This window comes from Manis javanica, chromosome 2 (assembly GCF_040802235.1).
Source record: "Manis javanica isolate MJ-LG chromosome 2, MJ_LKY, whole genome shotgun sequence".
NCBI classification, from domain to species: Eukaryota; Metazoa; Chordata; class Mammalia; order Pholidota; family Manidae; genus Manis; species Manis javanica.
In genome coordinates this window covers 94,738,834-94,883,012 of record NC_133157.1, presented here as the reverse complement: position 1 = coordinate 94,883,012, position 144,179 = coordinate 94,738,834, and the positions used below count along the sequence as shown (strand labels likewise).

Genomic DNA, 144,179 nt, shown 5'->3' with positions numbered 1-144,179 from the left:
CCATGTCTCAGCAACACTCTACTGGAGGCTCTGTCCAGTGTAAAAAAGACAAAAAGATTCAGACTGGAAAGGAAGAAGTAAACTTGTTTTGTCCTCCAAGGACATGCTCATCCAAATATAATATTTGATGTAATCTATTTTAAAAACCCTTCTGGAACTAATAAATGAGTTTAATGAGTTTGTGGGACTTGAGGTCAGTATACAACTATCAGTTCTATTTCTGTAAACTAGCAATGAACGGCTGGAAGTTGAAATTATTCAGACAATACCATCTGCAATCGCATCAAAAAATACAAAATATTTAGGGATAAATGTGACAAAATTTAGGCAAGACCTGTTCACTAAACAACTATGAAATATGGATGAGAGAAAGAATATGTAGATAAATGAGCTATACCTTATTCATGGATCAGTAGGCTCAGTGTTACCAATGTGACAGTTCTCTCCCAGTTGTTCTGTAGGTTCAAAGAAATGCCAAACAAACTCCCAACAGGCTTTTATTTTGATAAAAATTGACAAACTGATTCTAAGATGGCTATAGAGAAGCAAAGCACCCCGAGTGGCCAGAACAACTCTGAAAAAGGATGGGGTTGCTGGACCAACACTACCTGATCCCAAGGTCTTTATTACATTTAATTTAAAGAAGTCCAGTTTAAGTAGTCACTTAGTTAATGGCTACCAGGTGACACCTTTCCAGATGAGAGGAAAGGGTGAAGCTTCCAGAAATTACATTACTGTCCACATATTTACCAAAGGACCAAAAGTCCAACGGAGCAGAGAGGGGCAGTCTTGCTCCCCACTGGGGATGTGCAGGACACAGTCTAGTACCTGCAGCAACTAGAGCCTGGTACCCATCTTGGTACCCTGCCTTCTTCTGGGCCAGCCAGAGGGGGAAGGGTCCATGCAATTAGGTTAGCCCACCAGATTCTCTCCCAATCCTGAGCTCCATTGTGCCATATAATAAACAGAGCAAAACCTACCACATTCCTGGTCCCAGGACACATCCTATAATTCTGCCTACCATCACAATTCTATAGGCAAGAACTTAATACATTTTAAAAGTCACAAACCAAAAATGTAATGAATTAGCCAATGTGCTGGCAGGAAAATTAATTAGTTCATTGGGCGAAAAAATCAGTCTGGAGCCTGACTTCCTGACTTATATCAAAATAAATGTTGTATGGATTCAAGAGTTAAATATGAAAGTGAAATGATAAAAATATTAGAAAAAATGTAGGTGATAGTCACCTTTCATTTGCATGAGGATGGAACTTCCTGTGCACAAAAGAACAGCAGAAAAAACCCTAATAGAACTGACCATCTGCCATCAGGAAATCACCACATAACATTATATATGCAGCAGGCAGGGGAAACGTTTGCATCAAATAGGATAGAGGTTGTTAGTCATGGAACCTCGAGAGCTCACAAATAAAACGAGGAAAACCCACCTGAAAACTTAAAGCAGGGGTCGGGGTAGTGTTGTGTGAAGGTGGTAGAAAGTACAAGCTTCAGATGTAAGTTGAGTACAGGGTGTGATGCACAACATGGTGACTGGAGCTGACACTTCGGTGCGGCCTGTTTAGAAGTTGCTAGGAGGGTGCAGACCCTGAAAGTTCACATCATAAGAAAAAAGGATGTTTTGTAATTAGAGATGATGGATGAATGTTAACTAAACTTATCATGGTGATCATTTATCACTCCGGGCACTTAAATTTATCCAGTGATGCTTGTCAATTGTATCTCAAAAAAACTGAAAAATAAAAAAATAAGCAAGGGACAGAGGCTTCAAAACAGAAGAAATACAAATGTGCAAATTAGTGTCTCCCAGTGACTAGAAAGGCACAATCTGAACCACAGCGGTTGGCAGGTTTTACCTCCCAAACCGTACGTACGAGAAAGGCTGATCCCTGTGGTGACTGAGGATCTAGTGGAAGCCTTTCCCTCTGCTGCTGGTGACACTGTAAATCAAACTGTGTTCAGAATTTAACCCTGCCTATCAAGAACATGAAAAATTTCTTAAACCTTCTGACCTACTAATTCCACTTCTAGGAATATACTCAAAGGAAATTATGGTAAAGGACACAAACCTGCATCCACAGAGATGTCACAGCAGTGTTGTTCTAATGGTTGAAAAGTGAGAGCAGCCTAAATGGCCAAGCCGGCTGTGCCTCGGTGGGGGCGTGCCGCGCGGCCACAAGAGGGGCCAGTGCCGGAGGTGCCCGGGGGGCCCATCCCCAGCAGAAACAAAGCAAGGGAACAGGTGACTGCAGGGCCCTTTGGTTTGGGAGTGGTTTTGTCTCCTGCATTCTGCTCTCCTGCACCTCGCAAACTGTTGTTCTCTTGGGGTTTTCTTAACCTGGAGGTAAGGGCCCCCTGCTGGTGGAGGGATCTTTAAGAATCACCAGAACTGTACAAAACTATCGAGTGTATGTGGTTTTGCACTCGTGAAACCTGCTCCTGCAATGAGGGAATAATTTCTCTGCTCCGGCTCTGACCGCAGGGAAAGCTGAGTCATTTTTTTTAGAAGAAAGCAATGAGAAGGGGCTTTAAACATTCTCTTCCCCCTCGGGGTAAGGCTGTGCTGCCCGCCAGCCCCTCCCCAGGAGCCTGCCCTCGCCCCTCCCCCCCACACACCTCCTCAGTGGTGGTGGGGATGTCGGGGTCCAAGGCTCCGCGCATTGGCACCAGGCTGAAGGACGACCCCCTTCCCCCAGGCACTGGCGCCCCCACCTCCAGGGCCTTGCTTGTCTCAGCTGGTTGGTTCTGTACCTTTTTTTTTCCCAGAAGGTGGGAAATTTCCTGGCTCACTTCCCCATCGGCCAGAAGATGTTAGAAAAGATGCAGATGGAACATGTGCCCGCATCCCTGCTGCAGATTCTGCGTCCTGAGCCTGAGAAATTCTCTGCACTGGTTCCTGCTTCTCAGAATCACAAGAAGGAAGGTGCCACCCACCTTGTCCCCTCTGACTTTTTCTTAGTTCCTCTCAGTCCCTGCAGAGGGTGCTCTGCGTCTCGCTCTGGCTCTGGAAGTCCTAAGGGAAGCTGCCCTGCAGGCTGAGGGACCAGACAGGCAATCCGATCAGGCAGCCGAGGGGGCCTCAGGCCCCAGCACCAGTCCACCGGCTCAGCAAGGATGCCTGCTGAGTCCTTTTTGTCATGACTTTCACCTTTTCGGCCCCAGAATGCCATTCACACCTGATTTCCTGGTGTGCTCCTTCCCTTCAGGGGAAATGGAGGTGTGTGGAAAGGGGCCCACAGCAGCCATGTGCCCAGGGCACCGTCACCCACTCCCCATGGCCCAGAGGGGTCACAAAGACTCGTCTCAGTTTGTCTCCAAAGCCCAAGCACTGGGCTCTGTCTGCCCTCAAATACATGCCCCGTGTGACCAGGTGTAGATGACCCGGTCTCCCGGTGGCCGGCCTCTCGCTCCTGAGGCCAGTGCCCTGGGGGCTGGCAGGCAGCGCTGCCCTGGAGGCGCTCATCTTACCCCACTTATCTGCTCACTGGCTGGCATGTGTCCCCTCCCCTGCGTGACTGCTCCCCACTTTCTCCCCCAGGCTGGTGACTGAAGCCAACATGGAGTGTTTGGGGCACCCCTGAGCCACTGGCGTTCCCCACAGCATGTGGGGCACATTGGATTATCAACTGCTCACGCTCCTGGTGCCCTTAGGATCAGAACCCTTTCCTACACCAACAAGACCATTGTGAGACTTACATAATGGTGGGGGGTCTTCACCATTTCCATTTAGTTAAGTCATAGCTTCTGTGTTTTAATTGCATTATGTGACCCTGGGCATTAATCCATTCCCTTCAAATGTCAGCCATGCTTTGATGGAGAGGCAGGGCCCCACACATGAGAACCAGGTGCCCATGAGGTGCAGAGGCAGCCATGGGGGCAGTCTGCCTGGTGGGGGCAGCAGGCAACTTCCTTGGGATAACCAAGCTTCTTATTTTACATAAGAATATATAACTTTTATATGCAGGATAAATTAGGAACTCAAAAAAATACAGCTGCCTCATTTTATAGGTGATTTTTTGGAACACATATTAAGTAAAAAGGAAGACTCCAAAGTGAGCCACCCACAAACCCTGGAACAGACCTGGTGCAAGGGCACCCCTTGCATGCAACAGTGCTTGTTTACACTTGATGGCACTGTGGATATCTGAGCCCCACCCTCTGCCTGCAGTCCAGCCGGTCCATTAGCTGTCCGTGCAAACATACATCCCAAGTTCAGAATCATGAAAACTGGAATAATTCTGAGCAGGAATTTATAAAATCTTGCTGTAAGAATGTGTGTGGCTGGTGTGGAGCCTCAATCAGACCCTCAAGGAGACATGTGGGGAGGCACTGGGGGACACTCGGGGAGGCACGGAGTCTTACTTAGCTTTGGACACCATGCACCCGCCTTCTGGAAGCACCTATCCCCCATGTTGAGCAGAGACCAGAAAGGTCTGAGCTGGGACAGGGGACCAAGGCCCCCACCCACCTGGGATGCGGAAATCAGACAGACACACACACCTGGAACCTGGGAACCAGGGCCCCAGCCACACACCCTGGAGAGGGAGGCCAGGGCTCCCACAGGCCCTGGATTCAGGGCCAGGGCTAGCCCCCATCACCTTCGCACTGAGACCCTGGCTGTCCCCATGAAGCCTGAGGGAGAGGCCAGTCCTTCTGGGACATTGAGGAGGCTCAAAAAATAGTGCCTTGGGGGCAATACACTTTAGTGACAAAAGAGGCAGGTAGTTCCTGCCTGGGTGTAAATCCATTTGCGAAGCACATTTCTGAAGGCTTGTTTCAGGAGTCAAAGCTACGTGTCTGCATTCAAAATTAGTTTGGTGCCATCACAAAAACCAAGTTTTATCCTCCTCTCTCCTCCCCACAGCAGCGGGCTGGGACCCCTCACCTGCAGGGCCCAGGTGTGATCACTGGGCAGGACAGCCCGCTCAGGAGAGCCTTGCAGCCCCAGTCTGCTCCAGCCCCCGCCACCGTGCAGCTCGCTGCTCTCCCTGTTGATCTCAGCTCCCCTGCACTGAAGCTGTTGGATTCTCCCAGAGGAGGACGCCTCCCCAAATCACTCACGAAAGACGTCTCTTGATGCAACAAGCAAGAGGAATTTATTCAGGAACCAGCTAGCTGGGGTCCAAGTTAGCCCGACGCAGCGGGTCTCAACGAGGACCCCGAACAGTCAAAGCCAGAGGTTTTTATAGCATAGCATTTTCAAAAAGACAGTATTTTCTTACACAGTGTTTTAGCAAGATAAGCTTGGTATGCATGACTATCCGACCAAGGTTAGCAGTCTGAAGGCCGCAGCTGCCCACCACCTGGTGTTCATGATTAACTGATTTGAGGTTAGCTAACTGAAGGTCACTACATTTAACACTGGCTGACTAACTTGTTTTTCAAGATTCTAATAATTTTCCTTCTCCTAGGTTAGAGGGTGGTGTTTAAGCCTTTAAGATGGCTGTACTTATGCACTTATGCTAACTTTTGATTTTTCAGATCCTACAAAGCTTCACATGTGAAGCCACTGTGTGATGAGCCATTACATCGCCTTGTGTCTACCTAGTTATAGCTAGAAACTTCTGATGGAAAAGTATTATAGGTTCAGCAAAATATCAGGCATATTAAAAAATAGACTTCAGACATTTTCATTCATATTAGGATTCATAAAACTGACTTTTCTTGTACCTTCCCTAGGAGCTACTGGAGATGATGTCTGGCAAATTATGAAAGCAAGGCAGAATCTCCATGATGAAAACCTGATACAGGCCTGAGAGCAAATAGTTCAGATTTTGTTGGTTTTTAGAAGTATCCAGAAGGGAAGACTCCTAGGGAAAAGGGAGGAGAAATTAAAAATTTGGGGACAGGGACTCTTTTGTCCCCTCCTGGTATGAGCCAGGACCTCTGTCCTTTCACTTTATCTCTAAAGAAAAGCCTGTACCTTGCTCTCCTAAAAAAAAAAAAAAAAATTGGGGGACAATAGAAGAATATGTAGATAGAAATTATACAAGTGGAAATACTGAGGCAATTACAAACTCCAGGAGAAACAAAAAGTTCCACAACTAAGAAATGTACACATTGTGTATTCACCACCCAGGAATTCAGTGAACAGTAATTGCATGTTTATACAAAGGATATAAATACAGGTTATTGATCTAACTGTATTGGAAAATGTCTTAAGACATGGTAGAAAATCTCTTAATGTCTAAAATTGATCAAATCAAGAAAAGTGGTATAAGTATATTGTCTGAAGCATGGAAGTGATTACCAGAAGAAACAGCTAAAAATGAGTGGTCTCTGAGTAGTGCTGGGTACAGAGAGGGTGGCCAAGGTGTCCATTATTTTCATCGTGAGACCTTAAATTCTGTTTAAGACTTTCAACCACAAGTATGTTTTATATTAATAAATATTTAATAACTTCAATAAATAAGTATTCCCAATGATGACCAAGCTGATGTCTTGTCCTGAAAGGGAAGGAGGAAGAATTGGAGTACAGGTGGTACAGAGCCCAGAGGGCAGGACCCCTGGAGGACAGGCAGAGGCAGACCCTTGGGGACAGATGCAGAGCCCAGGTGGGAAGGGGGTGGGGGCTGGCACCAAAGCTGGGAGGTCGGATGTTGGTTCCAATTGAAATCTCCTGACTTTAATCTCTTCATTTTTATTTTTCTAATCAATGCTTGGAAATATTTATCCTAGTGTTCCTGCATACCTGGTTGGGATCAGAATTTAATGTGCCATTACATTTATGCACGTGACCAGGACACATTCAGGAACACAAAAGCTTGAAAAATGAATTCCCAGTCATGAGAAGAAACATGGTTATTGGAGAAAGCTGTGCATAACCATAAAGTATTCGCTTGGCCTCAAGAGAATGTTAGCATAACTTCTCTGGGGAAAAAATCCATCTAGGATAATTGCACAGAACTGACCACTTTCCAATACAAGTACGGAATTTCAGTTCCACCTAGGTTTTAAGTGGTGTGTCTGGCTCAGAAAACAAACTTAAGCAACTAGTTTCCTGGTGAAAACCTTTGTTGGCCTGCTGGCACATGTCTATTTCTCGCATGTCCACACTCACGAAAGGGCAGAGCTCTGCAGCACTGACTCCATAAAATGAAAGAATTGCTTTCTGGAGATCTTATTGACTATTTGGTGCTTAAGGCCACATGAGCAGTGATTTTCCGTCTCCACCCTGTGTTCACACCTTCAGTAGCCTCCCCTGATACTGACTTTGGGCAAAACCACAGGTAGAAAGATAGCAAATGTGATGCAAGCAGAGACTTGAAAAGAGCTGCATCTGCCTGGAATCCCACAATCCCGGTGGGAATGAGCCCAAGCGAGCTTGCCGGGGACAGGAGGCCACGTGGAGCAGCACCAGGAGCCTGGCTTCCTGCCTGCCCACTGACCTCAGACAACAGGAGAGTCCAGCAGAGGCCCACCAACTCTTAGACTTGAATGTGGAAGAAAATGTGTTGTTTTAGCCTCTGAACTCTGGGATGCTTTGTTATGTGGCAAAAGCTAGCAGTGCAGTCCCCGCTTAAACCCACTTCTGAGGAAGAACGGCCCCTCTCCCCCAAACAAAATTGCTTCCTTTTTACAAAGATGTGGCTGGAGAGTAGCAAAGACCAACACTTTCAACAACTCAAATACGCTTCCAGAATCCAGGTGAGGAGGATGGGTCTCATGAGGTAGAACTCTGGGGGGAAGGGAGAGATGGGAAGAGGAATCAGGGGCTCCTAAGGAGGCATGCCAGGCACCACTGTTCCCTGCAGGCCCACATTCACTGGCACCAGATGCACAGGTCATCTGCCCATGCTCAGGGCCCACCTTTAGAAACAATCTTAGCAGCTATAGAGAAAAGCTCCTAACTCACCAGGTGCCATGCACAATAAAGTCATTTGAAAATATGCCATTTGAAAATATGCTTTCCTCAATCTAGCAATGATGCATTCACAAATACACAAACTGGTAAAATATTTGCCTCATTTAAAATCACCTGCACTCACTGTTAAGCCAAAAGAGTGGTACTGTTGGTGCTGACAGTCATTGAAGCCCCTCTTGGAGCTCACTCACTGGAACTGGTCACAGCTGCCCACTTGGGCTCTCTTCTCTTCCATACTGTTCCAGCTGCACTTGTCCTTCTCTGCGGGGCTTGGGGACAGGAGCTGCTGTGGACTGCAGGCCTGGGAGACTGCACTGTCTGAGCTGGTGTTCAAGGCCAGTGCGAAGACATGGGCAGATTGCAGAGGGGCACATAACCCTGCACAGCAGAAGCCCGGCAGACCCACCTGCACGCTGCAGCAGTGACGCCACATGCTGACATGTGACTCGTGATCTGACAGTGAGGGGGACACAGTGTCACTGTTGTGGTATTGTTGCTGTAGTGGATGACCTAGATTCAGTCATGAGATCTACTTAAGTCCAAGTCATTTCCAAATAAAAAGTTTTAAAATTTAACAGTAAGAAAAAAGGAGGAGGAGGAGTCAGGAGGGGAGGCAAGGGGAGCCATGTGCAGCTGCGGTTCATCTGCTGATGAAATTCGGAGAAAGGCCAGAAGACCCCAGGCTTTGAGTGCTGGCCATGGAAGGGCAGCATCAGAGGGTGGAAGGGGGAGAGACCACCTGTGGGTGCCCTGCAGCTTCACCTTCTGGTGGAACAAATGTATCATTTGCAGAGGTGTCCCAAACCTTCATGTTCTAGGGCACCCCACTTACCAAGGGACTCCCCAGGTCGCATCATCCCTTTCTGAGCCCCTGGGCAGGAGTGGGGTGGCAGTCACGATGGCTGGGACCGCCCACCCGCCACCTGCAGGACTTCGCTGCAGCCGGGTGAGCCCTCTACCCCGTCCCCTGCTCCTCTGCTGCCCCACACCTGGCAAACTCATCTCTACAGCTCCTTAGGGAGACTCCCAGAAAGCCCCAGGCTCGGCCGGGCTCCTTTTCCCCCGAGTCAGCTCCCTCCGTGGGTTCCTGTTCCGAGGTGCCCCTCTCCAGTGGCTCCTGGCCCCAAGGAGTAAGGAAATGCGCTCTGTGCACCTTCGGAAGGCGCAGGTGGCCACCAGGGGGAAGCGTGGGCGCGTCACAGGCCAGCCCGGCAGCATCTTGAGCGGCCTCCAGACTTCGACACCTGAGAGCCCTCTCGCACCACCCTGCCGGCCACAGCCAACTCTGATGGCGGGATCGCAGGGCATTTCTAGTCTCTGCCCCTTTTTGTATTGTCCGAATTTCCTATAATTAGGAAAAGTGACTTTTAGGACCAAATCAATTTTATTACTAAAAAGAAAGAGGCCAGGTCAATAGAGGCCCGTTTGGGGGCATCACGTGAATAGACATGTCTGGCTTCCCTTTCTCGCAGTGTTCTCCACGGAAGTGTTTGTGGGCAGGGCACCATGCTGCAGGAGGTGTGTGACCAGGGCCTCCGAGACTCACCAGGGCTGCACAAAAAACCACCCAGTCCACCAACACTGGCAAGCAGATGGCACCCCAGTGAGCACCAAAGCCAGCATCCTGCAGAAACCTGCAAGGCAGGCAGCTCGTTGAAGCATGTGGCATGATCTGGGTGCACAAAAGGGCTGAAAAAACTAGCCCCAAATGAGCAATCTCATATACGAGTATTTCTGCAAATAGCCTCAATAAAATATTAGTAAGTTTTATTCCAGAGTTCAATAAAATAATAATACAACATGGCCAAGTCAGTCTTATCTCTCAGGAATGCAAGAATTCAAATTACTCATAATTTGAAATCTACTCATAATTCACCACACCAAGAAGCCAAAGAAGAAAAACTACGTCATTATCTGCAGAGATAATGGCATTTTAAAAAAAATTCAGCATCCATTGCTAACTAAATTTTTAAAACAGTTAACAGTAAGTAGGTATTTTTTTCACCACTTGTTGGGGACATCCAAACACAGTGAGAGGGTGTAATGAAGTGACAATGGGGCTGGTGGCAAATTCACATGCCAAGTACCCTCTTCTGTATATAAATAAAAACCAGTTGGAGGAGGAAAGAAATGGAAAGTTTTCTTTACAAAGGCAACAGCACCACACATACATACGAGCACAGAAACACGCCGCACGCAGGATCACCCAGGAGCCAGACCAGAGAGGGACAGAGCCACCCAGAGGAAACGAAGCTGGCCTCATTGTGGGTGGAGCTCCGTCCTGGCACCAGCCGGTTCCCATGGGGCGTGAATTAAATGTGGATTCACCAGATTCTCTTTTGAACTGATGCTCAGCCTGTTGTGAAAACACCGAACATGTGTGAAAACCCAAGAAAAATTTGAAAAATACAAGAAAACAAAGGAAGATCAGCACCCAGATGTTAATGTGGCTGGTGAGCCAGGTGCCCACACCTGGGTAGGGAGACTGAGGCACGTCTTGAGTGTGCGTTCTCGGCTGCAGTCCCACGTGGTAGCCACTACCTGCACACGGCCACTTAAATTCAAGTGTAAATTAACTACAGTTAAACATAAGACATTCTCTGGATCTCCGGCCTGGGGCCTGGCCACACACATGGCAGTGAGCTACTGCGGCCACACAGGAAAGGACACCAGGGGAGGCCACATTCAGGGAGGTGCCGGCACTCAGGGCCAGGGGCAAGGGCTTGAACTCAGGGTGCAGGCACCTAGCTGGCCTTGTGCTGGTCCCAGCCCTGCCCCAGGGAGCAGAGCACACAGTGGAGAGAGCAGGTACGTGTGGCCTGGACCTTCACACAGACAAGGAAAGCTTGTTACTTAACTCACAGCCAATGCCCTTGTGTGCACACTGGGAGAAAGGAGGGTCATTCCTTAAATTGTGGTGGCACATTGGCAAGTCACTTGGAAACATAAAGATGGGTCCCTTTTTTACTCTACCAATTCATGTACAAATTCATTATATCCCAGCAGAAGTGCTGTTGGGCACATGTACACAATTGCTCTTTGCAGTAATAGCCAAAGACTGGCATGAAGTCCTTTGGCGTAGGACCGGACAGAATAGCTTACAGTGTACACGCACACAAAATGCTCAGCAGACATTAAAAATAATTCAATAAGCCAATAGCTGTGGAGTGTGTGCTGCACACCGTCCTATGGGCCAGACATAGGAATGTCTGTTCTCAGGGTGGTTATATTCTCACTGGGGAAAAAGACGATATATTCATGATAGATAGACGATGGTATAGATGATTGGTGATAGATGATAAATCATAGACAGGTGATAGGTGGCTAACGTCAGAGAAGGGCTTGGTGGGCATGAAGCAGAGGCAGCAGCTGGGTGCCATTGGGATGGGATGGGCAGGCAAGAAGCCTCTGGGTAGCCCTGTGGGCAGAGGCATGGGTGATTGGAGAGCAGGGGTACTGCAGAGGGGGTGGGGAATGGGCCAGGGGGCAGGAAAGGAGAGGGTGGCATGATGGGAGGAGCAGGGGTGCAGAGAAACAGAGAATAGCCCTGGCCTCAGGCTTTGGTCTGAGGCGATGAGAAGCAGGGAAATAATGTAGATTCCAGTATCCTCAGGACCATTCTAGTAGCTGTGTGGGCCACACATTCCAGGAGGTCAGGAGTGGGGTTGGGGGTGGCCAGGGGACATAGGAAATTGTCCAAGTGAGCAGCCAGGGGTTCTGGGGCAGGGGCTGTGGAGGAGAAGGGAGGGTGTGCATTTGGGGACAGGAGCCCCTGATGGGCCAGGTATGGGGCGCCCGGGAAAGGCAGGAATTGGGGATGTGTCCTAGGTTTTTGACCTGAACAGTGGGAAGCCATGAGAGGCTCTCAGTGTGAATATGAAGAAATCAGCAACAGATACCATGGAGCAAGAGGTGGAGCCTCAGAGCAGCTAGGACAGGGCGGTGAAGGTGCCCCGAGCTGGCCAGCTGAGGCCCTGGGGGCAGCCCTGCATCTGTGGGCATTAAGATTATTTATAAGCAAAGTGTCCTCTGCAAGCGCAGGCTGTGGTCCATGTCCCCGTGACCTTGAGGGTGAGCGTCCCAGCGCCTTGGTGCCTCTGCACATGCCCCACCTCGCCCTGCCACCCTTTCCTGTTGCCCTGTGGGAGGTCAGTGGACACCTTGGGGGCAGCCCCTGGCTGGTTTCTGCCATTGCAAATGTCTTCTCTCTTTGTCACTTGCCCATTGGTTCTATCACAGAAATACTCATTTTTTATGTAAGCCAGAGGCATAGACATTCTATCATCTGTGCTTTGGGGGTTTCGTTTATCAGTTCTTTCCACAAGGACGCTATGCTAACTGACCAGAGGCTCTGAAGCACAATATAGGATGAGGAACTGAGTGAGAGAAGGTGAGGAACAGGGCTGGCTGTGTGGGCCCTGGTGGGGTGGACAGAAGATTCTGAAGGTGTTGCGGGGAGAAGCAGGTGGAACTCCAGATGTGCCCACCTGGTTGTGGAACAGACCTAACTAACTACTTTCAAACGACGCAGACAAATGGAATGCTGTGTCAATGCCATCTCCCTCCTGGTGCTAGTTTGAAGCCTGGCCTGGGCCTCAGGAGCAGAGGGCTCTCATCTGGGACTTGGAATTCAGTGCCACACGTAGCAGCACCCAGACTGAAGTCCTCCTTTCAGACCTGGATCCAGCGAGGTTTCACCAGTGCTCCACCCACAGGGTCAGCAGCAGGACTGTTCTCATTCCCAGGCACCAGCCCCCACGTCAGGGCAACACTGCAGCAGCGACGCCGAACCTGGAGTTACAGTTGCAGAGACATTGTGAAGATCAGAAATTCACTGATAAGCATTTTGTCAGGTCACTAAATTAAAGAAAAATCTAAAAATGAACCTTCCTGTGTTGCAAACTTAAAATAAACTCTTCTCAGCCCCCAGGCAAGCAGACTGGCTGGGCACAAGCACACTGGGCATAGTCCTTCAGCCAGAATGGCCTGCTTGCCTGCAGTCTGTGTTTTGACGAAAGATGCCACCATGACTATGTGCTCAACAATTGTATTGACGTCAGCCACTGATTTTATAGATTTCGGCAACTTAGTAGACACCACACCGCATAGAGCAATGCCCATCTAGCATCAGCACACATGTGGATCGTCCGGGATTCCTAATGGATGATGTTTGTGTGACCCTCAAATTCACATGCAGAAGCCCTAACCCACATGGCGGGATCTTTGGAGGTGGGCCTCTGGGTTAGATGAGGTCATGAGGGTGGGGCCCAGGTGACCTTCAACAAGAGAGACAGAGGCCTCTCTCCTCCACATGGGGACACCGAGGGCCTGCGACCTGCAAGCACGAAGAGGGTTCACCACAGCCCCACCATGCTGGCCCCTGACCTTGGACTTCAGCCTCCAGGACTATGAGAAATACTTGTCAGTGGTGTTTATCATGGAGCCTGGAGCCCACCACATATCCACACTTTTCACAAGCCGCTGGCCCCCACGTACGGTGTCAACAACTCAGCTGCTGGTCCCCAGGACTGGCTGAGGGTTTCAGGTGGCAGTGAGGTAGGGTGGGAATCAGAGTACTCACAGGGAAATGGGTAGGGACTTCAGTGGGACACATCCATGTACTAAAACCCCACAGTAGCTTTCCCTCTGGATGACAGGATTTTTTCCATTTTTCCAGAGAAAACATGTTTTGCTTTTAATTCAAGTGCCAAAAGGCACTTGTAGAAATAGCAAGTTATGTAGTGTGTGGTGGAAGGCTGGATATACTCTGCCTGGCAATAAGAAAATTAATTGTCGGGGAAGAAATGTCTTCAGAACAATCATGTTGTGACAGACCCACACTCTCCCAGCTGGACCAGCCCTGGGGGAGGAGGCTCATGTCCTGCAGGGCTGATGGGGCTGTAGGGGCGCCATAGGGTGGCCTCAGTGGGGTGCTGCACCCCCTCCAGGTGCCCAGGCACCTGCCCCACACACAGTCCTGAGCGGCTGCAGCCCACAGGCTCGGTACAGTTAGGGAGCTGCATCTGGCAGCTCAGGAGGATGTTTACCAGGACAGACCTGTTCCTCCTTTCAAGAAGTTGGTGGTTGTGTTCAAAACACACACACACACACACACACACACACACATGCATGGTTTGGGGACTTTCTATGTGCCAAGAGATGCTCTCCCCTCCAACAAGAATATGTAATGAAAATATTATAATTAGACCTTAAATATTCTCAGCACAAAAAAAAATGGTAACTATGTGACAGGGGCGAGGCTGTAGCTGACCTAGGATGGTAAATGTGTTTCAAATCAACACTTCTACACCTCAAATTTACACAATGTAATATGTCAATTACATCTCAATAAAGCTGGGAAAAAGGCCATAATTAAATTTATATGCCACTTCTTGTTTTAGGAAGAAAACAGCATTCTCACATGCTTTATTTTGGGGGCAAATAACAAACAGGTTAGGTGCACAAATACATCTTTAGTCAACCCCTGAACCCCCGTGATGCTGGGTCTCAGTCCCCTGAGGAAGTTGCTTGATGTGGGGAGGTCAAGGTGGCCCAGGTGTGCATGTCCCCAGCCCTACCCTTGTTAAGCCAATAACAGAGGGCCTGGGTAGAGGGGCATGGGGATTCCTGGCACCTGTGGAGCAGCTTTGCTGCAAGTTCCCTGCTGAGGGACCCAGAGAGCCAGTTCTCAGACAGGAGCTGGGCTGGGGATTTCCCGTTTCCCGTCGCCCAGATGGGGAGCACAGCTCAGCTGGAGAGGAGCAAGGAGACGCAGGGTCCCTGGCAGGCAGGCTGGCAGGGGGGAGGCCCCCTTGCTTCAGCAAAGACTGGGCCTGGGCTTTGCTTTACCTGGCTTGAGGGGCACCTTTTAGGAGATGTGGAGGCTTCACCTTGAGATGTGAACATACAGCCTTGAAATTCTCCTTCCTTCTAAGATACCATGATGCTATTCAAATAAGTGTAAGAAAACAAAGAAAAAAATCCCAAGGAGACTCATAATTAAAAACTACTCCCCTTGAAAAACAGAACCAAGTGTTTGAGAATGGTAGGTCTGGAGTGCTTCACTTTCCAAGTAAGGCCACTTGGTTTGCCACGAGAGAAGGAAATCAGGGCTCCAGGTGGAGACAGGTTTTAATAAAGCACACAGATTCTGCAAACTTTAATATTAAATGTAGCTGTGGAAGCAAATCATTAAAATAAATAGATCTCTAAAAATATTAAAATAATTAATAAATACATTATTTTACCTGAAAGAGCCAGTATACATGCACGTTTTTTATGGCTTTCCGATAGCTCAGTGTGAACATGCTTCAGCTCCCATGAGAAAGCTATGCAAATAATGAAAATTACCACCAGCCAGGCTGCGGGGGGCACTCCGCCCCAGTGTTTCCCTCCTGCTGGAGCTCAGCACTCCTGCCCTGAAACCTAACAGCACCAGAGTGAAGAGAAAGGACGCAGGCTCTTCTCCCAGGGTCGCGCTGAGCAGCTGGTGTGATGCCACCTGCCAGGGCACCAGGACCCCAACTCATCCGAAGAAATTCCGAAAGACATCGGCCACCTCCACCCAGTTCTGGAAGCAGGCCAGCCCACGCTCCCGGATCTGCATCCGCCCCTTGTCCGTGATTACCTCCCCGCTGGGCTTCACGATCACAAGCTTGGGGATGGTGGTGATGCGGTACCTGGCCCTCAGCTCACTGCGGAGAGAAGAGGGTGGCCAGCATCAGCTCTGGAAGGTAGCCACTCCCATCTGAGGGAGCCAGGGCCCCACATGCTGGCCCTGCAAAGCCTTCCCCGCCCAGCCTGCCATGCCCTCCCGTCACTCGGGTTCCGCTGTGCCCCTCCTCCCCGTAGCCTGCTGTGGCCAGCGTGGGCCCTGGAAAGGTCTCGGTGCTGGAGCTGCTCCACACCTGTGCCGCCCAACCCAGGGCCGCAGCCCCACTCAGATGTGACTGGTAGGCCTGAGGAACTGGACTTTTCATTTTATGTCATTTTGATTTAAATGTAAATATCACATGTGACTAGTTACTATCAAATTGGACTGTGTGAGTTGGAACATAAATTATCAAAAACACTGGCCCTTCTTATTGATGGGAAGAACCCTACACTCACCAATACCCCAATATGTGTATACCCTCCTGCATCTCAACAGTTGAAAAATTTCAGGTACATATTAAAGTTAAAACTTCATGAATCCTGGATAAATGCAAAGCATGCCAGGCTTTCCACCCTACAAATTCAAGGACATGCTTGTTAATGTTATGGATGAAACGCCTCTTGGCTGTTTATTCCGCCATGAAAAAGTGATGCTGTGTGTGACATTTTTTACAAAATTTTTTGTATTTATTTAGGGAAAGGAGTGTCCACCTTCTTAGCTTCATGCTTCTCCCCATAACCTCTGCCGGGATGCCTGGCCCCCAGCCAGGACAGCTGATGAAATCCTGCCGCTGTCCATGGCCAGCTTGCACAGCCCATGTTAGCAGTCATCTGTTTTCCCCACCTGTCACCTTCAGGACTGTGAGCCTGAGTGGAAGGAAAATGCACTTGAGACCCTCCTGCCACCAAATCTCCTGTGACATCTTTCCCAGGTCTTCCTGCTGCTTTCTGGAGTCCAGGTCAAGGGCAAAGTATAACCCAAGCAGGAAAAATACATCATCCATACACCCCAATGAAGAGGGACTATGTCTTATTTTCAAACACCTGTGAAAGAGTGACAAAACTGGCAGGTCCTTGGCCACAGAGGCATCTGAGTAAGTCTCAAGTGACCAGTGATCTGCAGACCACTTAACCAGGCCCTGATGGGATGGAAACTGGAAACCAGTAAGACATAACTTTTTGGAATGAGTCTAAAAACTACATAACCATATATGTAAAATAGCAATGTAGACTACAAAATAATTAATAGAACAACATAGAATGTTCTATGGCTCCCAAGCTGTAGATACACTCAGGCACAGTTAGGAAGCAGTGGCCTTAAACAAACTTATTCAAAACTAAAGGCCTCTACATACACGAGTTACGTATTTACTCCAGGAAACTAGAAAAAATTATGATGGAGGGAACACCAGGAAAGCAGAAAGAGGGCCAAGAAAATTAAGGACGGGATCACTAAAACACAGAGTCAGCTTGGAGGGGCCACACAACCAGACCTGGTTCTTAGGGAAGACCAGCTAAGCTCTCCCATGACGGAGCAAGGGACAGGGAGCCAGGAGCATCAGGAATCGGGCCGCGGTGACCCCCCCTGCTCTCAGGACATCACTCGGTGACACGGTCTGGCCTTTTTCAGAAGGAAGCCCTGCGCACCACAGGCCAGCAACCCTGGAAGTCCCCACGATGACTGATGTGAAAAGGAAAGGTGAGAGGAAATTATCCACCATTCCATAAGAATCCTCCTCCCTGAGAAGACACCACAGAGACGGCCCTGCAGAGGCTGCCTTGCAGGACTCATGGACGCGGACGCTGTCATGCCAGCTGCAGCCCGAGGGCACGAGGTGAGGTGGTCACATGCAGCCATGCAGGCCCTGGGACTTAAGGTGGGGAAGGGCATGTGGGGACCCAGCCCTCTCCAGGGCCTGCCAGACCCTGAAATGGAAATGCCCAAGAAACTAGCTTTCCCCGAAGGCATAAAGCACAAACAGACCCAAAGAGAAACCGGGAGAACAGCCCCTGCAAAAAGGCTGCAGGGGACAGCCAGCGCCCCTCCCCACAGCCGCAGCCCGCAGTCCCAGCGGAGGGTGGTCCCCACACTGCTCCCAGGGCTGCAGGCTCAACCGAGCACCCAGCCCCTCAGAAAGGGAGTTGATGGTCCGTCTGGGTCTCCACCATGCAGGGCCATGGGCTCACCCCAGGCCAGGAGGAGGCCCTGGGGGGCTCTTGGGGGCTGCGGGGGCCTCTCCCGGAGATGAGCCCTGTCCCGATGCAGCGTCTGCCCCCCTGTTCCGGTGCTGCAGCAGCCGGCGCCCGGGGTCCCACCCTTGAGCAGTGTGTCTGCAGCAGTATGGGGTCAGCACCAAAATCATAAGGAATGCAGTCTCCTGCCCTGCTGAAGGAGTGGAGCCCACGATCCCAGGGGAGAGCAGGCCTGGAGGGGAAGCTGACAGTGCCCTGCGCAGCCTAGGGAGCCATGGCCTCAGCACCCCTGGCCCTCCACTTCCCAGCATTGACTAGCTGTGAGACTTGAGCAAGCTAATCAACCTCCCTGAAGCCTGCACTCCTCATCTGCACCGTGGGAATAACTATAACAGAACCCGCCCACTGGGCTGTTGTGAGGATTAAGTGATTCATCTATGTACAGTTTAGCAAGGACTTGGAACATAAATTATCAAAAACACTGGCCCTTCTTATTGATGGGAAGGACCCACTCCCAATTCCAGATGGGCCACCGCCCAGTCAGCACATCCCTTGACCCTGGTTACACTAACCAGCACCAGAATGAGTAACTAGCTGACTCAGAACCGCGGAGACCTGCGGAGTGCTTCCCTGTGTGCTGGGAAAGAGGAAGGTGTGAAGATGCGCAGCCTGAGACACAGCCACTCTGCTGCCATGAGGGCGGACTGGATTTGCCAGGTAGCAACTGGCTACAGCCTGTCAAGAAGCAAGAGTGTGTCTTCACTGGAGATGGATGGTAATTATAGATTTGCTTTGTTTATGTCACCGTATTCCTATTATGTTAATATGTGTGTACAAATTAGTTAGTAGTTTAAAACCTATACATACTTAAGGTACTCTACAAGAAGATATGTCAAAGAAATAATCAATCCTCCCATGTTTCCTTCATATGCTACATCTATAGCTTTTCTTCTTCCTTCCTAATTACAACCCTTAAATAGAATTCGTGCCTCATATCGAATTTACCGAGTATCATAATTCCTCCAGGTGGTAAAGATACCTCGAGACAAGTGCTGGGTATAGAAGCCACAGGGCATAAATCTGCAAAGTAAAAAGCTAACCTTTGCAAACAATATGGCTTCTCTCCCACTTACCAACTTTACATTTCCCTGTATGGCCCCGGAAGATGACTGGTTAGCCAGAGACGGGTAAGATTCCTCAAGGGAGGAACAACCTAAGACAGGCACAGTCGCAGGGGGGCCATCAGGTGAGAATTTGGGGATCAACAGAGGTGAGGCTCAGAACCTCACGCCCCCTGCTTTGAGAGAAATCTTCTGCATCCGTGGATGTCTTGCTGCCCTTGTCTAGCCTGGATTAATACTTGGTCCATAGGCACACACCTGATCATCTGATCATCTACATTTGCCTTCTTACAGCACTAAACTATGTTTTCTACCTTTATCTTGCATCTACCTACCACTTCAGCATTTTATTAAAAATAAAAATAATAATAATAAGAGAAATGTGGGATCAACATATAAATCAAGTACAAAAATCAAACGAATATTCATATTTGACCTGATTGTTTATAGGTCATATTGCATGATCAAAACCGAAAGTTTCTGTGATGACTGCCCTTGTACTGTTCACCATGTAAGAATTTATTCACTATGTAAGAATTCGTTCACCATGTAAGAACTTGTTCGTTATGCTTCAGAAGATTGGAGACTGACGAGATTTGGCTTGAGATGGATTAATGATTGTACATTGAGCGTTGACCCCCCTATACTGATTTTTATTGTTGTTAACGACCATTTGATCAATAAATATGAGAGATGCCCTCTCAAAAAAAATAATAAAATAAAATAAAATAAAATGGGAAAAAGCCATGGGGAAAAAAAAAAAAAAGAAGCAAGAGTGGCAGAAAGCAGAGTCATGAAATTGTGTCCTCAGTGGCCTCCCACCTCCATTGAGACCAGCTCCTGGCTGTGGGTGGTTCAGTTAAGCTGATGATCAATAACCTCTATTGTTTAAGCTTTGAATTGCTCTCATTGTTTTAATCACTTGAAACATTAAATAAAGCTCTCACACAGTCAGGAGGATGCCAGAAAAGCTAGGCTTTGGAACAGGCATTTAGTTGCTCCAGTTTATCTTCAAAGAGTCACCAGTGTGGCCAACAAATCCCCACCCTGGCAGCATCTGCCTGGGGACAGCGGTAGCCCTGGAGCCACACAGGAGAGGTGCCTAACCACCTCCTCCCCAGAAGTTGCCTCCATCCCCTTAGGCACTGTGTCCACAGAGAACACACTCTGCCTTGGAAAGGACAGAGTCTGAGGCAGGCCAAACGGAGGTGTGGTGACAGCATTTTCAACACCTCGGGGAAATGCGGGAGCCCAGCTCTCCCTTGCCCTCAGTGCTGGGCACTGTTGCAATGTGCTGCCCTCCTTTACCTGACACAGTGCAGCCTTGTTCCTGGCGCCACCACTCTGGGTTGTCATGGCAACTTCTGGCTCCTGTCTCTCTCCAACATGGCCACCATCAGATCTCCCTACTTGTACCAACCATCCATCAAACAAGCTCCCGCCAGGCACCAAACACTGAACAAAGTCTGGTCCAATCTTGGGGCCAAAGAGACCTCCAAACACACTCTCCTAATAGGGGGTGGCACTGGGCTCAAGCTGTGAAGGGCACAGGCCTCCCCAGGTGTCTCCAGGGGCACAGAGGAGTGCGGGCTGCCAGAGAAGTGGGGGCTCCAGGCTTGGGGGTTGGCATGTGTACAGCCTCTGGAGGTGGGAAAGTATGTGGAACATTCTGGAACATCAGTTGTCCATTCTGGAAAGGGGGTAACAGGAGGCTGGGGCAGGAGGTGAGTGTGGGTCAGACACTGGAGGGCAGGCAAGATGGGACTGAGCCCCATGGGCAGCAGGAGCACTGGGAGCTGGTGGGCCGGCCTCTTAGGAGTGAGGCCAGTGTGAAATGGGGCCCAGGATGTGGGTCCCGAGGCCAGGAGCCCCAGTTAGAGCAGGCAGGTGGCCCAGGGCCTCAATGAAGGAGGTAGACAGATGGAATCTGGATTCGGTGCCCACATGGCCGTGTTGTCAGGAGGCCCAGGAGGATCTGGAACATGGGGCTGGGAAGGAGGCAAGGGGAGAGGAGATGAGTACTCTCAGCTGTGGGGGGCAGGAAACATTACCATCTTGGCAGGAGAGCAGCGACTGGCACCTCGCTTGTGGCAGCTTCCCTGGAAAGCCAACATCTCTGCAACTCTGGGACTTGGTGAGTGGCTCTGGGTGTTTCATCTGCAGCCCTCCTGCTGCCGGCCCCACCCAAGGGGGCCCCAGGGGGCTTTGTGGGGATTTCTCCTCCTTGTCCAGAGACTCAGGTGGTCACAGGACATCCAGGGGAAAGTGGATGAAGCAGTTTTGGCCACTCACCATGACTGAGCAAGTCAGGCGCAGGTAACCACTGCCCAGACCCACCTTCCCATGGCACCAAGCAGAGTGCGGTGTTCTGCACACATCAGGAACTTCCCAAAAGGCCTTTAGTTTTCCTTAGTAACAGCTACTTACACTTCACTCATGATCTGATTCCATAAATCCAAGGTCAGCAGAATTTAGGACAGAGCCCTGGAAAGGCCCACAGAGGGGCCTGCTTCCTACCATACAGATAGCAATGACAGGGTAATGATGTTCAGCCTGGGAAGCGGGACGGAGAAGGAGCTACACTCCCCAGAAGAAATACCAACACCGGCTCCTAGGGAGAGGCTGGAGGGCTGAGGTGGCTGGGACTCCTCTCGGTCCTGAGCTGCTCAGCTGCCTGAGTGGACCTTGGGGGCTTTGACGGATCAAGGAGGACACAGAAGGGGGCCCTGCCAGGCCCTCCCCATCAAGGCCATGCTGCTGAGGCTCTCTGTAGATTGGAAGCTTCCAGAGTCGGGTAGGACTGGTCGCTGCACCTCAGTGGCACCCCTGTGAAACGGGCCAATGGTTGCAGGTTGCAGAGTGCCTCAGAATTCAGGTGCCTGTGCTTCATCGTTTGTCGCATGATGTGTCACCATCATGGGCAATTAAATGCCTTGCCTGTGGTCAATCCACGAGTGAATCCCAGAGCTGGGCGCTGCCCAGGGCTGGAACTCTTTGTCTGATTTCTAACACGGTCCCTCTGCCACTTTCAGAATGAGGTGTTTAAAGTCTGTGTATAACTTGAGCACTAAGCCAATCAAAACACATTTCACAACCACCACAGAGGAGAGGCTGTAATGAATCCGAATAAATCACTTAGATTTATCACGTTAGTTGTTATTTAGATTCATTGTCACTGTCACTTAGATTTATCATGCCTAAGATTTTTTCCAGTCCTGCAGGGTGAGGCCTGGGGAAGCAGCCATCCCCCTGAGGGCCCGGACCATGGGCTTTCTCAGCCTCACCCACAGCCTGTGTTTCCAGAGGAATTCCTTCCCCTGGAAAGTTCCAGAGTCAGCTTCCATTTTAACTGTCCAGAAGGAATGTCATCTCAGGATAATTAATGGGGCGGGATGGGGTGGGGAGTAATGCCTAGAAATCCCTAGAAAAATGCAACACAGACCCCTCTGAAACTAACCCAGAAATTCACCGGCACATGCACTCAGGGGATGGTGGGCTAAGGCACTTTGTAAAGGCCACTTAACCAGGTCTGCGCTCACAGCAGGGAGCGGGACCCCGACACCCCCACACCTGCAGCCATCACGCCTCTGCCTCCTCCCCCAGTCCTCCCAGCCCCTCCCCTGCTCCACCCCCCCCCCCCACCTTTCACCCCTTCCCATTCCCTCCGTGGAGCCCAGGACCCCAGCCAGTGAAGAGCCGGCTCCATTTCTAGTTCATCAAGGCACCCCCGCCCCCCCATTGCAGAATCTTTTCTAAGCGAGGGTGGGCGGGACCCTTCAGAGGGCGGGGGTTGCTGTCACCTGACACCTGCTTGCTCAGGAGTCGGAAACCTGGTCCTTCCTACAGTTACAGAAGCAGCAAACGCCTGTACCGTTAGGAAATCCCAGTCCCCACACGCAAAAGGGAGGCCGCCATGAGGCCAGGTCTGGGTTCCTGCAGCTCCGGAGTTCCGCCCTGCGCCCCGCAGGTCCCGCAGCACCCCCGCACAACGCACCCGGAGAGTTAGAAATGCAGATCCCTGAGCCCCAGAACCCTGAGCCCCAGAACCCCGAGCTAGAGGCTGCGGAGGGCCAGGTCGGGGCTCCACAAGCCCCTGGAGATATGGATGCCCCCGGATGAGGCCGAACGCGAAGGGGTGGGCAGGGGGATGCGGTGGTTGGTGAGAGATGCCTTGTGGGGGGTGTGAGGAGTGTCCCAGAGGCCCCCTGCAGGGGAGGCACGCGGGCGGCCCACTCACTGCCTCAGCGGATCCTGGAAGGGCAGCGCCAGCCAGGCGCCGTGCAGCTCGCTCATGAAGGCCAGCATGTCCTGCGCGCTGTCGTCCGCCGACACGAAGACCACCTCGAAGGGCGCAGGGGGGCGCGCCTCGTCCACCAGCGCCTCGTAGAACCTGCTGAGCAGCGGCGTGAAGTCGCGGCTGGGTGCGCACCGGCCCGCGGCGAAGTACAGCGCCACGACTTTGTTCTGCAGCGCCGCCTCGGCCTCCACCCACGCGCCGTCGCGGGTCACCAGGCGTCGCCCGCCCAACACATCCACCATGGTGCGGTGCGAGCGCGGGGACACCTGCAGGCGGCGGCGGCGGTGGCGGTAAGCGCAGGGGGCTGTCAGCAGCGGGAGTCGAGGGTGGCGGTGAGCACGGGCGGGGGACACCTTCGCGGGACAGACACCGGCGAGGGAGGAGGCGGCTGCGAGCGCGGGCCCGGGGTCCCGTGGGACGGACGCGAGAGGCCAGAAGACCCCTCCAGGGACCGGGAGGCTGGAGCCCTGGGGCTGTCGCGGTGGGCGCCGGCCCGGTCCGGCGGGTGAGGCGCTCGCCCAGGCGAGAACCGAGGGAGTTTGCGCCGCAGCACTCCGCACTCAGTGACCGAGATAAAGCATATTCCAATGTAATATTTTTAAAAGTCAAAATCAACGTTGTAAAGCTTATGGTAAGCAACACATCAAACGTATAAATGAAGACAGGCTCCCAGCCTGCCCTCGGACACCCCGTGCGCCCTGCTCCCTGGGTCCCGCCCAGCCCCGAGGGAAGCCACGGAAACGCGCAACTCCATTCAAAGGGAGCCGCCCGCCAGGCTGGAGGCTGTCTTCGCACCTGTGGGGCTGGAGGCTGTCGGCGCACTGGGCATAGCCCATGACAGGTGGAAACTGCAAGAACTGATCCTGGCCGCCAGTGCCTCCACTCACTCACTGTGCTCTTTAAGACTAAGGGAATTTAAAGGTGAATAGGAAAATAAAATTGAGAAGAGCTATGAATCTTGCATGTGTGCTCCCTGACTTGTTAAAGCTCAAAAATAAGATGAATGGAATGTGGCTAAACTCCAGATACCATTAAGACTACGTTGATCTGTTTTGGCTTTCCTCTTCTATCCTATCAGTGAGCAAAGCAGAGGGCATTCCTTTTACATCCACCTGCCCACCAGAGAAAGCCCCGGTTATTTGGGTAAATACCGCATGCTCAGGAAGAGCTGAGCGCCCTTCCCAGAAGAGCAGCGCACACAGGGACCAGGGTGCAGGCGGGCAGCCTTCCCAGAAGGGAGATCTGGAAGAGCACAGCCCAGGAGGCCAGTGTACAGGCACCCCTCCTCACCAGGGCCCTCCAACCCCACGGTGCTGCTCTGAATGTGTGTGAGAGGGGACCGTGCTCTGGAGATACCTGTGTGGGACACCTTATCCACTGTCCTCAACCAGGCTTCAGGGGCTTCCCAGGACCCTCCTGTCCATGAGCTTGTTCACCTCTCACCCCATCTCACTGGCTGCTCCTAAAGGTGGGCGGGGACTACAGGTGCCGTGAGAGGGATAAGGACGCTCAGCACCCTCTCCTGCTCGGCTGGAACCAAGCCCCCACCCTACACACATTTTCCCCCACCAAGCACACGAACAGCTATAGGTGGAAGCCCAGAAACAGACTTAGGTGACCCCAAATCCCCACTGGGACATGCAGCATCAGTTCATACCAGACTTCCTTCCTGGCATCTGAGGGTGCCCAGAATGCAGGCATCTGCTAATCAGCTTTACATGCCCTGGGTGATCACAGCTCAGCTGGGCAGCTTTCCCACTCGAGGATGTGAGCAGTCCCAGGAGGGCCTCCGGGGGCCTCCCCACCCTGCCTGAGCCCCCGCTCCCTGACTCCCTAACATACTCCGCTCTCTCATTCATTCCCCACCGAAACTTGAGCACAATCTTCTCCACATTTCCTCCCGTGTCCTGACAGAATGTAGGCTCCTCTGGGCCCTCTTCCTGCCTCCGCCGCATCCTTGGGCCCTGCCCTTGGCCTTCCTTAGCCCGTCTTAGCAGAGAATCCCACTAAGGCATCCCCTACCCTGGGGCTGATCACCCTGGGTTGCCTTCAGCAAGAATCCCCCAGCCCTTGATGCCCCCTCTTAGTAGTTTTCCATGCACCCCACTCCCAACTCTGCTTCTTGAACATAAATCCCCACCCATCTTGCATTTGGAAATTGAACACGTACTGCAATGCCATTATGGGAGCACTGGGTGAAGCCTGTTTCCATCACCTTTAATGAGTGTTCGGCTCTATTTCTCTTGACTGAAGTGCAGCTGCTTGGCCAGTGCCGTCCTGGCACACTCACAACGGGTGCTTCGCAGAGCCTGGCAAGACCAAGGGCATCCGATAGTCCTTGTAGAGGGCAGGAGGCCTCAGAACAGACATTGGTGCAGCAATGGCTGCCAAGTTCCAACTCCTCTGCCCTACCTGGCACAGGGAAGGAGTCACTGCCTCATGGAGGGGCCAGAGGTGGGAGAGGGGGAGAGGGCTCCTTGCAAGTCGGCCTGGGCCCTGAACTGAGGAGACGCCTCATTTTCTCCTCCCAAGCCTCCCAGTAAGCTTTCCTGGAGGACACATGGCCAGCCCTTCCTGCTTGGTCAGAGGCCCCGGTGCCACATGGCACTGGTGTGCGGCACTCTCACACTCATCTCCCAGATAACAGTGGAATGCTAACCACTCCCCTGGCTCCACTGGGAGGAGCTGCATGTGTCTGCCTTTCAGTTAGGTGACAGGAGACCCGTGGCTGCTACCGGTGTGCTTTATGGCAGTGTCATTGTCACACGGTGGATCTACAAGGTGACAATCATCTGCCAGGGGCCACAGCCTCTTCAGGGATGTTTCTCCAGCTAAGCCATGTTTGCAAACTTGCCATTTCAATGTCATCTCCAAACATAGTCAGCAGGGACTCTGGGGGCAGCTCAAGATGAGCAGCCCAAATTAGCAGCCGAGAGCATGACCAGAGTGTGACCCGGCACCAAGGAGGCCAGTGCCACTGGCAGTGTCGCCATCTCACATGTTGCTGCCCCTGGGCTCTGCCTAGAGCCATGGCACCAGAGCGGGTCTGCCCGTGGGCTCACACCCACCAGACAGCACCAGACCTGCCACTCGCCTGCCTTCCCTTCTTGGAAGTCGGCCTTGTCTCAGGGGTCTTCAGGCAGCTTCTCCGAGGTCTAATGGACACATATCATGAACTGTTTACACCGGGTGAGCACCCGCTTGAGCAAACTTATGGAGTTGTGCTCCCACCACCACACCCAAGGTCACGGTTCCCTCACCTGCTCCTGTGCAGGTGGCCCCATGCCTGGCCTGCCCATAACCAGGACCCCGCTTTTCAGGCCAGTGTCCTCTGTAGGACACTTCACAGAGATGCGGTCACACTGCATGGCCTCCCTGCCGGCTGCTGGCACCCATGGCTGCGTCTCCCCAGCAGTCCCATCATATGGGCACAGCATACTGTGTCTACTCCTTGGCTGGTGGGAATCTGGGTTATTTCTGCTCTGAACTATGAGGAATATAAACATCTGGTCACAGGTTTTCTTAGACATCTTTTCAACTCACATATAGGAGCCTTGAACCCTATGGTACATTTATATTAACTTTTTAGCAAACTGCTTACCTGCTTTGCAAAAGGGGAGCTGCTGCTCTGCAACTTCACCAACTGCATCACCATCGCCCGTCCTCTGGATGCCAGCCACTCCAGGACAGGAAGTGATGCCTCCGTTTCCCCTGCATGCCTGAGGACGGTGGACAGTGACCTTTGGGAGTTTACTGGCCACTTGCACACCTTCTTGGAAAGCAGTCTATGCACATCCTCTGCACACTTCTTGTTCTTCTTGCCTTCTTGTTACAGAGTTCTTTATATATTCTAGAAACGGATCCTTCCATAGGATTTGCAGTATGTTCTTCCAGATTGTGGCTTGTTTCCTCATTTCCTTTAAGTGTCTAATGACACACACAAGCTTTCAATTCTGATGAAGTCTAATTTATCTATGTTACCTTTTATGGATTGTGCATTTGGTGTATATAAGAAATCTTTGTCAAACCCAAAGTCATGAAAACTTCTCTAAGTTCTGTACTTTCAGCTCTTACACTTGAGTCTGTGGTCCATCTTGAGTTCATTTTTATGTATAATGAAGGGTCTAAATTCCCGTTTGCATGTGGATGTCCCATTCTTCCAGCTGCATCTGTTAAAAAGGCAATCTTTCCTCCACTTAATTCTTGGTACCACTGAGAAAAACCAACTGACCATGAATTTAAGGCTAATGTCAGGACTCTCGATTGCTTCATTGAGATGGATTTTCTCAATATGTCCTTACACCAGTACAATGTTATCCTGATTGTTGTAGATTTAATTTTGAAATCAGAAGTTCTACAAATTTATTTTTCAATATATTTTTTGCCTATTATGAATCCTTTCCATTTCCGTAAAAATTTTAGGATATGTTTGCCAATTCCTGCAACAAAGCCTGCTGGTATTCTGACAGGGACTGTGCTATTGTGGATGGAATTAATTTCATTTCAGATATTCACTGAATATATAGAAATGCATTTGATTTTTGTATACAGATCTTGCAATTTTGCTGAACTCTTTAGCCCTTACGATTTTTGACAAAGAATCATGTCACCTGCAAATACAATTTCATCTCTTCCTTTCCCACTAGGATGCTTTTAATTTTTCTTGTTTGACTGCAGGGCTATAACTTAGAGTACAATGTTGAATAGATAGGATGAGAGTAGATACCTCTGCCATCCTAGATCCTGGAGGGAGTGTAGTTGTGCTTCCACCATTAAGTGTGATGTTAGCTGTAGACTTTTTATGGGTTCCTTTTATTGGGTTGAGCAAATTCTTTTCTATTTTTTGAGTCTTGATCATGAATGAATGTTACATTCTGTCAAAATCTTTTGAGAGGTGGCTTTTGCCCTTTGTCCTTGCATCTATTAACATGGCAGGACACACTAACTGGCTTTCTTGCATTTAATCTCACTTGGTCCCATACTGAAGCCTTCCTGTATATCATTGGACTTGAAGATTCTTGTCTCTGTAATCATAGAGACATACGGGTGGTATGTTTTCTGCTTTGGTATTGGGAAGTGGAGGCCTCACAGCATACAGCTGGCAAGTGTTCCTCCTCTTCTACTTTCTGAGTCTGTGAATGGTGGTGTTTCTTCTCTGAATGTTTGGTAGCATTCACAAGTGAAGCTATCTGGTCCTAGACTTCAGTTACGGGAAGTCTTATCTCTAGCTCAAATTCTTTGTTATGGATCTCCTAGAATTTATTTCATCTTAAGTTTCAATAATTTGTGTCCTAAGATTTATCCATACCACTTGAGTTTTCTAATACGTTGGCATAAAGTTATTCACAGTATTTCGCTACAATTCTCTAATTTCTAATTCTCTACATTGGAAGTAATGTCCCGTCTTTCACTCCTGATGATAATTTCTGTCTTCTCTCTCTTGGTTAGTGTAGCCAAAGGTTGCCAAACTCGATCTTTTCAAAGAGCCAACCACTGGTCTGATTTTTATTTATTTCTGATTTCACTGATCTCCAAACTAACCTTTATTCTTTCTTCCTTTGTTTCCTTCATTTTGCTTTTTTTCCTAGTTTTTTAAGGGGAAAGCTTGGACAATTGAGATCTTTTTAACAGAGGTACTTACAACTATTAATTTCCCTGAGAAAACTCTTTTAAGCTGCATCTCATAAATTCTGATATATTGTGTTATGATTAACACTTATTAGAAAGTGCTTTTCAATTTATTTTACAAACATCTTAGTGATCATTTATTGTAGTTTTTGCAAAATTCAAACTCTTCCAGCGAAGTAACAAGGACTGTAGTGCAAAATCCAGGTTATATTAGGTAACCAATTCAAGCTCTGTATCTCAGATCCTAAAAAAATAGAATGAAGCATAGTATGATACATTGTAATGTAACATGAAGCACACTAAGATCTCTATCTACACATATATCACATATAGTCCAATAATCAGACTAATGTGAGCTATCTCTAAAGTAAACAGGTTGTGTTTGGCATTAAGCCATTGCACATACACTCCCATGTCATAATTCAGATGGTTACAGACTGAATTCCAGACTCTTAATGACAAATAGGAATTCTGTGGAACACACAGTTGAGGTCATTATTCAGAGAAACTCCAGGAGTACATGACAAGTGAATTGTGATGAAATACTATCTCATTCCTACAAGGTAGCTTCTTATAATAAATAATACATATCTTCCAAAGTTATAAAATGGCTTCAATTCTTTTTCCAGAGTTAAATTAGCATGTGACAGGTTGAGGCATCCTGCAGGTGAAAATCTTTGGTACAAGGTATTTCCTGGCCTGCAGGTTTTCTTTGTTTTGTTTAAAATCTTACTGGGTATCCTTTCAGGAACAGAATAGAGGCACTCTAAACGTGACCCGTGTTTCATTTCAGATGGAGCCACCCAGGCCTCTGGCTGCTGAAGCCTGAAGGTTGTTTTCCATCAGGAAGTCGTTCTGAATGGCCAGTGCGGACAAGGGTCACCTGGCTGAGGACAGAGGCAGAACCAGCGCAGCCTGGCTTGTAACAGGCAACACTCAAGAATGCCATGTGCTGGTGATCTGAGCAGCCTGGAAACGTTCACAGAGCCCCAAATGCACCAACCTTAATCATTTGCACAGTTCCAAGGTCTTTTAAGAATAGTAAGGATATATTGATATAAAACTTTGGTCGTTAGAAATGTAAAAGCACTTTCTCATCATCCCTGAAATACAGCCTTGCAAATATCAAACAACGAAAGATTCCATGACTTTTAACTAGGCCTAAGACCGCAGACCCTCAGTCTCTAGTTTGAATGTGCATAAAATTACTCAGAGGAAGCCTCTCAGGCTGCAGTTTCCTGGGCCCCGATTTCAGTCTACATGAAGACTGGGATTCTGCCTTTTTACCACCCTCACCTGGCTGATCCCCTGCTGATGTACACACGGCCTCAGAAACACCAGCCTGGGTAGGTGGGTGACAGCCATTTGTCACTCTTGCTGATCACTCTGAAGGACCATCCATTCCTGAAGACTACCCAAGTTCACGTGCTCTGCCCTGGCTCTTTGCTGCCCCTGCTGCCCCCAGGAATGGAAAGCTCACCGCAGAGTTCCCAGCATGATGTAAGGCACCAGGGGAAAGCACACTAATGCACCTTTTAAAGACACGAGGTAGCACCTGAATTTCTGGAGGGGCTCATTTGAGCTCCCAAGCAGCCATGTGCAGTGAGGTTTTGAAAGGATGTGTTAACTGCTGACTGGGCAACAGAAGGGAGGAGGAGGAGACAGGCTCCTTTGTGGAAGAGGAAATGGTCTCAACAGCCTACAGGACATTTCACTACTTGGTGCCCGCTTAGCCACTGGCTCCAACAGGCAACCTGGGCTCTTTCTTCTGCCATCCCTGGTCACCAATGCATGCTAAGGTGGAAGGGGACAGTCAGATCTTCACTGGCATTCCCAGACACCACTCAGGAAGAACTCCCACGTTAAACCATGAAAGGGCTCCAAACTGCCACGGCAAACCCCACACTCAACACACATGCCCTTCACTGGGAGCCACGCAGGACCAGCTGTGGGTTTGGATTTGGCTCCTCTGTCCTTCATGGCCTCCTGCCCACGCGCAACAGGAGTGTAGCTGAGATGCAGGCACACACAGACTTGCATGCAAAGTGGTTCTCTTGCCTGTGTTCAGGAGTGGACACTGGGATGGACGGTCTGGACAGCTCTTGGAGGGCAGTGCTTCTGATGAGGAAGGAGCCAAGGGAGGCTGGTAGCAGAAGCCTGACACTGCAGGCTGGGTGTCGTCTCAGCATCCAGCAGGAGGAACAGTCACCTTCACCAGGGACTCCACTGGCCTGGGCTACTCCCTGTCTGCGGCTGTGATGGGTGACAGCACCACCACTCTATCGGGTGGCTAATGGCAGCACGTTACGGAAATGTCAAGCCAGGGGTCAGTGCACCCCTGGGCTGCCTCCTGACTGTGCTGTGCCTCACTGGGTGCCCTGGGGCTGGTGGAGGGCCTGAAGGGGACAGCTAGGTAAGGACAGACTTCTGGGTGAAGCTGCCTGGAGTTTTTCTTCTTAGGCTGAAGAGCACCAGCAGAGTATGAACTATCTCGCCCCTTTCTCAGTGACGGCCTTTCACGTATTTCCCTTTAGGGGAAGTTTTCTTCTCAAAGTCACCACAACCCAGAACTTTTTCAAAAGGAAACTCTGAGTTTACTCCCCAGTGAACTAGGACCCACCCCTCTGAAAAACCACGACACAAGATTCTTGAAACCTTGGTGTAAAGATCATGAAAAGTAAATAAATCAAGCACCAAAATGTATTAACATGATTCTCAAAAAGGATCCTTAGTAAAGGTGGGCCAGTTTTACCATAATCTATATAGACAGTTCTGGTTTCACCAGTGCAAAAGAATTTTGGTAATATGGTCATTAAAGGAATTTCATTTTCTTGGAAAAAGTAACAATTTGCCTCAGGAATAAATCAGGTCCTTATACTGGCCTCTCAAATCAATTTTGAAAAATTCCTCATTTACCTTTAGTTTAGTGCTGAATCAATTAATTATTAAGCCAACATACAAGTCTTTGTACAGCCCAAGGAAAACATTAAAAAACCTTGGTTTACAGAAGTTCCATTTTTATTGTCTCTTTCCTTAAAATACTTAAACTTTTCTGACTTCCACTAAATCCTACAATGTCCCCACCAGAAAGGCAAACTAGTCTTTTTCCCAAAGAAGGCAGAGAGGAGTCCAGAGCCTCGTCTAGCTGGGTCATCCACACAGCTGCACAGGACGGGCATCTAGCCAAAATTGCCCCGCATACTTCCCCACCACATTCTGCCCACCTGACACTCTAACGAGAACGGTTTTTAATAGTGAGAAAACACATGACAATTTAGGACATTTTAGATTATAAGAACATAGAAACTAGACTACAAGGTTTGGATTTTTGTGATCATTGACAGGAAACAACTTGAAAACTCATCCTGCGGTTCACGACAGGGCTAGTGCACACATACCAGCTGAGAGGCAGCAGGCACCCCGCCTACCCGGAGGTCTGGACCACGGCTGCACACTCCCGCTGGGACACAGCCTCCCTGGAGCAGGCAGGCAGGCGGCCCCACGGGTTGCAAAGTATTAGCACCCCATCAGCTGGGAGAGTGGTGATTGTAAACTGAGAACATGCTGCAATTTGTTATTTCTCTGTTTTCTTTCTTCCTAAAGGCTACACCGCACCACTGTGTCTTCACAGAGAATTAAAATGCTGAAGGGCAGTTGTCAGATGCAAGTTCCTCCTTGGAACACGGAGCACAGGGAGAACCCCGGTCAATAACAACCTCCTTCCTCAGTCCCACATTTATCAGCCTGAGACCACGTGTGATTGCTGGTCTAGGACCCTCACTAAACCAGGTGAACAGCACAGAGCTGGGATGTGGCTGCACGCAGAATAGACCAAGCTTGCTAGCCATCAAATTTCCTGCTGGCTTTATATGCAACATGGACTGTCACTTAATCTGAGCCATTTTTGGAAAACAAGTTAATCTTCCTTAAGTGCTTCAAAGAAATAGTGAATCCTTTTATTATTCTGGCTAAGCTAATTAGAAGTTCAGAGATGCCAAGAAAAAGCAATGCCAAGGAAGAAACTGAGGCACAGAAATGTCTTCAAACTGTGACTAGACCCTGAACCCCTGCTGGGGCTGGCGTGTCAGCCTCGTGAATGTCCCCCACAAAGTGCGCCTGCACAAAGCACGGCCCCCCTGGCCCCGTCAGAGCCACCGAGTGACCTACCGGCCTGAAGCACAGGCCTGAGCCAGACCTTCCCTGCTGTCTGAGGGGGTGCTATGCCCCGTCAACTCACGCTCATCTGGGAGCACAGAGCAATATTCCTCAGGACAGCTTAAAAATTCACAAAGATTCTGGAATTCTCAAGTTCCAAGTAACTACGAATATCCGTTTTGTTCCATTAAAAGACATGAGGATTCCATAAAAGGACTCAGATTACAAAATACATTTTTGCTGCAATCTGAACGCTATCAAAGCCGGGTGGGGGCTGCCTTGCTTCCAAGTCACCATTAAAGACCTTTGGGATACCAGCGTTTGAAATTCCACCCTGGAGAAGCCTCGGCAGACCCTGGCCTGCAGGAGTGATTCAGGAATGGAGCCTGTGCCCTCCAGAGGCAGGTGGCCTGCAGCCACCTCCGCTTCCTCAGAACAGAAGCTTGCTCCTGCTGCGGTCCCACACACTCCCCAGGGCCAGGCCAACTGGCAACAGCGCAGCGGCCCCAGCAGCGGCTGTGGCCCCAGCCGTCCTGACCCAGGCTCTTCTGGACAGACATTAAAGCAGCAGCTGCTGCCATTAAGCTAAATAAGGCAGCCAGCTTTACCCAGACCGCGGGTGGGGTCTCATGTTAAATGTCTATGCCAGAAACGTAATTAATGACAGAATGTCAAAGGCAGAGTGAATTTTAACACCTGCAAATATTTTCCCCTAGAACATAATCAACTCTTAAAACTTTTCCAATGAGAGATCAATTTCAGACAATATAACAGGGAAAGGAAAGGCAGTAATTGAACAGAGCACATCCGGGGCTACCTAGGGGTAGAAATGAGGACTGTGACCATCACTCTCTTACCATAAAACAACAGCCACGTTTCACAAGGTGTAACTGGCCTTGTTTAAAGAATACAACTTCCTTCTCCAGCAGCAATATTCTTCTTCTGAATGTGGGCCTGCTACTTAAATCGCCGCTCCCGGGGTTACCAATGACACTGCCACCCGCCAGTACCACATTACACAAGAGCACTAGAGAGGAAGGTCCACGCTTGCAGCTGCTGTGATGACTGAACACGTGAGCAAGGCAGAGATGCAAGCCTTTATTCACAAAGGTTGCATTTATAGTATGCTTCTCTGTCACAGTGAGAGAGAAAATAAGGGACAGCCACCAACATTTCAACAGTGCTTATCATGGAAATATTCCTGACAATGATGATAAATGAACAGACCACATGAAACTAATGGTTCAAGTGCCCTATGAACAAAAACCAAAGCAGAACATGGCCCAGTCTAAGTGACAGGGCAGCCACCTCCAAGGCTGGCACCAGACATACTGCCAGCATGGTGGCATGTCCCCGTGTGTGGGCTCAGGTCGGTACTGCACCCCCAGCAGCTCTGCCCTGGGAATTCACAGGCATCCTCTGAGACGGGCAGGACCCTCCCTGCAGGGAAGCGAGGAAGCCTCTGAGAAAGGCCAGCCAGCTTGCTGGAGAGCAGGCTCGGGCAGCTACACATAGCCCTGGGCCACTTGGCTCTTCTGGCAGTGCCCTTTTCAGAATACCCCTCTCCTACCAAACTAGAGCACTCATGTTATTTTAAAAATAATGAGCCTGTGTCAAAGTGACACCCGGTTAATACTGATTCCTTTTCCACTGAAGGGCTGGCAACAGGAAAGCCTAACTAAATTTTAACATGGCACAATGGGCTGAATCATGCTCCTCAAATTCATCAGTGGAGTCCTGAGCACTGGTACTCAAGAGTGTGACTGTGTGTGGAGATGGTACCTTTACAGAGAAGATTAAGGCACGGTGATGTGGTTAGGGGAACTTAACCCCATCTGACTAGCATCCCTATGAGAAGGGGAGAGTAGGAGAGTCACTCAGAGGGAGGACCATGAAGACACTGGGAGGGGAGGAGAATGCATCCACACCACGAGGGAGATCTCAGGACAACCAGCCCTGCCCACCCCTTGATCTCAGGCTTCCAGCGTCCAGAATGGCACAGAAATCTGTATTTCCGGCTGTGTTTGTTACAGCAGCCAAAGCTGACTGATACACATAGCATACGCAGTACCACCACAAAACTCTCGTCATCTACCACTAGCATGATTAATCAGAGCATGAACTTTTAAAAAATACAATTACCAAAATAAAAATGGCCAGTGATGATGGCTCAGACATTTCCAACAAGTATGTGTGAGCCAAATGAACGAACATTGGTAATGTTAGTTCCTGGGCCCCGATATGCCCATCTGCTCAGCTGCTCCCAGCAGCTACTCCAGCAGCAGACCATGGACTCCACCTCTCAGATGCTGTTTTCAGTCCTAACAAACTGCTTCCCCTGCAGGAATGTTCTGAAAATGACCAGTCTTGTTCTTCCTAGTGTGACAAAGCAGACTTTGGATAAATTAAGACACAAACCCAGTGCTTAAAACTATTTGATCATATAGTATTACAGGACAACTTAAAGCAACTTTTGCAACCAGTCCCCAGTAAATAAGAGACACATGCACATAAACAGTGCACAAGAAAGAACTACTTTCAGTTGGAGAGTCACAGTCCCTGGGGCTATCCTCCTTTCTGGTGGGAACGCCCACAGCCTGTCACACAGGCACGCGCATGACACACAGGTAGAAGATGACAGATTGCTTACAATCCCTCCACAGGACACATTCAAGGCCAAGCTCTGACACTATTTCGCAATCCACTCATGATGGGAGCACGGAAGGCTGAGCTCCCATCCCATGTGCGAGACTCTACGCCAAGGACAGTTTTTCAAGGTCTCCATCTGTCCTTTCCTCCTCCTCACCTGCTTCAGGAGTTCCAGCACAGAAACAGTCCACAGCTGTGTGTGATGTGCTGGCCCTGTAAAGGGTTTTAGGTAGTTCACCCAGTGCTTCAGGCTCTCCTGTTACCCAGAACGTCAATCACTAAAGTTTAAATTTAAGAGATCAGGAGGATGAGGACAGCGGGGAGCCAACTCACCTGTAAACAGCAAGAAAGGAACGAGGGACTGGCCTGCACTCAGTGTCCCCATCACCAGTGATGGGGGGAGTCGCACTACCTGGTCCACTGCCCTCAGTAAAAATTAAGCAGAATGAATATCATGTCATTTTTAGGCAAAATGATGTGCCAACACAATACCCAAAAACCATCTGCCACTGTGACACCCAAAGTTTTACGACCAATTTAAGGGCAGACAGAGATGACCTAAGAATGTCTGGAGAGGAAATTAACCCAATTCTCAACTCAGCAGCCCTAAAGCTTACAATGTATGATACAGGACAAACCAAATACTACAGAAATTGGGGATAATAACTGTGTATTACAATAATGTTAATGACATGTTTCAAGTGTCTCTGACATACAATAATTTCTACAATCTTGTGATGACAAATTTCTTCAGCAGGGGAAAAAAAACTTTGGGGTCTAATTCTTACTGCAGAGAGACTGCATAAAACCTCTTATTAAGGCAATCTGGAAATAAGAACACTTTTGGTTGTCAATTCATAAAGTAAGGTCATAACACAAGCATCCACGGATGCCACCCAAGACGAGCAAACTCACACTTCTGAGGCCATTCGGTCCAGAGGTGCCCCTACAGCAGCTGGGATCTGGGCACAGCACCAGGGACCAGGCCTCAGGGCCTCTGGGATCCTGGGTGAGGCCCTCCCCATCTCCCCAGTCACAGAGCAGGAGAAGCTGCACATCCCTCACAGGACAAAGAACCGAAGGAAACACTGGGTGGGGGTGCTTGACTGGAGTCTGCCAGTGCTCCCCGACCCGCGGGGCTGCTATGTCGCAGAGCTGTGACAGTACCAAGGGGCCCAATGGGCATGGAGGACTGCTCACGAGGGCCCACTCAATACTAAACCTGCTTTGTTGCTTTTGAGGGAAACATTTCCTGAGCTGTACTTTCAACACACAACTGACTAACCATCAGGAAAGAGACTAAGATGAGGCCTCAGTGAGCACATGTGCCCCGACCTGTACCTCCTCCACAGCTGTCTGTACCCCTGCAACCTGAGCCTGAGTCACCCCTGCGTCCCCCTGGGTATCCAAGACAAGGCTCCCTCGGCCCCTCCGGCAAGCAGGAAAGGGACCTGGTCCTGTCCTAGCCTTAAGCAGAGGACACTGGGCCAAACCCAACATGGAAACACTAAAAAGTTAATCTATTAAAGAAGCATCATAAACTCTACTTTCTACCTGAGTATCTCACCAAGGATGATAAAACATAAGAGAGCACATATAGATCACAGTATTACCTACATTTCTTAGTCCTTACCACAGAGAAATGGAGATTTTTCACTACACTCTCACTGACTAGTACTTAAGTATTAATAAAAGAAATACACAAGTATAATTATAAGCAGTATACAAATCAAGAATAGATGTGGAAGTATAAAATAATTTTTAATTTAATTTAAAAATTCTTTTAAGTGTAAAATTTTATGATAAATGAATGTCTCTCAATATCAAATCACAAACATTAATATTCTGGACTATATATCTGGGATACTGATTATCATCCCCTCACTTTTCAGGTATTACTCTGTATTACCATTCAAATAAAAACCCTAATTCTTTCTGTTTTTCTGTATATCTGATATTTACATGTGAAAAAGAGGGAAAAAAGGTTGCTTAAAGTCAAACTCAAACTTTAAAAACTTTTCAAGCAGGTTTAACACATCACATTTTGCTCATGAGCACAAAATGTACAGCCAAAAGTTGCACATAAAGGGTTTATTTTAAATGTTTTAAGGATAGGATAGGGTTACATCATAATTATAAAAATTACTTACAGAATTAACAGATTTATATTGTTTATACTTCTAAATGCAGAGAACAGGAAACTGTCTACACATTGTATAAAATAAAATTAAAATTAAAAATGAATTCAAGCTTGAAAGATGAGGTCATTTACCTAATTTTAAAATGCGAACACGAAGACCTCTGAACTATACACATTCATTCAAACTGCTGATGGAAAATACAAAAAGCGCAGCATTTCCAAGGAACCACAGACATTTCGACCATTATTATTTTCCGTTATAATAGTTGTTCCTGTTTTGTCTTTGGAGAACTTTCATTTTTGTTAAGACAATCAATCAGCTTAAGGATGTTTTCAGGCACTACAATTTGCGACAATCAAAACAGTCTCTAAAAGGGTCCAACAGTGTTCAGAGTCAAGCCAAATGCACTTCGGGGTTTGGCACGTGAAACAATAACAGAAATGAAATCTGGTTTAGAAGTCACTGTGATTGTTTAAAGGATGCACAGTCCCTCCAAATGCTGCATGACACAGACGACTGGAAAATCACCTTCTGTCGGCACTACGTTTGCTTCACCAGTGCATTTTTATCCTACAACCACTAAACAGCACAGGAAGCAATATACAGAAAATGAAAACAAATTAAAACAAAGAGAGAAAACAAAAAACCTAAGTATCTTTACCATGCAATTTTAGTTAGTTACACTGAACATTCTACTTAGACTAGAGCATGCAGAGAAGGATGGTCTGCTTTCAAGGTTCTCCTTTGAAGCTTTACGTGGCAGCCAGACATCACACACACGCACACACGACACAGTAATACTAGAGCAGGCCAATGAGGAAGGCCAATACATTTTATACAGATTCATGTCCTGTGTTGTCACAAGTCCCGTAATTTTGGAGATTCACGTTGGATTCCTGAGATCAAGGAACCAACATTCTGATACCAGGAAAACGCAAGCAATGCATGCAGATCTGATATGTGAGCCTAAAACAAGGCCTGGAATACTCGGCCAAGGAGCAGAATTTGTCATGGCGTAAGTATGGTTTGAGCCACCAAAAAGAAAAGACAATGGGGAAAAAAATGGAAAAACAAAAAAACCCCTTCCCCTTCCTTCAGCTCCAAAGGCAATAAAATGTAACAATGATAAAAATAATGATCATCATATCACATTCACCTCGACAGTGAATCATGTGGTATTAAGCTGCTACAGGTACTTGCAGGAAAAGCCACAAGCAAGTCTTTACATAACACTAGAAATGTTTCACAGCCTCAGGATACTTCCAAGACTGTTTCAGCCCAAAGTCACTAAGTCATGTTCGGGCAGTAGATGTGCAGGACACACTCACTCTGGGCCACACGTGTCATGTGGGTTTGGGGAGCCAGGTTTAGTCTTGAGACTCAATGCAGGGACTCTTGTAAATGCCACCAAGAAGCCAGGTGGCAGATCTGCAGCATGACACCTGGTCAGGCCCAGGAGGGGTGTCTGAGCTCCACGAGCTCACGGAGAGGAGAGGCCGCCCAGGCATTGGCCTGCAGGAACCACAGCCACACTGCAGCCAATGGGGGCACCATGGGACAAGGAGCAGGGCTGCTACTCCACAGCATGAGGCACGCCTTCCTGGATGCCAACAGGCACCCTGTGAACCGTGCAGAGAGGCTGGGAAACCACGGAATCTCTAACATCAAGAAGGGCCCTGATGGAGGTCGCTCCAGTTTCAGATGTTGACAGCATGTGTCTAGCCTTCTGCTCAGATTGGATTCACAGACTGCCTTGATCCTAGCTTTCAAATTGCCAGGGATCACCCAAATCAAAGTGATAGACGGTCATTCTGCCAGTATACAACCACTTATGCAGTTGTTTTGGTTAAAACAGTTACAGGAATAAGCCACAAAAGGATGAAGTGGGTAAGGGCTACTGACATAATTACACCCACAAGGCGCCTGGACCAAATGTGGCAGGGTTCACTGAATGCAAAAAACCCATGCGCACAGCACACCAGGGGTAAGAACATACAATGCCACACTGGTGTCAGGAGATTGAAGCTGGGAATTTGTCTAGACACTCTTTGTGGGGAAAAGTCTTCTGACGATAATCATGTACCAGTATCAGCAGTAATAAAAATAAGAGTGTCCCAGATAACTTTAGACGGCAACACCACCATTCTTAAACTTGTTATTTCTCATATAAAACCACTACGTTCTTCCAGAAACTTACCATATACAAACAGCTGATATACTGTTGCCTTTTAAATCCATGTATAAAAATCCAGATTACTGATTTGCACAAATAATGGACCAAATATGCCATCCAAAATACATCTGCATTACACTCTGTGGACCAAGTGCCTGGGCTTTGTTCAAAAACAAAAAGTACTGATAATAAAAAAAATGTGAACAAAACAATTTACAAAGTTTAGAATTAAAGGCAGCCTTTTACCCAGATTTCTGTTTTGTAAAATTCCAATGTACATCACTAAATTTCATAATGAAATTATGAACATTGTATTCACAACTAATTCATGTTTGGACTTATAAAGACTCCAGACTGAAAAGGTGTCTGAAATTCTGATTTTCACAAGCTGAATGCCCCTACATGCTTCTTGTGCCAAATTGAATTTTAAACAAACAGCAGTAATATACTAGATAGGACTGACTTTGAGTCAAGCACTCCTGTTAAACTGGAGAAAGTTTTTTTTAACCCCCATCCCAATCCACAAAGAAAGGACTGCCAATGAAGAGAGAGTGAGAGAAGAGAGAGAGAGTGTGTGTGTGTGTGTGTGTGTGCATGTGCACAGATCTGTGTGTATATATATATTATATATGTATACACAGATATAGATAGGTAGGAATAGATACATACATATATATATATATGTCAAAAAAGGCAATAACAAAAATACCAAACTATGCTTGCATGTGTCAGCAGAATGAGAGCACATTAAGGGTGAAGGGAACTGGGTAAGCAAGGTCTGGCACAGCCTTCAATGACTATGATACAAGCTTAACTTTTACCAAACCTGCCAGTAAATCCCTTCTAAACAGACTTAAGAGGAAGGGGCTCCTTACATAAAATGCTTTGTGTTCACATAAAAACCTGTACTATTTAGAACAAAACCAGTTCTTCTGGCAGAGATTGTGGGTTCGCAGGGACATTTAAGCTTTCATTAAACTGGAAAGCAATCAAGTCTTTATGTCTACAAATTATACATTTAATAGTTCCACAAATTTGGCAAAGTTTGTGATGACATCTAGGATGTTTTCACCAAATCGTAGACATAAATATGGAAATCATCATCAAACTTGATGAAATAGACAGACGGTTTGGCTTCTACTTGATGAATGACCATGCCAGTCCTTTTAGAGCCATCTTCTTTGGCATATTCCACTTGTTTGCCTACCAGGCTGTCCACAACTTCTCCTGGTTCCCTTTCTGCTGGAGGTGAATCATCTGCAGTTAAAGGGGAAAAGAGAATTTAAAGTCAATTTTTAGATACACACCAACTCACATGTCACACACCAACTCACATGTCTATTTTTAAAGTAATTAAAAACAGGTTTTTTTTACTATCTGAATTCATCTTGGTTCCTAGACCAAGAGTCAGCAACTTTTCTTCAAGAACCACACAATAAATGTTAGGCCTGAGGTTACATGATCTCTGTTCCAACTCCACAGCTCTGCTGCTGTCTCATGAAGAGTAGCTACAGCTGTCAGTGAACAGTGTGGCTGTGTGCCAGTGACACTGTATTTATAAACACTGTGCCAACCCCCAAGATACAGATGTGTGCAAATGATTCTGAAAATCATAACTAGAAATTCCTTTGGTTTAACTCTAGCTGTACCTGCCTTAGGGTAAGCAGTAAAAGAAGAAGATGGCCAAGAAAAAAATCTAAATAACTATGTAACTTCTTAAAAATAGTTTGGGTCACTCTGAAATAGGATTTCAAAGCAGTCAGTACCTACTGGGATGACTAACTGTGCTACACACTTAAAACGCCTACGTATTCCTTGTCATATCCTGTGAACCCTTGAAGTTTTCTCCTCGATTTCATTGCATTACACACCATCTTCCTAACTCAGTTTCAACATAAAAGATTTTCTGTACTTTAAAAATAGGTGCTAAGTGAACTTCATCCCAGGCCAATTATGATGGAATCTCCAAGGATGGCCAAGGCACCTGTACTTTTTATATGACCCTCAGGAAAATCTGACTGTTGGGAAGGAAAACACTGCTCTACAACCTGGCAAGAATTTTGTAAAATACAGGAATACACATATTATGGGGAGCAAACCACCACCACCAACAGCAAAGAGATAAAGCAAAAGAGACAACATGGAGATGAATGTCAGAAACCCCTTGTGGCTCCTGAGTAAGCCAGGCTCCTTCCCATACAGGAGAGCAGGGCGACTACCATTCTGCTCTGCCCAGGCCCTGCTGGGCCAGCAGTGCTGGGGCAGCAGCTGGCAGTGCACCTTCTCATTCTCACATATACCCTGGGCTGGACCAGGTCATGTATTACAATAAATCCTCTCACTGAATGACACACCCCAAACCTGCTACTCTGATCTCTGAGACTAACAGTCCACACTCAACACAAACAGTAAAACGCCTATGCACAAGTGTTACCAGTTCTGTTTAACAAAGAAGTGAAGGGAAAACCTAAGCTGAACTCTTTTCCTAGATATGCTCTTCTGTCAGGCAGCAGCACATAATGCCACACCTTCCTGGCACTTCCATTCACAAAGGAATCCCCAACACAGGACCGCCACACGTTTCACAGTAACCATGGCAGAGAAGGACTCAAACACAGGCCGTGGTAGAGCTTTGTATCAGAGCATCACCACTCTTTATAAAGTATAGTGGCAAATACACTTCCACACCAGTTGCAAAAATGCTTGCAATTTGGAGAAAGACAGGAAGGAAAGGATACAAGTGTGGTTGGGAAGGCAATGAGGGTGCAAATGGTCTCACACTCTCTTACCAAGTCAATGTGACTGACCTCGCCTGGATATTTCTCTACAAAAATTTAAAAATCCACTTCATACAGGTTGGAGAAATGCTTTTAAGGAATGCTGTCATGATAATTAGATTCCTGCCTGCATAAATGCTTTGTATTACACAATTGTAACACATGCGCACAAACAAAACAAAAAACCATTGAAGAAGGTAGAGAGCCAGAGACAAATGAGCACAAGAGTAGGTTCACTGACTGGCCTGTTCACAGGAAGTACTAAAAACACTCAGGAATTGATGCCACATTGCTAACACACTGTCAGCAACATCTGTCCAGGACAAGGGATCAAGTGTTTGAGGAAAGGCTGTAGAGTAGTTTAAAAAGGAAGAGGCTTACCCAAAAATGAAATTAAGAAAATAATTCCACTTTACAATATCATGTAAAAGAATAAAATACTTTGGAATAAGCTTAAGAAGTACAAAATTTATACACTGAAAACTACAAGACACTGTTGACGGTAATAAAAAAATATCTTAACAAATGAAAAAACATCCCATGCTCATGGGTCACAAGGCTTAAAATGTCAGGATGGCAGTACCCCCCAAAATGATGGGGAGATTCAGCACAGAATCCCAGCTGGCCTCTTGGAGGGAAGTGATAACATCCCAAATTTCATATGGAGCTGCAAGGAACCCAGGACAGCCACAACAATTCTGAAAAAGAACAAATTAGGAGGGGTCGCACATCCTAATTTCACAACTTACCACAACGAGGTGTAATCAATCAGGCGTGGCCCTGGCAAAGCCACAGACATATGGCCAAACACAACAGAACTGACAGTGCAGAAATACACCTGCACACCTGGAATCAGCCGGCTTTCAACAAGAATGCCAAAAACACTCAATGAAAGTACTCTTTTCAAACAAAGTGCAAAAGTAATATGGTGGGCCCTCACACCACATCATACAGTTAACTCAAAATGTATTAGATCTAAATAAAAGTTAAAACCCTACATGTAAGAGCAAATATAGTGAAGACTCTTAGAAGAAAATGTAAGGGTAAATCTTCCTAATCTTGGATTTGGCAAAGGACTCGGCAAAGGATTCTTAGATACAACACCAATGAAAGAAAAAAGATAAATGGGACTTCAGCAACATTAAAAACTTTTGTGCTTCAAAGCACACCATCAAGAAAGTGAAAAGACAATCCATAGAATGAAGTAATGTATCTGCAAATCATGTACCCGACAAGAGACTTGTACCTAGAATATTGACTCATACAACTCAAGAGACAACCCAATTGAAAAATGGGGAAAGGACTCTTTTCCTCAAAAAATAGACACTTATCCAAAGATGTACACATGGCCAAGAACACATGCAACAATACTCAACATCTTAGTCACCAGGGAAAAAACCAAACCAAAACCACAGAGTGAAATGTCATTTCACAACCACAAGGATGGCTAGAATCAAGAAGTCACAATACCAAAACATACAATAATTAAAATGGCAAAAAATCAAAGACAAAGACAGGGTAGTAAAGGCAGCCAGAGAGAGAAAAAGGATGACCTACAAAGGAAAACCCATCAGACTCTCATCAGACTTCTCAACAGAAACCTTACAGGCCAGAAGAAAACGGCATGATATATTTTAATTCAATGAAATGGAAGGGCCTTGAATGAAGAATACTGTATCCAGCAAGATTATCATTTAAATTTGAAGGACAGATTAAACAATTTCCATACAAGCAAAAGCTGAGGGTATTTGTTTCCCACAAACTACCTCTACAGAATATTTTAAAGGGACTGCTCTAGATGGAAGCACTTCTAAGGCTAAACAGATGTCACCAGAGAAAATAAAATCACAGCAAAGAAAGCAGACCAACCAAATACCAACTAAAAAATAAAATCCACTATCCACAAAAGCAGTCACAGGAAATGCAAAAGAGCACAGAATAAAACACCTAACATATAAAGAATGGAGGATGAAGAATAAGAAGGGAGAGAAATAAAGAATCATCACACTGTGTTTACAATAGCTTAATAAGAGAGTTAAGTTAAACAGTTAGATAGTAAAGAAGCTACCCTTGAACCTCTGGTAACCATGAATCCAAAGCCTGCAATGGCAATAAGGACATATCTATTGATAATCACCCTAAATGTAAATGGACTGAATGCACCAATCAAAAGACACAGAGTAAAAGAATGGATAAAAAAGCAAGACCCATCTATATGCTGCTTACAAAAGACTCACCTCAAACCCAAAGACATACACAGACTAAAAGTGAAGGGATGGAAAAACATACTTCATGGAAACAACAGGGAGCAAAAAGCAGGTGTTGCAGTACTAGTATCAGACAAAATAGACTTCAAAGCAAAGAAATTAACAAGAGATAAAGAAGGACATCATTACATAATGATAAAGGGGTCAGTCCAACAAGAGGATATGACCATAATAAATATCTATGCACCCAACACAGGAGGACCGACATATGTGAAACAAATACTAACAGAATTAAAGGAGGAAACAGAATGCAATGCATTCATTTAAGAAGGCTGCAGAATAGACCACATACTAGGCCACAAAAAGAACCTCAGTAAATTTAAAAAGACTGAAAGTCTACCAAACAATTTCTCAGATCACAAAGGTATAAAACTAGAAATAAACTGTACAAAGAAAACAAAAAGACTCACAGACACATGGAAGCTTAACAACATGCTCCTAAATAATCAATAGATCAATGATCAAATTAAAACAGAGATCAAGCAATATATGGAGACAAATGACAACAACAGCACAAAGCCCCAACTTCTACGGGATGCAGGGAAGGCAGTTCTAAGAGGAAAGTATATAGCAATCCAGGTCTAGTTTAAGAACGAAGAACAATCCCAAATGAATAGTCTAAATTCAGAATTACTCAAACTGGAAAAAGAACAAATGAGGCCCAAAGTCAGCAGAAGGAGGGACATAATAAAGATCAGAGAAGAAATAAAATTGAAAAGAATAAAACAATAGAAAAAAAAAATCAATGAAACCAAGAGCTGGTTCTTTGAGAAAAAAAAAAATAGATAAACCCCTACCCAGACTTATTAAGAGAAAAAGAGAATCTACACACATAAACAGAATCAGAAATGAGAAAGGAAAAATCACGACACACCCCACAGAAATACAAAGAATTATTACAGAATACTGAGAATCTATATGTTAACAAGCTGGAAAACCTAGAAGAAATGGACAACTTCCTAGAAAAATACAACCTTCCAAGACTAACCTAGGATGAAACAGAAAATCTAAACAGACCAATTACCAGCAATGAAATTGAAGCAGTAATCAAAAAACTACCCAAGAACAAAATCCCGGGCCAGATGGATTCACCACTGATTTTTATCGGACATACAGAGAAGACATAATACCCATTCTTCTTAAAGTTTTCCAAAAAATAGAAGAGGGAATACTTCCAGACTCATTCTATGAAGCCAGCATCACTCTAATACCAAAACCAGGCAAAGACCTGACCAAAAAAAGAAAATTACAGACCAATATCCCTGATGAACACAGATGCAAAAATACTTAACAAAATATTAGCAAACCAAATTCAAAAATACATCAAGAGGATCATACACCATGATCAAGTGGGATTCATCTCAGGGATGCAAGGATGGTACAACATTCGAAAATCCATCATCATCCACCACATCTTCAAAAAGGACAAAAACCACATGATGATCTCCATAGATGCTGAAAAAGCATTCGACAAAATTCAACATCCATTCATGACAAAAACTCTCAACAAAAAGGGGATAGAGGGCAAATACCTCAACATAAGAAAGACCATATATGACAAATGCACAGCCAACATCATACTTAACAGCAAGAAGCTGAAAGCTTTTCACCTAAGATCAGGAACAAGACGGGGATGCCCACTCTCCCCACTGTTATTCAACATAGTACCGGAGGTCCTAGCCACGGCAATCAGACAAAAAAACAAAGAAATACAAGGCATTCAGATTGGTAAAGAATAAGTCAAACTGTCACTATTTGCAGATGACATGATATTGTACATAAAAAACCCTAAAGACTCCACTCCAAAACTACTAGAACTACTATCTGAATTCAGCAAAGTTGCAGGACACAAAATTAATATGCAGAAATCTGTTGTTTTTCTATATACTAAAGGTGAGCTAGCAGAGAGAGAAACCAGGAAAACAATTCCATTCACAATCGCACCAAAAAGAATAAAATACATAGGATTAAACCTAACCAAGGAAGTGAAAGACCTATACCCTGAAAACTACAATACACTCTTAAGAGAAATTAAAGAGGACACTAACAAATGGAAACTCATCCATGCTCTTGGCTAGGAAGAATTAATATTGTCAAAATGGCCATCTTGCCTAAAGCCATCTACAGATTCAATGCAATCCCTATCAAAACACCAACAGCATTCTTCAACGAACTAGAGTAAATCATTCTAAAATTCAAATGGAACCACAAAAGACCCCGAATAGCCATAGCTATCCTGAGAACAAAGAATAAAGCTGGGGGAATCTTGCTTCCCAACTTCAAGCTCTACTACAAAGCCCCAATAATCAAGACAATTTGGTACTGGCACAAGAAGAGACCCACAGACCAGTGTAACAGAACAGAATCTACATATTAACCCAAACATATATGGTGAATTAATATATGATAAAGGAGCCATGTACATACAATGGGGAAATGACAGCCTCTTCAACAGCTGGTGTTGGCAAAACTGGACAGCTTCATGTAAGAGAATGAAACTGGATCACTGTCTAACCCCATACACAAAAGTAAATTTGAAATGGATCAAAGACCTGAATGTAAGTCATGAAACCATAAAACTCTTAGAAAAACACATAAGGAAAAATCTCTTGGACATAAACATGAGCAACTTCTTCATGAAGATATCCCCCCGGGGCAAGGGAAACAAAAGCAAAAATGAACAAGTAGGACTATATCAAGCTGAAAAGCTTCTGTACAGCAAAGGACACCATCAACAGAACAAAAATACATCCTACAGTATGGGAGAATATATTCATGAATGACATATGCGATAAAGGGTTGACATCCAAAATATATAAAGAGTTCACACACTCAACAAACAAAAAGCAAATAATCCAATTAAAAAATGGGCAGAGGATATGAACAGACAGTTCTCCAAAGAAGAAATTCAGATGACCAACAGGCACATGGAAAGATGCTCCACATCGCAAATCATCAGAGAAATGCAAATTAAAACCACAATGAGATATCACCTCACACTTTAGGATGGCCACCATACAAAAGACAAACAACAAATGTTGGCAAGGATGTGGAGAAAGAGGAACCCTCCTACACTGCTGGTGGGAATGTAAATTGGTTCAACCATTGTGGAAAGCAGTATAGAGGTTCCTCAAAAAACTAAAAATAGAAATACCTTTTGACCCAGGAATTCCACTCTAGGAATTTACCCTAAGAATGCAGGAGCCCAGTTTGAAAATGACATATGCACCCCTATGTTTATCACAGCATTATTTACAATAGCCAAGACATGGAAGCAACCTAAGTGTCCATCAGTAGATGAATGGATAAAGAAGTCGTGGTACATACACACAGTGGAATATTACTCAGCCATACGAAGAAAACAAATCCTACCATTTGCAACAACATGGATGGAGCTAGAGGGTATTATGCTCAGTGAAATAAGCCAATAAGAAGTATCAAATGATTTCACTCATCTGTGGAGTACAAGAACAAAGAAAAAAACTGAAGGAACAAAATAGCAGCAGACTCACAGAAACCCAAGAATGGACTAACAGTTACTAAAGGGAAAGGGACCAGGGAGGATGGGTGGGAAGGGACAGACAAGGGGGAAAAGGGGGCACACATAATGTAGGGGGTGGGGGGCACGGCGAAGGCAATGTAACACAGAGAAGACAAGTAGTGATTGTATAGCATCTTACTATGCTGATGGACAGTTACTGTTTATGGGGTATATGGTGGGGACTTAATGATAGTTGCTCATGTAACTGTAGATTAATAATAAGAAATAAAAAAAAAAAGACGTTGGACAACAGTTAAGTGTTGATAGTATGTGGAGAAATCAGAGCCCTCACACACAGCTGGTTAGATTGTACAACGAAAGGGTACACTGCTCTGAAAATTGGTCTGGCAGTTCCCTAAACAAGTCCACATATAGTGACCACTATGCCCCCCAATTCCACTCCTAGGTGTATACCCAAGAGAACTGAAAATAAATGTCCACTCAGGAACATGTACACAAATGTTTATAGCAGCATCTTTCACAATATCCAAAAGGCAGAGAACATTGCAAATGTCCATTCACAGATGAATGAATAAGCATTATACGGTCTAGCCATACAATGAAGTTTTATTTGGCCACTACAAGAAATGAAGTTCTGACGTGTGCTGCAGCACAAATGAGCTTTGGAAACATGATGCTGGCTGGAAAAGCTAGTTACAGTGGACCCTGTGTTATATACTCCATTGATATGAAAGTCTGAAGTCCAGAACAGAGACATCCACACAGAAAGTAAATTATTCTTGGCAAAAGGGTGAAAAATTCGACATCCTATGGTTGGCACGTAACTAAAAGAATAATCACATATCCCTAATAATTTAAAATAAAAAAGTATCTTCAAAAGTTAACCAAGTATCTTGTTCTAAAATTCAAATCCCTTTTGAATTATCAAAAATAATTGCTGTCAATCTATACTTACTAGAATCAGGCATAATGCGCAGGTCACCTTCTTTATAATCATCTAAGAGCTGGTACATGTACAAAACAGGATCTTTTTCATAGGTAATGTAAAACCATGTGTTCATTATAGGGGCGCGTGCTAGGACCATTCCCCTCCACTCGTCCTTGGAGCCATCCTCGGTCTCAAACATGTGCTCCACCGCCTTGCCAATCATCGTGTCAGCTAAGTGTGCGTCGCTGATTCGGGAAGTTGCTGGGTTCAAGAAAGCAAACAATTATTTACAAAGTGTCTTGTTCAACATGCATGCACTATGAAAACAGCTTATTCAAAGCGGCAACCTAAAGAGCTGTCCACACGGTTCACCAGCATCAGAACCACCCAGTGGCCTTCACATGGATGGTCAAGCCCACAGACACCCAGGGACCGAGACCAGATCTGCCAGATTTGATTTCATAGGGACAGTTTTGTACCAAGTCAATTATTGAGAGAATCTGCTTTTCTCCCTTTTCTTTTTCTGAACTAAATTAGAGTTTTCAGTTCTTTAAGTATACGGTGTTTTTATTACTGTTTAAGTGGCTGGTTTTAAACTTTGTGAAAATCAGAATATCCAGGAGCATGCCTGCAGGCCCTCCTTGTTCCCAGCCACTACAACCACAAGGCAGGCACTGAACAGGACACTCAGCCTGGTGGAGGCATGTGCCCCTCATGCTCCAGCCCTGTCTGCCCCCCCACCACGAACCATGCCCTCCTCCTGCTTAAAGCTCCAGCGCCTTCCCTCACACCTGAGGGGCAAACTGCCAAGGCCCGCAGACGGTGGCCCTAGGGCCCTGCAGTAGCCCTCGGCCCACCCTGGAGGCTGTCAGGACAGGCCCGCAAAAGGAACCTTCGCAGTCACCTGCCCAGTTCTACTTCCTAAAGACGTTGTCCTTGTCTGGGATCTCGCTTTGTGTGTTGACCTGCATTTAGCAGAGGTCTTCTCTGTCTTGTTTCCAAAACCAAGATCACTGATTATTTGTTGTACAAATTAACTTGTTCTGAGGAGTGGGCCACTGTAGATGGCTGTATGGTGAGGAGCCTGGCCTCCCCACTGGGTTTCAAGAGCCCCCCACAGCCCTGCTCCATATGCAATGACCAGTGTCATTTCTTTTTTTCACTATTGAGAAAATTACAGAGGACCCTACTGATTTTCTCTGGTTCTCACATTTTTTATAGACAAATGTCCTTAAAAAAAATCTAGCATCCCTATCTCACTCATGAGTGCTTCTTTTTTAAATAAAATCTAAAGGAACAAACATGAGAATTTCTTAGTAAAGAGACTGCTATCCACCTTTATCAGGACACTCGTGGTCTTCTTTAAGTATGCAATAACTATCAAAACTTACATAGAATTAATTCCCACTGTGCAGGACAAGAAAACAAAATCACAACAGTTTCTTCATAAACCTACCACTTCATAAATTATAAACGAAACATCTAAAAGTATTTTAAAATACCCACATAGGAAGCATACTTTTAATGAAAAGTAACTATTCCTAACAAAAAAAAATTGTAAAAGAGTGACACAATTTTATATTTTTGTAAATCTCAATGTCTAGGTTTTAAAAAGGACAACTAGATTCTCTTATCAGTTGTATGTTCTTCTGGCTGTGTAAAATCTAGCCTCCCAAAGATATGTTGTTGAAGACTGTTCTATTAGTCTTTTCAGGTAATTCTAGATATTCTTTTGTACTACATCTAAACTCAAGTGGTAGATCCTCAAGGTCAATTACAGTGTAGAACCTGAAATCACTATCAATAAACTTGCCACACTGTTAAATTAAAACTTATTTGTTTAGCTCCAGAACATATAAAGAATCCTACAACTCAAAAAATAAATAAATAAAATAACCCGATCAGAAAATGGGCAAAGGACTTGAATAGATGTTTCTTTGAATAGATGACATACAAATGGCCAAAAAGCATATGAAAAAGTGTTGACATCACTCATTATCAAAGAAATGCAGATGAAAACCAAGAGAAAATAGCAAGCATTGGTGAGGATGTGCAGAAATTGGAGCCCTTGTGCACTGCTGGTGGGATAGTAAAAAAAAAAAAAACACTACAGAAAACATTAGGTAGGTCCCTCATAAAATTCAGCACAGACACCATAAGGTCTAGCAGAGGAGTGGGTCACTGTGCTTCTGGGTATATACCTACACTCATTAGCAGCCCTACTCACAGTCACAAGGAAGAAGCCACCCAAGTGTCCATCCATCTACACATGAGTAGGCAAGCACAATGTGCTCTATACAGGCAATGGAATGTTACCCAGCCATAAAAAGAAAATTCTATCACATGTCACAGAATGAGTGAACCTTGAGGACATTATGCTAAAAGAAGCTAGTCATGAAAGCAGACTCCACTTATAAGGTCCTTAAAGTAATCAAATTCATGGAGACAGACAGTACAATGGCAGTGCCTGGTCTAGGGGTGGGGGGTGGGGGTTGCTATTTAATGGTGACAGTGTTACAGATTTGCATGAAGTTCTGCAGGTCTGCTTCACAGCCATGTGGATGTCCTTAACACTCCTGACCTGAATGATCAGAAATGGTTAAAGGAGTAAATTTCATGTATACGTGTTTTTCACAACACGACCTGTTCATCTCTGAATGGATCTTTTACCAATACATGACGTGGTAACATCGAGCATTGTTCATATAAAAACTACTGTGTTTGCTGAGCTATACACATCTTACAAACAGTGGGAAACTCCAGCATGTTAGTATTATGGTGAACTCGGGGGTCCCAGGCCACTCTCTGGGACCACCTGTGTCATCACACTGACTTTGTAGAAAAAAAAAGAACAACAAAATTGTAACTATAGCCTAATGTCCTGCCAGAAGCAAATTAGGAGATGGTTTTCTTCTCACAGGGAACATAAATGAAGGCTAAATATTTTCTGACTAAAGTATCATAGACAATACTGTAATTAACTATTAATTAAATTAGCCATGTGCTGTGCTGCTGCTTTGCATAGAGGCCTTTACAAAAGCAACCCATGTCTACTACTAGAACAGATAACCAGTACTGGGAAGAAAAACATCAAGTAACCCTTAATCCCATCACCAGAGCAACTCATTCTTTGGGCATTTTGGTTTGTCAATCACTTTTTTGTCAAGATAAAAATATTTCTCTGTCCTTGTGATGACAAGAGAACTAACATACAGCAGTGGTCATGTGGCAAGTGCAGTTTATTTCAAATGAGCTACCAGCTGTCTTGCCCTAGGAGGGGTGGAGACTAAAATTCTGCATCAACAAAAGGATGCATGATAATTACTTAGTACGAAAAATTGATACAGAAGTTTGGACAGTAGCTGTTAAGCCCTAAATAAGACTCCCCAGTGTTAGTCTGTTATGTGGGAAGTGGACTGGTGTCAAGACCAAGGGGGTGGTGGGTGTGCCTCATGAGAAGAACGCCATGTTCAGTCACACTCAGGATGGATAAAAACGTTGAATATGCTAAAGATTTATTACTACACAATTAGTCATGTTTGGGAATAATAATACATATTTAAATTTAGAGAAAGAGTTCTGTAAAGACAGAGACTCAGCATTTGCTATCTAGGAAGATTAAAAAACTTGCTGCTCTGGCAGAGAATTAACTTGCTGGGGAGACGTGTGTCCCAAGAAGATGAGGCAAAGACAGGGTGAGGGCACTGGGCTGGCTCCTCCCTGCACAATTTGACCCCAAATGTCCAACCGCCAAGCCCAGGTCTGCCAAGGCCATGCTGGTTAAGGCTTTTCCAGACACTGCTGAAGCATGAGCCAATGTCCATGCCAGAGCACACTGTAATAAAACAACACTTCAAAGTGAACATCTGAAGGGGGCAGCATTAATTTGGGTGTATCCTACTTATCTTATAAATAAAGCATTTTTATTTTATTCTTAAAAATAAATGTCATTAACTGACACCTTATGCCTTGAGGAGCTTAAGTTACACAAGACATAAATGATTCTTATGACATTTAAGAAAAAAGAGATTCATTTCTACAAACACTGTATAAACAAATCCTAAGGATAGCACATGCCTAATAAAACTCACATTTTGGTTGCTTAAATTTTCACTGAAAGCACAACTACCGCTTATGTAATAATATACAATGAAAGCTACAGTTCTCATAACGAATTTAATAAATGCGTAAGATTTTTCTTAGCTGTTATATAAACAGCTAAGGATATTTATTATCCTTTGTATTAAATAAACAAAGGATATTTGAGCTAGCAAGAAATACTCTTACCTATCAAAGTCTAGATAAATAGTGAGTGAAACATGGGGAAATAATCACGTTAGAAACCATCAGTGTAAAATTCTTCGGCAACAATTTCACACATCTTTATATCCCTCAGTTCCCTAACAGTGGTTTTAGGTGACTGATTTAAATAAGTATCAGGAGTGTAAGAACTCCAACAAAAATTAAAATGCCAATAGTGCAAAATAATAATAAAAAAGCACCTATGTCAATAATCACTTTTAAAGCATATAGTACAAATAGTAAACAGAACTTACCAACTCTATCAGGGAGGACTTCAAGCGCAGAAACTCTTTCATCTTTATTAAGTTCTAGTCCATAAACACAGTCAAATCCATCGTATTTTATAAGATACAAAGAAGGATTTACAGGCACCTGGTCCAGAACGGTTCCTTTCCACTGGGTGACAGGGCCACTCCCTTCCTTCCACCCATGCTGAATCCTGCAGCCTACGATATTCCGCCGGGGCTGGGAAACAGGTTTGCTTGGCCCAACACTGCTCCGATGCTTTCTGTATTCACACATACACACATGTAAGGTATCAAAGGTCAAAAGTAAACACTCCTAGACCCGACCCAACCTGTCAGCCAGCACGCTCTCACTACAGCTCAACCCGGGCCCTGCTACAAATGCTGCCATGCCCTGGGTCCCAGTGACAGCAGGTGGCCATCTCCCAGTCACACAGCCATGCAGTGGGCTCACAGGTGGGGCCTGTGCAGCCCTCTAGGGACAGCAGGAACACCCCTGGTCAGTAGCAGCACACTTCCTAATACTAAGCATCAGTTTTTCAGCTTCCTGGATTTCCTTTAATTCAATCAACTCACAATTATCCAAGTCAAAGACAGAGAAGGGCTAACCAAATGAAATAATCACATATGCATATGGCTTTACAGACTATGAACCCATTTCTAGTCAAAAAGAAATGTGTAACTATTCAGTTGCACCCTTTCTAATGTCCACATAATTTTACCCCCATTGGCTTAAACAGTAAAAATAAATGACATTTAACTTTTTCTGAAACAAGTCCAGACTTGGTTGTAGCCATTCGCAATACCATCATTACTTCCCTAGAAAACTTTAAACACTTAAAAACATGACAAATACTTAATGTAATATCAAAAAATGTTGGAACAAACATCAAAACAATATTCTTTCTGGATTATTAACAAGTGAAAAAAATCTACATACAATGTTTACAAATAATATACATGTATCTTGAAATCAGGAAAAAAACTTTGTTTCACCATAAAATCCACAGCTAAGGAACCAGCTTCAGCTGGACTGTGTGCTGCAGATGAGAAAATCCTGAGCTGACAGGCCCCCCATGGCCGAGCACACCTCTACAGGCACAAAGCTCTCATCAGGTGCACAACAAATAGTGATGAGCAACTGGCAAGGGCACCAACTTTTTTAAAAAACAATTTACTGTAGACAGTAATATTTAAAACTACAGTTGTATATATTTTAAATACACCGGTTTGGTAAACTTCATGTTTGTGAAACAGAGACAGGTTTTAGCAAACCATGAGGGCTGTCTGAATGAGGCCTCGAACTGGCTGATGCAGCTCTTGGTTTAGATAAGATGGGACCACCACCTGGAGAACTGAGAGAAGGCTTCCCCATCACATCACAAGAGGTGCATGAGGTTCCCTGCAGGGCCGTGGGGAGAGGAGGAAATGCATCCTGCCCCAGACCTCAAGGCTCTGCGAACACCATCAAGATGGCCCTCCAGGAAGGCGGAGGACTTCACCAGGACACACTGATGCTGAGTAAAACCCTCACTGGGTAGTGCAGGCTCGGGGTCAGAGGTGAGGTGCAGACCCTGCTGCCCCCAGGGGCAACCTCAAAGTGCGCCACAGATGCAGGGCTGCATGCTAAACTATGCCCCCAGAACGGGGATGAGAGGAGCCACGTGGGAAGTATCTCACCCCTCCTCACATATGGGGTTCCCAGGAGAGATCGGGGTGCAGCCCCAACTGGAGGATGTAGCAGCAATCCCAGGATGCACCGATGGCCACGGCAAGCAGACCCACTTCACACCCACAAGGGCGGCGGAAACCACCCCATTACCCACACCAGAGCCCAGAGGTGACACAAGATGACGCAGACAATCAGATGGGCGGGAAACAAGTAGCAACTGAGACCTTTCCAGATGCGAAGAAGAAACCAGAGGAATGTGCAGGAAAGGATGACAGTAAGGAGGCAGCAGGGCCCCCCATCAGCTGCAGCGCCTAACTGGCACTAAGGCCAAGAGAGAGCGAACACTAGAACAAACCAAGAATGTCTTGAAGTAGAAGAAATAACAGAGAAACGCTGGGAAAACTGGTCCAGAAAGGCCAGAGCTAGGAACACAGGTGGAGTTGGAGGAAAATACATCTTGTGGGCATCCCACCACGTGTGGGAGGAAAATCAGAAAATGACTGTGAGCCTATGCCAGCAGACAGTGGAGTAACTCCAGAGGTTCCAGGCCAACAAAAAATTCATCTAGCTTTTTTTCAGTATTCACTTTGCTGTGGGGGTCTGCAAAAGAACCTGCAGTATCTGAGGTACGTACGTGCATGAAGGAGAAGCCCACTGGAAAAAAGGCTATTTCTTTTAATGAAGTGCTTTACATTCAATGGAGAAAGAGCTAGATTCAACATGGCTCCTGGTAAGGAATTGCTCTGTCACCAAACACACACAGTGATATAAAACTCAGTGAGAGCAAATGCTATAAGGCACCACCATGTCTGTAACTGGTAACTACTAACACTGAGACTCAAAAGAAGGTAGACCTCAGGCCTTTTCATAATCCTCGGGGAGCGCCACCACATCCACCTGGCCCTTGGCCGGCCAAGGGGACCTTTCTCTTGGAGTACAGGAATCAGCAATTGATTACCTTCGTTATTCTCATCTTTAGGCAAAGTGCTAGTAATTTGTTCTGGGTTACAGGACCCGGCTTTCTCCACTGAGGAAGGAATTCACTCCTATGCACTTTTCTGTCATTCGCCGTCATAAGTAAATGCAGCATCTTCACAGGTGAGATAGTTCATTTAATGTGTCAATTGGGCTGGGCCACAGCACTCAGGCACTGGGTCCATCACTACTTCAAATGTTTCCTGTGGAATTATTTTTCTAGAAAAACAACATGTAAATCAGCAGATCATAGGTGGGCTTGTTCATTCATTTGGAAATCTTAGGAAATGCTCTCCCAGTAGGAAGGCACAATTCTGCCTTCTGACGCACGGCAACATCAGCAATTCCCTGGGTGTCTGTTCCTTCTCCCACTCTACCCCCACATGGGACAATGTAGGCATGCACATATGCCAGGGACTCAGTCTCTGGAGAACACGGACTACAGCCAGGAGAGACTCTAGCTAGATTCAGACCTGTGACATTTTCTGTTATGATTCCCAAGGAGCCAAATACATGGAGCCAGTGACAGCATAAAGAGGTCCTTGTGGACCAGCATGGCAGGGGGCACACAGGGTGCAGGTCTCCACTGCTCCTGAAGAGAGACAGTCAGGGCGGAGCTCCAATCTTACGTCTTGGAACAAGTGGTTTTCAGCCTGGTCTCCTCAGGCAGCACATGGGCTGCCCACTCACCTCACCTACACAGGACTAAAAGCTGGCCAGTAGGCAGTCCTTCTCAAAGTAGCTCCTGTATCCTGAATTCTAAAGACACTCCATCCTTCCTTCTGCGTGCATTTTGTTACCTCACCTTCCTGGAGGTAGTTTTTATCACTGCTTTAGCTGGGAGAATAGCATGAGGGTCGGCTGTGACACTTGTGTTCTCCCTGCAATGGTTCACTTTTAATCCTCACCCTTTCCTTTTCCTGTACTGGTGAGAGGAGCAGTTTCTTTACACTAAATAAAGCTTTGAGTGGAAACAGATCTTATTTCTGGTCTTAGTGGCAATTACCTCTACTTTCTTTAATGTTTCTACTAATATCTACAGTTAACTAAAACCTGTACTTTACCTTCCTGAGCCCAAGCAAGACTAAAACACACAAAACTTCTTAGTAAGTGAAGGAAAATTTTTAAACAGCTACAGCTCATCATATAGTGACCCCACCTGGCCACTTTGACCACTGCTGAATTTTGGGCTTTCATTCCAAACTATTTTCCATTTTGCTACTATCCTAAGAATACTTTTAAACATTAGCCTCAAAATATTGTTGCCCTCATCCCTGAATTGCCTAAGAACACAAACCAGGTTCAACATCATTTTCGCTCAAAACTTTCATTGAAAAATATATTTTCACTGTCTTCTACCTTACAGAGTTACTGACATCAGACGCCAACTGGATCCTTGGTTCTTATGAAGGGAATCTGTTTTTCTCTGAGTTGCTCTTACAATGTTCTCTGTTCCTGGATTCTGAAATGTCACCAGGACTTGTGATGTGTTTTTAATCACTCCTCATCACCACTTAGTGTAAAGAGCTGTGCAAAGCTGCCTTTCCCACTTAACTGGCAGCCTGCCCATCCCCTTTCTGAAACCCTATCACACCAAGGGAGTATGTTTAGAGTGGCCCTCTGTGATATAATTTCCCTTAGCTGTTCAAGAAATCTGAACTCCTTTTTCCTCGGATTAGGTAAAATATGTAGGCTTGAATTTCAGCCTCTTTAATGAGTATCTTAATATAATACCTTTAATTCCTACAAACTGATTGTTCATCTTGAATGCATTTCCTTTTCAATGAACCTGCCTTCTCATTTCAGAGGGCAATGCTTTCTCTCCCGACTCTCTAGGACCTTTTCAAGCTGGTCCTTGTGCTGGAACAGGTGTCGCCCGAGTGTTGACCTTCCTCTCATGTGCTGATTCCTGGCTAGCTCTATGACTGCTTTTCATGCTGGCAGTGCTCCACAGGTGCCTGATGACACCTGGTGTTCCTATGTTAGATGTAAGCCAGATTAAGTGTACCTGTAGCTGTGGTGTATTTAGGCCAAGTCAGGGTTTCTGGTGTGTGGGTGAAGAAGCACGGGTTCTGGTAAGCAGGAGAGGCAGAAGCCAGGCTATAAGTGAGGATCTGCTGCCTGCCTGCCCGCTATAGCCAGTTCCTCCCCGAAGGAGCAGGACAGGGCAGCCAGCCTTGGCGGTCTCTGACCTGCACATCCTCGGGTCTACTCTGAATACCTACCTTTTGAGTTTTCAGCCCTAACTGGCTGAGAACTCCTCAGTTCAGCTTAGTTTTTATATTAATCTGTTGCCATATGCTTTATACCTTCCAGAAACTCCTGTGTTCTGGTCTGCTGATAGGATGGCCTTTCCACATCAGTAACAGAAACCACAGATTTTGAGGAGTTACTTTAATGCAAATCATGGTTGGGTATATGGATATAAACCTCCTAGCAAACAATTTGTGATTCTTTGCCTAGGAGTTTATTCAAAGAAAATGGGTATGCAGAAATACACCACCACTGTAGCAATGCTACCAGCAGCTCACAAGGGCACACTGGAAAGAAAGAGCAGCAGCAGGTCCCATGGACTCAACAGTTACCTGTCTACAGCAGGAGTGACTACAGGCTGTCTGTGATATAATTAATGAGTTACAAGAAATACTATTTGGTCATTCATATGACCAAATATGTATTTCTCAGGTATATTGGTCTTGATCCACAGTTCCTGAGAACACCAGTCTTGAAGGTGAAATGGTGTTTTGTCATGTTAATGGAAGATTTTTGGATCCCACCCCCACCCCAGGGAGGGGCCAGAGGCCAAGTCAGCCAGAAGGCCTCCACCTGCCACCCAGCCAGGCCCCAAGCTCCACGAGGATTAGAAGCTCCTTTATTTAGGACCTTGCCCTGTGTCTTCTCTGCATCTGGCTGTTACCTTGTATCCTTCACGGTCTGCTTTATTAAACTAGTAAACATAAGTGCTTTCCTGAGGTCTGTGAGCAGCTCTAAGAAAATCAATCAAACCCAAGGGGGAGGTCACGGGAACCTACAGTCTGTAGACGGTAGGTCAGCAGTGCAGGGAACCACCTGGGGCCTGCGACTGGTGCCTAGAGTGGGGGATGGAGGGCAGGCTTGTGGGACGGAGTCTTTAACCTGGTGCTGTCTCCACGCAAACAGCATCAGAATTTAGTTGAGTTCTCTGACACCCTGCTGGTGTTTGAGAATTGCTTGGTGTTAGTTATGTGTGGGAAGACCACCTCCCACATACTCACACACATGGGAATCAGGTCCGGAAACCTGAATGGAGTTATACTGCTATGACTGCTGTGTATAATGTTGTCACTGTTATACATATATGTAGGGAATTTCATTTGGTGTTGGGTGAGTGGGATTCACATTAAAGCCACAGAACTCAAAGACTTAAAAAATGCAAAAATGTAGAAAATACAACCACATGAGAAATTTTATATACACTTATCCATATAGATATGTAGAAAAAAGACTTTCAAAATATACATTAAATGTTAACAGTTATAGTCCCTGAATGATGGCACTAGAAATGATTTTCTTCCTCTGTGTTTACCTGTGCTTTCAATGTTTCCTACAATGACTTAAGCACCTGATATTTACAGGCAGGCAAACGCACTTTTTAAGTTAATTACTGCTAAGTTAATACAACATGTCCTAATTCTGCAAGGAATTACATATAAAAACAGATTTATACTTTTTGATATTATCAGTTCTGTATCTTATTTCTACTGCCTTTCATTAGTCAGGGCTTATTCTACTTTTAGAACTTCATTTCATTAGCTCCACAAGAATTAAAGGTCTTACATAGATACTATTTCTGCCCAATTCATCTAACAACTTAAACTGACTGAAAAGGCAGAGGTGACAAAGACAGTACCTGTGAACAGTACCCCAATGAACACTGAAGGCAAAAGAAACACATAATTAGCTAACACTACCTTTAAAAGCAGAAGCCAAGTTTTCTAGAAGCCAAAAAACTGGGCCTTGAATGCCCTTGAAGTCAAAGTTCACAAGGAAGAATGTTTAAAAAATACTTTTAATTTATAATATAAAATATTGTTTAATATTAAGGGTGGAGAAGTACATAGTGTTAATAAATTGATTTAAGTTATTCTTGAAGATAAGGGTTAGAACTTCCCTGAATACCTAGTTATTGGGCAAAATATTGGTAGCTGTTGACAGCGGGTGACAGGGATTCACCATGTACACTATACACTACACTATTTTGGGGTGTATTTTGAATTTCCCATACCTTGAAAAGTTAAAAATTATATATTAAACTTCTTAAATTTTAGTTTACTTTTAAATGGCTAATTTAGATGAAAAATCGTAACTAATAACTGAAACTGTTTACATGAGTTGAAACAGTACATATCAAAGCAAATGAACAGGAACATGTCAGGTTACTGGAAGAAGTATGAAAAGAACACAAACAGTTTGGTCATCTCTGGACACTTCCATCATCTAAGAGCGGCACAAATGGAGATGTGTGGGCAACACTTCAGGTTTTTTTTTTAAAACGAGGCCCCTTTAATATAGTGGTTCTGACTTAGTTCACCCCGGATGTCTGTGTCTGCAACAGCCTTCAATCTCTTAAATTTTCTTGGGAAAGAAATCTTTCTAACTACAGTTTACCAGGCAGCTAATAAACTGTGATGCTGTTCACAGGTACCAAGACTCTTCATTCAACCTGGGCATCCACACTCACAACTGAGGCTGACAAAAGCAGCATCGTGCCCAGGCCCATACATTTTACAAATGAAAGCAGAGACCAGAATTAAACACCTATGATCACGTTCTTTGTTTCTTCCCCTCAAAAGCTACTTCTTTAAACAAATAGTTCAAGAAAAAAGCAGTGACTGAAAGCAGCTGACTTCATTAGGATACTCTAACTTCTGTGCTGAAGGCTCAGGCTCTTCTCGCACTTTCAGCGGGCGTAAATGGTGACCAATTACACAGCGTCCAGCCAATTCTACCCTGTCACTGTGTCCGGATTTCACACAGCCTGGCTCAGTTCTCTGATGAGCCTGACATACTACCTCCCATAATGGTTTAGGCAAGTGTTTCTCACACACTAGCATGCATCCAATCACCTGGAGAGTTTGTGAAAAGAAACTTCCAGGCCTCTCCAGAGATTCTGATCCCACTGGGTAGGGCTTGAGAAGGACCACAAACTTCCAACAAGCTCCCAGGTGCTGCTGACCAGACACCACACATGGGGAGCACTGATTCAGAATGAACATGCATCCATGTTCCCAAAAAGTGAACTGAGACTGTAGGACATTGTCTTGCCAGGGAGTTTCAACTCTGGGGGCAAGTCGCTATGGACTCAGTGTGACCAAAGAAATGACAGTAGAACATTCTTGGGGTGAAAGGGTTTATTACCCCGCTTGTTCTCCTGGTGGTAGGTCGAGCACTAGTATTTCGGCCTCCACCCAGAGCACTGGGCAGAGAGCTCTCTGTATAGTGCAATAATAGCTTATTGCCTATGGGTGTGGAAGCAGTAGCCTAGCAACAGGCCAGTTACAGCATCAAGTGGTTTAAGTTCAGTGAGGATCCTGGCCACAGGAACCCCAACTTCCCCATACTCCACCCCTCCAGGATTCTCGCCTTACAATCTAGATGCTCTCAATCTTGGGCAATGGTCCCTGTGCGAGAACGCTGCAGCACTGTAACCAGATTCCACAACAGCAACAGAGGATAACAACAACTTAGAGATCACAAAAGTTAAGATACAACAAGATTTTGATACAGGCAACAAAAATCATAATAATCCTCAAACCAGAGGAGGTTCCCAACCCACAAAGGCCTTAGGAGGAATAACTTACAGATAGCAACAAAAATTAAGATACAACAAGATTTTGAACAAAAATTATAATAATCCTCAAGCCACAGGTTTCCAATCCACAAAGACCTTAGGGGCAGTAAGATACACATGTCTTAATGACACCAACATAGGCAAACCTTGTCCATCAGGTAGGATGCATACAAGAGAGTGGTCCTGTGATAGGACTGTAGCAGAAAGGGGGTCCAGTCCAGGTCTAGTATACCATACTTTTACTCTTCTCCCCATGGGGGTTACAGAAGGGTCTACATATAGTGCTACTGGAGGTGCATGCACTGATCATAATGATAAAACACAAATCACTGGTAAGATTGCTCCTAACTCTGGCCGTTCAGAATATACTACTGTGATCTTTGGGAGTCACTCTGCTGTTATCCCAGGAATGCACAGGAGGCCAGCTTCCAGGCCTTGTCCCCAGGGTGCCAGGAGAGGCAGCCATTGTTGGTCCATGTGTCAAAAGGTCCAAGGCCACATCCACTCAATGGAGTCTCCAGGGTTTAATGCAGCTGGTGCTGGCAGCAAGATAATATTCTGGTGGCCAAACCTCAGCTTTAGTGATTCTTCCTTGGTTTGTACATGCAGTTGTACAGAAGAGGCAGCCATATGCATTGACATGTCTATGGGGCTCAGAGCTCCTTTGGGGTCTCTCGATTTAAATGTTGTAGCACGGTCCACAAGCGGACTGATCACCCCCACAAACTATTGGTATCTGACTTAAGTCTGGATGTTAACAAGCCGTTGTGCCTCTCTATCAGGCCTGCTGTGGTAGGATTGTATGGCATGTGAAATTTTGATTTGATTCCCAACTGCTGCACCCATTCTTGCAGTGCATGTCCAGTAAAATGGGTGTCCTGATCCCTCTCAAATTACTTGTGGTCGACCATAGGCAGCAAAGAGATGCTCCAAGACTCTTTTGGTCATCTGCCGGTCTGCTCAACAGGTAGGAAAAGCAACCAGAAGTCCAGTAGCTGTATCCACCCAAGTCACGGCATACTGATACCCTTTTGACACAGGTAGAGGCCCAATAAAGTCTATCTGCTACCTGACAAGGGATATCGGCCCCTTAGCTATTGTCCCATGCTGCTGTGAAATTCGGTGTAAGTCCCTTTTGGAGTACACTACACACTCCTGCCGGGCTCTACTAATTTCTTCACAGGTCAAAGGCAAGCCCCACGGATGGGCTACAGCCCACATTGTCTTTTGCCCTGCATGCAACAAACGCTGATGTAACCATTGGGCTACATCAGAGGCAGGCTTTCCTTCTAACCAATGTATCTGGGCCAATTTATATGGTTCATCATTTCCTGGGGATGCCAGTGGCAAATGACTTGTCACATGGTATACTGTACTCATTTTAGTCTGACCACAGGCCCATAAGTCTTGCCACAATTCTTGTCCCCAAAAGGATCGGTGACCAACCACTTGGCATGGTACGACGCTGGTAGTCACAGGGTCAAGCCCTGATAAGACAGCCCAGTTGTCAGTGCAGACAACTACAGGAGAGGGCTCCTGGCAGACAGCCCGCAACTCTGCCCACTGACGGCTCTTCCCCTCTCACATCTTCCATCCATATTGTCTCAGTCTTTAGATGGAAAGCTACAGTCCTCCATTTTGGGGGTTGCCCACAGCTGGAGCCATCTGTGTACCATGCATCTTTGGATATGAGGGCTCTTTGGATATAGTACCTCCTGATAGGTACTCTCTGAATGGTTCAAAAGAAAGTTGTTCCAACTTTTCACTAGTATATGTCACTGGCACCAATAAGTGTTGGAGTTCTTCACTCAAGGGACTACTAGAGGGTACTATGCTGCTGTAGGTAAGCACCCCACCTGGCTAGTGTGGGTGTTTGTGCCCACCACTCCTTGGCTTTTGAGTCCAGGCTCATACCCACTCCAAGATGGGATAGGTGGTTATTACCTTTATCGGGGACATTCCGGTGATGGGTTCTGTAGCAAGGCATGATACATGGCAGCCAGTTGTTTTTCTGTCAAAGTGTATTGTACCTCTGCCCCTTTCCAGAGTTGTAACCAGAATCCAACAGGTTGGCAGGTTTGTTCAAGCCACTGCCAGAGACCCCAGCCTTAACCGTCTTCAGTCACATGAACATTCAGCTCACAGAGCCTAGATGAGTCTATCACACTCAAGGCCTGCATGGCCCTGACTGCCTGTTTTGCTGTAGTAAAGGCAGATGCACATGTCTAATCCCAGTCCCACCTGATGCCCTTTCATACCAATCGGTATAAGGGCTTCAGAATTTGTGCCAAGTGCAGGACAAACACTCTCCAGTAGCCTAGAAGAGCCAGAAACTCCTGCAGCAATGCTACAGTTGTGGGGGTAGGAAAGGCCTGGACTTTATCTATAACTACTTCTGGTATAACTTTGGTCTTACCCGACCAGACGACCCCAAGAATTTGACAGACAAACCAGGTCCCTGAACTTTGGTACTGTTCACAGCCCATTCTTTCTCCTGTAGATATTGCAGCAGTCTAGGTGCTGCACCTTCTAGACCTGAAAGAGAATCAGACATGAGCATGACATCATCAATATAATGGTACAGCTGCACCGTTCATGGTTTCTCCCATGTAGCCAAGTCCTGAGCTACAAGTCCATGACAGATGGTGGGGCTGTGGAGGTATCCCTGTGGGAGGATGGTGAAAGTCCATTGCCATCCTTCCAATGTGAAGGGAAACTTTTCCTGACTTTCCTGCTCAATGTCAATGGAAAAGAAGGCATTAGCAAGAGCTACCACATAATGTTGTATGTTCCTAGTTCAAGGCTGAGGCTATCCATTAGGTCTGCAATGGAGGAGACAGCAGAGGGGGTATGACATTATTCAGTTCTCTGTAATCCACAGTCATATGCCAGGAGCCACCTGGCTTTTTTACTGGCCACTCTGGGGAATTGAAAGGACTATGGGTGGGCTTTATAATACCCACCTTTCCAGTTCCTGAAAGGTTTCTCCAATCTCTTTATGCCCTCCAGGCAGTTTATACTGTTTGGTATTAGTCATCCACCAAGACACAGGCAAAGTTATGGGCGGGTGCCTAGCATGTCCCCTCAGAACTGCTTTCACCACACGTACGGTCAGTCTGAACACACCTGCAGTGCTGCAACCACAGACCCTGCAGGATATCAATCCCCAAAATAGATCCAGGAATGGGAGAGATATACACAGTATACTCTTTTGGGGGTGGACACCCTATTCCCAAAGGGACTTGGGCTTGTTTCACTCTGATAGCCTCACCCCCATATCCATCTATGACAGTGGGAGTCCCAGGGAACCGCTCAGGGTTACCATGAATCAGTGAACATTCAGCCCATGTCCACCAGAGCCAGGACACGTTGTATGTTCACTGGGGACCAATGGATAGCTACTTCAACGTGTGGCCTCCAGTCTCCCACTGGTCCCTCAGGGCAAACACCTTGACCTTCCCCTTAGCAATTTCAACATGTGGCCTCCAGTCCCCCACTGGTCCCTCAGGGCAGATACCTTGACCTTCCCCTCAGTCAAACCGTGTTCCCCAATCACCTTCCTGTGTGGGCTCAAGTGAGGTTGATTCGTTCTCCAGCACGAAGTCTTGCAAACACACAGGCTGGACTCATGGCTCTGTGTCTGACCTCTGCCTCTTTGTTCTTAATGGCTGGAATTGCTGCTCCGGTTTCAGTTGTTGCCATAGCTCCAGTAAGATCCTATTTGACTTCCCATCTGATTTCCTCCCATCTGCTCCTGGCCTGTATTAAATCAAGCCACATCTGGGTCCTCGTAACCTTGATGGGCCCTTTAAATTACTCTTCTAAGTAGCACACCTTATTTCTTTCCATGTTCTCATTGCTTCAGCCTCCTCTAAGCCAGCTACTGTACATGTAACCTCACTTATGGGCTGCCCTAAGTAAGGGGCAAGAGTGGCCACTAGAGACCCAAAGAGGGATGTGGGAGCCATTTGAAACACAATGTTTCTCATCTCTATAGTGAAAGGTTACTCATCTGGGCCATGATTCTCTGGACTATAGAAGGCATTTCTTATGTTTAGCTCCCATAGCACCTGTTAGAGCTCAGCATATGCCTACCATCTAGCAGGGGAGGATGGCAGATCACCTGGATTGGGCTCCACAGCAGCCATAAGCCAGTCAAGAAGGGGGTGACTCCCTGGGGTCTTGATGTGCATTTTGTAATTGTTGCCTCAAAGCAGGTTGCACTGTCAGGGAAGCCAGCTTTCCCATCTCTGATCCCGACAGAACAATCCTATCCACCCCTAAGTCCCAAAGACGCAGGAGCCAAGCTGATACTGACTCCGAGGGCTTCTGTCTAAACCGGGAGCCCAAATCCACCAGCTCAGCCTGAGTACAGGGATGGACCATAGAGTGTTCCATGACCTGGGGAGGGGGCTGCACCTCCACTTGGGGAACCCTTGACTGCTGTATCTATTTTCTTTACAACCACTGGGTGTGCTTTCAATACATGAGGTGCCAGTGCCCCCGGCACCATCCCTTCATCCTTCCCCAGCTCCTCCATTTCCGGGGCTGATGGCACCTTTCTCTCCCCTCCCCCAAGTGCCTCCTCTGCTACAACCTTTACCTTTTCTACAGCGCCTCGCACCAATGCTAGCTCAGTCCTCAGAAGCTCTCTTACCTTCACCTCAATACTTCACCGTTGGCGTTCTCGTGCCGCCTCTGCCTGTGCTTCCCTCAGGAGTTTGTCTTTTTCCTTGACGGCCTCTTCCTCTCTCAGAGCACCTGGCAGTGGTGCTGTCTCATTCTGTAAGGAATATTTTATCTCTTCAATGGCACCTTGCTGCTGGTGTTCTCATGCTGCCTCCTCTCACATCAACGCCATCTCCTTCCTCAGGGAATCCACAGCAGTTTGCAGCTCGCATTCTCATGCTGCCATTTCTTGGGTCTTTTTCAGGAGCATGTCCTTCTCTTCTGTTGACTTTTTTAGTACTGTGAGAAGCAGTCAAGCCACAGTCCTCGCTGCCTCATGGGCACTCTGTCTCTCAAAAGACCTACTTACTATACCAAGGACCACCCCTACTGCCTCAGGTGTCACCTCCACCTGCCTCCAGTCCCGGGGTGGGGCCCAGCCCTCTAGGAGGCAAGCCACCTCAGACCACATACCCATTGGGGGACAATCCACTGTCTCCCCATTCACAGGGGCAGCCTGCTGAAGCATCCCTCCCGTAAGGGCAGCCTGTCTTTTTCCTTGGTCAACAATGAACTCTGCCAACTGTTGCCAACTGTCTTGCCAATGGATTTCAGCTGCGGAGAAGTTAGAAATGGATTCAGTGTGACCAAATGTGAATGAAATGAAAGTTCCTGTGGGCAGGATTCTCACCAGATCCTGGCTGGCTAGCTCACTACACACGTGTGGGCAATACATTGCTATTAACTCTATATTAAAGAGCCCCCGCCCAATGCTCTGGGCAACACGGTGACATGGCTGTAAGGATGCAGGAAAGCAGAGCAAGGCTGGAATGGTGGCAGCGTCGAGGACAGAGGCTTAGAGGACGGCTGTGCAGGCAGAGGGGCCCAGAGGAAGAGACAGACTTGCTGCATGCAGACTCACTCTGAATGGATGAGATTTTAGTGGCTGACCTGCCACCATGGAAATAAAGTTGGATATAACCCTTTCACCCCAAGAACGTTCTACTCTCATTTCTTTAGTCACATTGAATCCATAGTGAACTTGCCCGGGGCTAAAACCCATTGGGGCAAGACAATTGGCGACAGTCTGCAGGGTTCATTGGTGACCAAGGAAAAAGAGCAGGCTGCCCTCATGGAAGGAGTGTTTCAGCGGCTGCACCTATGGATGGGTAGACATTCGAGTGTCCTCTGTGGACATGTGGTACTGTGAACAGATGGAGGACTGGACTCCACCCCAAAAGAAAGCTGACTGAAATGGCATCACCTAGAAGGGCTGTGGCTCAAGAGGAAGCAGCAGCCCTGGAAGGAGTAGCACGGGAGTGCAGGCTGCCAGATGCCATGGGGCAAGTGAACGATGTAGTGGAGCCATCAGCCCCAGAAATGGAGGAGCAGAGGTTTGACGAACAGGGTGGGTGGAGGCTCTGCTGATGTCAGAGGCATCAGCCCCAGTTGAGACCCCACCTGGTGGAAAGCTGGTGGAAAGCCAGAAGGACTTCGCAACCGCAGGTTCCTCCAGGAGGGGTGCGGCCCCCTCCTCAGGCTGTGGAACACTCCATGCCCTGCTTCTATCCTCAGGCTCAAGCAGAATAGGAAATACGGTCTGCTTCTCACAGGAAGAATTTAAAGGGACCTGTGAAGGTCACGAGGACGCAGATGTGGGTTGCTTTGAAAAGGCAGGAGGAGACAGAAATAAATTGGATGTCTGGAGCTGTGGCAATTGAGACTGGAGCCGCAGTTCTGGCTGAAGACAATGCAGAAGGCAGACAAAGCAACAGGATTGGCCTGTGTGTCTGCAAGACTTTTTACTGGAGAGGCGGGAGAAGGTGAGTACTGTAAGGCCCACCCATAGTCCTTTCAGTTAACTCATTTGATTGATTTGAATACAACCAGGATAATCACTTGGTGGCAATCGATCCTCTCTGGCTTGAGGGTCATTATAATTTGTTATAACTGGTTTAAATACAGCCTGGATGCAATGGATCTCCTCAGATTTGAGCGTTATTATAATTTGTTGTAATTTTTGTTATTTGTATGTTGTCACAGCCTCTGTTGTCATTACGGAATTTGGTTACAATGCTCCAGTTTTCTTGCACAGGGACCATTGCAGAGGATTGAGGGCACAGAGCTTCAGAGGAGAGAATCCTGGAGGGGTGGAGTGTGGATAAAATGAAAGTTCCTGTGGCCAGGATTCTCACCTGGCCTAAGCTGGCTAGCTCACTACACACATGTGGGCAATACATTGCTATTGACCCTATATAAAGAGCCTCTCCACCCAGTGCTCTGGGCAACATGGTGGCATGGTTGCAAGGCTGCAAGGGAGCAGAGCCGAGGCAGGAGTGGTGGCAGCGTCGAGGACAGAGGCCCAGAGGACGGCTGTGTGGGCAGACAGGCCCCAGAGGATGGCTGTGCAGCCAGAGAGGCTAAAGGATGGCTATGTGGGCAGAGAAACCCAGAGACGGAGACTGGCTTGCTGCATGCACACTCGCTCTGAGTGGACAAGATTTTGGTGGTTGACCTACCACCATGGAAATAGTTGAGTATATAAATAACCCTTTCACCCCAGAATGTTCTTTTCTTTGGTGTCTTGCCAATGGATTTCAACCCCAGAGTATGGATTCAATGTGACCAAAGAAATGACAGTAGAATGTTCTTGGGGTGAAAGAGTTTATTACCCGACTTGTTCTCCCAGCGGTAGGTTGAGCACTAGTGTCTCTGCCCCTGCCCAGAACACTGGGCCAAGCTCTCTATATAATGCAATAATAGCTTACTGACTATGGGTGTGGAAGCAGTAGCCTAGCAACAGGCCAGTTACAGCATCAAGTGCTTTAAGTTCAGTGAGGACCCTGGCCATAGGAACCCCAACTTCCCCACAGAGATATTCATGTATTTTAAAGTTTTGAAAGTACCATTCATATTATTTTGTCGTCAAGAGTAGAAATCCTGTGTTAACAACCCTCCACCTTTTACCTATACTCCCTTAATGACTTTCACTGACAGCTAGCCCTCATCAGGCACTAAATAGCTCACGTTGGTAGCCAATATTTAAAGGGCACCACACTTGTTTGCTAAATTTTCATCTACTACAACTACAAACCAGTAAGTGCCTGTCATACACCATCCATTTCGTTATATAAGCAAGCGACTGACATGCTTTCCTTGTTCTGTTTTAGTCTGTGATGTAAAAGCAGCTGTCTTACTGTGTTCCAGGAGATTTCAGAACAAGGATTACATCAAAGTAGCTGTCTTTTGCAGGACGCACACCACTAAAGAGAGAGAGAAAATACTGCTTCTCTGTCCTTGCTGCTTAGCACAAGGTCTACAGTCGGTAATGACCTACCTAGCTTAAAGGGTCGAGAAAGAAACAGGAGAAAAAACTCAGCTTCCCACCCCAGCACTAGGGATTCTTTGCCTTATGATGTCTACACACCACGTACCCTCAAAACACCAGAGACTATGGCACACATCCACATGCCTAGAGGGCCCCCAAAGCGCTACTGGCCTTCACTGGTGTAAGTTACTGAAGGTTGATGAGGCGGTATTACATGTTTTGGCTGATATAAGACTGTCAACACCATGCTTCATGTAGATACCTGTGCCAATAGTTTTCTAGTCTGTGTGTTTATGACTGAAATAACTCCTTTTTCAGATATGAGACAACAAAACAGTGCTTTGGGGTAGGGGTATGCATTCTGAAGTCTGACTATCCTGCTGAGTCCTATTTACAGGGCCTCAGACAGGTTCCTTACAGGGGCTTTAACAGGTATGCACATAAAAGGGTTCCTGGTTCATACTGCACAGGGATGCCGTAAAGACCACAGCAGGCACAAGTATACAGTGCTAGTGACTAGGATACATGTCCATAAGAGGGAAGGAAACACTCCCTGCCAACACCACTGTTCAGTGTGTACCAGCTCCTGCTCATCTCCTACATGGAGGTTAGTGGAAAATGCACCAATGCTAAGTCACACTTCCAGGCAGCATCCTGAAAGGAAATTCCACCCCTCAAATTAGGAAAGAAAAACCACCAGATTTACATTTGCAAAGAGCCATTACAGTTAAATTCACCTTAGATGCCCCAACCATACTCAAGATGCAATTCATTGTGGATGCATTTCCCAGCCAACTTTCTGAAAGGCCTGTCCCCCAGTTTGCCCCAAAACACAGCAAGGGGCCTGGCCTGCAGGATACACAGGCCTTCGCTTCCATTTGCCTTAAAAACAAATGCCACCAGCTACGTTGCAGTTTCTAGGGCAGGGAAGTTGCTCCAAGTACCCCAGGCCCAATTCCACAAACCTGGGACAGTGACTACTGTTCTCAGGACACTGGCTCAGATGGCACTCATCTCACGGCCTCTCCTGTGACTGCCAAGCCAGCAGAGGTGCCTGCATATGGAGCTACTGCTCAGCCTCCCTGAACCAAGGTGGGAAACAACAGCTCCTGAGCAGGACATGCAAGGAGTCCTAGGGACCTACTCCCCAGAGGGCTGCAACAGAGGCAGGCAAGGGCAGAGTGAGGCTCCAACGCTGCTTCTCTGTATGTGGTATCCTAAACATTTAGTTTGTTGAAAAGATTCTATGCTGAAAAGCTGAAACCCCACTATCAACACTACGATTTGTAGACACAAGTCAGCTGAGTGCCAGGCAAATGAAGAGACTGGCAAAGGCAGCCAGCTGGCTTCCAATCCAAAGCCAGCTCCTGGGCCACACCTGCCACCAGCCCCGCCCTGCTGGCCTTCCAATGGGCAACTAGTAAAAACCATCATTTGTGAAACATAGAAACTTTTGCTTGGGTCTTTTTTTCCTACTCTACCCACCTTTATTGCACTGAGTTTAGGAAAAAAAGGGAAATGTGACTGCCAACTTTTCATTTCAACTTCCCTCTTTGCTACACAGTAACACACTCACGGCTTCCACCCAGTGAGGCAAGCACACCTTTTATGAAAACATCAGATCATGTTCCTCGATTGTGGCACATACAAGATCTTTTTTGGGCTGCTGCACATATGAACTGCAAACATGTAACAGGTATGTGTTTATTCCTTGTACTTCAAGGAAAAAGGAACTAGTACATCCCAGTTGTGAGTTAACGAACAAATACTGCCCAAGACGAGGCATATGAAACCTCCCTGAAACCAAATATATTGATAACAGGCCCAAAAGTTCAGACCCACAAATACCTGAAATCCTAAGTGAATATTCAATCACACCTATCTGGAAATGTGTACAAATTGATAAAACACAACGCATTACAATCTTAAGGCCATGGTAAAACTGGCAATACCCTAACTGGCAAAATCTGCTCTACATGAACAGTTCTAGTCTTGCAAAATTAGTGTGTAATTTGTTTTTCTTTCCCACTGTTTTTTTTAAATTTATTTTGGTATCATTAATGTACAATTACTTCAACACGTTATGGTCACTAGATTCCCCCTAATATCAAGTCCCCCACACATACCCAACTACAGTCACTGTCCATCAGCACAGCAAGATGCTATAGAGTCATTACCTGTCTTCTCTGCTTACACTGCCTTTCCCATGTACCCCCCCCCTACATTATGTGTGCTAACTGTAATGTCTCTTTTCCCCGCCCTTATCCCTCCCTTCCCACCCATCCTCTCCAGTCCCTTTCCCTTTGGTAACTGTTAGTCCATTCTTGGGTTCTGTGAGTCTGCTGCTGTTTTGTTCCTTCAGTTTTTTCTTTGTTCTTATACTCCACAGATGAGTGAAATTATTTGGTACTTGTCTTTCTCCCCCTGGCTTATTTCACTGAGCATAATACCCTCTAGCTCCATCCATGATGTTGCAAATGGTAGGATTTGTTTTCTTCTTATGGCTGAATAATATTCCATTGTGTGTATGTACCACATTTTCTTTATCCATTCACCTACTGATGGACACTTAGGTTGCTTCCATTTCTCGGCTATTGTAAATACTGCTGCAATAAACATAGGGGTGCATATGTCTTATCCAAACTGGGTTGCTGTATTCTTAGGGTAAATTCCTAGGAGTGGAATTCCTGGGTCAAATGGTACTTCTATTTTGAGTTTTTTGAGGAACCTCCATACTGCTTTCCACAATGGTTGAACTAGTTTACATTCCCACCAGCAGTGTAGGAGGGTTCCCCTTTCTCCACATCCTTGCCAACATTTGTTGTTTGTCTTTTGGATGTTAGGCCCACTGTTAGTTTTTATCATTACCTCAATTCTATGGCTCATCATCTGGTTTAATTGCTATCCTGTTTGTACCAAGAGATGGTTTGCAGTTTAGGGCACTGATGTGACAATGGAGGGAGATGAGTGATCAGGTACTTGGATGTAGCAGATTTATGGAGATAATGGGCAAGTAGGGGGCTTAGAGCTTATCTACCTCACTGTCACACTTATATATGCCAGGTCACCCATGAATGAAATATCACAAATATTTACCTCATGCATCCACATCCATGTACTCATGTAAATAATAGGCAAGTTTGGTTTGATCACCAAAAACTCTGAACAGGCCTTTTTATTCACACCCAGACCCTCCACAACACCAAGGGCCCCACCTGCCCTTCAGCTACTTCAGTGTAGTGACTAAGAGCCACAACTTTGCAACACGTGTAAGCTGGAAATAACCACAGGGAGGGACCCAGGAGGTGCTAGGCCAAGAAGGGTCTCTTTCACCCATGACAGTCTATGATCAAGACTCACAAATCGGAACTGGTTGTCCAAGTGGTTCCCATCACCAGTACCTGGGGGTATTATTAAATATGACACAGGATGAGTAGAAATTATTACTGTTATAGTATCTCAATTTTCTTCTTTGATATAACTATGTTACACACAAAACTTCAAAGAGAAAAAAGTGGCTTCTGTGCTCAGGTACCTATGAAATTTGGGACTTATAGCACACTTGTCACTTAAAACACATGTCTATTTAATAACCTTTCAACATGCACATGCTTTCTCTAAATTACAAGCTTTTCATTCACTTGACAATGTCCTAAGGCAGTGAGAGTGTGCCAGGCACTGTGCTAGCCAGGCCCTCACGCACAAGCTAGGGCCTCGGCCCACAAGGAACTCCTTATCCAACAGCAGATCCAAGACTCAGAGAGGAAGCCGAACACCACAAGTCTGCAGACTCCACAAGGAAACAAGCGGGAGAGGCCTGCCTACCTTGTGCCTGCCAACCTTGCCTGGCTGAAGCCTCCTTCCCTCAGTCTAGATCCCTTTAAACTGGACAGGAATCATGATCCAAAGGTTTCCAGAGAAAGGAGGTCGGACCCAGGAACTCAGATGAGGTCAAGGAGAAGGGAAGGGACACTGATACAACTGCACACCTCTACTCAATTACGCAGCAAGGCCACGTGAGGCTGGCTGCAGGAGCAACGACTTCCCACTGGAGGGGTAGGGGCCACATTAGTGGTTTTGTGTCCCAGATAATCAAAGGCCACAACCTCCTGTCTAAGAGGCACATTTCAGAATCTCTTACTTGTGGGATGTCCTCTTCTTCATCATGCTTGCAGACACACCAGCATGGCCTAAAAGAGAAGGGAGTGGAAGTCAATGAAAACTGAACGAAAAATGCTTCAAAATTTGGAAAAAATTAACTTCTGAAAAACTGCTGTATAAGGCATGAAATGAAAATAAACCATGAATAGCCAACATGTAAAAAGATATATGCTTACTTAACTTTTAAAAATCTGTACAAGGGATGGACTAACGATGGCAGTGTGAGAGGAGAGAGAGACCTCCTCCCAAAACGACATGTAATATGAAAATATAGTTAATATGACTCATTCTGAAAGAGCAAGAAGAAAGAAGGCTGTGCCAGACTGCATATACCTGGAGAAAAGGGCAGACTTCATGCAGAAGGGTAACATACCAAAGTTGTGACCTGATGGAACCCAAGCCCTTCCCCCAATACAACTCACCAGAGGGAGAAAGAGAAATGGAACAGGAAGTGGGATGGAAGCCTAGGACTGCTTCACACCCAGTCCTGGAGATCTGCTCTGGGAGCACGAACCTACATTGCATGATGCTCTGGAGATTAGTGGGGATGGAAAGCTAAGAGAGGCAGAATACTTGAAGAGATTGAGATTCCAGCAGCTTGTGGAAAACAGGGATCCACACCCAGCTGCTCTAGGACAAAAGAAAGACGGGCAGTCTGAGAGACTTCCTCACAGCAAGAGGGCTGCTAAAGGGGCAAACACAAGTGGACAAAATCATCCGGGAGCTCTCTGCTCAGCAGGTGGGGAACTTTCAAGAGCTTCATGTGTTCCATCCCCCTGGCTGGCTAGGCAGCTCTGACACCCCCCACAGTGATATGCAGCCAGCTGCGCCTTCCTCCCAGATGGCCGGCAGCGCTCACAAACTGGCATCTCTTGCCGTGGTGGCAGGCCAGTCACAGAGAGGCCCTGCATACCTACGGCAGATATAAACGCAAAGCATAGAGGCTTACACCTGTGCACTCAGCCCACTGGTTCTGACAGTGGAGACAGGCACAGCAGCCAGGAAGCAGGAAACAGCTCTACCATCCCACCGGGCACCAGCGCTTTTTGCCTTGTGACCCCAGACATCACTCCAGGGGCTGAGGAACTCCAGAGAGCAGAGCTTCTGGGCAGTAGAGGGCGCCACATACAAATATGACACATCAAACAAACCTCTTTCAACCGCGAATCTCACAAACTCCAGAAAAAAAGGCCAAGTGAAACTGAACTCATCAATCTTCCTGAAAGAGACTTCACAATAAAAATCATCAACATCAAAGAATTATTAGAGTATACTATGTGAATCTATATGCTAACAAGCTGGAAAACCTAGAAGAAATGGACAATGTCCTAGAAAAATTCAACCTTCCAAGGCTGACCAAGGAAGGAACAGAAAATCTAAACAGACCAATTACCAGCAACGAAATTGAACTGGTAATCAAAACCTACCCAAGAACAAAACCCCCAGGACAGATGGATTCAGCTCTGAATTATATCACACATATAGAGAAGACATAATACCCATTCCCCTTAAAGTTTTCCAAAAAATATTAGAGGGAATATTTCAAAACTCATTCTATGAAGCCTGAAGCCTGCATCACTCTAATACCAAAACCAGGCAAAGACCCCCCCCACCAAAAAATAAAATTACAGACCAATACACCTGATGAACATAGATGCAAAAATACTCAACAAAATATTAGCAAACCGAATTCAAAAATACATCAAAAGGATCATACACCATGACCACGTGGGATTCATCCCAGGGATGCAAGGATGGTACAACATTCGAAAATCCATCAACTTCATCCACCACATCAACAAAAAGAAAGACAAAAACCACATGATCATCTCCATAGATGCTGAAAAAGCATTCAACAAAATTCAACATCCATTCATGATAAAAACTCTCAACAAAATGGGTATAGAGGGCAAGTACCTCAACATAATAAAGGCCATATATGACAAACCCACAGCCAACATTATACTTAACAGCAAGAAGCTGAAAGCTTTCCCTCTAAGATCGGTAACAGGACAAGGATGCCCACTCTTCCCACTGTTATTCAACATAGTTTTGGAGGTCATAGCCACGGCAATCAGACAACACAAAGAAATAAAAGGCACCCAGATTGGTAAGGAAGAAGCCAAACAGTCACTGTTTGCAAGACATGATATTGCACATAACAAACCCTAAAGAATCCACTCCAAAACTATGAGACCTAATATCTGAATTCAGCAAAGTTGCAGGATACCAAATTAATACACAGAAATCTGTGGCATTGCTATACACTAACAACGAAATAGCAGAGACACAAATCAGGGAAGCAATTCCATTCACAATTGCATCAAAACAAATAAAATACCTAGGAATAAACCTAACCAAGGAAGTGGAAGACCTATACTCTAAAAACTATAAGACACTCATGAGAGAAATTAAAGATACCAATAAATGGAAACACATCCCATGCTCATGGACAGGAAGAATTAATATGGTCAAAATGGCCATCCTACCTAATGTAATCTACAGATCCAATGCAATCCCTATCAAAATACCAACAGCATTCTTCAACGAACTAGAGCAAATCATTCTAAAATTCAAATGGAACCACAAAAGACCCTGAATAGCTAAAGCTATCCTGAGAACAAAGAATAAAGCTGGGGGGATTATGCTCCCCAACTTCAAGCTCTACTACAAAGCCACAGTAATCAAGACAATTTGGTACTGGCACAAGAATCAAACCATAGGGCAATGGAACAGACTAGAAGGCGCAGATATAAACTCAAGCATATATGGTCAATTAATATACAATAAAGGAACCATGGATATACAATGGGGAAATGACAGCCTTTTTAACAACTGGTTTTGGCAAAACTAGACAGCTACATGCAAGAGAATGAAACTGGATAATTGTCTAATGCCATACACACAATTAAATGCAAAATGGATAAAAAACCTGAATGTAAATCATGGAACCATAAAACTCTAAGGAAAAAACATAGGCAAAAGTCTCTTGAATATAAACAGGAGCAACTTTTTCCTGAACTCATTTCCTCAGGCAAGGAAAACAAAAAGGAAAAGTGAACACATGGGACTTCATCAAGGTAAAAAGCTTCTGTACAGTAAAGGACACCATAAGCAGAACAAAAAGGCATTCTGCATAACTGGAGAATGTATTTGTAAACAACATATCCGACAAGGGGTTATCATCCAAAATATGTAAAGAAATCACATGCCTCAACACCCAGAAGGCAAATAATCCTATTAATAAATGGGAAGAGGATATGAACAGAAACTTCTCCAAAGAAGAAACTCAGATGGCCAACAGGCACATGAAAAGATGCTCCACACTGCTAATTATCAGAGAAATGCAAATTAAAACCAAAATGAGGTATCACCTCATACCAGTAAGGATGGCCAATATCCAAAAGACTAGGAACAACAAATGCTGGCAAGGATGCGGAGAAAGGTGAACTCTCCTCCACTGCTGGTGGGAATGTAAGCTAGTTCAACCATTGTGGAAAGTAATATGGAGGTTCCTCAAAAAAATTTCTAGAAATAGAAATACCATTTCACCCCGGAATTCCATGCCTTGGAATTGACCCACAGAATACAACTTCTCAAGTTCGAAAAGACATATACACCCCTATGTTTATTGCAGCACTTTTTACAATAGCCAAGATATGGAAGCAACCTTAGTGTCCATCAGTAGAAGAATGGATAAAGAAGATATGGTACCTATACACAATGCAATACTATTCAGCCATAAGAAACAAATCCTATAATCTGCAACAACATGGATGGAGCTAGAGGGTATTATGCTCAGTGAAATAAGCCAGGGGGGGAAAGACAAGTACCAAATGATTTCCCTCATTTGTGGAGTATAACAACATAGCAAAACTGAAGGAACAAAATAGTGGCAGACTCAGACTCCAAGAATGGACTAGCAGTTACCAAAGGGGAGGGTTGGGGGAGGGCAAGTTGAGAGGGAGATGGGGATTGATGGGCATTATGATTAGTGCACATGGTGTGTGTGGGGTCACAAGGAAGACACAGAGAAGCACAGAGAAGACAAGTAGGGACTCTGTGGCATCTTACTAAACAAGTGACTGCAGTGGGTACAGGAGGGGACTCAATAAGGGTGAATATAGTAACCACATTGTTTTTCTTGTGAAACCTTATATATATAAAGCAGTATATGGGACTCTGAGAAGATAAAAAGACAGGGACAACAGTTCACCTCTCCAAACTGGCCATGAAACACAAAACGAAACTCATGCAACAAAATCCAGAAAATGAACTGCGATTGCTGTTGTTAAGGAGCTCACAGTTACCATGCTTGTCTTCCTACCACAGGCCTAGAAAACAGGGCAGAGGATGGGGACCATCTGGACCCAGACATTAGGGCAGCTGGCAGCAGAGCACCCTGGGGGCAGAAAGCAGAAGCCCACACAGCCCCCTCCAACACAACCTGCATCCCAGGAGCAATGTCTGAGGGACAGCACATCAAGGGGAAACCAAGAACACAGCAGGCTTTGCTATGTCCGAGTCAGATTGGAGCTGGGGAGAGGAGGGGACTCAAACATCTGGGTGTGTGGGCTTAAGTCGGAGCTAGATACTAACCTGAGAAAGGATGCTAAGCTGTTCAAAGTCCAGTTAGCCATGTCTGTGAATACATGGCGCAGTCAGTAAAAGCCACAAAAAGGTGGCCCCTTAGCAGGAAGGCTAAATAAAGTAGCCATAAGACTAAAAGCTGCTGAAGATGCATCCTAGCATCTGCTTGCCAAAACAAACATGTCAACAAAATATGCTTCACAACACAGTTCAAATGTCCAACACCCAACAAAAATTACTAAACATGCAGAAAAGCAGCAGACTATAACCCCATTACCAGGTGGGTTATAACCAAAACAATGTAATTAACTCTCAAAGAGGTCAAAAAGCACTGTGACATATATGCTCAAATATTTAAAAGACACAAAACACTTAAAATAGAAAAATGGGAAAAAAGAAACAAAAGAACTAGTGAAAAATACATGACCTAAATGAAAAAAAAAAATTAAGTGAACCTGAGACACTGCAATGCAAACTATCCAAAACCACACCAAAGGAAAGAACAGGGGACATGAATGGCATCAGTGACCCCTGGGACAACAGAATTGGCCTAAGTCAAACCAACTTCAGGAAGACAGAGAGGGTGTAGGAAGGAAAAAACTGGTAAAGATAGTGGCAGGAAGTGTGCAGACGTGGTTGAGTGCACAACCACAAAGCCAGCAAGTAAGCCAAAGAAAGACAGAGAAAACCACAAGGCACATCCAATCCAACTTCTGAAAACCACTACCCAGAGATACTTTTAAACAGCCAAACAATAAAGGACAGATTAAATACAGGGAGACAATACTGACTCAGGTCTGTTGTCAGAAATAATGTAAGCCAGAACAGAAGACAGTGGAATGCATCTCTAAGATAATAAACTGGCCTACCTGTGGACTTAAAATACTATATACAGCAAAAATATATCCCAACCCCATAAAATTGACAGCTACATCAAATGTAAGCAGTCTATACACATCAATGAGGATATATAAAAAACAAAGAGACCATTATTAGTATCATGCTAACTTCAGGGGCAAAGTTATCAGGGATCAAAAGGACCTTTCAAAATTATAAAAGGGTCAATTAATCAAGAAACCATATTAATTTAAACTGTGTATGAACCTAATTACAGAATACTGAAATACATGAAGCAAAAACTAACAGGAATGACATAAGAACTGACATATCCATATTATACTTAAGAGATCTGAACTCTTCTTTCAGCTGTTTATGTAACAAGCAGGTAGAAAAATCAGGAAGGCTATGGAAGACTTGAACATCACAAGCAGCCAATGTGACTTACTGGACAATTATAGAGCTTTAATCCAGTAATGCCAGAACACATTTTTTTCCCCAAGTTCACATGGATCATGCATCCAGATACACCTTATGTTATTGACAATACAAACCTCAATACACTTAAAAATAACATGAAATCACATGAAGTATGTTTTCTGACCACATCAGAATTAAGCTAAAAATAAATATGCTATTTGGACATAACCCAGCTAAACAGCCTTCTAAAAACCCCTGTTTGAAAAACAAAGTCACAACCAAAATTCATCTTGAATAAAATAAAAATGCCAACACATTGTGTCTAATCTGGGATTCAGCAAAAGTAGTACTTAGTATATCAATCAAAATTCACACTAAGTAACAAACATAAAGAGAACCAAGGACTTTTTACCATAAACTCAGAACAGTGGTTCCCCTGGGTGCAGGAGGGAAGCCTCCGGTTGGCTGCTAAGTCCTCTCTCCTTGTCTGTACATTAAGGTATGCACTTTTAAAACACAAATGTTTGTACAAGTTTAAAAAGTTTACTGGAATAGGTGATACATGGCAAACTGCTTTGTGTAAGACCATCCACTACAGTTCACAGATGAAGACTGCAAGACACAGCCTTGCCGAGCTATGAGCCATCCTCCCGACTTCCAATCAGCATGTCTGCATGCCCTCAAAGCAGCTGTGGCTCCCAGACAAAGATGAGATATGGATTCCACGGAGAGCACAGCTACCTGACACACCCACAGAACAACTCTAGGCCTAGATGGACAAGGGGATGAAAAATCTGTACTTTATGCAAGGACTTGTCAAACGAATTTACACATAGACTTCACACCTTTCACAAAAATTTATTCAAAATGGATCACAGACCTAACTGTAAATGCAAAACCATAACATTTTTAAAAGATAACATAGGAGAAAATCTAGATGATCTTGGTTATGTTAATGACTTTTTGGATACAACAAAGCCATAATCCATGAAAGAAATAATTGATAAGACAGGCTTCATTATAATGAAAAACTTGCTCTCTGTGAAAGACACTATCAAGAGAATAAGACAAGGCACAGACTGGGAGAAATTATCTGAAAAATACTTCATAGAGAACTGTTATCCAAAATATACGAAGAACTCTTAAAATTAAACAGTTAAGAAAACAACCCGATTAACTAATAGGCCAAAGACCTGAACAGACACCCTACCAAAGATATAGACATGGCAAATAAGCACATGAAAGAGTACTCCACGTCATGTATCATGAGGGAAATCCAAATTAAACAACAGTAAGATACCACTATATGTCTATTAGAATGGCCAATATCTGAACACTGACACTATCAAATTCTGAGGAAGATGAGGAACAACAGGAATTCTCACATTCACTTCTGGTAGGAATGCAAATGGGTACAACTACTCTGGAAGACAGTCTGACAGGTTCTTACAATTAGACTTTACCATATAATCCAGCATTTATGGTTCTTGGCATTTACCCTAAGGAGTTGGAAAACATGTCCATACAAAAACCTGCACACAGGGATTCTCAAGACAGGTACTCAACTCTCAAGATGGGATTCTCAACGTGAGTAGGGTGGCAGAAATCTCCCAAAACCATATGTACTTTGAAAATACAGCGTACAACTATTCCTAAAAGAGTGACCAGATGATACAGTGCAACAGCCAGGCTACATCTACATCTGCAAGAACTCAACATCTCATGAATAGGGTAAGATACAAAGCCATGACTCAGTGGGATCCGAGCACTCCCCCCACCCCCCAGCTTACTGGAGGGAGGAAAAGAATCAAGAGTGCGGAGGGAGTGGAAGCACAGGACTGCTAAATAACCAGAATTTCAGGCGCCCTAACCTGTTGGGTGGCAACAAAGCACCAAAGCCCCTCATGGCGATAAGGTGCCTGCCGTTCATTTGGCCCCGCCAGCACAGCAAGCAAACCGGCTAATCTGACACTGCTGCGGAGCAACCGGGAAGCAGCCCCACCCACAGCAACCACACAGAGTCACCTCCCAGAACGCAGTTAACCAGGCCAGACCCAGAGACTGCCCCTGCCCGCAGTCAACTGACACAGAGAGCAGAGACCGGCGCAGAGTCCAGAAGGCACAAATGGGATTTGTTCCTGCAGTGAACACATGGTGCTCATCTGCAACCCCTGCCAGTGCCTTAGGCCATGCCAAGGGCCACCCTGCCCACAGCAGCTCAGGGGATTAACCTAGACACTGCCCCCTGCATATGGCTGACCAGCACAGGCAGAGGAAACCGGTGTGGAGTCCGTGAAGCACATAAGGGGCTCTGTTCTCACAGTGAACATGCGCTGATCACCTGCAACCACCACCAGTGCCCTAGGCCATCCCAAGGGCCTCCCTGCTCACAGCAGCTCAGGGGATCAACCCAGAGGCTGCTCCCTGTATGCGGTTGCCTGGCACAGAAGGAGGAAGCCAGCACAAAGTCCAGAAGGCAGAAAGGGGCACCGTTCTCATGGGAGAACACACGCCACTGGCCTGTGACCCCCACCAGTGCCCCAGGTCATCCCAAAGGCCACCCCAAACACGGCAACACAGGGGATTGACCCAGAGGCTGCTCCCTGTGTGCGGCTGCCCAGCACAGGCAGCAAGATGGGCAAGGCAACCAGCAAGCAGGAAGGGACTTTGTTCTCCCAGCTGACACACATGCCACTCGCGAGCAATCATTTCCATCGCCATGAAAAGGCAGAAGAACCTTGTTCAGTCCAAAATCCCTCAAAACCCAGAAAGAGGGCCTGGTGAGACCAAAATCACCCATCTTCCTGAAAAAGAATTCAAAATAAAAGTCATAAGCATGCTGATGGACCTACAGAGAAATATGCAAGAGCTAAGGGATAAATTCTGGAGGGAGGTAATAGAAACAAACAATGGAAGGATTTAAGAACAGACTGGATGAGGTGGAAGACTGTTAACAGAATAGAAATCAGAGAACAGAAATACAGAGAAGCTGAGGCAGAGAGAGATAAAAGGATCTTTAGAAATGAAAGAATATTAAGAGAACTGTGTGACCAATCCAAACAGAACAATATTCACATTATAGGTGTACCAGAAGAAGAAGAGAGAGGAAAAGGGATAGAAAGTGTCTTTAAAGAAATAATTGCTGAAAACTTCCCCAAGCTGGGGCAGGAAATATGATCTCAGATCATAGAAGCCCACAGATCTCCCAACACAAGGGACCCAAGGGGGACAACACCAAGATATATAATAATTAAAATGGCAAAGATCAAAGACAAGGACAGAGAATTAAAAGCAGCCAGAGAGAGAAAAAAGATCACCTACAAAGGAAAACCCATCAGGCTATCATCAGACTTCTTAGCAGAAACCTTACAGACCAGAAGAGAATGGCATGATATATTCAATACAATGAAACAGAAGAACCTCAAAGAATACTGTATCCAGCAAGATTATCATTTAAATTTGAAGGGGGATTAAATAATTCCCAGATAAGCAAAAGTTGAGGGAATTTGCCTCCCACAAACCATCTCTACAGTGTATTTTAAAGGAACTGCTCTAGATGGAAGTATTACTAAGGCTAAACAGGCATCACCAGAGAAAATAAAACCACACCAAAGAAAGTAGACCAACTAAATACCAACTCAATGCAAAATAAAATCAGCTATCTACAAAATCAGTTAAGGGAAACAAAAAACAGTACAGAATAAAACACCTAACATATAAAGAGGGGAATGAGGAAGAAAAAGGAGAGAAATAAAGAATCATCAGACTGTGTTTATAATAGAGTAATAAGTGAGTTAAGGTAGATGGTTAAATACTAAGGAAGCTACCCTTGAACCTCTGGTCCAGAGCCTGCAATGGCAATAAGTACATATCTATCGATAATCACCCTAAATGTAAACAGACTGAATGCACCAATCAAAAGACACAGAGTAATAGAATGGATAAAAAAACAAGACCCATCTGTGCTGCTTACAAGAGACTCACCTCAAACCCAAAGACATACACAGACTAAAAGTGAAGGGATGGAAAAAGATATTTTATGCAAACAATAGGGAGAAAAAAGCAGGTGTTGCAGTACTTGTATCAGAAAAAATAGACTTCAAAACAAAGAAAGTAATAAGAGATAAAGAAGGACATTACATAATGATAAAGAAGTCAGTCCAACAAGAGGATATAACCATTATAAATATATATGCACCCAACACAGGAGCACCTACATATGTGAAACAAATACTAACAGAATTAAATGAGAAAATAGAATGCAATGCATGCATTTTAGGAGACTTTAACACACCACTCACTCCAAAGGACAGATCCACCAGACAGAAAGTAAGGACACAGAGGCACTGAACAACACACTAGAAGAGATGGACCTAAAAGACATCTACAGAACTCTAAACCCAAAAGCAGCAGGATATACATTCTTCTCAAGTGCACATGGAACATTTTCTAGAATAGACCACATACTAGGCCACAAAAAGAGCCTCAGTAAATTCAAAAAGATTGAAATTTTACCAACCTACTTCTCAGATCACAAAGGTATAAAACTAGAAATAAATTGTACAAAGAAAACAAAAAGGCTCATAAATACATGGAGGCTTAACAACATGCTCCTAAATAATCAATGGATCAATGACCAAATTAAAACAGAGATCAAGCAATACATGGAGACAAATGACAACAACAGCACAAAGCCCCAAATTTTATGGAACACAGTGAAGGCAGTGCTAAGAGCAAAGTATATAACAATCCAGGCCTATTTAAAGAAGGAAGAACAATGGAAATGCAGTCTAAATTCACAATTATTGAACTGGAAAAAGAAGAACAAATGAGGAAGGACCAAAGTCAGCAGTAGGAGGGACATAATAAAGATCAGAGAAATAAATAAAAGAGAAGAATGAAAGAATAGAAAAAAATTAATGAAACCAAGAGCTGCTTCATTGAGAAAATTAAAAATAGACAAACCCCTAGCCAGACTTATTAAGAGAAAAAGAGAAATCTACACACATAAACAGAATCAGAAATGAGGAAGGAAAAACCACTACAGACACCATAGAAACATAAGGAATTATTAGAGAATACTATGAAAAGTTACATGCTAACAAACTGGATAACCTAGAAAATGGACAACTTTTGAGAAAAATTCAACCTTCCAAGACTGACCCAGGAAAAACAAAATCTAAACAGACCAATTAAGAGCAACGAAATTGAATCGGTAATCAAAAAGTACCCAAGGAAAAAATCCCTGGGTAAGATGGATTCACCACTGAACTTTATCAGACATTTAAAGAAGACATACTTAACCCATTCTCCTTAGTTTTCCAAAAAGAGAAGAGGAAGGAATACACACAAACTCATTCTATGAAGCCAGCATCCCTCTAGTACCAAAACCACACAAAGACACCACACACAAAAAAAATTACAGACCAATATCCCTCATGAACATAGATGCAAAAATACTCAGCAAACCAAATACAAAAATATATCAAGAGGATCCTACACCATGATCAAGTGAGATTCATCTCGGGAATGCAAGGATGGTACAACATTCTGAAACCATCAATATCATCCACCACATCAACAAAAAGGACAAAAACCACATGATCATTTCCATAGATGCCGAAGAAGCATTAGACAAATTACAACATACATTCATGACAAAAACTCTCAACAAAATGGGTATAGAGGGCAAGCACCTCAACATAATAAAGGCCATATGTGTCAAACCCACAGCCAACAAGATGAAAGCCAAGAAGATTAAAGTTTTTCCTTTACAACTGGGAACAACACAAAGATGGTCCAAACCCACACTGTCCCCAATTTTATTTGACATAGTTTTGGAGGTCCTAGGCATGGCAATAAGACAAAACAAAGAAAAAAAAAGGCATCCAGACTAGTAAGGAAGAAGTCAAACTGTCACTGTTGGGAGATGACAAGATATTGTACATAAAAAACCCTAAAGAATCCACTCCAAAACTACTAGAATACCTGAATTCAGCAAAACTGCAGGATACAAATAATACAGAGAAATCTGTAGAACTCCTATACACTTAACGATGAACTAGCAGAAAGAGAAATTAGGAAAACAATTCCATTCAAAATTGCATAAAAAAAAAATAAAACACCTAGGAATAAGCCTAACCAAGGAAGTGGAAGACCTATACCCTGAAAACTACAAGACGCTCTTAAGAGAAATTCAATAGGACACAAATAAATGGACATGCATACCATGCTCTTGGGTAGGAAGAATTAATATTGCCAAAATGGCCATGCTGCCTAAAGCAATCTACAGATTCAATGCAATCCCTATCAAAATACCAACAGCATTCTTCAACAAACTGGAACAAATAGTTCTAAAATTCATATGAAACCACAAAAGACCCAGAATAGCCAAAGCAATCCTGAGAAGGAAGAATAGAGCTGGGTGATTACGTTTCCCAACTTCAAGCTCTACTACAAAGCCACAGCAATCAAAACAATTTGGTAGGGGCACAAGAGCAGAACCATAGACCAATGGAACAGACTAGAGAGCCCTGATATAAACCCAAGCATAAATAGTCAATTAATATACAATAAAGGAGCTATGGACATACACTGGGGAAATGACAACCTCTTCAACAACTGGTGCTGGCAAAACTGGACAGCTACATGCAAGAGAATGAAACTGGATTATTGTTTAACCCCATACACAAAAGTAAACTCAAAATGGATCAAAGACCCGAATGTAAGTCATGAAACCATAAAACTCTTAGAAGACAACATAGGCAAAAATCTCCTGAATATAAGCATGAGCAACTTCTTCCTGAACACATCCCCTTGAGCAAGGGAAACAAAAGCAAAAATAAACACATGCGACTACATCAAACTGAAAAGCTTCTGTACAGGAAAGGACACCATCAACAGAACAAAAAGGCATCCTACAGCATGGGAGAATATATTTTTAAATGACATATCCGACAAGGGGTTAACATCCAAAATATATAAAGAACTCACACACCTGCCTCAACACCCAAAAAGCAATTAACCCAATGAAAAAATGGGTGGAGGATATGAAGAGACACTTCTCCAAAGAAGAAATTCAGAAGGCCAACATACACATGAAAAGATGTACCACATCACTAATCATCAGGGAAATGCAAATTAAAACCACAATGAGGTTATCACCTCACACCAGTAAGGCCACCATAGAAAAGACAAACAACAAGAAATGTTGGCAAGGTTGTGAAGAAATGGGCACCCTCCTACACTGCTGATGGAAATGTAAATTGGTTCAACCATTGTGGAAAGCAGTATGGAGGTTCCTCATGTCATTTGACCCAGGAATTACACTCCTAGGAATTTACTCTAAGAATGCAGCAGCCTAGTTTGAAAAAGACATATGCACCCCTATGTTTATTGCAGCACTATTTACAATAGCCAAGAAATGGAAGCAACCTAAATGTCCATCAGTAGATGAATGGATAAAGAAGATGTGGTACATATACATAATGGAATATTATTCAGCCATAAAAAGAAAACAAATCCTACCATTTGCAACAACATGGATGGAGCTAGAGGGTATTATGCTCAGTGAAATAAGCCAGGCGGAGAAAGGCACGTGCCAAAGGATTTCCCTCATTTGTGGAGTATAACAACAAAGCAAAACTGAAGGAACAAAACAGCAGCAGAATCACAGACTCCAAGAAGGAACTAGCAGTTACCAAAGGCGAGGGGTGTGGGAGGGCGGGTGGGGATGGAGAGAGGGAGAAGGGGATTGAGGGGTATTATGTTTAGTACACATGGTATGGGAGTCACAGCAAACACAGTGAAGCAAAGAAGGCAAATAGTGAATCTGTGGCATCTTACTACACTGATGGACAGTGACTGCATTGGGGTATGGGTGGGGACTTGATAATATGGGTAAATGTAGTAACCACATTGTTTTTTCATGTGAAACCTTCATAAGAGTGTATATCAATATCTTAATAAAAAAAGGAAATGAGCTATCAAGCCATGAAAAGACATGGAGGAACCAAGTGCTTATCACTGAGTGAAGTAGCTGGTATGAAAAGGCTCCATACTGTGTGAGTCCAGCCATGTGACATCCTGGAAAAGGCAAGACTATGGACAAAGTACAGAGATCACTGGTTGTGAGGGGTTGAACACGTGGAGCCCAGGGGACTTCGAGAGAGTGAAACTGCTCTGTGTGACACTGTAATGCTGGGTATATGTCACTATACATTTGTCCAAACCCACAAAATGTCCAACACCAAGAGTGACCCTCGTCTAAACCCTAATCTCTGGATGATGATGACATGTCAGTGTAGGTGCACCAACTGTAACAAATGCACCACTCTCATGAGTGGAAAAGGCAAGTGAAAGAAGAGTAGGTGTGTGTGTGTGTATGTTCACTGGGTGCTGCTGTCAGTCTGTCATCAAAAGTGGGTAATACCACCCATCTATGGATCCTTTCCAGCAGAAAAAAAGAATAATCTGACCCTTTACTGGGTAACTTCATCTATTTGCTGATTGCAGCAAGAAAAGGTATAGAGCCATAATTTATTAAACTGTTCTAACTCACAGAACAGTTATTTAAGCTGTCCTAAACCACATTGGGCAAGAAAAACTACAACACTCAAATTGTTCTAATGGAAGCTCATTCAGACACATATTCCAGAATAACCCACTTTTAACTTAACTTTGTGTGGACACAGGTGTTCCAAAGATAAAGACCCACATCTGTTCCAACAAGTCATTTAGATTAGAAATCCTCACCAACCCATCCACACCACACTCACTGTCTCACTCACTCTTGCCTGGGAGCACCTTTCACTCTGAGAACATCCTGGGAGGCTGTCAAGACGATAGTCTTGCTGCTGGCTCTGCAAATTTACAGGCCCTACATGTACGATAAGCAGCAGTCTGGGGGAGGGGGGCGCAGCTTCCATAGACAATAGAGGATGACACAACCATAACATTAAAGGAGAAACCAGAAAATCTGAGAGGTGATATATTCTCATCACACAAGTAGGAAGTCTGAAAATCTGTACTTGGAGGTCCCACTGATGTAAGAGAAATCAGCCAGGCAGGCCCACTTTCTCACACAGAGCTTCCAATCAACTTTCCAGTGCCTTGCTAAAGGGTACACCTGGGATCACAAGAGATAAAAGAAAAAGTTCCAGATGAAACACAGACTAACAGCAAGGAGATACAAAGACACTCGTAAGAAGGCAAGTTTTCTAAAAATGCAATGTGCAGCCTCAGAAATATAAGCTATTTGCATCTATGAAATAAATGAGAACATAAAGAGCTCCTAAAATTTTAAATATTTCCTGAAAGTTTTTTGGAAGTTTGGAAAACAGTAAACTCCCTCAGAAAGAGTGAGAAAGTGGAATGATTAGAGAAGGTTAAAAAAATAAAAACAACCAAAGAAGCGTAACATCCAAGCAACATGCATTCCAGAGAGAAGAGAGAAAATGGAAGATGATCAAAGATGTGACACAGAATCCCACACAGTGAAAGGGTTAATCTAAGGACTGATAAGCCCAAAACAACAAATGAAAAAGACCCACACTAACATACACTGTCCTGAAGTTTCAAGACACAAAGACAATTCTAGAGGTTTCTTGGAAAGAGGAAAAACCATTGGACATGTACAAATAAATGAAAAAAGCATCCAATTTCCTCAACAGCAGCACTGGGATTCAAAGACTACGAACTATCTCAAAGACAATGCCTGGAAAATTCTCAATGAAAGTTATTTCCAACCTAGAATCCTTCACCCACCAAAGAGTGAGCATGCAAATGAGATAAAGAGAAGTTGCTACATAGTCTCAAAAACCTTTTATGTGCATAGTTTTGAAAAATTGTTATGAGACAATTTCAAGCATGCCCAAAAGTTGATAATATGAATGAATGACCATACATTCCACTTGTAGCTTTAACCGTTAACTCATGCAACTCTGCTTGCTTCTGGAAAATGTACATGCTTCACCTAGGCAAGAGCACACTCACCAAAGGGAACACAGGGCAACCAGGAGGCCCCCAATGTATAGGAGAGTGAAAAGGAACCTCAGGGATGACAACGCTGCACCAGGTATAGAGAACAATCAACGCAGATGGGAAGGGAGCAGAAGGCACTAGAAAAAGTCTCACAGACAGACAGATGGTCACCCAATCACAATGGACATGTAGGACACTGAGAACTTTATAAAGCTACTAGAGGGTTTTGACAGACTTCTAGCTACAAAGAAATTTAAGCAAATAGGAAAAAAATAATCATTGGACTCCAAGAAAAACAATGTGTACCCAAAAAAGTAGTAATGTTGCATTTTTTGGCTCAAAAGTGTTCAATATTTATACAGTAATTATTAACAGAAACAAGAGATACAATTTCAGCTAAAAATTTTATTAAGAGGCTAATGAGGAACATGTTATGTGAAAAAGCCAAAATACTCAACAGATGTCACTACATAGTATCTAAAACTGTCAGATAAAGATATATTTGTATACTCCTATTAGTTGCAAATTTTGAAGGTAAAAATAAAAATGAATCAAGTGCCTATTTTTTGTTATAAATCTCTGGCACTATTCAACCATGAATTTTTATTAATTTGATAAAAATCAAGGTTTTTAAAATGTTTAAATATAAGAAAGTTGTTAAGTCTGCATATTAGGTATGTAGATATCTATTACTACCATTCGCCGTATCACCGTATCAGTATGATGATTATGGCATTTCATGAAGGTAGAAAAACTATAATCTTTCATTAAGTAGTAAAAATGGAGGCTAACTCTAAGGGAAAAAAATATATTTAAGAAGTAATTCCATAAAACAGGACTTAAGAGTCACATGTCATTAGGTATATATAAACTACCACTTTAGTAACCAATTAAATTTCAACATAATTATAGAGATAGATAAGTCTAAGTTATTTTTAAAATAGAAATCCCTAATGTGCTGAACTAGATATATAAAAAGAATGAAAAAGTTCAATTTTTAAATTTTTACTCATCACTCATGCTCTGTGTAAAACACAGTATCAGGTGTTGGGAGCTGCCTACCCAATCTATTTACCACTGTGGTGGTTCTAAAACATGGCCCCAAATTCCCTGTTGAGCACAGCATGCACCTCCTCCTCTGAATGTTGCCTCTGGGATGCCCCAATGAACAGAATGCTGTGGAAGTGAACCTGTATGATTTCTGGGGCACCCAGAGGGACCACACAGCTGCACTGCTTCTCTTGGGATACTCATTCTGGGAGCCTGCACAAAGTCCAGCCACCCAAAGGTCCACAGAGGTAGGGAAACACTCTAGGAGCCCTACCTGTTGAAGCCCCAGCTTATCCTTGGGGATGGCACCAGCCTAGGAGCACAGCTAAGCCACTGTCCCAACTCGGGAGTACCTACCTGGGCCTCTTCTTGCACAAGAAAAAGAATCTCCCATTTTGAGTGGATTTCTTTATTTGTAAGTGGGTACATTTGTTAACAATATAGGGATTTAAAAGCGACAGAGCCTTTGTCTATGTGCAAAGAAGAATGATTATGGCAATTTTAGAAACAATGCTGATCAAGCGATCAACAGTCTTTCCAAAGTGGGTCTGTTGCACAACAGTCAAAAACAATGACTCCATGAGGCCAACTGGAACTTTCAGATCACCTACTTTGTCTTCAGCCCTATTCCATCTGCTCCAAGAAATATCAAAGAATAAGAAAATGAGAAAGATCAAAGTACTGGCCAGGATTAACAATCCCTCTTAAAAACAGTAACATCTCTTGGTTTGGCAACACCAGTTACTTCACATCACTGTAATCTGCTCACTCTACTCCTCACAAGATGATGTCAGTATCAATGAAGAAAATAGGGAATGTTGAATTTGGAGTGGCGTGCATAAAATTAACCCTGGAAGACAAATTACTATTTCAAATGATAGAAATATAGGGGGTTTCACTGATCAACAAAAACCTGAGAGCAATTTGCAAAAATTAACTGCAAAATTAATGAAATTACATTTATTTTACTGTGAACCATATGATCCATAATAATGCTTTTTTGATTAATGCTATAATGTGCCAGGTGCCTAGCTGAGCCTAGCCTACCACACCTGAGCTCGTTTATTCCTCATCATAACCAAAGAGGTACATAACAGTCCTATTGTTTAGATGAGAAAAACCAAGGCTCAGGATGACAGGAAATGCACCTAAGTGTGTATGGCTACTGAACATGCTGGGGTTTGAATAATAAACCCTCAAGATGACTTTCACATCAGCCCATCATCACTGTCCCAAAGTAATCTTACTGATAAATAGTAAACAGTTAAAGAGATACTGTCTTTGTAAAAGAGGAACTAAAATCAAAGAAATGAGGGGCATTTAACCATCTTAATCCCTGTGACTCTTCTACAAAGGAATTCCAAATACTATGGTTAATAAATGTAAGAGCTAGTTCTAAATCACATAACCATTTCTGTGAGATTTCTTAATTCTGCTAGCTTAATTCTCAGACTCATTTATCAACGAACCTTAAAATGTCTATTCAACAAGCTATATTCAACATTCAAATGTACCTCTGGAAAGGAGAAGAACTTAAGTCCAAATGAAATCTTACCTATTTTACAGTATAGCCTGAAAGATTTTATTTTTCTTTTTGGGGTGGGTAAAAATCATGCAAAATTTAAACTTCTTTTCTAGTTATTAGCTGTGTGTCCAAAAATAAGAATTTCTATTATATATTCACTTCATTTCCATATAATTCATTCCAATAAAATTCTTTCAAAGAAATGTACAAAAAACTCCAAGTTTATCTTTTTTTGCTTAAAACTGCTCTAAATCTAAATATCATCACTTTCACTTCTTTCAAAAACAAATGATGAAGCCTCTATGTACTATAATCCCATTCAACAGGTACACACAATTTGCACACTAACTCTACCAGATATCTGTTATCTTGCTAGAAGGTGAGAGATGACGGGACAACAATTAACACGACCCAACTTCTCCCATGTGAATGTGTATGAAATACTGGAAATCACAAAGCTTTAGGAAAAACAAACCACTAGGAGTTACATGGGGAGCACCTGCATTTTATGATCATTTTGAGTTGATCGCTCATGCCTGCACAGAACCACACTGCCTACCTGCATCAGCCCTGGACCGCTGACCAGGTGTCTTCCCGAATGGAGTCTTCATTCATCTGTATTTAAGTGAGCAGCAGAGCTGCTGGACTAGGGTGAAAAGTCAATACTCTCCGGTTTGAAACTTTCTGCAGAATTTCAATGTTCTTGTTAATCCATCATCCAAGTGCCTCTTTTACATGTTCAGGAAAAATATGTGAAATCATAAGGACTCTGCAAAACAGTGAAATAACAGTTCAGGACTAGAGCATAAGACCAAAACTATCAAAATGAGCCATCAAACATAATGTAAAAATTTATAGTGGCATCAGCTACAATGCACTTCACCCAAAGGCAGTAACTTAACCCCCTCAGATTTGGGTGGCAAAGCCAGCAGAGTAGCAGGGAGGAGCTGGGAGCTAGAACCTTCAAATGAGGCAAAGTGCAGTTCCTCAGAGGTCACCCTGAACACAGTGTAACCTCTAGCTCCCCCACTGTATCCCAACCCATTTTGCTGCCAGCAGTCAGAAAAGGGTGTCAGCAAGATTTAAAGTGGCATGGCCTGTCTCCTTCATGTGGCACAAAGACCCAGCTCATGGGAGGGCACTGGGCTGAGGTCATGGGCAGTGGCAGGTAGGCCAGGTTGGCAGCAAGAAAAGGGACCACAGCCAACAAGACTCTCTGGTCCCCTTTCTGCTCCTGAGTTTACAGAAACCAAAAGAAAAGCCCAGCACCTCCGGAGGAGCATCAAGGAAACATCCACACCCAGAGCAAAAGCTGAGTCATTTTACAGAAGCAGTTTATCATTTAAATGAAATTTGGTTCCAGTTTCACTCCATATAGTAAAGCATATAAGCAGATACCTCATAAAACACAACGATGTCTACTGCATACTTCTCTGAACCAAAGAACTACATTCGGTTTTTGTGTATTAGTCCTCATGTCTACAACTATGGCCAAGTGTTCAAAGGCTTAAGAATTAAGGCATTGATGAAGTTATTTTCTAGAGACCAAAATGCAACAAAATAGTTAAAGTAATTTAAAAGCCTAATTAACAAGGGGGAGAGGAATCAGTGTAACTGGTAAGAATTCTTAACTACATAAAACTTCATTACTCATGGAAGTTAGATTTTAAATGGATGTATTTTATAGTTAATTCACTCAATGAGTATTCCATGAGTTCTACCGAGGGGAGCTGGGGAAGGAGAGAAATGTGCACAAGTGCAGACAGCAGGTTTCTCAGGGCAGCAACGGACAAGCACAGGGGAACAGAGCACTCCTCCAGGGCAGACCTACCCTTGCTCCCGCCCCAGTGCATGACCTGAGGGCGGCAGCAGCCTGCTGTCCACCCCAGGCCTGAGAGCCAGCCAGCCAGGCAGTCCCAGGCAGGCGGTGTACCCTCTTGCCTCCCGCCCTCGGCACTCCCCAACAGTGCTAAGAGGGCTTTCTGAGTAACACCCAAACATAAAATTTCAGATGACAGTCCTTCCCCAGTCTCAAGCTGCAGTGGGCATGACTGCCTGATCTTACCTCAACCTTTGCAAGGCAGGGAGAAACATAGAACAGAGCAGGAGCCAAGAGGGCAGGAGAGATTACCCTGCACCTCACAGGCTTCCCAATGGGCCCCGACACAAAGTACACGCCACCTGTAAGTACCCAGTCCACATGCTTCACCCACATCTACTCGACCCTCTAAGGCTTAATTGCCAGTTGACAGGAAACTAGAGGCAAGACAAGTTTCTAGAAGGCAAATGGGCCATTCTCTCCAAAGTGAATGTCATAAAAAAAAAAAAGCAGACAGACACACTGCTCCAGATTGAAAGAGACTGCAGGGAGACAAGTGAACCAGTGAGTAGACCCTGAGGGGATGGTTTGGAGGGAAAGGTACAGAAGACATTTAAGACAAATGGGGAGATTTAAATAGCTGAAGAGTAGATGAAATTATGGAATTATCATAGCCTCTAAAAGCACAGTATTACACTGTGGTTATATATGAGAAATACTTATTCTTAGAAAACGCTTGCTGAAATTTTTAAGGGTAGAGTGTCAAAACATCTGTAAGTGAATTTCATATGGTTCAGGGACAGAAAACAAAATATACAAAGAAACTGAAACCACAAAATACTAAGTTCTGAATCTAGGGAAAAGGAACACTAATGTTAGTCCTTGAGCTTTTATTCCAATTTGAAATTTTTGAAAGGTGGAAGAACAAAGATCCTGGATTTTCCTTCCTAAGTCCATCTTTGTTAAATACAGCTATTCAGGCTTTCAATTTTGCTAAATAATCTTTAAAATGTGTCCTGAGCTTAGTTTAGTTTTGGAACTCAAAAATTCTCCTTCCATAGTAACCTCTAAGGGGATAACAAATTCTGAAAAAATATTTCACAGAAGAACAGTATCCCCAAGCACATGTTATGTCACACACTGATGTATATTCATCAATTCAGACTCCTAACAGCTCAGGAGGCACAGAAGATAAAACAGCTCACGCATTGCCATACTGACCGTAAGGAGCATTACAGAGATAAATTTCCTATTTTAAAAATAAACATACAGATTGCTCCCATAAAGGAAGAGATCACCACTGTATTATCTCCAAAATGGGTAAGAAAATAGTATTTCAGTATTTCAGATATGAAAGTAGTAATCAAAGACAGCAACCTGCTATCACCAAACAGGCTATTTATAAAATGGAAGTAAATTAATTGTTTAAGCAAAAAGGCTAAGTCCCAAAGAAGTCTCAACATCTGATCACTGCTGGAAAAATACACAGGAACACTGATGGCCAAAGGCTGCTGAGTATACACTGAAGTTGACCAGGACAAGTGGTCTGAAACCTGTCATCACAGATGGTTCAATACGGTTTATCACACATTTGTGAAAAGGGATGTGTAGCTACAATCTGAATAGGGCCTGAAAACTAAGAAAGAAGTAATTTATTTGATACTACAGTTACAAGGAAAAACACTCTCATTTTAAGTAGTGTCATGACATGTGCAAGTTACTGCAACTCGCAAATAAATGACCCAACAATAAAAGCTGTTAGTACAGCAAAATGTTAGCAAGTGGATCTCAACAAAGGGTACTCCACTATAACTAGCAATAGGGCCAGCTTTGCTATGTATATGAAACTTCATTTTAAAAGTTTGAAGGAAAAGCAGGAGGAGGAGGAGAGTGGTCAAGTGTGGAATTAGTAGCAACAACATGGGTTGACTGCAGGTGTTCAAAAATCTGTAACTTGTTTTCTAAGATGATTTTTTTAAATAGACTAAGAAAAGATGGCAAGATATTGCAACTCTTGAATCAGGATGATGAGTATACAGATGCCCAACTGCCTATATCTCAACTGTCCTACATACTTAAAATTTTTCATAGTAAAAAAACAGAAGGGTCAACAGTTTCAGATTTTGTAAATCGGAAAGAAAATGCACTGGAATACAACTCAAAATTCCAATCACATTTCAACAGATGGCCCCTTAAGACAATGCTCTTGAGGCCTCCCATATAGGCTGTCCATTAAGCTAAAACCTCTGGACTACAGCAGGGGATCCATCCGAATAAAAGCATTATTTGGCTAGAATAAAAACCAAATGGACATCTGAAGGCTTTCAGGGCCCCAAGCTTTCCTATCAGCCTAAATCACTACACCTAAACATCAATACAGGGGCTCTAACACAGGAGGTCTGAAATGTGGACAGAACTCATAGGTACCATGACTGTGGCTGAGGGAAAACTCCACTCCTTTTCCTAACTTTCATCTCAACTATGGCACTTCCTTCCACCATGAATGTATGCAACACGACAATACTCACCAAACCTCTGACCCTCTCAACAACAGAAATCACAGATCTTTCCATCCCTCTGCATTTGTTATAGATCTCAAAACAGCTTTTAAGTTCATCTACTACTTCTAAATTAAGTTAGCAGGCCTGCTGCAGAACAGACATGACCAGTGCAAATCAAGTCATTACTCATCGAACTGTGAAAACAGAATTGGTGACCACTGTGAGACAGAGATCAGCCTTTGTCAGAGTTCCTGGGAATTACTCCTCAAATGCTGGAACTTCCTGAGTGCAGGGGTCTTTGTGGTTCGTGGTGGGCCCCAGAGAGTATGCCAAGAAGGTAACTCAGGATGGGGCTGGCTACACCAGAGACCAACCAAAGCTGTGCCTTTGAACACCATGAACGCAGCCCAACTCCAGGAGCTGCTAGAGGTCAAATTTAACCTCATGGCCAATGATACATCAATCATACTTACATAATGAATCTGGGGTTTTACAATAAGAAATTTTACAGTAAACAACTTGGCGCTGACACTGGAGTGAGCTTCCTGGTCAGCAATGCTTTATCTATGTGCAGTTGCACACCCACACGCAGTGGGTCCTGACCCTATACAAAAGGATTAGAGGCTTCCACTCAGACTCCCTGCCCTCACCATGTTTGTTTCTTCTTTTGGCTTGTCCCGGTTTAGATCCTTTTTTACTCTAATAAAACTGTATTGTTTCAGTATATCAATTTCCTGAACTCTAGGAGCTGTCCTAGTAAATTTTCGAGCCTGAGAGGTTCATGGAAATGTAGACACCCCAGCAACTAACTTTGCTGTCGTTTCTACTTAAGCTTGATTTATAACCAAAACTAATCTAAGAGAAAAGAACAATATGTTTACTGCTTAAGTTTGATTAATACCCGAAACCAATGTAATAGAAAGAACAACGTGTTAATTCCTGGAATCTGGTGTGAGTTATGAACAGTATTGAACAGTAGCTGCAAACGGTTCCTGTGATCCTTCTGCGGCAAACCCAGACAAGGAACATGCTGTGAAACTCACTAACCGGATGACTTGACTTAACACAATAGGAATATAAAAAACATATCTATGGTTGATTGATTCGTTGAGAAAGTACATTCAATAATTATTAACCAATGATTGTTTTACTGCTTGCTGTGACCTAATAAAGATGCAGGAGCACACTGACTCGTTGCTTAGTCTCCAAGGAAGTCTTAAGCCCTCTGCATTAAACCTCATTCTGACTCAGTTTCTCATTTTTGCGGTCCTTGACTGCAACATGGGAACCCTTGGACTTGTGACCAGATGGTCAGAACTGCAGGGGGCCTGGTATCCCCACCCTCCAAGCTTGTGGATGGGGTCTGCAGTTCAAAGGGTGTTGCCTTGGCCTGTGACCACTGACTCAGCCTCGGTGTACCAGGGCTGCACTGCAAGGACACATGGTTCCACACTGCTCTCTAGGAATCCTTGTTATCAATTATTTATTGATCAAACATGTGGACAGAGAAATCAAAGGCCACCTCAATTTATTTTTATAGGCATCAAAAGCCACTATTTTCCCAAAAATATAACATTTTAATGACCTATGACAATATTTTCACTTAATATTAACAAAGAAGCTATATTATTACAAGTTTCTCATATTAGAACTATTTATAGTTGATTTATTGTGTGATCCCCTGTATTTTATTTACTGTACTCAGACATATTCTGAAAAGGTATCCATTGGTTTCACCAGACTGCCAAAAGGTCCGTGGCACAACCCCCTTGCCTAAAACCACCAGCACTGAGCAGCTCTGAATCCTTAATGGTTTCCAAACAACACCTGCGAACATCCATATGATGAATGAAAGACTCCTGGTGATGACAGGCTACTAATTTAGACCATTTCCCTGCAAGCTAAACAATCAAAATAAAATCTAAAAGAACACTCCTAACAAAAACCATCAGGAACCAGGGCTTCTTATAGAAATTGTTCATTCCAGGTCAGAGGCAGAAAATATATGAGGAGCCTGGAACATGTGGCCAGCCCAGATGCCAGGAAGCTATCCAAGCCAGGAAGATTTCACTGGAGTGGAGTCTCAGAGACAAAGGGGGTTCTTTCACACCATTTTCTTGACTTTTGTATGACTGAAGACTTACATGACAAAAACTTGGACACACAGACACTGACACACACACTAAATGCAGTCTTTGAAGCATCAAAGTAGCAGAATATCTCAACACTCACAGAGGCACAACCTAGGAAGGTTTGTAAACCCCACATCTGGAACCACTCTCATCCCCAAGAGCAATACCAAGTTCTGAGGGGCAACTGAGGGCTGACAGCTTCACAAGGCGAAGGGCCTAGGCCTGGAACCCAGGGACCCTCAAAGAGTAGGCTGTGAACTCAGGCTGTTGTGGGCTGGAATCCTGGCTGCTCTCAGGAGCTAGGAATGAGAAAAGCCAGGCTGAGACCTGCAGGCCAGCCACAACTCCTCGTACCCTAACCTGAGCTGAGGCGATCCCACATTGCCCACTCCCTCAGATGCCTGGCAGAAACAAATAACCCCTCTAGGAATATCATCCTAGGCCCCAAATTATTTCAAACAATTTTCAGAGTCTAATTTACTGCATTTGCACACATGCATACATGTTCTAACTAGCCCACAAAACAAAATAAAAACTAGCAGAAACAGTAAATAAACAAAACAGCAGCCCCATAGAACACCAGGTATTGGAGTTGCAAAATCACACTTTTAAGCTGGGGGAAAAAATAAGCACAGAAATAAGTATAGTTGCTAAGTGAAAAGTAGAGTAGCTGTTAAGTATTATATTCAAATAGAGAAGCTGTAAGACTTTTTACTCAACCATTTACAAGGAAAAAAATCTTGCCAATCACATGATGGACCTAGAAGGTATTATGCTGAGTGAAGCAAGTCAGACAAAGACAAATACCATATGATTTCACTTACATATGGAATCTACAAACAAAACTAAAATACACTCATAAACAGAAAATTCTTCAATTTTTGCCAAATTATTTGACAATATTTTAGTGTAAAGAAACTCTTGTGGTCTCAAAAGTATTCTAAGTTTGATACATATTCATTATAAAAAGTGTAACAATAAAATCCATAGTGGTAAAAAAAAATACATAAAATATAAAACTTTGGTTGAAAACTGTTAAACCAAGGACAGAGAGAGACCTGCCATGAAGGTTCCCTGGACAGACAGAACTGGCTTGGCAACATAGGCAGATCCTAATTTCACTTACTTTGCAAATTTGCAAGGCTGACTTATCAGCCTGGGTCATCTCCTGCTGGTGCCTCTGGAAATGATAAACACAACCTGAACTGTTTCCCAAGGCTGGTAAGAGGTAACCACTGACTAATCCCTATTATTGAAGAGAATTCTACTGCAATCAGTAGCTGTGCAGAAAAAGTAACTGCTCAGTACCATACAGGCTGCTTCATGGCACTACAGCCTAGCCTCACTCCAGGTTGGGTCTGAGTGCTCCAGGTTTGCAAACTGTCTTTTTATTGTGTGCAGTTAGCTTTTACTAGTTGCTACTTCACTGGTTCATTGGTTTTCCTTTGGCTATTTGGAATCTTTAACACTATTGAAATACCAGACCTTCCAAAAGTGAAAAAAATGCAATTAATTCAATGGATGAGATTAAGAGTAGGCTTATCTTAGAAAAAAGTATTTAACAAAGAATGATCAGAAAGAAACTTCCAGAATGAAGCACAGAAAGGATAAGGGACTGAGAAGGCCTGACATCTGTAAATGGACCCTCAAGAAGAGGGGTCCATTTAATGCTTTAAAAGATGATGCCTGCAGATTTTTCACAGGAATGAAAGACATTACTATGGACTTAAAAAGACCTATAAAAAACAAACTATAAATAAGAAGTATGTAACTAGACATATCATAGCAAAACTATTGAAAAAAAATAAAAGCCTAAAGTAAAAATGACAGATTACATTCATGGGAGCAATTACTAAACTATTTACTTCTTACAGAAAAAAATGGAACCTGAAGATTTAAGTCAACTTCTTAGAAGAAAACCAACAAATCAGAATTCCATACCAATTAAAAATATCCCTCAAAAAGGAAGATCGGTTTAAGACTTTTTTAGCTCACACACATAATTCACTATTAGGAGTCACACAACAGGTGGGAACCAATAATGTTCTTCAGACAGAGGAAATATTTAAAGCTGGAGGGTTGAATTACAGTAAAGAAAGAACAATGGAAAGGATAAAAAAAACTAAGTGGTTACTAACTGTACAAATTAATAATGTCTTAAAATATATACAGAATTAAAACAGCACAATGGCATATAAGTGAAGATGAGGTCAGTGGCTTTGCTCCAGAAGAGGGAGACATAACTAAATATTAAAGATTTTGAAAAACCAAAGATAGTTAACTTCCAAGTTAATGGAGGAAAAAAACAAATAGCAACCAAAGGGAGGCAAGAAAAAGTGCATGAAACATACTATAAACAGAAAGCACTTATTAAGGTAACAGATTTAAACCCAACTACATCAGTTATTTTCTTAAATGTCAGTAGGCCAAATGTTCCAATCATAAGAAATATTGTCAGGCTACATTTTTTTAATTCCAACTAGATACTGTCGAGAACACTATCATCCAAAACATAAATACATAGAAAGAATTAAAGAGAACAAACAGAAAATACTGCACATACTAATGGAAGAAAAAATAGTGAAGCTGTATTAGTATTAAACTACGCAAACTTTACCTCTAGTAACACTTCTGCCTTAAGGGAGGTACACTTAATGATTTTAAAAGACTGACTGGGAAGATACATATAATTCTAAAGACATTTACACCTAATAACAGACCCTTACAATACATATAGCAAAAACTATCAGAACTAAGGAGTAACAGAAAATGCAAAATCAGAGCATCAATATATTTATCTTGGTAAGCCATAAAACCAGGAGACCAAAAGGGAAAAATGTAAGAAAGAATGTGGAAGAATTTAACTTGATTAGCCAAGTTGAACTGACAAATATACAACACTACACACAACAAACACAAAAGCACTTTCTTTCTAAGCACACACAAGACATGTAAACTTGGTCCTATGTTGGTCCATAAAGCAAGCTTCAAAAAATATCATAAGACTATATATAATTATATAGTGTTCTGACACATGGAATTAAGAAAGAAACAAGTACAACACAAAAAGGCAGAACACTTTGGCTCTTATAATAGTGAAACCATTTTGTAGGATGCTATAATGGTGAATACACGTAATGTATAAAAACCCATGGAATGCAAACCACCAAGAGTGAACCCTAATGTAAACCATGGACTTTGAATGATACTGACATGTCAGTGTAGGCTCATCGATTGTTACATGGACCATCTGGTTTGGGATGTTGATAGTAGGGGAGGTTGTACATGGGCGTGGTCAGGGCATACAGGGGAACTCTACTTTCTACTCAATTTTGCTGTGAAACTAGAACTATTCTTAAAAATAAAGTCTATTAAAAAAAATATCAGGACCGGTTAATAAATACGGTTACAAACAACCTCAGAAACCTTGGTTAAGCCAAAAAAATTCCTCCTCCCAACCACTGCACTCTGCCTTTCTCCACCTTTACCCCTTTCTCCCCCACTCTGCTCTCTGCTGTTGTAGACACTTAACAGACCTGCCCTGCGGGAAGCTCTTCTGCAAACATATCACTGGCAGGAGGAAGAGATGTGGCAAACCTCACCACAGTTCTTGAAGCCTGTGTGACAATTCTCTTCTCACATTTCACTGGCCAAGACAAATCACATGGTCACACCTACCTGGGAGTCAGGAACCAGGGTTTCCACACAGCCACTGGAATGATTAAGATAAACAGGCCCAGGTTCAGTCCAACAAGAGGATATAACCATTATAAACATATATACACTCAATACAGGAGCACCAACATATGTGAAACAAATACTAACAGAATTAAAGGAGGAAATAGAATGCAATGCATTCATTTTGGTAGACTTTAACACACCACTCACTCCAAAGGACAGATCCACCACACAGAAAGTAAGGACACAGAGGCACTGAACAACACACTAGAACAGATGGACCTAATAGACATCTATAGAACTCTACATCCAAAAGCAACAGGATACACATTCTTCTCAAGTGCACATGGAACATTCTCCAGAATAGACCACATACTAGACCACAAAAAGAACCTCAGTAAATTCTAAAAGACTGAAATCCTACCAACCAACTTTTCAGACCACAAAGGTATAAAACTAGAAATAAATTGTATACAAAGAAAGCAAAAAGGCTCACAAACACATGGAGGCTTAACAACATGCTCCTAAATAATCAATGGATCAATGACCAAATTAAAATGGAGATCCAGCAATATATGGAAACAAATGACAACAATACAAAGCCCCAACTTCTGTGGGACGCAGCAAAAGTAGTCTTAAGAGGAAAGGCTACAGCAATCCAGGCATATTTAAAGAAGGAAGAACAATCCCAAATGAATAGTCAAATGTCACAATTATCAAAATTGGAAAAAGAACAAATGAGGCCTAAGGTCAGCAGATGGAGGGACATAATGAAGATCAGAGAAGAAATAAATAAAATCGAAAGAATAAAACAATAGAAAGAAATCAATGAAACCAAGAGTTAGTTCTTTGAGAAAATCAACAAAACAGATAAGCTCTAGCCAGACTTATTAAGAGAAAAAGAGAGTCAACACACACATCAACAGAATCAGAAATGAGAAAGGAAAAATCACGACAGACCCCACAGAAATACAAAGAATTATTAGAGAATACTATGAAAACCTATATGCTAACAAGCTGGAAAATCTAGGAGAAATGGACAACTTCCTAGAAAAATACAACCTTCCAAGACTGACCCAGAAAGAAACAGAAAATCTAAACAGACCAATTACCAGTAATGAAATTGAATCAGTAATCAAAAAACTACCCAAGAACAAAACCCCTGGGTCAGATGGATTTACCTCAGAATTTTATCAGACACACAGAGAAGACATAACACCCATTCTCCTTAAAGTTTTCCAAAAAATAGAAGAGGAGGGAATACTCCCAAACTCATTCTATGAAGCCAACATCACCCTAATACCAAAACCAGGCAAAGACCCCACCAAAAAAGAAAACTACAGACCAATATCCCTGATGAACGTAGATGCAAAAATACTCAACAAAATATTAGCAAAACGAATTCAAAAAATACATCAAGAGGATCATACACTATGACCAAGTGGGATTCATTCCAGGGATGCAAGGATGGTATAACATTCGAAAATCCATCAACATCATCCACCACGTCAACAAAAAGGACAAAAACCACATGATCATCTCCATAGATGCTGAAAAAGCATTCAACAAAATTGAACATCCATTCATGATAAAAACTCTCAGCAAAATGGGCACAGAGGGCAAGTACCTCAACATAATAAAGGCCATATATGATAAATCCACAGCTAACATCATACTGAATGCGAGAGGCTGAAAGCTTTTCCTCTGAGATCGGGAACAAGACAGGGATGCCCACTCTTCCCACTGTTATTCAACGTGGTACAGGAGGTCCTAGCCACAGCAATCAGACAAAACAAGAAATACAAGGAATCCAGATTGGTAAAGAAGAAGTTAAATTGTCACTATTTGCAGATGACATGATATTGTACATAAAAAACCCTAAAGACTCCACTGCAAAACTATTAGAATTAATATCGAATTCAGCAAAGTTGCAGGATACAAAATTAACACACAGAAATCTGTAGCTTTCCTATACACTAACAATGAACTAACAGAAAGAGAAATAAGGAAAACAATTCCATTCACAATTTCATCAAAAATAATAAAATACCTAGGAATAAACCTAACCATGGAAGTGAAAGACCTATACCCTGAAAATGACAAGACACTCTTAAGAGAAATTAAAGAGGTCACTAACAAATGGAAACTCATCCCATGCTCTTGGCTAGGAAGAATTAATATCGTCAAAATGGCCATCCTGCCCAATGCAATATACAGATTTGATGCAATCCCTATCAAATTACCAACAGCATTCTTCAATGAACTGGAACAAATAGTTCAAAAATTCATATGGAACCAACAAAGACCCCGAATAGCCAAAGCAATCCTGAGAAGGAAGAATAAAGTGGGGGGGGATCTTGCTCCCCAACTTCAAGCTCTACTACAAAGCCATAGTAATCAAGACAATTTGGTACTGGCACAAGAACAGACCCACAGACCAGTGGAACAGAATAGAGACTCCAGACAATAACCCAAAGATATATGGCCAATTAATATACAATAAAGGAGCCATGGACATACAATGGGGGAAATGACAGTCTCTTCAACAGATGGTGCTGGCAAAACTGGACAGCTACATGTAAGAGAATGAAACTGGATCACTGTCTAACCCCATACACAAAAGAAAACTCCAAATGGAGCAAAGACCTGAATGGAAGTCATGAAACCATAAAACGCTTAGAAAAAAACATAGGCAAAAATCTCATGGACATAAACATGAGTGATTTCTTCATGAACATAGCTCCCCAGGCAAGGGAAACAAAGGCAAAAATGAACAAGTGGGACTATATCAAGCTAAAAAGCTTCTGTACAGCAAAGGACACCACCAATAGAACAAAAAGGTATCCTACAGTATGGGAGAACATATTCATAAATGACAGATCCGATAAAGGATTGACATCCAAAATATATAAAGAGCTCACACGCCTCAACAAACAAAAAAGAAATAATCCAATTAAAAAATGGGCAGAGGAACTGAACAGACAGTTCTCCAAAAAAGAAATACAGATGGCCAACAGGCACATGAAAAGATGCTCCACATCGCTAATCATCAGAGAAATGCAAATTAAAACCACAATGAGATATCACCTCACACCAGTAAGAATTGCCGCCATCCAAAAGACAAACAACAACAAATGCTGGCAAGGTTGTGGAGAAAGTGGAATCCTCCTACACTGCTGGTGGGAATGTAAATTGGTTCAACCATTGTGGAAAGCAGTATGGAGGTTCCTCAGAATGCTCAAAATAGAAATACCATTTGACCCAGGAATTCCACCTCTAGGAATTTACCCTAAGAATGCAGCAATCAAGTTTGAGAAAGACAGTGCACCCCTATGTTTATCGCTGCACTATTTACAACAGCCAAGATATGGAAGCAACCTAAATGTCCATCAGTAGATGAATGGATAAAGAAGATGTGGTACATATACACAATGGAATATTACTCAGCCATAAGAAAAAAACAGATCCTACCATTCGCAACAACATGGATGGAGCTAGAGGGTATTATGCTCAGTGAAATAAGCCAGGCGGAGAAAGACAAGTACCAAATGATTTCACTCATCTGTGGACTATAAGAACAAAGGAAAACTGAAGGAACAAAACAGCAGCAGAATCACAGAACTCAAGAATGGACTAACAGTTACCAAAGGGAAAGGGACTGGGGAAGATGGGAGGGAAGGGAGGGATAAGGGTGGGGAAAAAGAGGGCATTACGATTAGCATGTATAGTGCATGGGGGGTACAGGGAGGGCTGTGCAACACAGAGAAGACAAGTAGTGATTTTACAGCATCTTACTACGCAGATGGACAGTGACTGTGAAGGGGTATGTGGGAGGGACTTGGTGAAGGGGGGCACCTAGTAAACATAATGTTCTTCATGTAATTGTAGATTAATGATACCAAAATTTAAAAATAAATAAATAAACAGGCCCAACAATGCCAAATTTCAGTGAGGATGTGGAGCCACAAGAATGTACTGGCTGGAGTGGAAATAGAAATTGGTGTATCCACCTTGGGAACATTTGGCATTACCTCCTAACACTGGACACCGGCATACCACATGACCCAGCAATTCTACTCCTTAAGACCACCCAACAGAAGAGCACTTGAGAAACACACACCTGAATGCTCACAGAAAATCCACTTGCACAGAAGCCCCATGACAGCGACCAAAGTGAGCCTCATGGATCGCCGCCCATGGGAGAGGTTTATTGGAACCCACCACAGCCCTACCCCAAGCCCCACCCTCTGATGCGCTATTTCTAGACAATGACTGGCTGCAGGCAGGAAGCAAAAGGAAGCCCATTCCTGCAGGACAAAGGACTCTTCTGTCCCCAGCTTTGACTGGAGGACTCCTCACTGGCTTTGCTTAATCTTTCTTAGACCCGCAGCGAGGTCATCAGATGTTGCCTTTCAGACGTTCCTTCCATCTCTTCCTCCACCACATGCATCAGACCTGCAAAAGGCTGACAGATCCTTACCCGCACTTCCCCCAACACATCCAAATCTCGTGCCAACTTGCCGTCTCCTTGTTTTGGGGGAAGACCTGAACCAACAATCTTAAATGACAAACTCAGTTATTTATCAACAGGAGAATGAACAAGTCACACATAAACACAAACTAAACCTGTTCTGTGACCACATGAATGAAACTAATGACCAAATAAGTGCACTGTGTCACAAACCAAGGATCTGTAACTGCTTATGTACTTACAGTATATTTCATGATCAAAGAAAATTAAGAGAAAAGATAATATTCTAAGTCAACAGTCCTCAACCAAAGGGAAATGTGCTAAGATTAAGCAAATACTTGGAGCCAAATTATAACTCCATTACAGAAAGCCCTTCTCCCCCTTCCTGTCTCATCCTCCCAATATCACCTGTTTTAAAAGACTGCTGTAACTAAGTGTTATGCAAATGAACAGACAGACATACATCTTCAAACACGTGCATGCACAAGTGAGAACCTCTGGTTCTACAACTTTCTTCTCTAACTAAATGTTATGTTTCCTATTCAGCATAGTAAACTTTTCCTTATTTTTATTTTCCTCTTATCTTTAATAGTGATGGGACATTCCAGCACATGGAATAAAAATCACTGATTTTAATGTTAACCCTAATATGGGACAGGTGTTTCTAGTTTTTCACCACCACAAACACTGTATAATGAAAACTTACATGTACACACATGTACACCTGTGCAAATGCACCTTTAACAGTAAAGTCCTAACTGCTAGGCCAAGCAGAATATGTGGGTCTCAAAACTGTTCAGGTGTATATAGATAGATAGATAGATAGATAGCAAGCAAAGCCAACCTTCCAAAAAGGTTCTACCAGGTTACAGTCCCACATCACAGTCCCCCAAAATGACACGAGCTATTTATTTAAAGGTTATGTATATTTTAGGTGAAACTTACCTCATAACATACCTTAAAAATGATGGTGAACAGTAATTATGAATGAAAAATACAGAGAATTCCTTTTATCTTTTACTGAGCCAATTTAAGGGGAAAAGCTTATAGGCTAACCCATAATAGAGTAAAACACCTATCTATAGTTGTAAACCCAGAGATTAATTCTGGATAAAGACCATTCAACAGATTTGCCACCCAAGATACAGCATCCCTGCTGCATTCAGGGCCCCAGCTCAGAGCTGCAGTTCCCACTGAGCTCTGTCCTGGAGTGGTAGGGTGCTCAAGGACATGGGGGCTCCCCCCACAGTGTCTCACAACTGTGGGATCCAGCCTGAGCTCTAAACCCCCCAGGTGGCAGAGCAGATCTTTCATGACAAACCAACACCCCATTCCCCCACTTCTGGATTCTTCCTCTGTGCTACACCAAGGCAGCTCTGGCAACACAACTGTGCCACAAGACGGAAGCCTGAGTTTAGCACAAGCCATCTTTAGTTTGTTTTAAGCCATAAACCAGAGTGCTTTCTAATCCCTGGGACTATGACACTGAATCCAGAATCCACTTACGGGCCCATATCAATAAATTCAGCCTAGTCCATCTATGTCCCTTCCACCATTACCCCATACCCTTGAGATCTGCTCCCACATACAGCCCAGGTTCCCCTCTACACAGGGCAAAACAGACACTCTCGGAGGGCAGCACATTTCTTCACGGGTCACAATTTGCACCTCACCCTTTGACGCCTAGTGGGACTATACTTAGGGAGGCTAATTAAGGTTCTTCAAACTGAGGAAGATTACATTCCTCAGACAAGGGATGGAAAGGCTTTGAACAGGCAAGGGGCAGCCCAGCAGAATTTAGGGATTCAAAGTCTCCAACCTACCTAATCAGGATCTGGCCTTATGCCCCAAACCAATTTTTAGACCCCATTCCTTGCCAATCAATCTTCTCAACTGCTAACTGGGAATTCACTTTAGGGTAGTCATAGAAACTTTCAGGTCTCTTATGTGGAACCTGGACTGAGAATTTAAAACCCTGACCTCATCATCCTGCTTTGCAAAACTAAGCTAAGCTGAACCAAATCCCCCAGAATCTCCCTTCCCCTTTGTTTCTGGTTTGGGTGAGCAACAAGAGTGATGCCTGAGCAGCAGGCAGAGTACAAGAGAAGGGGCATGGCTGCTGGCACACTGGAGCCTGCCCCGCTTGGGGCCTGCAGCAGCTCTACCTCCTGGGCCACATGTGTGGGACTGGCTCTGTGACAAGGGCCTAGCTATTACAGCAAGCTCACACAACCAAGGCCAGAGGAAACAGGACTGACACAGCTTCCAATCTGTCCTGCTGTGGCTTCCAGCTCGTTTGTATTCTTCCCTGTTGTATGTCATATCCTTTCCCAAATATCTGCCCTCAGACTTCAAACTCCAGCATTAGGTACCGCAGACAACAGCCTTACCTGTAAGCTGCTGTCAGCTGTTACCCTGTCTTAGCTCAGACCCCTGAATAACCACTGTCTGACAGACCCCAGTGCAGCAAGCCAGACACAACCACACAGCAGAGCTCCCCTTGGACAATGAATGTCTGGGGGAGCATTGAGCATTCACAGCCCAGACATTGAGCTAAGTACCAGAGAAGTGATCTTGGACAAAAACAGGAAATATCTCTGCTTTCATGGAGCTCAGCCTTTTTGGGAAAGTGAAAATTCACTGAATTATGTAAACTAATGTAACACTGTAATTTTGGTAAGCACCAGGAAGGAGAGCAACATCTTTAATAGAACTTGACTTTGGGAGGCCAAGAAAAAAACTCAAAAACTTCAGAAAATTGACGATGGTTGTAGAAGGCGATAGATGGGGGCTTGCTGGACTCTTCTACCATTATTATGAAAATGCAAACTCATAAGAAAAGAATTTCATGAAAAAGTGATGCCTGACAGACTCTAAAGGAAGACTGAAGAGTTGAGACAGGACAGAACGGCATCCCAGGCAGAGAAGAACAAATGTCGGGCTTCCTGGTGGGTGAGGAGACGTGGGCAAGGGAGACAGGGAGGTGGTGCTTGGCGAAGTGAGGCCCCAAGGTACAGAGTTCTGTCCTTTAAAGCAATGGGAAGCCACTGAGGGCTTTAAGTAAAGAGGTGACATAATGAAATCTGCCTTTTTAAAATGTAATTTTTTGACACTGAACAAAAGTAGAAACATGCTTACCTTTTACCCATTTTAAAGTTAAACCTGCACAAATGCAAAACAATATATCCACAAGGTTATTCACTGCAGCAACATTTGTAACCGCAATAGAATATGAACAATTCAAGTGTTCATCATTAGAAGATGAACTGCATGCAGGGAAAGAAAGGAAAAGAGCTTCTATGAAGTAATTCCATGATAGATGAAAGTCAAATGAAGAAACCTAACAGTGTGCACAGAGTTCTATCTTTTGTTTAAGAAAGGGAGGGAAATAAAAAGAGGGGTGTGTGCTTGTATTTGCAAAAAAGAAACAGCAGAAGAAAAACAAACTGATAAAAATGGGGCAGGGGGAGACAGTGCAGGGACAGGATTAGAAGCTGGGCTGTGAACACAACTTTCAACACAGCTTTTGACTTCTGTGACATCCGAACTACATAAATTTTTATATGCTGGAAAATACATTAAATAAAATATTAAAGCAATCCTTGTAAGTTAAGGATTTCAAGCAAGTAAGCCAAACTACTAATCAAATCAGTAACATTTTTGAAATTGGTATTATTTTCAAAAAACATTACCAGATTTTATAATTCAAAATGTCATCTGTACACCCTTACGTGGATACATTTTAGAACAAAGAGGACTATAATAAAATACTATTTTATTTTACTATTAGCGTTTCCAAACTACAACATTTATATAACAGAATGCTGCTAAGAGTACAAATTTTCAACATTAAAGGAAAAGGATAAATTCAAAGTAAAAACCTTGCAATGTTAAGCTTGAATTGGAAATACTAACAATCCAAACATATACATTTCCCAAGTCTGTCCAATGAAAGCAGGAGCACCCCAAGAGCAATAAGGACACATAGCACCAGATCTTGGATCTAAATTACACTCCTCAATAAAAGGAACTAAAAGAACTGGCTGATAGGAAAAGCACAAAGTGAGTCTTAAGACTACACATCTGGTACCAGAAAGCAAGAAAAGTTCAAAAATTAATGGGGTTCCATCCAAGCTTCAGAAGAGAACAGGCTTGAAAGGACTGTACCATCTTAAGTCAGGACAACTGAGGAAAGAGAATGATGACTACCTGATTAAAACACACTGAATAAACAAAAATCCACAGAGTTCGCTAAGAGGAGAAAGCAAAAAGAAAGCGACTCACAACCACCCAACCCTGCATACAGGAAAAAGGACATTATTGTGTGTCAGGACCTAAAACTCGAGCTAGTAATGTTAACTGAGATACATAGTTAATACAAAGATATACATTTCTATAACTATGTAAGTCATTTATAGATACAGAAATACATAGATCACTTGCAGACAGGTCCAAAAACTAAACCTAGGTTATAAGGATGTAACTGTAAGCAACTAACCAATTTACTATAAACAAAGTTTTTAAAAAAGTTATCTTTTATAAGACATTTAGTATAACCTATAAATATCTAAAATGATACATAAAAATGCTTTAACTAGCTTCTTCATTTACTCTCAATATTTGTATAAAATAAAATCCATGCTCAGTGGATCCTACCTTGCTTCACCACCCTCCTCCAAAATATGTCAACACATTTAACATGCTAACAACTCCACACCAACCACCTCCTCCAGCAGGCTAGACTCCAGAGTCGTGGTCCCACGCTAGATTCCTCCACTGAACCTTCATGCTGTTTCGTGCCTTCCAACGGCTTCCCCACCTACAGGATAAACCCCAACTGCCCTGATGTGACACACATTATTATTAAAAGTCTGGCCCCAAATGCACCCTTAACAGACCAACCACGGTAAAGTACCCATGGCATCAGCAGTACTGACTTTGTCATCTTCATCAATACGCACACACAGGGCACTCACACGCCCAGACCTGGAAATCACTTTGCCGCACAGAAGAACCTGAAGACGTTCTCAACCCTTTGTATGGATAAACACACTCACAGAAGTAAAAGCTAACACAAGATGATCTTTTGGATTGTTTCAAACACTCCATGCATCTGTGGCTGCTGCTCCCCCCCATTTGGACGTCTCCTCTCTCTTGCTCCACATTCTTGACCTACCAGAGCATCACCGTATCTCCCCGATACCCTCAGCACAGAATTCCCTCTTTGTATGCGTGTGTCTTCCTTATCAGGCAGTAAGGTCTTTAAGGCGTACCTTATGTATGAATTACACCCACAATGTGACTTGTTCTACAAAGAACTTAGGGCAATTTTTAAATAGGCACCTAATAAAGATTTAATTAAAAATTACCTTGAATATTGGAGCACAATAAGGAAACAAACCATTTACTTCAACATGAAAAATACTACCCTAGTAACTGAACTGACAAAGTTCAAACCAGGAAGAGGAAGGAAATCAACAATGATTGGCACTAACTGCTGTACTGCATAGCTGCACTGGGAACCCTACAAATCCATTTCATTTAATTCTCCTAATAGCCTTTTGTGACAGGGCTCACCTTCAGCCTACATGGAAACTTTAAATAGGCTACGTGATGGATCAGCTACGTGGCTTTGGACAGGTATGGAGTGGGGCTGGATTTCAACCTAGACTATTCTGAGTTGACGGCCATGCTATCTCCATGTGCAACTGCAGAGTTCACCACCATTCCACAACACCATGCCTGCCAAGTCGAATAAAACACCTGGGCAAGGAAATTGATCCCCCTCTTCTAATTTCAATAGAGAAAAAGGGAAAGAAAACATACTTAAGCACCTAATAAATGTAAGTATTTACATGTACATGTGTATTAACTGCTTTCTCAGCAAAGATCCTGCAAACCGCTAAACCAAAAGAATATCCAACAACATTCTTTCCCAAGGGCATTATTTTTAATCTCTCAATCATCTACCTGATTAATTCTTCAGAAACAACAGTATCCTTTTCATCTACTCACACACCAGCAGGAAAAAAAATGCTAACAATAAAAGATCGCAGCCCCCCAGGTTCACTTAAGTTAAAGGAGAGGTACTATTACCTAAGATACACTGTAAGAACACCAATGACCAACACCACTGTCACTGGACTGCATGGGTGTTTAGATACAATTCTAAAAACAACGAAAAGGGGGCCAACTATGAAAAACAGTACAGTATTTCTCAGAGCCCTTAATGTGATACAATGAATTGTTTTCCACACTAAGGTGGCCAAGGAACCTTTTGTTTTTCCTGCAGAATCTCTCGAATTAGTGTCACAAAGAAAACTATCTTACCCAACACTGCTTCAGCTATTCCAAAATTAGGTAAATATTGTTACCGTGTTTTGGATTGGTAGTTAAAGGTACTGTCAGAGGCAGTACAAGCGAAATTCCTGGGGTCATCGAAAGTCTGTTTTAAAAAACCCCTAGGTAAGCATAAAGAGGTAACTGAGGGCCTCCTGCCTTACCCATTTCACAGTATTATAACAGTAAGCATTTCACTAACTCGAAGACTAAAAATTACGAAAATTGTATTTTACTTCTCAGGCTAAAAGGTGCTGACCGTAATTTTGACATAAATATTGCGCAGCCTTGGCACATAACCATCAGGTCCGGCCGCGGTCTGTGAGCCCACTCTCGGGATGCCCGGCCCCGTCGGAAACTCCACGTCCTCGCCGCGTCGGAGCTGCAAGCGACGAAAGCGAGCAACGCGCGATCGCCGTGTCTGCCCGCCCCCAAGACTGCGGCGCGCCTTCCAGAAAATTCCAGCAGGGAGAGCCAAGCTACAAGGTACCCGCGCTAGGCGCCGCCACGACCAATCACGCCAACGACCCCAACTCGCCGCTTGGACACGCACAGAAAATCCCCATCCAAACACAGGCCAAGCGTGCAGGCCACATAGCAAGGGATTCCGGAACGCTGCGTGGACGGGCTCCAGCGACGCCCGCTCCGACCCGAGCACTGCGCAGCTTCCGCGTCTACGCGGGCACGCTCAAGGTCACCGTGGAGGGCTCGCCGGCCGCGCAGACCCCCGCGCGCTGGGCCGCCTAACCCCCCCTCCCCCGCCGCCCTCCCTCGAGGGTCCTGGACCCCAGGTTATGCAACCCCGCCGGCCTGGGCGCCGACCAGAACAAAGCGCGCCGGGAGCGGCCGGCCGGGGGCGGCCGCCATGTTGGCGGGGGCGGCAAACAAAGGCGCGGGCCCGAGCCCGGCCCGAGCCCCACCCGCAGCCCGGCCAGCAGGGGGCGCTGTGCAGGAGCGCCCGCCGCCCGGACAATGCGCCGGGGCGCCGATGCCGGGGGCTATCGCCCTCATCTTACCCCGGCCCGGCGGGCACCCGAGCCCCGCGCAGCCTCACCTCCCGGCAGCCAGGCCCCGTCTGCAGGCCACGGGCCCACCGTACCACGCTGCGCTCGCGTCCGGGCCTGACCAGCCAGACGGCGCCGCCCCACCCCCGCTCCGCGGCCGCCGCCGCCCGCCCCCGACCTCACGGCGCACGCGCACTGCTCTCACTGACTGCGCCGGCCGCGCCGCCCGGCCACGGCCCCGGCCCGAGGAGCCGATTACGCAGGCGCCAGTGGTGGGGGCGGGGCCCACCATGAGGCGGGCGGGGCCGGCAGCAGGCACCGCTCACCTGGCTAGGCGCTAGCGCCACTCACCTGGAGGCGGGGCGGGCGGGGAAAGGCCAAGAGGCGGGGCGGGGTCAAGCGCTGCTCGTCAAGCGAAGCCGGAGAGGCGGAACTGAGTGGGGTGGGGCTCGGTTCCGCGCTTACCTGGCGGCCGGACTGGGAGGCGGGGACTCAGGTGCGTGCAGTGGCGCGGTGCCGTTCTGGGCGTCGGGAGCCAGGCATCCTGGGAAGTTTCCTGCTCGCGCCGCGGGAGGGCCGCACGGAAAGGCTCGGCCTCCGAGTCCTTTGGTTGGGGCGACAAGCGGTCCCACGTATTGCAGGCCACGGGATATGAGGCAGGGAGCGACAGCTAGGCGTCTGCGGGCTGAGGCGGCAGGGCGGCAACCCCCGGCGCTACCCGCTTCATGGTGCGGGCCCACCGCCGCAGTGCGCCCCCCCTGCCCCCCTCCCCACCTGCCGAGCGGTGCTCTGCAAGCCTGACGCCGCCTGGGCCTGGCGCAACACAGCTGCCCTGGCGGGGGAGGGGGATGAGCGGGGTCTCAACACTCCCCCAGAAAAGCCCACCGAACCGACCGGGGCCTGGCCCAGCACACCTGCCTTTAATGGGGGACGCTCCTCAGTGCCTGACCCCACCACGTGCTCGCCCCAGCACACAGGGAACCCGCCCGGCTCAGAAATCAGTAGCCAGATGTTCCCACGATCACTTATGAACTTGTGTGACCTGTTTCACCCAATATGCCCTTTGAGTGTTTTATGGGTTCTCTGCACAAAGGGGGTAGAGGAAGGAGGCGTCGTAGAGTGCAGGGCTTAGGGGCTGAATCCCCGGTCTGAATCCCATCCCCACCCTCTCTCGGACAGGCCCACTGCCCTGGCGTTTTCCTCTCCACCCTTTCCAGGAGCGCTCTCCTCCCACACCAACAGGAACTCTGCCCTCCCCTCCCCCCACCCTGTCCCACTGGCCAGGTGTCCCAGCAGGTCACTGCGTAAGTGGTTCCTCGATTGCAAAGCGCAACGGCCTGGTGATAAACTGCCTCGGATCATTGTCAGGTCAAATGCCAGAACCTGTTACTGGAAAGCCCTCTACGCTCTGACCTGCTGCACTATTGCTCTTGGGGATTTTACTGGCACCTTTTATTCCTAATAAGATTAATACGTGCCTGCTCAAAGTGCTCATCTCGAATGACACACCTGGCAGAGGAGAGGGTTATGAGCCAGCTGACAGCCAATTTAGATGCGGACCTAGCACAGGGTATGGGCACTTAAGTGTTGGGAAGTACCGGGAAACAGTACTTCCCATGGTGTGTTCAGTTTATGGCACGAGCATTTGTAGTTCACTTCAGGACAAGGGTGAGCAGGCTGGGATGCTTCAGCCACCCCGGGTCTCTTCACCTCACCACTATTGGCATCTGAGGTCCGATAATTCCTTTTTAAGGAGATATTTGGCAGCATCCCTGCCCTCTACCCACTGGATGCCAGTAGCACTGCCCCTCCTCAAACATTAGGGCAACAGTTAAAAAAAGAAGCCCAAATAAAGTCATTTGGCCCTCAAACCAGGACTTAATTACAATTCCAACCCAGGAACAGACCTTTTGAAAGTCAAGAAATTACCTGGTCAACACCTTGGAGATAATCTGTCAGTTGGGCCTCTCCATCCCCTCTCCCACCAAAGGAGATAAGGTCGTCTGCCGAAGAGCCCCTTTTATTCCCCAAGGGGAGGATGACCTTACCTGAAACCTTTTGTTTTGCTAATAACCTCTCGTGGCACCCTCCATCCTCATCAAACCTTACCATTTATACAATCCCTGAGCATCTCTACGAACGTGATGGGATGCTGCCCAATTCAGGAATCACTTAATAAAACCTATTAGGTCTTCATATTTACTTGGCTGAATTGTTTTTTAACACAACCAAAAATATCTCTAGACAAAGCCAAATGTGTTCTCCTAATATTACCAGCAGACACTAGAACAGGGTCCTCGGGCCTTGTCTTCTTGTATTGAAAGAATTTAACACTAAGATTTAGTAGTATGTAAGCAAGCAGTGCCACTTTGCTAGAGATGTAAGGAAACAAACATCTTGGCAGAACATGGTGGCTGCTCAGAAGAGTCAACCCTGAAAAGAATCAGACTAGCTGCTATTAATGGGGAGTGAAAATGCTTATTCGTTAGTTATTGGGTCACCTAGCATGAAGAGGGAGGATTTCAATTAGCACATGTGCTATTGGATTACATACATGTGTGTGGCACCATCATGTCATGTAGTGTTAGTATATAAAATCTCCACCCAGGTAGGAAAATTTAATATTATAGTGAGGAAAAGGCAACTCTCAGACACCAAATTTTCCTTATTCCCATGTCACAAGTTGTGTCTTGGGTCTGTCGATTTTATGACCAAGGGGTCTCTAAATCTAGGACATATGGCTATAAAACTTACTAAAACAATAGGTTGACATGAAAAACAACATAATGGAGCCTGTAAGTCCGCGGAGAGGAAATCCAGGGGCAAAATACCTCTAAAAACCGAAATCAAAGGGAGAAATAAAGTTTAAAATCCATTTCTTGCTCACAAACTGTAGTCCTGGGCCATGTCTCTTTCCTGCTCCAGCAGAAGCAAAACCAGCCCTCCCCCTCACCTTTCAGGTACAGATAAGCCCTCCATTGCCCAGGTAATTACCCACTGATATGGAGATGAACTTCTCTCAACCCCTGAGGAATGATGCAAATGCACTAAAGCCATACTTCTTTCCACCTCTGAATGCCTGTTGATAGAGAATGTATTAAAGCCAGGCGAGATATTCTGGAAATGTTACAGTTTTACCCACAGAGCCTTACAAGGGCCAGTGGCCCAGGTCACAAGGCACTTTGTCAGGACTTAGGTATGTGGGGTTGAACTAGTCTCTCCATTTTGTTCTACCTATCTCACTACCTACCCCTTTCCTTCTCAGAGAATCCCAGGTTTGTATTTTGCCTCTAGTGATGGATGCTGGGAGCTGTAAAGAACACGTAGTCCAAAGAAGTCAGCCAGCCCCATGTCAGAAAGGGCCACCCTTCCAGGTGAGGCAGGGACTGTGGGTATAGTCAGAGTAGGGTGAGGGCCTCTGGAAAAAGCAAGGCAGAATATGTACAGTCAAAGCAATGTAACTACATGCAAGGAAACCCCCTACCAAAACTCTGTGTTAATATAAACACTAAGCTCTAGAGTCATTCTTCAGTGAGATCAGTTAATATTCCCCAGATAAAGGAAAGAATCTCAGCATAGCCCATGTTTTTATTATGCTAATCATTTATAATCATATGTAAGATTCACTTTCCCCAGCTAAAAGGGACTTGAAATGTCTCATCAAGGACAAAACATCCTAAGACCACTTCTAACAAGTCCACACCCTAAGCCCTCTATCAGTTCCCCCAAATCCTCAACTGCCTAAAAATCCCCTAGACAACGCACCACCCCGGGGTCTCTTGTCCCCTCCTGGCATGAGCCAGGAGCTCTGTCCTCTCACTGTATCTCTCAATAAAAGCCTCTCCCTGACTCTCCTACCTTGGGTGTTTGCTAAGTTCATTCTTTGACTCTTCAAACAAGAACCCCGGCATCATTTTGAGGGGCTTGTCTGGGATAACTTGGGAGGTGAGTATAGGCACCTGAGCCTGCTTTTCTCTCGCTGTCCTCATAGAAGGAAGCCATCTGTGGCACACAACATCGGGCGCTTGTCAGCCACTTAAATGGGACTAGCCCAGCCACCGATCTCAGAGTCTCGAGTGACAGGTTCCCCTGCATTTCCCTTAGTGGATCCCCCATTTCTCTTGGGAGGAAAGTCTCCTGGGTGGAGGCCAGGTTTCCCTTTCAGAGGCCTCTCCTTGCATGCGAGGGACTGAGGAAGGCCCTGGGCACCTACGGGAGTCTAGGCTGAGGCTGCACTTCAGTGGCTTCTGAAAGGCCCACGTGTCTGGAATCAGACCCCCACAGCCGGACTGTGTATCCATGAGGAGTGTCTCTCTTTCTGTCTCTGACTTCCAGCCTACTTATTCAGGCTGCCCTGGCCTCTGGGTGAGACAAGGATGCTCTTTACCTCTTTTACACACTCTGTGTGCCTCTAACTTCATCAGTTTCAAGGAACCCAATGCTCACCACTACAAGGAAGGATATCCACACTTCACTCTTATTCCTGACTTAATGCTGCACTTTTTTAATCTCATAAAATGTGTCTAAGCACCATTAGCCACGTAAAAGATGATTAGTGTCAGCTACCAGTCTTAAAGTCTCGGGGAGAAATATTTCCCAGTGTCTGCCACTCCTTGATCCCCACCTCAGGACGGGAATGTCTAGGAGTGGCTGAGCCAACTTCCTACTTTCCTATCCGGACCGGAGTAGTAGACCGTAGTCATGGATCTCGGCTTCCGTCGATTGATGCGGTGATGCTGAGTGAACCTCCTGCTAGGCTGCTGCCGGTGCAAGAGACACAGATGACCCCTGACCTCTTGTCTCACAAATTAGATATCTTACAGTGGGGAACTAGCAGGCTAATTCCCAGGCAGTGGCAGAAACTCGTGTTTAAGAATATAGACATCCCCCTCCATAATTGCCCATAGCAGCCTCTGTCTAAATTCTATCGCAGGCCTTAGAAAATGTTCCCCTGTTCCTCATTCAAAGCCACCCTCTTTGGATTGCCCACTTTCTCCGGTGTAATGTAAATGAAGTCTGTAAAGTAGTCCACCTTGAGCCCAACATGTAAATGGCTCTATTCTATTGAACTCTCTTCCTTAGATGCAGCCATCCTGAGGCTATGGCATTTCCTTTTCTGCAGGCCCCCCAGTGAAGTGAAACAGGCTTGTGACTCTGACCAAGGCCCTGGCAGTGAGAGATCACACAGTCCCTGCACTTATTGGACAGGTAGGGGCTCTCAAGGAATGATCCCAAGTGTTTTATGCTAAAGCCCGTGCAGAGAAAACTAGGATCTAGATTAAAGCTCCCAAAAGGTGTAAAGTAAGGGCACACTGGTAAGGTCCCACTAAATCCGGAGCTCTGAGGCAACTCTTACTTAGTGGGAAGGTGTGGGTAAAATTGAATCATTTCCAGAATATCTCGCTGGGCTTTGGTACATCTGCATATCAACAGGCATTCAGAGGTGGAAAGAAGTATGGCTTTTTACCATACTTCTTTCCTCACGGGGGTGGAGTTCATCTCCATATCAACAGAGGGCTTATCTGTACCTGAGAGGTGAGGGGGAAGCCGGTTTTGCTGCTGTTGGAGCAGGAGAGAGAGATTGGCTGGACTGCAGTGTGTGAGCAAGAAATGAGTTTTAAACTTTATATCTCCCTTTGACTGATTTCAGCTTTTAGAGGTATTTTGCCCCGGGATTTTCTCTCCCCGGACTCACAGAAGGCAAGAGAGAAATCAAGGCAAGGTGCAGGCCATGCTGGTTCAGAGTGGATAAGTCCACTAGGCCTGGCAGAGGAAGTGATTGACCACTATCACATAGGCTCCTAGAGGAGAGGACGCCCTCACAGAGAAAGGCCAGCCAGGTGTCACACACCTGTCATTCTCTTCCAGATGGGAGCTTCCTCTTAAAGCCAGACGTGCCTCTGGCATGCATTCTGAAGGACTGGGAGCAATTTGATCCCCAGACCCTGGAGAAGAAGTGCCTTATCTTCTGCACACAAGCCTGGCCTCAATACAAACTCTCTGATGGAGAGGCGTGGTCCCTGAGAGAAGTATACAATATAAAAAGTTTATAGAGCTAAATTTATTTTAATGCAAGGAAAGAAAATAGTCAAAAGTCCCATGAACTACTACAATAAGGAACTAGTTTCCTAAACTTTTCTGGTGAAAATCTATTCTACCTATTGGGTTCATCAGTATCTTCAAAAATTGGGAGGTTTTTAAACTGGACTCACTGAAACAGAAGTAGTTTATCTTCTGCAATACAGCCTGGCTTTAAATGACTGGTGCTAGTGTTGTACGTACATTTCATTTCCAGCCACCTGGAGACCCACAGTCCCTATCAGATCAGAACCTTCTTTTGCCCTGTTCATCTGGGGCCATCCAGAACTTAATTAACCCAGTTATGTAAACTGCTCACCTTTAACAGTGTATTCTTGAAAACTGAGATACTTTTAATCAAATAAGCTAAAAAGAAAAAAGGCAATTGGATATTAGTGACTCAAATCTTTGTATCAGTTTATCTGTGTATATGTTCTTTTATGAAAAGTATTGCTAACTGTAGTAATTACATCTCAATCTGTACGTTTGTGTGTCTAAATGTGTAAATGGAAAAATATTTTTCTACCTCTGGATGGTATTAATAAAAATTACTTAATTTAAAAACAAGTGCTTGTAAAAATAGGGTATTTTAAAAGTTCCAGAGAATTCTAATAGAAAATATTAAGCATTAATGCTAATTTAAGTTAAACTGAAATGGACATGTCCTTATGGTTCTCAGCTGCCTAAGTTTACCTAAAATCATTTGAGTTGATGTTATCTGTTAAATCTTTCAAGAGAAGATGCTTAAAGAGAGGCTTGACTTTGTCTAATGTTTGGTAAAAGTTTTGCAAGTAATCTAGCATAGTTGGTGTTGGAAAGCCTTGTGTATTTTTCTTGGTCCTTGTGCCCACCGCAACAAAGAATTGAAGGGCAGAGACACAGTAATGAAGCAAAGTGAAAGTTTTAAGGTTACTTAAAGAGAGAACTGCAGCATGCAATCTCAGCAAGGAGAGGCGCCCTGAAAAGTTTGGAGAAAGTTTAAGATTAAAAGGTTACATCCTTAGAAAGTGTGGGTGAATGGAATACTACTCAGCCATAAGAAAAGGGCAAATCCTACCATTTGCAACAACATGGATGGAGCTGGAGGGTATTATGCTCAGTGAAACAAGCCAAGCGGAGAAAGAGAAATACCAAATGATTTCACTCATCTGTGGAGTATAAGAACAAAGGAAAAACTGAAGAAACAAAATAGCAGCAGAATCACAGAACTCAAGAATGGACTAACAGGTACCAAAGGGAAAGGGACTGGGGAGGATGGGTGGGTAGGGAGGGATAAGGGAGGGGGAGAAAAAGGGGGGTATTAAGATTAGCATGCATGGGGGGTGGGAGAAAGGGGAGGGCTGTACAACACAGAGAAGGCAAGTAGTGATTCTACAACATTATGCTACGCTGATGGACAGTGACTGTAAAGGGGTATATAGGGGGGACCTGGTATAGGGGAGAGCCTAGTAAACAAAATATTCGTCATATAAGTGTAGATTAATGATTAAAAAAAAAAGCAGTTCCTGTGTGGTGACCTCCAATGAGTTCTACACAATGATATAAAGGGCATATAAAAGTGTAGGCATAGGGTCTGTTTGTGTTTATACAGAGGATCAAAGCCTAATTTGGCTACCCCGAAAATGAACTAAGATACGATATGAAAAAGAACTTCCAACATCAGCACTCTCGGGAAGACTCATGCCAGAAGATGACCATCAAAAAACCCCAACAAAGATCTATGCACTGCTACAGGTGTAGATGCACTCATTCCACCAGTTCCTGGACTTACCATGGGAATGAAGAAGGAGATATCTAAGCTGGCCTGTGTATACAGCAAAACAACAAATTTGACTGAATCTAAACTGTTGGAACTCAACCAAGAATTAGGAGAAGTGCAAATTGTAGGGCTCCAAAATCTTACAACTACAGACTATTTACTGTTAAAAGAACATATGGGATGTGAACAGTCCCCAGGAATGGGTTGTTTTAATTTGTCTGATTTCTCTCAGACTGTTCAAGTTCAGTTGGACAATATTCACCATATTATAGATAAGTTTTCACAAATGCCTAAGGTGCCTAACTGGTTTTCTTGGTTTCACTGGAGATGGCTGGTAATTACAGGTCTGCTTTGGTTATGTAACTGTACTCCTATTATGTTAATGTGTGTGTGCAATTTAATTAGTAGTTTAAAACCTATACATGCTGAAGTTACTCTACAAGAAGGTATGTCAAAGAAATAATCAATCTTCCCAGGTTTTCTTCCACCTGCTACTTCTATAGCTTTTCTTCTTCCTCCCTAATTATAACCCTTAAATAGAATTCGTGCCTCATATCGAATTTACCGAGTATCATAATTCTTCCAAGTGGTAAAGACACCTCAAGACAAATGCTGGGCATAGAAGCCACAGGGCATAAAATATGCAAAGAAGTAAAAAGCTAACCTTTTCAAACAATAAGGCTTCTCTCTCTCTCACTTACCAACTTAACATTTCCCTGTATGGCCCCGGAAGATGACTAGTTAGCCAGAGACGGGTAAGATTCCTCAAGGGAGGAACAACATAAGACAGGCACAGTCGCAGGGGGGCCATCAGGTGAGAAAATGGAGATCAACAGAGGTGAGGCTTAGAACCACCGCCCCCCCCCACCCCCGCACCCCTCCTCGTTCTGAGAGAAATCTTCTGCATCCGTGGATGTTTTATTGCCCTTGTCTAGCTTGGATTAACACAGTCTACAGGCACACACCTGATCATCTACATTTGCTCTCTTACAACACTAAACTATGTTTTCTACCTTTATCTTGTATCTACCTACCACTTCAGCATTTTATTAAAAATAATAATAATAAAGAGAGAAATGTGGTATCCACATATAAATCAAGTATAAAAATCAAATGAATATTCATATTTGAACTGACTGTTTATAGTTCATAATGCATGATCAAAACCAAAAGCCTCTGTGATGACTGCCCTTGTAATGTTCACCATGTAACTTATTCACTATGTAAGAATTTGTTCTCCATGTAAGAACTTGTTCGTTATTCTTCAGAAGATTGGAGACTGATGAAAATTAGGCTTGGGGTGGATTAATGATTGTGCATTGAGCATTGACCCCCCTATACAGAATTTTATTGTAGTTAACAACAATTTGATCAATGAATATGAGAGATGCCCTCACAAAAAAAAAAAAAATTACACACTTCCAATTGTAAAATAAATAAGTAACTGGGATGTAATGTATAGCATAAGGAATATAGTCAAAATATTGTAACAACTTGGTATGGTGATAGCTGGTACCTAGAATTATCATGTATATAAATGTTAAATCACTGTGTTGTACACCTGAAACTAATGTAATACTGTGTGTCAACTACCCTTCAATAAAAAAAAAAGAAAGTGTGGGTGACCTCAGAGAGAGGAGCGCCCCAAAAGGTTGGGGGTTCCCCCTTTTAAGGTTCTTTAGGAATGTGACTAAGGGCTGGGGGTGCAGACTTGTTAAGCGGTCTTTGAATAACTCAGAATTAACTTAACAGAAGAAGTTCCTGCTCTGATTTCTCCCTGGGATACCGTTGTCCTGGTCTGGGAGCAGATCACACAGGCTGCCCGCCCAGCCCCCAAGGTGGATTGAGTTATTGTCTCTTTGCTAAAGAGTAAGTTAAGAATCTTACATTTTTAACTTCCTGGGTATTAAAATACAATCTTTAAGATGGAATCTTTCCTACCTTTTACTATGTTGTTTATAGCTGGGCCTGCATGCTAAATTAGTTGCCTAGGTTACAAACTACTTAATTAGGGCCGGTAGGAGAAAAAAAAACAGCATATAGGTAAAGGTAAAGTAAGCTGGGCCTGCATGATTAACACAGTAAAGATCATGGGCTATGCTGAGGTACCTTCCTTTATCTGGGAAATATTCAAACATTCCGGGCCAAGTTGCTCGCAGCTTTTTGAGCTTCAATTGATTAATTATGGGTCTTTTTAGTGGACTTTCTGGCCTTGTTCTGTTTCCACCTGGCTCATATCTATTTTCCTGCCTAACATAACATTGGGAACAAGTAAACTAAGTGTAGCAAGTGAACCCCTTAATAATCATAGTGTGTTACAGTGTATATACCTACAAACGGCCTGAGAATCTTTGTGGTAACCTAAAACCTTAAAGTTTTGCCAAGTTAAGTAGACATATTTTGTGCTTAGTGAGAGATTGTGCTGTAAAGCACATGGTTCCAGAAATTATAAAATGTGTTCATAAATTCGTCAATCTAAAGAATGCTAGTGTAACAGTTCACAATAGCCTACTTCTCAGTGTTCACTAAAAATTAAGGTACCTAATGGTTTTAAGTTCTAATTAAAACTGCTTAAAGTAATAGAAGGTATAAGGAATGGAAATTCATTTTATTGAGGGTTAAAAAAGGCAACTGTTCCAAAGTACACCAGTTTATTTAAAGAACTCTGAATGTAAGAAGAAAGGTGTAGAAAGTTTATGGAAGAATTACTGATATGATCATGCTATGTGAAATTAAAGCTAAAGAGTCTTAATATCGAGTACACAACAAAACTAGAATTTTTTTTCTGTTAAGAGGGCAAAGGTTTATTAGTCTACCATTATTGTTAAAAAATTGCAAAGATTTTCTAATTGTTTTATCAAAGCAGTTTCTCAATGAGTTGTCTAAGTACTGTGTAACCTTCTGTATTTGTCTTTAAACTTATTGTCATTCTGATTACATAGATAATTATTGTTTCATAGTGACCTATGATTCTTCTTAGGCAAGTGCCTTAGAAACTTTCTTCTGATGGCTTCCTAAAGTCAAACTCAAAAAAAATGGTGCTTTTGCCTCTAGTTAACTCTGACATTTTCCAGAGGGCCCCTGGAATATGTCAGATGAATTTTTTCTCCTCATCGGGGAAAACTTTTGAGACAGAGACCATGGATTTACACAGAGTAGGGTGAGGGCCTCTGGAAAATGCAAGGCAAGATATTTACAGTCAGAGCAATGTAACAATGTAAAGTCCCTATCGAAACTCTGTGTTCAGCATTATGCAAAGTCAAGGTCACACTAATTCTCTAGGGTAAAGATACCAGACTAGGAATATAGACACCTTCAGTGAGATCAGTTAAAGGTCAAAAGGTCAAGAGCAACTTGGCCTGGAATGTTTGAGTGTTCTGAAAAGGTATCTCAGCATTACCCGTGACTTCACTATAAACAGCCCTAGCAAACAGACAACAACCCAGCCCACCTTGAAGGCAGGGCAGGTGGTATAAGTCCACACCCTAAGCCCTCAGTTCCCCCACATCCTCAACTGCCCATAAATCCCCTAGACAACACACCACCCCGGGTTCTCTTGTCCCCCCCTGGCATGAGCCAGGAGCTCTCTTCTCTCACTGCATCTCTTGATAAAAGCCTCTCCCTGACTCTCCTACCTTGGGTGTTTGCTAACTTCATTCTTTGATCCTGCAAACAAGAACTCTGGCATCACTTTTGGCTAATTTGTCTTATTTATCTGATATATAATTACCTGCTTAATTACCTGGAAAGCACTGTCAAAGGGAATGATGATAAACTTCGTTACTGAATGTTTTTTTATGTTACTTAAATATCCAGATTTCCTTATGTAAGCTGTCTTGCAGTAAGCTCTGATCAGATCTGTAACCATTGTCACTTGTAAGTCTTTTGTCATTTATAGTCACTGTTTCATTACTCCTAAACTAGTAAAGAACTAACTTCCAGCAGAGCAGGTATCCTAAACTAGTAAAGAACTAGATTTCAGCAGAGCAACTGTTACATAAGATTAACTAAACTAAGGAAAATAATTTTATGACTTTCTGTTTCAAATGTTCTGATAAAAAGTGTTTTAAACTTTTCTCTTACGCTGACTTACAGCAGTTTAGTTAATGTTTTTTTTGATGAAAGTTTATTAGCAGAATTTTTTTTTGTAGAAAGAAAATTCTACCTTTCTAAGCAGAATTGAAACATTTATATTTCTCTCTACCTGATCTCTCCAAAATGTAAAAAGGCTCAGTAAGTATTTTTTAATTTTATGCCAGTATGTTTATTTGCATTAGTCCAATAAGAATCTGATTTCCTTGTAACAGGACCAGTTAAAAACACTGGTTATACTACCAAGGCTTTGACTGGAATGTCATACCTAAGAGATATGATATGTGTGTAAACTCATCTGAACAAGACAACTTTGAGGAACTAAGGTTGACTTTATATAGCCAACAAAGCCCCTTGGAAGAACAGGCCTGGTACCTTGCTTACAGGGTTCCCAGCCGCCTTACCAGATGAGTGAGGAAGGTCACTTCCTGGCAGGGGCAGGAACTTCAGGATGTCTTGGGGAACTTGAGAAGAGAGGAATTCACCCAAATCTACAGGTACTGCAGGCAAAACCTGACTGCAAGTCTGGCTTGGCTTTCTGGTCTCAAGGCCTTTAAAAGTCCAATCTGAAATTCCTTATAAAAAGTTCCAGCAAAGCACATTTAAAAGAGCCTATGTAATAAATTGTTCTTCTTGCTACACTTATGCAAATAATCAAGCCAAGTGTTACCTCTAATAAAAATGAGGGTGACTTTAGAGAAGAGTATTGTTTCAATAATGCAGTCTTATCTATACTCTTAGGAAACAGCATAAAACCTAAATGTGATTTATTCCCACCAGGATGTTTAAACATTTTAACAGTAAGGTATTAAGAAAGGGCCACGTGGTGGAAGATGCTCAGGCTGAGAGTGGGGGTGGGGTGGGGGAATCAGTAAGGGCCTGACTATACCTGTTTGATTTGAGTTTTTTAAACCTACCAATAAAATTAAGACTAATGTAAGGGGGAAAATGTAATTGGCTTAGGCAACATCCGGGGAAGAATGTGAACCCTGTGGTACTCAGCCAATGAGGAACCAGGGGAGGGACTTGCACACTAGGAGATAAATTACTGGCACCAATCGCCCCAGGTGTGCCTGCTCACCAGACACCCGCTCTTGCAAGACCATCATTAAAGCCTCGCTGAGCATTAAAGCCTGTCTCCATGTTCCCTTATTGAATTTGGACCATTCAGTGTGTTTCTCACATACTGAATCATAATACTAGTCATTGGGACATAAACTAGATCCAGAATTCTAGTTTCCACAAAATATCTGGCTATAATTCTCCAGAAGTTTGTTTTCTCCCATCATTTCAATTAGAATTTTACTATTCTTAATCCTCATGTTTATTGTCACATGCATCCTTTAATCTTCTTGTCAAGTTTGTTCTTCCAGAATGGGAAATCTAACTCTAGATGTTGCAACTTAACTTAGTAACACGATTTGTTCTGTCTTGCCTGGAAGCCATATAACTGCAAATAGTAACAGTAGTGGAACCCAAGATGGAAGCCCTCTTGACTGACCAGTGATGGAGACCTAACTGCACCCCTCTCAGCATGTTGCAGCCAGAGCAGTCATCACGCCCTTTCCCTAGCAGCAGCTAGGGTCTCCATCTGTAGATGGGGGAATGAGACAGGGACCATGGGTGTAGTCAGAGTAGGGTGAGGGCCTCTGGAAAAAGCAAGGCAGGATATTTACAGTCAGAGCAATGTAACTACATGCAAGGAAACCCCCTACCACAACTCTGTGTTAAACACTAAGCTCTAGAGTCATTCTTCAGTGAGATCCGTTAATACTCCCCAGATAAAGGAAAGTATCTCAGCATAGCCCATGTTTTTATTATGCAAATCATTTATAATCATATGTAAGATTCACTTTAGCAAGCTAAAAGGGACTTAATGTCTTAGCAAGGACAAAACATCCTAAGACCACTTCTAACAAGTCCACACCCTAAGCCCTCTATCAGTTCCCCCAAATCCTCAACTGCCTAAAAATCCCCTAGACAATGCACCACCCCGGGGTCTCTTGTCCCCTCCTGGCATGAGCCAGGAGCTCTGTTCTCTCACTGTATCTCTCAATAAAAGCCTCTCCCTGACTCTCCTACCTTGGGTGTTTGCTAAGTTTCATTCTTTGACTCCATGAACAAGAACCCTGGCATCACAGGGAGGCCATGAACAGTCCTGCTAGAAGTATCTGAGACACCCTCTGAAGCCTTGCTTATTAGCATACTGTATGTCCAAGATGGGTTTGTGAATCACATGAATCTAGCTGCTAAAAATGTTTAAAATGAATCTAGTTGCTGGGGAAGAAGACAGACAAATCCAGGTTGAGAGACATTCTGCAAAAACAGTTCCCCAGGATTTTGTTGAACTCACTATCAAGAAAAACACAGAAAAGCTATGGTATCAGTCCACACAAAGGAGACCACAATCACATCCATTGCATGATCCTGATCCTACACTAGGTTGAAGGAAAAATGCTATGAGAGATTTGTGGAACAATTGGAGAACTTGAATACCTATTAAGGTCTTAATGAAAATGAATCATCCTTAAATGTTCAGTGTGACAAGGGCTGGTTACAAGAATGCCCTTGTTCTTAGGAGATGTGCTGAATTGTTTAAAGTGAAGAGTTCTGGGAGCTACAACTCACATCCAAGTAGCTCAGAAACAGATGTGTTTATATAGAGATGAAGCAAGTGTAGCAAAATGTTAACAATTTTGTAAATCTATGGGATGAATATGTGTGTGTTAATTGTGCAATTCTTTCAAATATAATGGAAAAATTAAAATTTTTAAAATAACAAGTTGGAAAAATGGAATCCTAGTCATTTCGTCAATCCCTAGGATGCCACATTGCTTCAGCTTCCTAGGCAGCCCCTACTCTTTGCCAGTGTGCTAAACAAGCATTTGCAGAAAGATAAATACATCTTCAATTTCTTTACATTTTCCCAACCACACTTGGCTTCAGGAGGTTAAGTCAGAAGGGCCTCCAGACATTTTTCTTCCTGAAGGAACTTTATTGCTGGAAAATATAAATTGCCATGTTAAAAGTTTCAGCCTATATCAGACCCATGTCTCTTTCAGTGCTGGGTCTGTGGGCTCCTACTTGAAGAGAAGGGAATTTCTCCTTGAAGAGATGAGGATATTCACTGTATGGAGGCAGGGCGAGACCCGCAGTGCACCTTGGTGTAGTCACCCCACTGACATTGGTGTGATGGCTAGAAACCCACCCTCAGGAGCCTTTTCAAATTAGTTCTATTTATTATAGAATTATCCAATTATTCAACACAGCAAAAAGTATTCAGTATCCATATGGATAAATTTGCAATATTTCCAGAATCTCTCGCCTGGCCTTAGTGCATCTCTACATCAATAGGTGTTTCCAAGGGGTGGAGAGAAGTAGTTCATCTCCATATGAATAGGTGATTACAAAGGTTGGGGGAGTAAGGGTATATCTGGACCAACAAGGTTTGGAGGGGTCAGCTTTTACAGCTGGGTTACAAGAGACACTGGCAAGCAGAAGTGGATGACTGCATGTAAGCAATAAACAAGTTTCTCCCACTTTATTTCTCCCTTTGACTGATTTCGGCTTCAAAGGTAATTTGCCCCAGGCTGGGAACTTATTTTGCCCCCAGAGTTCCGATCCAGTATACACCCTTTGCATAGGAGTAATTCTTTGTATTGCTGAACCTTGACAGGTCACCAGTCACCTTGTAGGTAAGGATGCTCTCTCCCCAGTGACTGCCTGGGTCATTCGCCCAATTAATCCACTAGCCTCTACCCCTGGGCAGTGGGGGCAAAAGTCATTACACTGGGAGCACTTGGAGTTCTTTCATGTTTAATATATTGGCCCATTCTGACCAGGGCTTGTGCTGGCTCCCCTGCTCTCACTGTGGCTATAGGTATATGGCTAGATCAGGGCCCTAAGCTTCCAGTCCTGATGTCAGCCTCGCTGGGACCCTGGCTGCTCTTCTCTACCAGAGGTGACAGGCACCTGCCTGGATGGTCAGCAGCCAGGCCAGGAAGGGGAGGGGGCAGGCCAGCTCTGCCCGGAATCTCTCTAGGAATTCACCCCACCTGGGGCTGCAGGGGCTGGAATGCTGACGGTGGATTCTCCTAGCCTCTTATCCTCTTGTCACAGTCTCTCTCCTTAGAAGCTTGCTTGGAGCAGACCCTTTGTTTCTATTCCTGTTGGAACTAGACTGGAGCCTGGTGAGAAGGCTCATGGGCCATGCTACACAAGGCCATCATGGCCTGTGGATGGCTTCCCCAGGTTTGCGCCACAACTTCAATGCAGGAATCATTCTCTAGTGGAAGTAACCCCGAAGGAAAAGCACCCAGGTTTGCCCAAGATGCTCCTATAGGCTCTGGAGGAGCAACATCCAGTCCCAGTCCCAATCCCAGCCCCAGCCTCCTGGCTCTTGACCCCTTCCTCTACCACTTAGTGAGCCCTCAGGGTCCACCTCAACCAGAAGGGTATGAGTCTTCTGCTTTCGTATCCTGAATGGGAGCCTCATGCCCAGCAGCCCCCTGCTGAAGCTTCTTCCCAGTATAGGGGGAGGTGCGGGGCTGCTGCAATCCTTTCCCTTTGGGACTTTGGTGGTAGTGGGACTGGATGGGTTAAAGAGTTCCACTTTCCGCTCAGGACCTGTTTCTCAGAAGGCACTCTCTCCACACTCATTTTTAGCTTAATAACTTGCTTCTGGAACCTTGACAAAATCACAAATTAGAGTGCCAGGCCCCTCCCAGGCCTCTCCAGGGGGACTGGCACTGCCACAGTGCTGCTAAATGAAGAAGAGAGCCAGGTCAACCTTTTCAGCCTGTGACTCCCCAAATACCAAGTGGACCCTGTTAAGGAGCCCCTGCATCAGCCTCTGGAGGGGATGCTGTGTCTTCATCCACAAGAATGTTCACACTCCATGGAGGGGACATCACATGGTGCTAAGGAAATGTTTGCTCAGTGAATGACTCCAAGAGAGACAGTAGGAGGAGAGTCCAGCCATCTGATCAACTCTGTAACTCACGTGTTACTGTTAGATGGATCTCCTCCAGGTCATTTTCTACAGAGCAGGCAAATAACTGCTTTTAAATATAACCTCCTCAGAGAAGCCTCCCTTAACCACCTGCAAAGTAGAGTGCCCAGTGTGACCTCTTTTCCTGACACACGCATTTGCTCCTCTTGTAGCACAGCTTGAATTCTCTCCTCTATTACATACGGTATTGATTTGTTTACTTGTGTGCTGTCTGTTCCCCACCCCAGTATGAAGTCCAGAGGTCAGAGACAAATGTTTTCCTTATCAATATACCTCCTAGAGGACAGTAAAGGGTCTACAACTCTTTACTATAAATGAATGCATGACTTATTCTGGGAATACTGAATCATATGGATTTATTAGACCACAGTGCTTGTGAAGGGCCCCCTAATGCTAGGATATTGGGATACTTAAACTGTCTTTACATGCTCTTACAGGGTATTGTCAATGCTGCACAGATCCACATACCTGTAAGGGTGCTTCACCATCTTGTAAGAAACAACAGATGTTCAGTCAGGTTTGTGGGGTGACTTCCTTGAAATCGTCTGGTGCTCTCTAGAGAATTTAGAGTGGGAATCATGAAATCCAGAAGGCAAAGTAAAAGATGCTGTAATGACTTTAGGGGGCAGGATTTGAACTGGATGGAGTCCTTATGGAAAAGATACTATAACAAAACCTTTCAAACAGCAAGCCAACTTGATATGTGATGATAGGAAAGAGAGATGATGATGACATTATGGTTAGGTTGATGAGGAAGTTCTCTTCACTTAAAGATGCATCCTGAAGGATTTTGAATAAATCATATGAAATAATTATTCTGATTTTTCTCAACAAATTGATTTTGCCTGTTTGTGAACTTCACATAAATGCAATCAAACAGTGACATACTTGCATATCACATGTTCCTTCAATATTGTTTATGTGTCCCTTAGGGATACTGTATGCAAATTGGAAAACAATTGCTATAAGATATATTCCTGCATGTGGAACTGCTGAATAAAAAGTAAAAGTAGAAGTATTTCTTCAACATCCATTCATTAAAAAACTCTCAACAAAATGGCTATAGAGGGCAAGTACCTCAAGATAATAAAGGCCATATATGATAAACCCACAACCAACATCATACTAAACAACAAGAAGCTGAAAGCTTTTCCTCTGAGATCGGGAACAAGACAGGGATGCCCACTCTCCCCACTGTTATTTAACATAGTATTGGAAGTCCTAGCCACATCAATTAGACAGAACAAAGAAATACAAGGAATCCAGATAGGTAAAGAAGAAGTTAAACTGTCACTATTTGCAGATGACATGATACTGTACACAAAAAACCCTACAGATTCCACTCCAAAACTACTAGAACTAATATCGGAATTCAGCAAAGTTGCAGGATACAAAATTAACACACAGAAATCTGTGGCTTTCCTATATACTAGCAATGAACTAATAGAAAGAGAAATAAGGAAAACAATTCCATTCACAATTTCATCAAAAAGAATAAAACACCTAGGAATAAACCTAACCAAGGAAGTGAAAGACCTATACCCTGAAAACTATAAGACACTCGTAAGAGAAATTAAAAAGGACATTAACAAATGGAAAATCAACCCATGCTCTTGGCTAGGAAGAATTAATATCATCAAAATGGCCATCCTGCCCAAAGCAAGATACAGATTTGATGCAATCCCTATCAAATTACCAACAGCATTCTTCAATGAACTGGAACAAATAGTTCAAATATTCATATGGAAACACCAAAGACCCAGAATAGCCAAAGCAATCCTAAGAAAGAAGAACAAAGTGGGGGAATCTCACCCCCCAACTTCAAGCTCTACTACAAAGCCCCAATAATCAAGACAATTTGGTACTGGCACAAGAACAGAGCCACAGACCAGTGGAACAGACTAGAGACTCCAGACATTAACCCAAACATATATGGTCAATTAATATTTGATAAAGGAGCCATGGACATACAATGGGGAAATGACAGTCTCTTCAACAGATGGTGCTGGCAAAATTGGATGACTACATGTAAGAGAATGAAATTGGTTAACTGTGTAACCCCATACACAAAAGTAAATTCAAAATGGATAAAAGACCTGAATGTAAGTCAGGAAACCATACAACTCTTAGAAAAACGACATAGGCAAAAATCTCTTGGACATAAATATGATGGACTTCTTCATGAACATATCTCCCTGGGCAATGGAAACAAAAGCAAAAATGAACAAGTGGGACTATATCAAGCTGAAAAGCTTCTGTACAGCAAAGGACACCATCAATAGAACAAAAAGGTACCCTACAGTATGGGGGAATATTTTCATCAATGACTGATCTGATAAAAGGTTGACATCCAAAATATATAAATAGCTCATGCACCTCAACAAACAAAAAGCAAATAATTCAATTAAAAAATGGGCAGAGGAGCTGAACAGACAGTTCTCCAAAGAAGAAATTCAGATGGCTAACAGACACATGAAAAGATGCTCCACATCACTAGTCATCAGACAAATGCAAATTAAAACCACAATGAGATATTACCTCACACCAGTAAGGATCACCACCATCCAAAAGACAAACAACAACAAATGTTGACGAGGTTGTGGAGAAAGTGGAACCCTCCTACACTGCTGGTGGGAATGTAAATTAGTTCAACCATTGTGGAAAGCAGTATGGAGGTTCCTCAAAAAGCTCAAAATAGAAATACCATTTGACTCAAGAATTGCACTTCTAGGAATTTACCCTAACAATGCAGCAGCCCAGTTTGAAAAAGACAGATGTATGTTTATCGCAGCACTGTTTACAATAGCCAAGAAATAGAAGCAACCTAAGTGTCCATCAATAGATGAATAGATAAAGAAGATATGGTACATATATACAATGGAATATTACTCAGCCATAAGAAGAAAACAAATCCTACCATTTGCAACAACATGGATGGAGCTAGAGGGTATTATGCTCAGTGAAATAAGCCAGGCAGAGAAAGACAAGTACCAAATGATATCACTCATCTGTGGAGTATAAGAACAAAGAAAAACTGAAGGAACCAAACAGCAGCAGAATCACAGAACCCAAGAATGGACTAACAGTTAACAAAGGGAAAGGGACTGGGGAGGATGGGTGGGAAGGGAGTGATAAGGGCAGGGAGAAAGAAAGGGGGCATTACGATTACCATGTATAATGTTGGGTTGGGCATGGGGAACACAGAGAAGACAAGTAGTGATTCTACAACATCTTATTAGGCTGATGAACAGTGACTGTAATGGGGATTGTGGGGGGGACTTGGTGAAGGGGGGAGCCTAGTAAACATAATGTTCTGCATGTCATTGTAGGTTAATGATAACAAGAAAAAAGTAGTAGTATTTGTGTTAGTAGATACCATGTCTGTACAATGATCTCAAAATTTCAGATCTTTGCCATTTTAATAGGTGAGCAAAACTATATCCCATGATGGTTTTTGCATTTCTCTCATTATAAGAGAGTTTGGTCTCTTTTCATATTTTTTAAAGTTGTTTGATCTTAAGGAATCCACTAAAGACTATTAGAAGTAATAAGTTTGGCAAGGTTATAGGATATAAGATCCAATATACAAAAATTAATCATGTTTTCTCTAGAGTAACAATGAGCAAACCAAAGTGAAATTAAAAAAACACTTCTATTTAAAGTGGATTTAAAAGAATAAAATAAGAATAAATTGAACAAAAAAGGTACAAAATTTATATTCTGAACAAATTACCAAATAATGTTGAAAGAAACTGAAGAACTGAATAAGTTTGAAAATACCCCATGCTCATCGATTGGAAGACTTAATATTTATAGATGACAGTATTCCCCAAATTGATCTACAGATTCAGTGCAGTCCCTATCAAAATACCATCTGACTTTGTTGAAGAAATTGAAAAGTTGATCCTAAAAATTGTATACAAACCTAAGGGATCCAAGGTAGCCAAGATATGGAAAAAGGAACCTAAAGTTTGAGGAATTACACTTCTCAGTTTTAAAACATACTACAAAGCTACAGTATTCCAGACAGTGTGGTCTGGCTTTAAGAATAGATAGACAGATAGACAGATCATTGAGAGTCCAGATATAAATGCTCACATTTGCAATCAATTGATTCAGTGGGGTCCCAGTCTTTTCAACAAATGGTCCTGGGATAAGTGTATGTCCACATGTAAAAAATGAAGTTTGACCCACCTCACAACATATGCAAATATTAACTCAAAATATATCAAAGACCTAAATATAAGAGCTATAAAATGCTTAGAAGAAAATATAGGTGTAAATCTTTGTGACCTTGGATTACATGGTATCTTAGATATGACAACAAAAGCACATGCAACAAAAGAAAAATTAAGTAAACTGCTGATCATCCAAATTAAAAGTTTTGAGCTTCAAAGAACACCAACAAGAAAATGAAAAGACAACCTACAGAATGGGAGAAAAGATCTGCAAATCACCTATCTGAAAAGGGACTTGTATAAAGAACATAAAAAGAACTTACAATATTGCAGGATACAAAATTAAACACAGAAATCTGTAGCTTTCCTATACACTAACAATGAACCAATAGAAAGAAAATCAGGAAAACAATTCCATTCAAAACTGCATCAAAAAGAATAAAATACCGAGGAATAAACCTAACCAAAGAAGTGAAAGACCTATACCCTGAAAACTACAAGTCACTCTTAAGAGAAATTAAAGGGGACGCTAACAAATGGAAACGCATCCCATGCTCATGCTAGGAAGAATTAATATCATCAAAATGGCCATCCTGCCCAAAGCAAGATACAGATTTGATGCAATCCCTATCAAATTACCAGCAACATTCTTCAATGAACTGGAACAAATAATTCAAAAATTTATATGGAAACACCAAAGACCCCGAATAGCCAAAGCAATCCTGAGAAAGAAAAATAAAGTAGGGGGGATCTCACTCCCCAACTTCAAGCTCTACTACAAAGCCACAGTAATCAAGACAATTTGGTACTGGCACAAGAACAGAGCCACAGACCAGTGGAACAGCTTAGAGACTCCAGACATTAACCCAAACATATATGGTCAATTAATATTTGATACAGGAGCCATGGACATATAATGGCAAAATAACAGTCTCTTTAACAGATGGTGCTGGCAAAACTGGACAGCTACATGTAGGAGAATGAAACTGGACCATTGTCTAACCCCATACACAAAAGCAAATTCAAAATGAATCAAAAACCTGAATGTAAGTCATGAAACTATAAAACTCTTAGAAAAAAACATAGGCAAAAACCTCTTAGACATAAACATGAGTGACCTCTTCTTGAACATATCTCCCTGGGCAAGGAAAACAACAGCAAAAATGATCAAGTGGGACTATATTAAGCTGAAAAGCTTCTGTACAGCAAAAGACACCATCAATAGAACAAAAAGATACCCTACAGTATGGGAGAATATATTTGTAAATGACAGTTCCGATAAAGGCTTGACGTCCAAAATATATAAAGAGCTCACACACTGCAAGAAACAAAAAACAAGTAATCCAATTAAAAAATGGGCAGAGGAACTGAACAGACAGTTCTCCAAAAGAGAAATACAGATGGCCAACAGACACATGAAAAGATGCTCCACATTGCTAATTATCAGAGAAATGCAAATTAAAACTACAATGAGGTATCACCTCACACCAGTAAGGATGGCTGCCATCCAAAAGACAAACAACAACAAATGTTGGCGTGGCTGTGGAGAAAGGGGAACCCTCCTACACTGCTGGTGGGAATGTAAATTAGTTCAACCATTGTGGAAAGCGGTATGGAGGTTCATCAAAATGCTCAAAACAGACTTACCAGTTGACCCAGGAATTCCACTCCTAGGAATTTACCCTAAGAACACAACAATCAAGTTTGAGAAAGATAGATGCACCCCCATGTTTATCACAGCACTATTTACAATAGCCAAGAATTGGAAGCAACCTAAGTATCCATCGGTAGATGAATGGATAAAGAAGATGTGGTACATATACACAAGGGAATACTACTCAGCCATAAGAAGAGGGCAAATCCTACCATTTGCAGCAACATGGATGGAGCTGGAGGGTATTATGCTCAGTGAAATAAGCAAAGTGGAGAAAGAGAAATACCAAATGATTACACTTATCTGTGGAGTATAAGAACAAAGGAAAAACTGACGAAACAAAACAGCAGCGGAATCACAGAACCCAAGAATGGACTAACAGGTACCAAAGGGAAAGGGACTGGGGAGGATGGGTGGGTAGGGAGGGATAAGGGGGGGGAATAAGAAGGGGGTATTAAGATTAGCATGCATGGGGGGGAGGGAGAAAGGGGAGGGCTGTATAACACAGAGGAGACAAGTAGTGATTCTACAACATTTTGCTATGCTGATGGACAGTGGCTGTAAAGGGGTTTGTGGGGCAGACCTGGTATAGGGGAGAGCCTAGTAAACATAATATTATTCATGTAAGTGTAGATTAAGGATAAAAAAAAGAAAGAAAGAAAGAAAAGGGGGATTACTCCCTGATAGGATAAAACTAACTGTAAATCAATGATTAATGCATACTTTAAATATCCTTAATTTTGATCACTTAAAGGGTGTCAGATGATCGGCTATGGAGGTACATTTTTCTGATAATATTCCTTTCTCTTAAAAAAAAAAGCAGTTCCTATGTGGTGACCTCCAATGAGTTCTACACAATGGTATAAAGGGAATATCAAAGAGTGGGCAAAGGGTCTGTTTGTGTTTATACAGAGGATCAAAGCCTAATTTGGCTACCCAGAAAATGAACTAAGATACGATATGAAGAAGAACTTCCAACATCAGTACTCTCTGGAAGAGTCATTCCAGAAGATGAACATCAAAAAAACCTCAACAAAGATCCAGGCGATGCTGCAGTTGTAGCTGCATTCATCCCACTGGTTCCTGGACTTGCCATGGGAATGAAGAAGGAGATATCTAAGCTGGCCTGTGCATACAGTAAAACAACAAATTTGACTGGATCTATACTGTTGGAACTCAACCAAGAATTAGGAGAAGTGAAAGTTGTAGCGCTCCAAAATCTTATGACTACAGACTATCTACTGTTAAAAGAACATATGGGATGTGAACAGTCCCCAGGAATGGGTTGTTTTAATTTGTCTGATTTCTCTCAGACTGTTCAAGTTCAGTTGGACAATATCCACCATATAATAGATAAGTTTTCACAAATGCCTAGGGTGCCTAACTGGTTTTCTTGGTTTCACTGGAGATGGCTGGTAATTGTAGGTCTGCTTTGGTTATGTAACTGTATTCCTATTATGTTAATGTGTGTACACAATTTAATTAGTCGTTTAAAACCTATACATGCTTAAGTTACTCTACAAGAAGATATGTCAAAGAAATAATCAATCTTCTCATGCTATCTTCCATCTGCTACTCCTATAGCTTTTCTTCTTCCTTTCTAATTACAACCCTTAAATAGAATTTGTGCCTCATATCGAATTTACCGAGTATCATAATTCTTCCAAGTGGTAAAGACACCTCAAGACAAATACTGGGCATAAAAGCCACAGGGCATAAATCTGCAAAGAAGTAAAAAGCTAACCTTTTCAAACAATATTGCTTCTCTCTCACTTAGCAACTTTACATCTCCCTGTATGACCCTGGATGATGACTGGTTAGCCAGAGACGGGTAAGATTCCTCAAGGGAGGAACAATCTAAGACAGGCACAGTCGCAGAGGGGCCATCAGGTGAGAAATTGGGGATCAACAGAGGTGAGGCTTATAACCTCACCCCCCTGTTTTGAGAGAAATCTTCTGCATCCGTGGATGTTTTATTGCCCTTTTCTAGCTTGGGTTAATACTTAGTCTATAGGCACACACCTGATCATCTACATTTGCCCTCTTACAGCACTAAACTATGTTTTCTACCTTTATCTTGCATCTACCTACCACTTCAGCATTTTATTTAAAAAAATAATAATAATAATGGAGAAATGTGGGATTCACATATAAATCAAGTATAAAAATCAAATGAATATTCATATTTGACCTGATTGTTCATAGTTCATAATATGTGATCAAAACTGAAAGTTTCTGTGATGAATGCCCTTGTACTGTTCACCATGTAAGAACTTATTCACTATGTAAGAACTTGTTCACCATGTAAGAACTTGTTCGTTATGCTTCAGAAGATTGGAGACTGATGACAATTAGGCTTGGGGTGGATTAATGATTGTACATTGAGCATTGAGTCCCCTTTACAGAATTTTATTGTTGTTAACCACCATTTCATCAATAAATATGAGAGATGACCTCTCAAAAAAAAATTATTCATTTAATCATTTACTGCATGAATTTGGGGAGGACACACACATTCAGAGGACACCCAGGATCTCAGTTGCAGAGGGGCACCTGGCAGGACAGGGAGGCCACAGTGACACTTCTTCCCATAGCTCTGCAGGGTGTAGGGTTGGGGGAGGCCTGCCCCCCAACCCCAGTGGTGTCCTGAGCTGTGATCCCTGGGCCCCTAAGGAAGGAGGCATTTTTAATAGGGTCTCAGCAGGAGGCTCAGTCCTAATTTACCAAGTTTTAGGAATAGTTGGTCAATGATGGGTCAGATGGTAACTTCACTCACTGAAGTGCTGCCTTTCCTGATGTATGTAATTGTCAAATCACTATGTCATACACCTGAAGCCAATAAAATATTGCATCTCAGTATTACATATATTTTAATAAAAACATTTTTAAAAATAAAAAAAAAGAACTTACAAGAAAAAAAATCAGCCCAATTAAAAATGGAGCAAGGATGCAAATAATTTACCCAGTGAGATAAGCAAATGGCCAACAGAAACAGACAAAGATGTTCAGTGTGGCCAGCTATCTAAAGGATCACATATTATATGATTGCATTTATATGAAATATCCAAAATAGGCAGATAATTGTTGCCTAGGACTTGCGGATAAGAAGATTGAATGGTGATGGCTAAGGAGTAAAGAATTTCTTTTGAGGGTAATGAAATATTTAAAATTATGATGATGGATATGTTGCTGGGCAGCTGCATCTAGGGAGTTCTCGCCCTGTTTACTAGGTGAAACTAGGGGAGGGCTCTTGACTCTGGTCAGGAGAGAATTCTCTATCAGGCTGATTAAGTGTCATCAAGAAAGGAATTCATTAAAGCAAGAGTAGAAGCAAATGTCAGCAACCATGCAGGCAGCAGAGAGTGAGGAAGAACAAAGGGAGAAAAGGAAAGTTCACTGAACTCCTGCTTGGCTTAGGGCAAAACCCTTGCCAACTCCTAAAGCCAGGTTTTTTTTTTGTTTTGCTTTAAAAATTTTTTTATTAAGGTATTATTGATATACACTCTTATGAAGGTTTCACATGAAAAAACAATGTGGTTACTACATTTACCCATATTATCAAGTTCCCACCCATAACCCAATGCAGTCACTGTCCATTAGTGTAGTAAGATGCCACAGACCCACTATTTGCCTTCTCTGTGCTACACTGTCTTCCCTGTGATCCCCCACACCATGTGTACTAAACATAATACCCCTCAATCCCCTTCTCCCTCCCTCCCCACCCACCCTCTCATATCCCTCCCTTTTGGTAACCACTAGTCTCTTCTTGGAGTCTCTGAGTCTGCTGCTATTTTGTTCTTTCAGTTTTTGCTTTGTTGTTATACTCTACAAATAATGGAAATCATTTGGCACTTGTCTTTCTTGCCTGGCTTATTTCACTGAGCATAATATCCTCCAGTTCCATCCATGTTGTTGCAAATGGTAAGATTTGTTTCTTTCTTATGGCTGAATAGTATTACATTGTGTATATATACCACCTGTTCTTTATCCATTCATCTACTGATGGACACTTAGGTTGCTTCCATATCTTGGCTATTGTGAACAGTTCTGCAATAAACATAGGGGTGCATATGTCTTTTTGAGTCTGGAAAGTTGTATTCTTTGAGTAAGTTCCAAGGAGTGGGATTGCCGGTCAAATGCATTTCTATTTTTAGTTTTTTGAGGAACCTCCATATTGCTTTCCACAATGATTGAACTAGCTTACATTTCCACCAGCAGTGTAGGAGGGTTCCCCTTTCTCCTCATCTTCACTAGCATTTGTCGTTCCTAGTCTTTTCAATGCTGGCCATCCTTACTCGTGTGAAGTGATATCTCATTGTGGTTTTAATTTGCATTTCTCTAATGATTAGTGATGTGGAGCATCTTTTCATGTATCTGTTAGCCATCTGAATTTCTTCTTTGGAGAACTGTCTCTTCATATCCTCTGCCCATTTATTAATTGGGCTATTTGCTTTTTGGGTGTTGAGGCATGTAAGTTCTTTATATATTTTGGATGTTCACCCTTTGTTGGATATGTCATTTACAAATATATTCTCCCATACTGTAGCATGCCTTTTTGTTCTGTTGATGGTGTCCTTTGCTGTACAGAAATGTTTTAGTTTGATGTAGTCCCATGTGTTCATTTTTGCTTTTGTTTCTGTTACTCAAGGAGATGCTTTCAGGAAGAAGTTGCTCATGCTTTTATTCAGGAGATTTTTGCCTATGTTGTCTTCTAAGAGTTTTATTGTTTCATGACTCACCTTCAGGTCTTTGATCCATTTGAGTTTACTTTCATGTCTGGGGTTAAACAATAATCCAGTTTCATTCTCTTGCATGTAGCTGTCCAGTTTTGCCAATACCAGCTGTTGAAGAGGCTGTCATTTCCCCATTGTATGTCCATGGCTCCTTTAACATATATTAATAAACCATATATGGTTGGGTTTATATCAAGGCTCTCTCATCTGTTCCATTGGCCTATGGGTCCATTCTTGTGCCAGTGCCAAATTGTTTTGATTATTGTGGCTTTATAGTAGAGCTTGAATTCAGGGAGTGTAATTCCCCCTGCTTTATTCTTCCTTCTCAGAATTGCTATAGCCAGGGTTTTTATGGGTTGAGTTTGTTCTCCTTGGTCCTTGTCCCCACTACAACAAAGAATTTAAAAGCAGAGACACAGTAGTGAAGCAGAATGAAAGTCTTATTTGCATACCCTCCAAGGGAGGAGCTGGCCAGAGTCAAGGTAGACAAAGGCTTAGATCAGTTAGGGGGGAGGCCTATGTATTGCTTTCTGGTTAGGAGACACCTCTTTGACTGACAAGGTGAGGTTATTTGATTTCCAAGTCTTTCTATACAGTCATGCTTCTCAGTGAGCATGCCCTTTCCACATGCTGATGTGTGATTTGGGCAGTTCTTAGGCCTGTTTGATTGTGCCCCCATTGGGATATGGTTAGGAAGGAAGTTCTCTCCCTGCAAAGCCTTTGTTGTCTTCACATGGGCCATCCTACCTGAGCAGTTTGGGTGGCTTTTTCTTTAAACCTTATCTTCCTTTTTCCAGCTGCTTATGGCTATCTTTCTACCTAACATTCCTAACAGGATCACTTGGTGTCTAATGTTGGCTTGATCTCCACAGTGCAGGAATTATCTCCCAACCACCCCAGAATTTGGGGGAGTTGTAAAACACTGGGTGAAATAAAATTATGCTCTGAGAACTCTCATTTCTCTATTGGACTGAAATAAAAGGGAGAGAGAAAAGGATTGTGTTAAGACTAAGAAGCTGAATGAAATAGCAAAGTGTCAAAGACACTTAATACCAGAGGTGGAAGTTGATGAGTTCTTGTCTTTATCATGAGAAAGAGTTCAGAGACAAGTGCAATCAGCCTGTGCAACAAGAAAGTTTATTTGATAAGATAGCACATAGTCAGATGTGCAGGCAAGCTCAGAGAGGAGGCCCACATAAGGGTTTAGGGTTTGGGGTTTTACAGGGCCTTTTGGGAATGGGTCAGTATAAGACATGATGTATACTAGTGACTAATAATTCCTTGAAGTTTTATTTTAAGAATAGGGTTATTTAGGTGACTGTTGATCCAGATGTCAGGATTCTTTACCTCTGTGAGTTCACTTACACTGGGGTTCTTGTTCATGGAGTCAAAGAATGAACTTCGTAAACACCCAAGGTAGGAAAGCAGGGAGAGACTTACTTAGAGATAAGGTGAGAGGACAGAGCTCCTGGCTCACACCAGGAGGGGACAAGGGAGTCTGTGGCTGGGCTTTGCCTAGGGGTTTATATTTTATGTTTAAACTGAGTTGTCTGTTGATTTTTTCTGCTTCCAACCCAGAAGCTGTTGTTTTGTTTTTACTAATCTCACTGAAGAATGCCTGTATTCCTAGTTTGGTATCTTTACCCTAAAGAATTAGTGTGACTCTGACTTTGCTTAATGTTTAACAGGCAGTTTCAGTAGGGGTTTCTTTGCACATTGTTATATTGTTCTGACTGTAATAATCCTGTTTTGCTTTTTCCAGAGGCCCTCACCCTACTCT

At 43.9% G+C, this 144,179-nt stretch overlaps 2 protein-coding genes across 7 annotated transcripts; both read right to left on the bottom strand.

The window, feature by feature from the left end:
• Positions 1–15,068: 15,068 nt before the first annotated feature.
• On the bottom strand, positions 15,069–23,388 carry NXNL2 (nucleoredoxin like 2). The gene is made up of 2 exons (XM_017677163.3): positions 23,087–23,388; positions 15,069–15,576 (listed from the first exon to the last, which is right to left on the bottom strand). Exons 1-2 carry the CDS (start codon positions 23,386–23,388, stop codon positions 15,408–15,410), a joined length of 471 nt encoding a protein of 156 aa, XP_017532652.2. The 3' UTR covers positions 15,069–15,407.
• A 14,266-nt stretch (positions 23,389–37,654) lies between these two features.
• Positions 37,655–115,083, bottom strand: SPIN1 (spindlin 1). Of its 6 annotated transcripts, none has more exons than XM_036991148.2 (6): positions 114,945–115,083; positions 93,510–93,719; positions 74,528–74,576; positions 53,923–54,176; positions 49,394–49,627; positions 37,655–41,149 (listed from the first exon to the last, which is right to left on the bottom strand). In XM_036991148.2, the coding sequence occupies exons 2-6, from the start codon at positions 93,559–93,561 to the stop codon at positions 40,950–40,952; spliced, it is 789 nt and encodes a 262-aa protein (XP_036847043.2). In that variant the 5' UTR covers positions 93,562–93,719; positions 114,945–115,083; the 3' UTR covers positions 37,655–40,949. The 6 variants fall into 6 exon arrangements, with proteins under 6 accessions (XP_036847043.2, XP_073085018.1, XP_073085019.1 ...); XM_073228917.1 differs by having other exon boundaries at positions 114,907–115,045; XM_073228918.1 differs by lacking the exon at positions 114,945–115,083 and adding an exon at positions 114,444–114,672.
• Between the last annotated feature and the right edge of the window lie 29,096 nt (positions 115,084–144,179).

What these genes read in the sequence shown, in the direction of transcription:
- NXNL2 (XM_017677163.3), bottom strand. Translation starts at nt 23,388, where the DNA reads ATGGTGGATGTGTTGGGCGGGCGACGCCTGGTGACCCGCGACGGCGCG. An exon ending in TTCCAGGATCCGCTGAGGCA is followed by an intron (nt 15,577 to 23,086) that starts GTGAGTGGGCCG and finishes TTCTCTCCGCAG; the next exon opens with TGAGCTGAGGGCCAGGTACC.
- SPIN1 (XM_036991148.2), bottom strand. Translation starts at nt 93,561, where the DNA reads ATGAAGACTCCATTCGGGAAGACACCTGGTCAGCGGTCCAGGGCTGAT. An exon ending in GCGGTCCAGGGCTGATGCAG is followed by an intron (nt 74,577 to 93,509) that starts GTAGGCAGTGTG and finishes CTTCTCTTTTAG; the next exon opens with GCCATGCTGGTGTGTCTGCA. An exon ending in AAGAAGAGGACATCCCACAA is followed by an intron (nt 54,177 to 74,527) that starts GTAAGAGATTCT and finishes GTGTGAATACAG; the next exon opens with AAAGCATCGGAGCAGTGTTG.